Source organism: Vombatus ursinus, unplaced genomic scaffold (genome assembly GCF_900497805.2).
Source record: "Vombatus ursinus unplaced genomic scaffold, bare-nosed wombat genome assembly UNPS02014791.1, whole genome shotgun sequence".
Lineage (NCBI taxonomy): Eukaryota > Metazoa > Chordata > Mammalia > Diprotodontia > Vombatidae > Vombatus > Vombatus ursinus.
Window position 1 is genome coordinate 49,421,275 of NW_020954569.1, and position 144,179 is coordinate 49,565,453.

At 35.6% G+C, this 144,179-nt stretch overlaps 3 protein-coding genes across 5 annotated transcripts in view; 1 reads left to right on the top strand and 2 right to left on the bottom strand.

Annotated features, from left to right (window-relative positions):
* Positions 1 to 8,465: 8,465 nt before the first annotated feature.
* RPRD1A (regulation of nuclear pre-mRNA domain containing 1A) lies at positions 8,466 to 103,833 on the bottom strand. Of its 3 annotated transcripts, none has more exons than XM_027868826.1 (7): positions 103,669 to 103,833; positions 68,565 to 68,694; positions 67,439 to 67,545; positions 67,257 to 67,354; positions 64,893 to 65,019; positions 64,620 to 64,795; positions 8,466 to 10,115 (listed from the first exon to the last, which is right to left on the bottom strand). In XM_027868826.1, the coding sequence occupies exons 1-7, from the start codon at positions 103,817 to 103,819 to the stop codon at positions 9,966 to 9,968; spliced, it is 939 nt and encodes a 312-aa protein (XP_027724627.1). In that variant the 5' UTR covers positions 103,820 to 103,833; the 3' UTR covers positions 8,466 to 9,965. The 3 variants fall into 3 exon arrangements, with proteins under 3 accessions (XP_027724627.1, XP_027724629.1, XP_027724628.1); XM_027868828.1 differs by lacking the exon at positions 8,466 to 10,115 and adding an exon at positions 62,906 to 62,993; XM_027868827.1 differs by lacking the exon at positions 8,466 to 10,115 and adding an exon at positions 62,906 to 63,005.
* LOC114047919 (40S ribosomal protein S27-like) lies at positions 98,480 to 98,734 on the top strand. Its single transcript, XM_027868829.1, has one exon. The coding sequence runs from the start codon at positions 98,480 to 98,482 to the stop codon at positions 98,732 to 98,734; it is 255 nt and encodes an 84-aa protein (XP_027724630.1).
* Positions 103,834 to 127,298: 23,465 nt separating the features above from the next.
* The window catches only part of SLC39A6 (solute carrier family 39 member 6), a 38,741-nt gene continuing 21,860 nt past the window's right edge, over positions 127,299 to 144,179 (bottom strand). The window contains exons 9-11 of the mRNA XM_027868785.1: positions 136,729 to 136,809; positions 132,595 to 132,785; positions 127,299 to 128,627 (exon numbers count right to left, since the gene is read on the bottom strand). Coding sequence (XP_027724586.1) covers positions 128,475 to 128,627; positions 132,595 to 132,785; positions 136,729 to 136,809 — 425 coding nt within the window. The 3' untranslated portion in view covers positions 127,299 to 128,474. The remainder of the gene's footprint in view (positions 128,628 to 132,594; positions 132,786 to 136,728; positions 136,810 to 144,179) is intronic.

Sequence of the window (144,179 nt, forward strand, 5' to 3'; positions counted from 1 at the left end):
TGGCCAAATCTCTGGCAGTCCCCTGAGGCTATAATCCCATCAACTGGCCTTTCATTGTGGACCTCCCTATGGCCCCAGGCCATTTCTCTGTTCTCCCTTGGCCATGTGGTCCAGGTCCCTGGAATTCTATTACCTCATAAACTACTTGGCCACTCCTAGATCCCTTCCATAGTCTTTCTGTATATAAGGTTCATCTTGTCTCCATTAAGATGCTGAGATTCTTAAAATCTAGCCACTGCTTACTCATGTTCGGACTCCTTAAGAGTCTGCCCAATATGATGGATGTTCTAATAAACCTTGTCTTTGGCTGAAAAAAAAAATGACAAACTCTGAAGGAGCCTTTGCATTGGTCAGCTGGGCCACCCAAGTGATTCATTATTTCAGTCACCTATTATGTGACTCATCAAATCTTTTATCTGAAGGGAAAGTGAAATAGTTACAGATTGGATCACAGAATATTAAAGTTAGCAAGGACTCAGTGATCATTTAGTATAACTCCTACCTGAAATCCAAACACCTCCCCTACCTCCCCAACATCCAGCCTCTTCTTAAAAATCTCTATGGGTGATGGGGAATTCATTATCATTATTATGGGGTTCATTCCATTTATTGTTTCCAGAGACATGGGATCCTCAGTATTGTAACATGCCACCATCTTCCCACAATCCCCTACCACTTCATTTTATTTTTTAAAACAAAAGGTTGATTTTTAAAAATTTTTGCATCACCTTTACTTCTTAGTATGTCTGTTCTCTGCCCCCACTCAAAGAGCCACTCCTCATAACAAAGAATAAAAAAATAGAAGAAAAAATAGTATTTCAGCACAACTAACCAACATATCAAGTTTGACAGTACATACATTTGTTTGAGGGGGGAAGGCAGCTCATTCCATTTATTTAATTGCAACTTCCTTCTCTGTAATTTTTGCTCACTAGGTGCATCCCCTTGGGAGCATTTGGTCTTGTATTTCCTAGGACTGTACTGAATTGGATATAACTCATTTTAAAAAGATAGTGCAATATGACCAAGTTATGCTGGCATGTGTTGACAATTGTGATTGCAAATCTGCTTGGAGGGTAATATTTTGCTTTGTTTTTCCTCATAAGAATTCTGAAGACAATTCTTGAAACATCACTTTTCTTTTTTTTTTAATTTTATTCTTTTCAATATGAAAAACCATTATACAGAAGTGTTCTTAAAGGACATGAAATACACAGGAATCACAAATCCAGGGAATGGCATACGATGAAACAATAGTCTGTACATTTTTAATATTGTGTCTCCTTTTTTTAACAACTTGAAACAAATGAGATTTGTTACAAAGAAGTTACAAAGCATTGCATTATGTTTGTACAGATTGCAACCTAAAAACCATGCTGTAAGTAGGGAATTATTATAATGAAGACTGAAATGATACCAAAGTCCAAAAAACATCACAATGGGGCTGAAGAGTCTTAGTTAAAAGATGCTCATAATTGGATTACTCATCTCAAAATAAAGTTAGAACTTTTTTTCTATTAAAAATTGGAGAAAAGTTTCTTTTGGTTAAAAACAAATTAAAACCGATAAAAAACACTTTTACTAATAACCATATAATTTCTATAGCAATAGAAAACAAGCACTTAGAGACCTCTTCATCTTCTTTGATCCCATTAGTATTTTAAGATTACAATAAATTAATACAAGGGCATCATCTGTCATTTGTTTTTATATTCTCTAAAATAGGAGTGCCGTCAGGTAGAGCCAGAAACATGAAATCAACCTGTTACCTCTTCTTTTAAAAATTAGCCATTGTCTTATTGAATAATAATATCAATCTTTCAAAAGACTCATGATTCCAGTGATGTGGGTACACTCCCTCCATCAGGGCAGTTTGTACCCCTTTCATGCCTTAGTATATGACTTCATGATTTTTTTTTTGCCAAAATTCACCATCTGCCAGACATTTAGACAGTGACAATTAAGTTCTTATTAGCTTAATCTTAATTATCCCAAGTCACTAAGTTAACCTTTGTTATCAAGAGTTCAGTTTGCTGACAGACCCTTCTGTATGTAGCTAGCCCGGCCCTTGAATGGCAATCTATCACCAGGGAAGTATTCAGAGACTTTCTAGTTTGGGGAAAGCTGCTAGATTCACTTCTGAACCACTGGCATAGTCTTCACCAGCCTAGGTCAGCTCCACCAAGATGAGGCACTGGAGGAAGTCTTTACACAATAAATATTAAACCTAATATAAATTACATAGCAACTTTTAAAAATTTTGTGGTGAAAAAAACTTTTATCTCGTCATTTACATACCTAGGCAAGTTTTCCTTTCCAACGTTATTTTCAAATAGTTCACTCTGGAATAATTATTGGCCCTCTGGAGGAAGAGGAAGAAAAGTTCTGTTTTGTTTTGTTTTTTTGCTAAAAATTCCAACATTCATAACTCCAAGAACTATACCAAAATTTTGTTTTAAAGTTTCTAATTGCTAGGGGACTAAAGTCTTAGTACAGCTTTAAACTATTAAAACTTAATAATTTTTCAAAGACTTTTGAACTACCCTACACTTATATTAAACAGAGAAGAAAAGGGTCAGCAGTTAGATTCCTGTTGGAATGAAGTAAAGCTCCTCCCTCATTTAAAAGGGGAAAATTACTCTCTCTTGAATAGAAAAAGACACATAAGATCTTTTTCTAGAAATGCTACATGGATATAATCAATCGCTTTCTTTCTGTTTCTGCTGATGGATGAAGAGGCAAAAAATATTAAGGGCAGGGAAGAGATACAATTCTTTCACAGCATCCCCAGTTTCTTGTCAGAACACCCTTGTTAGGGAGCTTAAAGCTATCAGCTAAAAGAAGCTACGAGAACATTTGATACCAAGCTGGCACTAAGCCCTCAGTGACCTTAGATGAGTCCCAGGAAGCATGTCACTCTAAGACAATAGTTCAGCCACAATTACTGCTCACATGGGCAGAGCATAACTTAATCACAAACAAAGCAACTAAGGGGAAATAAACAGACTCTTGAGTACTGAGCTGGCACATCTAACTATAATGTGGTGGGCAATATCATTACAACCTAAAATATTAACAGCTAGAAAAACAAGAAAATAATACCTGTTTAAATGTACTTTAATAACCTTTGAAAATCTTTCATCTCCAAATTTATACTTCTCTAAGTGAAATGCAAATGTAAGTTCAATACATATGACTAAATGAAATAGCAACATAGGGAAAACTGACAGTAAAGATGATCAAAACAATACCTCATTTGCAGGGATGACCTTTGATAACGAAGGATTAAATTAGTGGCTTTCAATAATGAAGATTAAGTTAACAAGCACTTGATTGTCATTGGCTAAAGACTTTCATTTTCTACATTTTGACCAACTGACCATGTTCAGAAATGTGTGGTTCTAAAATTCATTTTTAATTCTTAGGACTAGGCTCTTATTAGCCAGTCCATCCCTGTTTCACCCCACACTCCTACCCCCCACCCCACCATTACACCTCAGTCAACAGTCAATTTACAAGAGAAATTCCAAAATATAGAAAAATATAAAATTTAGGGATGGGATTTGGGGACAATGCCACTTTGGGATTTAGCTATATATTGTGGCTAAAATTTTTTCAAGTGTAACTGTTAATGAATACAGGGAGACTATTACAAATGTGGGGGATCGAGAATGGGATGGGGAAGGAGACAACAACAAACCCAGGTTGTAGGACAGTTAATAATTCTGTGTCCCTGAGCCAGCCCCTTCCCTACTACCAAGGGTAGTGTTATCATACCTGCTACAAAGTAAAATCTAACCACATTCCTATCCTAGGAAAAAGAAGGGTTGCAAGAATGAAGAGAGGCAAAGATGGGTTAGGTATAAGATAAGATCTCCTCTGGGTGCCTTGGGGTAAGGAGGTATGGCCCAAGGGCAGGTATGGAAAGTCTTACTTAAGAAATATCAAATTTGTATTCCCTCTGCGTCAGTACATATCTCCCTTACATAAAGAGATTTTTTGAGGTACATCGTTGTATGTCTAGAAAAAATATACAAGTTAAACAAAAAGATATTTGAACCACTATAGCAGATATTGGGCTCCTTTAGAAACTGAGGGCATTTTTAAGTCACTATTCTGCTATGTGGATACAAAAAAGTCTTCTGAATGAGAAATTCTTGTCTGCTAACCAGATGGTAAAAAAGATGTCCTTTTGGCATAGTATGTACTATACTGTAACATCTGAATGCCTGTGCAATGTTTAACTTGTTTAATATAATTTTATGTTGTCCAAAAGGTTGTGTTGGTGATTTGGGGTATGTGTACACAAATATATACACACACATACATATAAAGAGAAAGAGATATTGAGAGTAAGGGTACTTCTTGCTGATGATCATAAAATACTGTGAATTATTTTGCAGGGAAAAGATGAGGTGTGATTTGGGACTGCTGGATTTGGATTAAATGATTGGTATAAACCAACTTTGTATAATTTCCATCAGATGGACATAAATCCAAAAATTCTGCATTTAAGGGATCATCACACTGATCTCTAATATCCCACAGAGCAGCTCTGAGTCCAATGGGTGACAGATGTCTCTAGTCCAGCATAGGAGAAATCAGGCTCCAAGCTCAACAGTCAAGACCTCTTTGTTGTTCACCTACTATGTTCCTAACACTATGTTAGGTGCTATGGGAGAAAAAGGAAGTATAAGACATGATCCCTTCCACAAAGAACTTCCTCTAAGCAAAAGATAGATATCTCAACTAAAACCTCATCATCTGTGGATTCACCATTAGTATAAGTAAACAACATGGGGAAAGAGGAGAAGGCAAGGCTGGGATGGGTAGACATTGCCTTTCACTATCGCCTACTGGACTGGAAGCTACCTAAATAACTTCCAATGAACATCACTCCTACACATAACCCCCAAATAGTTGAGATAGGGTAAAGCACCTCATGCACTTTACTGTGTCTAAAATTATATGGGTCTCCTTCAAAGTCACTCAAGAATATTCTTTAGAAAACCTTGAGTACCAACAGATTTCAAGTATCACCAGCCCTACAAAAACAAAAACACAAAACCCACACCCCAACTTAGAAGACTTTTCCTCGAGTCATCAGCACATTTATTAAAAAAAAAATCCACATGTAATTTTATTAAGAACATTGTATATTGCATTCAAATGCAGTTATGACAGACAAGTTAAGTATAGGCAGAGAATTCATCCTCAGATGTTATTGCTTTAGAACAGGCAAAACATCCCAATTTTTTACAACACGCAATTCATTATTGGCTTAAAATAGCATATGTCAAACATTTCATTTTCTACAAATGTATTTTAAACCAATAAATAATATACAGTGTCTGTCCACTGTAGCAACAGGCTTCCATCTTAACGAGGTTTTGATTTAATGTAGCAATTCTGACATATGAAGCAGTTAAAACAAGGCTCTATAACAAGACTTAACACAGCATTAGAGAGCTTTACCTGTGGGCGCTGCATAATCATTTATCAAAAGAAGTCCCTTTATTGTAAGTTCTTTCATGCTAATGGTATTTTTGACTGGAAAATCCAAAAAAGATAGGGTATCATTTTAAAAGAATTGGCCAATTAGAGCTTACGATTTTTTTCTCTACAGAGACTTCTTAAAGAAGCTTGATCCCAAAAGTGAGGCTGAATTTCTAAACTGTATTAATTACTGCTATATCATCTCTTTTAAGAAGAGTCCAGGTGACAAGGTCAAGGCTTGATGTTGGTTCTGATTAATTTCTCATAGAACTGCCCCCCACAAGACCCCTCTCCCAAATTTAAGATTATGTTGAAGAGACAATCAGGAGAATTGTTGAGGAGGGAGGACAAAATGATTCCTTAACAGAAGGACCAGCTGGAAAAATTTTGCCTGAGGGGTGAAGTATTGTGGCAGAACCAGGCTGACAATTCTCTTATTCCCTTCCAGACCCCCAGGTAGTATTTTTACCGCAGCGCTTCCCCCTCCTCACCCCCGAGCAGCTAGGGAGCAAGTAGATTATCTGCTAGGATCACCATACTCACCAGGTCCTTGCAATTTCTTTCCTCAAAACTTTCAAGATATCAACTCAAAACACAACTTATTCTTCCCCCTACCTTACTTCAGGATCTAAAATTTTGTCTTTTGAAAGGCTGGACAAAATTAGAGATGGCTAAATGTAGGGTAGGAAGAGAAATGACCAGGATCTAGAATCAATGTCTACTCTCTAAAAATTCTATTTTGGCAAATACCAAGAAGACTACTAGCTATTAGTGATTTGTACTACTCCTAGTAGTACTACTAGTCTGTAGTACTACAGACTAGACATTACCTCCAAATAATCTCCATTTCTTCGGCAAATGGAGTCATTAGAAAACTGTCCATGTGACACCCCATAGTCCTTCAGAGAGAGGCACTGCTGAGCTATAACACTGTCTCCAGAAAGGAGTCTTATTGCCTTCTCATACACAGATGCTTTCCCCTGAGCAGTGTGAGGGCAGGGATTTCAAGCCTCAAACCTCAGTCTGTGGATATACCATGAGTATGACTATACAATAAGGAGTGGGAAAGGCAAGGAGAATGGGGAGCTGTCCTTGATTCCTTAACACTACTGCTAATTATAAGTTCTTACTTTTCCTTTTTTTCTTCCTAAAAAAAAATCAGGTCATTATTGTTAAAATACAAGAAAGCAGATGCTAACATTAAAAGTCATACCTAAGTCAGAAATACATTTTGAACAAATGAAAATATTTTACTTAACTCTCTTAATAAATAACAGACTGGGAGTATTTTTGGAGTATTTTTGTACACAAAAATTTTAAGAGGAAAAATTTTTTTCTAAACAAAATCACAGATTTTTAGTAAATACAAAGGAAGCTTAAAAAGTTGAAAATACACTAAGATACATACTTTGCTGTTTAAACAAGAAGACTGTGTAAGTAAGGATTGTGAAAAGTACATCAATCTCTTTTATTCTTTCCAAAACTCCTCTAAGAAGTTTCTTTAAAAAGATTAATTTGCCTAGAATACTTTTCAATCCTCTTCATAAACCAAATTTTGATGAAAATAATTAATTTTTACTCCTCCCATTATGTTATTTCATCCTAATGGTATTTTTTGACTGGAAAATCCAAAAAGGATGGTATATTATTTTAAAAGAATTAGGTCAGAAGAGCCTCTGATTTTTTTTTTCTTCTTCATAAAGGCTCCTTACAGAAGCTTGATTCCAATAGTGAGGCCCAGTGGCTAAACTGTAGTAATTACTGCTATATCCTCTTATTAAAGAAGAGTCTTCTTCTGCCAAAGTTCTCTGGTTAGCATTTACAGTACCATAGCTATGCTGGGGTTAAATACATGAGGTTTCCAGGCAGGCTTTTGTGGGCGAGCCTGAACCTAAATATTTATAGCATCATTTCTATGAGAAAACGCGTACCACATCACCTAGTTCAGGCAGTCATCACCTCACCTGGACCCCACCAACAGAATTAGATTCCAGATTTCTCCTTCTTCTAGTCATCCTTCACATAGCTGCCAAAATGATCTTCCTAAATCACATGTGACCATGCTACTCCCCTGCTAAAAAACCTTCAAAAGCTATTGCCTTTAGATAAAATACAAACTTCTTATCTTGGTATTTAAAGGCACACACATGGTAACTTCCAGCCTACCTTTCTAGGTTTGTTTCACAGTTCCCTTCAAACACTCTGCGTTCCAGTCAAGCTGACCTATTCGCTATATCCTAACTCTGACATTCTATTTCCCATTTCCATGATTTTGCAAAGGTAGTCCTCAAAATTTGGAATGTATTCATTCCTCAATGGCGTGTTTGCCTCCCTTACTTTCATCAAGGCCCAATCCACGGCCGTCCTATGGGAAGCACGTCCTGATGTTCCCTTTTTAAATGTTTGCTTTTGTGCTGTATCTCCTCCCCTCCCCCAACAGAATATAAGTTCCTGGAAGGTAGGGACTGTTCTCTCTTTTGTCTTTATAGCTCCAGTGCCTTACACATAGTTGGCATTTATATATGCCAGGATTGGACAGGAAGATCTAAACATGGGGCATTTGTAATTGAGGAGCTTCCTATATTTATTTATTTATGTGCTGGGGAGAGCTCAGATTACACCAGTACAATTTCTAGTCACACATTTACTGCATGAAAGATGAAATTATTCTAAATTCCTTCATAGGTTTTATAAAAATGCGCTTTATGAAGTTTCCTCACTTTAATGATATTTTTTCATAGTTGTATCTTAGAAAATAAATATTTACCTTCTATTATACATGCACACTATCTATGAATATGATTAACTAATACTGAAAAAGAAATATTTACACTGAAAACACTGAGACTATGGAGACCTTTTTGGTTTCTAAGATGTAAAAAGAGATGATAATTTATTGTCTATTCTAGGTCACATATACTTACAACGGAAATGAAAATGTCTAATCTGCAAAGCAATGCACAAAATGAAAAATTTCCATCATTTATTGACAATGTCATGAACAATTATACTAAAATGGCTATTACCTGGTACAAACCCATTGCTAAAAAATGCACTTTAAAAAGAAAGCAAGGGATCCAATAGCTCTAACACACAGTGTTACAAATAAAAGAAAAAACCATATTTGTTTTGGTAACTCTGGATATATGCAAAATATACCAGATCTACCCTGTAGCACTGCTTTTTATTCAAAAACTTTGATGGGACATTAAAAGTGTCCAGGCAACTACATAGAACACTGCAACTCATCTACAATGTTCTATTTGTAGTGTTATCTAGATACTGGAGCCAAAAATGACATGAAAGCTTTTTAAGATTTTATAGTTGCGAAAAGTCATAAAATGTGTTTTTATAGTCCAATTGATATTGTAGATTTCTTCACATTAATGAGATCAAGGATACTTAAGATAAAGCATAGATTTATCTCCATAAGTAAGAGATAAAGATTTAAACCTTATGAAATTAGCTCCAGAACCAAGAATATCTTGAGGGATCAACTCTTTGAATTGATGAATTCCTACAAAGCATTTCCAAGTTTGTTTATTCAAGTAATAAATGGTGGCATACTCAATGTATGTACCCAATTAAGCATGCTGTTTTTCCAACACTGAAAGTTGGCAAATTAAGATAAACAAGGTTATGCTTTTAATAGGCAATAAGCAAATTAGACTCTCCTACTTTCCCATTGACTACATGTAAATGGAACATCGATGTGCTCAGGGACACAGTGAGCTGGGGTGATAACTGAAGTCTATTCTGGGATACTCTAACTTGTTTCCATATTCTTGTAATATTAAACAAGTTTCCAGTAAGTTCAGAAAAATTACTCTCTTGTTGGTGTAAATATTACCCTTAGAATGTGAATGTCCTCAGTTTGACTCACAAAGTGATTTCCATTTTCATGTGTGTTGAGTCAAAAGCACTGAGAAGCACAGACAAGGAGACATTGGGGTTGATAGACCCAGGTAAGCTTAGCCTTAATCTGTCAACTTTATGTCCTCTTTACCATCAAATCCCTATAATATATGAGAATAATGTCCCAACCTCCTGATTAGTTCTTTTCCTGAAGAAATTACATATTATACAGTGATTAGATATTGAAGTTACATTCACATATTAATGCAGAAACATAAAGAGGAACTTTCAAAATTACATAAAGAAAAATAGAAAGGTTTTAGTTTCTCACAGGGCCCTGGATCAAAAAATATATAAAAGGATCTTTTTAAAATAATCACTTCTTTGTGGACATATTAACACATGGATGTCAATTTTTAAATTGTCATGTTAACTTGCCAATAAAATAGGAAAAAACCCAACATTTTAAATATATTTAATTTTTTTTTGTATTTTGTTGGGGATATCTATGTTTCACTTTTTCAACAATGTACAAAAATAATACTACAAGACTATCCACTTAACCTATCTCCAGCTCTTGCAAAGTCCTGAGGCCCTGGAAAAAGCTGTAGTCATCAATCCTCACTGTAGATGTCTCCAGCAAATGGCAGGTGCACATGGCTGCCTGTAACATTGGGCAACCGAGACAAATCTGGCAGGTTCTGGATTCGAGATCTGAGTTCTTTTCGAACCTGGGATACTCTGGCTAATTTGCGCTTGTATTCCTGTAATGAAATAACTTTGTATTAACATTTGCTGAAGTTACACCAAGAAGAGCTACTTAGGTAACAAGGTGACCATTTCATAAAGCTTACAAAATGAATGAACAGTAATAATGCAATTTGGTTTTTCAGGATGGCCAGTCAGGACCATAAGGAAAGGCAGAGCTTTGGAAATATGACTAACCAGATAAATTTTGATGCAGTTAAATCAGTACCAATGTTCGCATCCTGTGCGTGTGTGTGTGTGTGTGTTGGGGGGGGAACTATAATACATTAGTATATGTAATATCAATACGTAAGAAATTCATCCAATGGAATGCTATTAGAAATTAAAATTGTGTTATAAAATGCCCTTATCAGGTAGGTAAGACGGATAAAGTATTTGTTTCTCCTGTTTTTAAAGCTGTGAGCAGATCACCATATTTCTTGAGCAACAAATTATACTGATATACATAAAATAATAGATGCTCACTTTTTTATATAATACTTGCCTCATAACCAATCTATGAAGTAGTTTAGTTAGTATCTTGTAAAGGGGTCAGCTAAGCAGGCTGACAGTGCACCTCCTTTAATCCCATTTTAGTTTCTTAGAGAAAAATCCCTTAATCTTGTAGAACCCATGAGGGCTGGGGCTAGGTCTTGAAGGAGAGTTCTGGCTTCACCCTGGGCAGTAATAAAGATAGGCCTGGGTCCAAGTCACCCAGTCACTCACTGCCCAGACTCTAGATGAAACAAGAAACATGGTAGGGGCTTAAAAGAGAAGTGCAGGGGCTATAGGACCTATGATTGGGAGGCGATTTCTATGGACTTCCGGGAAGGGAATGAGGAATGAATCAGGCAGTAGCTTTATAAAAACTTTTGATCTGTAGCATCTATAAGGCAATATCTATATACTATATTAGTACATTACCAAGTTAGATTACACAGGGTAGCCACAATGCAGGAAGAACAGCAAAAACAGCAAAGAGTAATTCATAGGAGACAAAAAAAAATTCATGACCTCAGATGTCTAGGTATAAATGCATGAAGTATTAGACACAAGGAAGGTCAACTTGAGATTCTAATGCAAGGAAGCAAATTTGACTTTATAAATTGTCACTGAGACTTGGTGGGATAGTCCCATGACTGGAAGATGGTTCTGGAAGGATATAACTTATTTAAAAAGAACTGAATAAACAGAGTAGGGGCCTATTAAAACGCCTTAATCATACAAAAAAATCCAGGAGTCAGCAATAGGAAGTTGGGTAGAGAATATTTCAGTGAAGACCTACAGGGGGATAATATCCCCTATAAGGGATATTTTGATAGCTATATACTCTAAATGACCTGGAAAGAAGCAGGAAACAGATGATAAGTTTAGAAAACAGATCACAAGCCTTACACAGACACATAAAATAACAGCAGGACCTTCAATTACCAAGACATCTACTGGAGTTCTCTATCAACAGCAGAGCAACTAATGTCTTGGCTTACTCAAATGAGGGAAAGTATGTGAAGTATTTTGCAAACCTTAAAGTGCTATATAAATGTCATTTAATAGCTATTCATGAAAATTTCATCCTCTAAAAGGTGGTGGAAACATCAAGAGAAGCTATTCTTTGGTAATTTTGGCCCAATAAGGTACACAACTGGTCGTTGTTGCACCTTAGACTAGAAATGATGGCAATTTATTTCCTCTTCCGACAAAGTTATTAGATTAGTACATCAGGGAATGTCATAAAACATAGCTTACTAAGATATCTACTAAGTGTTCCTAATAGTCTCTCATGAATTTATCCTTGTGAACAAGATGGAGAACTATGAGCTAAATGAAATTATAATTAGGTAGATAGGAAAATGGTTGAATGGATAGATCCAAAGAATAGTTATTAACAAATATTATTAATAGAATTAATGGCTCAAGGTTCACTTGAAAAGCCTACAATTATAGAGTCCTGGGGATCTGTGATTAGCTATTTAATATTTTTATCAGTGACATGGATAATAAGGCATAAATGGAATACTTATCAAATTTACTCCTGACACAAACCTGGGAAAAATGCTCAACACACTGGATAAGTCAATATTCAAAAATAAATTGATGGCCTATAAGGTTGGAACAAATTTAATATCAATTAGGAGTCGGCAGAGGGGAATGGGAATTGGCTGTCATTTTTCCCTGGTGATTTATATTTATGTTCAACTAAAACCCCTAATTTTTTTTCCACATGAACTTCTCCATGCCTTCTTATACTTATGTATTTTTTGTTTTAAAAATTATTATAGAGTTAATTATCAAGTTAAATAACTTGGTTTATTTTGCCCAGGAAAGAAAAAACTTGAGGAATAAGATAGCTGTCTTCAAGTAGCTAAAGGACTGTCTGTAGACTAAATCAAGAGTTTTTAAACTGCCACCCCCAGATTCCCCAAGGGGCCTGTGGATAGATTTCAAGGGGTCTGTGAATCTGAATGGGGGAAAAAAAATTACAGCTTTATTTTCTCTAACCTTTAGCTCAAATTTAGCATTTTCTTCCATTGCACAGGACCTTCTACTTGACAGATATGCTTACTCCTAAATGATTAGGGGCAAGACAGCTTACTCCATGTCTTCTCAACAGCAGGTTTTCCCTTCTTCATAAAGAAGCTAGGTTTCAAACTTCCACCAAGGGGTAGATGGGGAGAGTGAATTAGAGCAAGAGTAGCTGGTCTTTCAAGTAAGAAGGAAGAAAGGAAGTCACAAAGCCTCTTTATGCTCCCTTGTTCCAGGATCAGACTTTACCCTAGGCTGAGTAGGGAAGCAAGATGACCTTAGGAAGGTCCCCTTCCTTCAAATCTCTAGCTCTACACTACTTGAAAATTTTCATTTATCTCACACTGCCTGAAATTCTATTAATTAAGAGATAACTTTGAGCTCATACATATCATGTATTAAAATACACATATCCCTACATGGTGGTAAAGAGTTAGTGTGAATCAATTTAATATGGCTACTTTCTTCAGAAAATTCAGCTGAAATAAGGTTCACTAAAGAAATGGCAGAGAATAGGCCAAATATGATGCTGCTATGAGGTGCTTTGGGCAGGTCAAGGACATTAAACCCTCAGGAAGGAGAAATGGGTGGATAGAAAGTGAAGCCCACAAGGGCAGCTAGGTGGCGAAGTGGATAGAGCACCGGCCCTGAAGTCAGGAGGGCCTGAGTTCAAATCCAGCCTCAGACCAAACACTTGACACTTACTAGCTGTGTGATCCTGGGCAAGTCACTTAACCCCAACTGCCAAAAAAAAAAAAAAAAAATGAAGCCCTGTCAAAACTGCTTTCCCATCACAAACTCTGTCAATCTATTTTGCCCTGACTGAGCAGTTATGTCCAAGGAGAAGGGATAGAAATTGGAGGTTCTGCCAGGGGTTAATCCCTTTAATAAAAGGATTTGTTCTGTGAAGTTTGGATTCAGTCAAAGGTTTGCACTTGAGGATCAAGAGGGCCACATATGGCACAGAAGTTCCCCACCCTTGTAGCCCTCATGCCATTAACCTACTACTACCACACACACACACACACACACACACACACACACACACACACACACACACACACACACACCCACACACACACACACACCCTTATGTCCTTTTCCTTCTCTTGTAACTCCTGCCTGATACCTCTGGAAAATATCCTCATTCCTTTTACTTTAATTTCTGAATCAAAAATTTCACCTAATGATTTCTGATAGTATTGGTAGTTCTACTGATTTACCTTTACTAACTCATACTTTGGCCATAAATTTTCAAGTAAAATTAGACATAATTAAATCTTTGAAAGCATTCTCAGATCCTTCTTAGAATATTCAAGGATAGTCATTTGTCTCCTATCTTGCTAATTAAACCTGCTTTTTTCCCAAGTACCAGCATTCAAAGTAAATTTTTAAAACTTTTGTATTCAATTTTCTGATCCAATTGTATTAAGTTTATTTAAAAAGTTTCCTATGATTTTTATTTTAAAAATACTCTATTTCAGTCACTCAATGAATTAAATAGGCTTTTGTATGATATTCTAATATTTTAACCACAATTTATAATGAGGTTTATTACATTTATATATTATTCAAATATTTATGATTTCCTCATATATCTGAGGAAAAATGTATGAGTTCTAAAGGACTAAATTACAAATGAACTTATGAACATGATTTTTTTTTTTAAGTCGGGAACTGCCTATCTCCCACTAGTGTAATTTAGGATTATAGAAATTATTGACTTCTAATCCTGACAAGTGTAAGACAAGTTCTTTAAAGTGAGGGAAAAATTCAGTCCACTAAACTTGAAAGGTACATGAAGATTCTAAGACCAAACTGAAGGACAGAGAAGATGGTATCTAGGATCATGACTCCAAAAAGCTTAAATCAAAGACTAGTATCAGACATACTATCCCATTTACTAAAACTAGTCCAAAGTAAGCTATTAACTAAACTATTAGAATAGCAAGTAGTAAGTCAGTCAACTAGATTTTAAAAACAGTTGAAAGCAAATATGACCACAACTAGTAAAAAATATGTATTTCTTTTGCAAAAGTATGATTCTTTCAAGGCCTTCCTTATAATTCCCCAAGAGTAATGAGATAATGACCTGGGTGCATTATTGAATCAGAGAAAGAGAGAAGGCTAGATTGCTTTAGGGAAACAGCAAAGCCTATTGATGACTCCAGCCTCCTCTCTGAAACAAATGTCCATCCTTTAGCATGAAAATCCTTCCAGTGACATCGTATGATGGTTGTAGATCATGGGAATCTAATATCTGTGAAGAATTTAATTTGAGGAACCACTCAAAGGGAAATGGAAAAGCAAACTGTACATATAAGTAGGGTTGCAACATTTAAGAAACAGTACCTGGGCAGAAGTGGTGTCAAGGATATCATGAAAAGAATATATCAACAAAGTAGATGGCCTGTTCTCAAAATAGAAGTGAGGAATATACAAAAGATAGCCTATATCTTCCACTGGTATTCACTACAACAAGAGAACAGGATAGACAAAGAGATAGGATAGACATGGAATCACAGATGCAATGGAATATTGAAGTATTGTTGATGAGTAAGATATAAATTAAGTATAAGGCATTACATGTTACCATACGGATTGGTTGCCTGTGAGGCTAAAGATTTTACTGGATGCTGTGAGAATATAAACTAGAGATGTAATTGATACTTCTTTAATTATTGACGGTGCAGACCAGGTTAAAAAAGGGTAGGGCTAAATGGGCATAAAAGCACCTGTCAGGAGCACCTTGAGTAAGTACAGATACAATATCTTCCTCTGGTTTCAAGAAGTAGTTACAAAGGACTGTGGTTTACTTGTTGATCCAAGCATAGATATTTAATGGTTTCAGACACCTTCACACAATTTATGCTATGTGTGCCCTTTCTGTGCTTTAGTTTCCAACTCTGTGAAAGGAAGGGGTTGGACTCAATGATCTCTAAGGTCCCTTCCAGCTAATCATTCTAAGACTTATATCTTTTAGGGAATTATAGAACCCTAGAGTTGGGAAAGACCTTACAGATCATCTTGTTCATCACTTACTCAAAGTTTTAATCCTATCTACAACATTCCTGATGTGTTCATACAGCTTTTATGTGAAGACTTCCAGTCACTGGAAACCTACCTTTTTGGACAAGGCCAATTGTTAAGAATTGTTTCATTAATATTAAGCTATGTTGTGTATTCTTATTGCTTCCAACATTAGTTTTGGTCCTATGCTATATATTTAGAGCTCTAAGGGACCTGAGTTCATATAGTCCAACCTCTTACATTTAGAAGAGGAACTGAAGCCTAAAGATGTTAAGTGACTAGCAATGAGTTACACCTCTAATAAGTTAAGTATCTGAGAAGGGATTTGAACCCAGATCCTCTCTGACTCCTAGTCCAGCAGTTACAGTCAATGCCATGCTACCCTTTAAGGTCAAGCAGAAAGGTTTAATCCTACTTTCTCATAGAATAACTCTTTCAATAACTGTAAGCAAGGGCAGCTAGGTGGCGCAGTGGATAGAGCACTGGCCCTGAAGTCAGGAGGACCCGAGTTCAAATCCGGCCTCAGACCAAACACTTGACACTTACGAGCTGTGTGACCCTGGGCAAGTCATTTAACCTCAATTGCCCCCCCCCAAAAAACAAAAACAAAAAACAAAAAAAAAGACTTTATAGGGGCAGCTAGGTGGCGCAGGGGATAGAACACCAGCCCTGAAGTCAGGAGGACCTGAGTTCAAATCTGGCCTTAGACCAAACACTTGACACTAGCGGTGTGACCCTGGGCAAGTCTCTTAACCCCAATTGCCTAAAAACTAAAACAAAAATGTATTTTCAATAACCATAGCAGCTCTAGACTGCTAGGTGGTCCAATAGGTAGAGAATTGAATGTGGGAGTCAGGAAAACCTGAGTTTGAATCTTGCCTTAGACACTAGCTGTGTGACCCTGGACAAGTTGCTTAACCTCTTAGTTTAAGGTTCCTTATCTGTAAAAATAGGGATAATAACACCTTTCTCATAGGGTTCTTCTAAGGATCATATGAGATAACATCTGTAAAGTGCTTTGCAAACCTGAAAATACTGTATCAATGCTAGCTACTGTGTTAGCCCACAGGCTTCCCTTGTTTAGGAAAAACATCTCCATATCCTTCAATCAATCTTTGTGTGGTGTAGTTTAAATTCCATCACCATCTTAGACACAGTATTCCTGACGTGGTCTGAAAATTGAAGAGTAAATGACAACTTCTGCCTTCCTCATTGTGAATGCTGTACTCTATTCATGCAGCATAGGACCACATCAGACTTTTTGGCTACCACAGCATATTGAAGAGTCATACAGAACTTTCAGTCTATTACAACCTCCCAGTCGTTTTTCACATAATTACTCTCTGATCCTATCTACCTCCATCCCATACTTGTACAGTTGATTGAGTAAATAATATTTGAAGGGGTGGAGTAAGAAAGATTTCCAAGGACAAGGAATCAACATCAATATCAAAAAGGATTGGTAATTAACTTCAACAATCTAACTTGCATTAAGTGTCTACCACATGTGATAGGCTCTGAAGAGCAGATACTTCATGGGAGAAATAGTCCCTGCCCCTGTGAAGCTTACAGTCTATTAAAGGGATGTGACATATACATGGAGTGTAAAGTTCTAGATGGGGTGCAAAGGGGGAAATCGTGAGAGGATAATCTCAGGGAATGGTTCTTAGAAGAGGTGGTATTTGAACTGTCCACTAGAGAATGGGTAATTTTGTATTAGCCATTGTACAAAATGAGATACAGTGAATAGAAGATTAAAGAAAATTAATATTGTGTAGCAACAAGGGTCCAACTGAGAGTAGATGGTATGTTTGGTGGACTCAGAGCAGTTCTGTGATTTCTTCCAGGAGCATTTTGGTGCTTAGGAACAGGAGCAGAGGAAGGGTTACTTATGGTAGGTGTTACTTATGAGAACTATCAGGGCAAGAAAGGTGGCAGGCCAAGCAAGAACAGGAAAGAGGGTATTACTGAAATGCCTGATTGTTATAATGCCACTAAAATGCCATTGCCAGGTCCTAAGTGTGGAAATTTTACCTAATTTACATAGACTAGCTCAAATCTGAACTCCATGAAGAATTCCCTAATCTTCTAAGACAAGAGTAGCATCTTCTCTAAACTCATAGCACATAATGTCTGTAGCTGCTTTGTGACATCTCCTACTGCTGCCTTGTATTTTTGTCTAATTTTTCAAGTGTGTATGTATTGTTACTCCAATTAGATTGTAAGTTCCTTAAGGGGCTTATATGACACTTAAAAAAAAACAACCCCAAACTACAATACCTAGCAGTACACAAACATTTATCAGATTAAAGAGGAAGCTAGGTGGCATAGTGGATAGAATCTGGGATTTGGAGTCAAAAAATTCAAGTTGGAATCTTGACTCTGACACTTAATAAATCTGTGACCCTGGGCAAGTAACCTAACCTGTCAACTTCAGCTTCTTTATCTGTAAAATGGGAATAATAACATTTAATTTCCAAGTTATGTTCTGAATATCGAATGAGATAATACAAGGAAAATGCTTTGCAAATCTTAAGGCATTACATAAATATTAACTATTATTAAGTTTATTGTTATTTTTACACAGCATATGAGATTTTAATTTTGTGCATAGTAGTTAATTTTTAAAAATGGGTACAGATTGTGATCCTCAAACATTTGAAAATACTCCCACATAGCTTGAAGTTTCAGTAACTTTACCACCCTTATGATAATTTGGTCCCATATAAAAATTAATTCAAAAGTGTCTGAATATGAAAAACAGCAATTTGATAAATATAGGGGAAATGATTCCCAATCATATTAATGAAAAAAAAAAGGGAGAGGATAACAAAGTTTCCTCTCAAAAGCGAATTCTCATAAATTTCCAAATACATACTGATTCAACAAGCAGTGAAGTGACTGCTCTGGGTACCTGGCACTATGTTAGGTGCCAGGGATACAAATCTATAATAAGTAAGTAAAAAAAAAGTATTTCAAAATGACAGATCTTTCAGTTACCATTTTCACCTCCAAAACGGTTCCCTTTCCAAATCTCTCCATTTCTTGTTTTAGTTTCCTAGCTAGAAACACAGGCATAATCTTGGCTCTTTTTCCGTCTCCAATCAGTCATAAAGTTTCTGTCTCCAAAATGTCTTCCAGAGTCACCCTTAATTCTCCATTCCCACTCCAGGTTCTCAATATCTTTGCAGATATTCCTTACTTTAGATCAGCAGTTTTTATTGTTTTTTGTGTCTTAGACCCTTTGTCAATCTAGTAAAGCCTATGGAGTCCTTCTCAAAATGTTTTTAAATGCATCAAATAAAATACAGAGGTTTGCAAAGAAAACCAATTATACTGAAAGTTACCATACGTGTGTGTGTGTGTGTGTGTGTGTGTGTATTGCCAGAGGCACCATCCCCCATACCTCAGGACTAGAGGTGATTACAATAATAAACTGCTACAAATAAAAAAGAATGAACAGGCAAAGGAGAAAGAATCCAACTATAGAAAGTTACTATGGGAATAGAGAAGACTGGGGTTCATCTTCAGAGGAGGAAAATAAAGCAAAAAAAAAAAAGTGCCTCTCCTGTCCCAAAGAGTAAGGTCACCTACCCAAAACAAATTCATAGAAGAACTTTAAAGAGGTTTTAAAAATCAAATGAGAGAGATGGAGGAAAATTTTAAAAAAAAATCCAAGAAAAACAAGAAGATTAGGAAAAGAAAGTCAACCAACTAGAAAAGGAGATCTAGAATCTTAAGAAAATAATTCCTTGAAAATCAGAATTGGGTAAGGGGAAGCCAGCAAAGTTATAAGAGACCTAGAAATAAAATAAAATATAAAGAATGAAAAAAACAGAAGAGAATGTGAAACATCTCACAAGAAAAACAACTGATCTTGAGGTCAGATAAAGGGAAAACATAAGAATAATCAGACTACACGAAAGCTATGATCAAAAAAAGAATTTTGATACAATAATACAAGAAATAATTAAATAAAATTGTCCTGAAGCATTAGAATAAGAGGTGAAAGCAGAAACAGAAAAAACCAACTGGTCACCATCTGAAACAGATCCTACGGGGAAAACCTACAGGAATATCATTAACTCCCAGCTCAAAGTAAAAATATTATGACCAACAAGAAAAAAAACAATTCAAATATGGCACAGCCACAATTAGAATCACACAAGACCTAGCAGAGGTGATATTATAGACCACAGATCTTGGAACACTATATATATCAAATAGCAAAAGAACTTGGGCTGTGGCCGAAAATATCATACCCAGCAAAGTTAAGCATACTCCCAAATGGAAAAAAAAAAAAAAGATATTCAATGAATTGCCAGACTTTCAGGATTTTGTTGCAAAAAACCCCTGAACTTAACAGAAAATTTGATTAACAAGATCCAAGAGAAATATAAGGTATACATCAAAGGATATGTACAAGGGACTCAATAAGAACAGTTTACTTTTCATATGAAAATATTTGTCTAAGACTGCTATTAGTAAATGGGTAGTTCAAAAGACTGGGGTAGGTCTGACTATGATGTAATCCTAAAAAGTCAAACTGTTTAGGAAAACACCTCACAAATGAGGTGTGAGAAGAAAAACTGACAGAGAAATTAGATGCAGGAAAAGGGCTAGTAGTTCTGGAACCCTACTCTCATCAGAAATGGGTTAAAGAGGGAACAATACATATATACGTAGAAGGGTATAAAAATCTTCTAAATTCAGAAAGAAATAAAAGGCTTAGGAAGGGAGGGAGGAAATAAGGGAGAGAATTTTAGAGGGAACCCTACTCACCTCAGATCTGGGTTAAAAAGAAAACAATATATACATTTAGAGGGGAATAAAAGTCTTTAAAATTTGTAAAGAAATAAGAGGGTGAGGGAATAGGATAAGGGGAGGTATAGAAGAGTATCTAGATTAACAGAAATGAGATAAAGAGGGAATAACATACATTTGGAAGGCTGTAAAAGTCTTCTAAATTCAGATAGAAACAAGGGGGTAAGAGGAAAGGGTGGGACAGAGACAGGATAAAGGAAGGATCTTGGGGGGGGTAGGTTAAGTAATAGGAGGGCAAGGTAGTGGGTAGAAGTAAAATACAAGAGTCAGGGGGGATAGGAAATAAGAGATACACACAAATATAAAGTAAAGAATAGAAGTAGAATTTATTAGGGGAAAAAAGAACAGGGTAGTAATCTTGATCTCAGACAAAGTTAAAGCTAAAATAGATTTAATCAAAAGAGAAAAATGGGGAAACTACACTGTATGTCAGATATATATAAGATTTGTCCTTAATTTTGCTGAGCTCTATCTTTGAGAGGTGTAATTATTTTGTTGTGGTTTTGTTTTTTGTTTTGTTTTTGGTGAGGTATTTGGGGTTACGTGACTTGCCCAGGGTCACGAAGCTAGTAAGTTTCAAGTGTCTGAGGCCAGATTTTGAACTCAGGTCCCCCTCACTCCAAGGCCAGAGCTCTATCTACTGTGCCACCTAGCTGCCCCTATATATCAGCTATATTAATATATTATTTTAGCTCATGTCTTTTTTTTTTTTTTGTGAGGCAATTGGGGTGAAGTGACTTGCCCAGAGTCACACAACTAGTGAGTGTTAGTGTCTGATGCCGAATTTGAACTCAGGTCCTACCCACTTCAAGGCCAGTGCTCTATCCACTGCGCCACCATCCAGATGCCCCATGGTTTGAGCTCATGTCTTTTTTTTTTTTAATCAATATTATTTTAGACGATTTAAAAATAACTAGACAGTATAAGGTTAGAATATTGCTGAGGAACAGGAAATGAGTTGGTAGACTTAGAAAATATGGAAAGTCTTGGACTTATGAAGGAAGATGTTATCCACCTTCAGAGAAACAGAGGATAAACAAGTATAGTACAGTTTTACACAGATGCATATGAACATCTATGTCTACATATGAGTATGATTATAGATATCTAAGTGTTATAAGCATATATGTGTGTGTGTAGGTCTCTCTCTCTCTCTCTCTCTCTCTATATATATACACACATAGAGAGAGACCTACACACACACACACACACACACACACACACACATATAATTAAGGCTTAACTGTAGCCTTCTTTGGGGGAGGGGTGGAAGGAGGAAAAAAATAACTAAAAAATGCACGTCAGAGAACAAAAGAAAACTTAAAAGGAAGCAGAGAAAAGACGGACAGCTCTGAACACAATGTGTAGTATTCATTATATAGGCTTTCTTGAAATGGAAATTTATTGCTGTTTACTTTGAATCCTCTCTTACATTCTGCTGTGCATGTGGAAATGTTTTTTCTTTTCTTTTCTTATCTTGTATTTAAGTTTATAATATTTCTTTTTCTTTTCTTATCGTGTACTTAAGTTTTAGTATTTAAATTTAAATTAATTTTAAAAAATAAAGTGCATTTGCATTGCAGGTAAAAACTGCAGAATAATATATCTCGAAGGATTATCTTACAATCTAAATAACTCATTTTAGGGGGAAAAATTACTTTTCCGTATAGCTAATACCCACAATCTTCCCAAAGTCCCTATTTCATTACAGCTTGAAATCTTTTTGTTTTGTCTGATTGTCTGTCTTTACCAAACCAGATTTACCAGACAGTATAGGGAACTTTGGTGAAGAACTTTCTCTAACAATGCAGATCTGCATATATGCTTTGCAATTTCAGAACACCTTGCTGCTGCCAGGGACAATGAAAGATTAAATGATTTAACCTGGGTCAAAGAGCCATTTTATGTCAGAGTTTAACCTGAACCCAGGTAGGTCTTCCTCAATCTACCAGTTCCATTGCCTCCTGAAACCACATTGTAATCAGGTGCTCCTGAAAACTAAATATTCTTGGCTATGTTCCAAAATGGGTGCTACATCAAATTCCATGCTGTAATTCATGAAATGAAAAAGAGGGATGATGTTCCTTTTTTTCTACAATAGGCCACAGAGTTACAGAAAATCAAACCAAACAAAACCAAAACCAAAAAAACTTAAGAACCACATACATGTAAAAACAACTGGTGGTCTTGTTTTAGAATGAGTATTTAATGCAACTACTTTTTACATTAAGAATGGGTGACATACTTTATTCAATACTAAAAAATAATATGTATATATATATAAAATATAATATAAATTATGGTCAGTTAAAACAGATAGGAAAGAAATATATTAACTCTTGTGTTTAGCCTTATCTACTCATGAAAAGTATATTCAGAGGTACCTGTGGTTTCTTTCTACTTGATGGCTATATTTATAAATGACTTCTAGTTTCTTTGTCTACTTCTGTATAAACCCCTATAGTTTCCAACATCTGCAATCTGGTGATTGGGCTATGTCTGAAAAAGTTGAATTTTAGTGACAATTCTGGCTGTAGTTTCATTTCCCTGAACCAAGGCTGGAATCCAGTAGACGGTAGTGATATAGAATACCAATCTTCTTATGTGAACATGTTCATTAAATATGATATACTATCAATTAAACTCTGTAGTTAGGACACCTGAGTGTAAGGTTTTATCTCTATTCCTTAAAATCCTGGACCTAACCATAGTAAAACCAACAATATAGAATGCCATAAAATTTGACAGCAAAGTACTGTAAAACAAAACAAAACAAAACAAAGCAACAACAAAAAAGAATTAACCTGACTTCCAGTATAGGTGAAGAAACAGGTCCAGAGAATTTACGCAGTTTGCCCAAGATCAAGGTAATGGGAGAGTCAATGATACTGCTAGTCATAATAACAGCATTTAGATAAGAGCTTTGAAGATTGAAAAATGCTTTACGTGTTATCTCATTGATCCTCACAACAACCTTGGAAGATGGGTATATTATTATCCCCATTACATAGATGAGAAAACTGAGAAACAGAATTAACAGAATTAAGTGATTTGCCCAAGGTCAGTTGACTAATAAGGTTCTCCTCATTCCAGACCCAGTATACTGCATCAGCTGGTAGCCTCTAGCTACCTGACTACCTCAACTCCCAGTCCTAATTTCACTATACTACATAATTTCTTCTTTGGTTAATGTGCAAAAAAAATAATGAAAGAAAGAAGAAATCTTATCATGAATTATCTATTTTTAAAAATTATTAAAATTTGAGTATATGCCAGTTTTTCATTAGCAAATAAATCAGCCAACTATGCTGCAATTTAAAGAGAAATTATAATTCCAAAGATTGCTCAATAGGAAGGTTGGCTCAAAGCAAATGCAAGATGACACTCATTCTCAAAAGTATTGATTGTGTGATTTTGGGTTCTACATCAGATATAGAGTTGTGACAAATAGAAATTAAGGTCAGAAGAATTTAAAATGACTAAAGATATATATATGATCTATAAAGACTGGCAAAGTATATGAAGGAATATGCTTGGACAGCTTCAATTTTCACTGAGAATAGCACTAAAGGGAATGCTGTTTGGGAGAAAGAAACATACCTCTATGTCTACAAAAGGCTTTGTAAGATACTGTTACACATTATCAATGGTAGTTGTTTGTTTTCTAAAGATTTTTTGCAACATGTAGCTAATATCTCTGGCCTTCAAGTTTCTGATTCCCCTTAATGCTAGCACCTCCCCTCTAAGATTACTTCCAATTTATTCTGCATCCATCTGCTTGCAAATAGTTGTTTGCATTAGTCTGAGCTCCTTAAGAGTAAGAACTCTTTTACCTTTTTTGCATCCCATTGTTTACCATAGTGCCTGGTACATAGCAGGCACTTAATAAATGCTTATTGCCTTGACACTGAAATGACAAGGTTAAACAACATGACCTCTGAGATCCCTTCCAGCTTGAAATTCTATTATTCTTTGATATTCTTCTCATCTTTTCCTCTGCTCTTAGCTAACATCTCCATCTGTAATATGGATGCCATTACTTCTGACCCTCAACAATTCAATATTTATTAAGTATACTTTGTCCAAAGTATAACTAGGCTGTGCAAAGTTTAAATAAAACAATTTTTCTCCCTACTTAGAGCTTACAATCTAGTTGGGGAAAACTACACATATAAATAACTAAAAGTGCTAAACTAAATATAAGTACACAAGAGGTATAAAGAAAATATCATACCATTACCCAGAGGCAGAGATCATTTCCAACTGGGAAGACTAGGGAAGTTCAGCTTGTCTAAATCATAAAACATCTGGAGGGGAGTGATACAAGGCTGGAAAAAGCAAGATCATGTGCTGTTGTTGAGTGCCTTTAATTCAGTTAAGGACTTTTGACTTTAGTAGGTGTGCAAAAGAGTGCCATATAAAGTGTTTTGAAGAGATCGATGTCATCAGATCTGTGCATAAGGAAGAGTACACCAGGAGTGTGAAAAGTGGATTGGAAAGGAAAGTGCAAGCAAGGGTTCCTAACCTTTTTTTTTTTTTAATGTCACAGACAACTCTGGCAGTCTGCAAAACCCAAAGACCTCTTCTCAGAATGTTTTTATGCATAAAATGTGATTACAAAAGAAACAAATTATACAGAAAGTTATCAAATTAATTTTTTAAAAGTTCATGGATCCCAAGTTAAGAACCCCTAGATTAGAGGGAACAAGATCTGCTAAAGAAATTATTATAATAGTCCAGGTGAATCATATTAACACATATACATTAGGGGGGTGACAATAGTAACAGAAAGGGAATATTTTCTCTTAGACCTTACTATTCCCTCCTCAAGTATCTTCATTTTCTCTTTGTCCTGAGATCGTTCCTTCTACTCAACTTTCCCCTCAATTATAAAAAGTGTTAACTTCAGGTACTATAAGTCTACTTTACTATCCAATCTCCTAATTAATTTCCTAGGTTAGTTATCTGCCACCCCTATTTTTGTTCAATGTTTTCTCAAACCACTAGATTTTTATTCCCTCTACTAGACTTCAACTGTTCTGAAAATCAATAAGGGCCTCCTTACCAAAAACAAAACAAAAAAACTTTTTTTGGTCTTTAGTTTCAACTTTTCTGTGGCATATCATAGTTGAGTACCAATTCCTTCTTGAAGCCCTTTTAATTCCACGATATTTCATTTTTCTTGGTACTCCTCTAAAGTCATTTAAATTAAGATCTTAAAGAGATCTTAGGGAGCCATTCAAGCACTCTTATTTTACAGATTAGGCAACTTGAGGGTGAAAGGTTTAGTAAGTTGCAAAAGGTCCCAAAGGACTAGATTCCAAACTCTGATTTTCAGTTCTGTGTTCTCTTCAATATGCCAAACATGATTTCACCTGTGTCTTTGCTCATGTTATTATCCCTGCTTGGAATGTTCATTTCCCCTAATTTTCACCATCTACCCAAATTCTAGCAGTACTCCAAAGAGCACATCATGAAACTTCCTCTGCATACCTAAGCCTCAACAATTCTCCCTACTCTGAACTCCTATTGCAATTAATGCAATGAAGAATTCATTGATTCATGCTAGCCATGTGTTTCCAAATAGATTAAGTTTGGTGAAAGCAGGGATTACTTATTAGAGGAAAGAAACTAGAAATGTGATTTGTTTTAGGGAACTCCTGGATAAGGAGACTCCCTCTCTCAATGCAGGTCAGCAATTTCTCTGAAATTTATAGTTTAAAAGACTACCTCATGTGCTGAGGTTAAATGACTTGCCCAGGATCACACAGACAGTATGGGTCAGAGGCAAGACTTGAATCCAGATCTTCTGGCTCCAAGACCAGCTCTAGTCTCTATACCACAGAAGCCTCTGTGTCCTATTATTGTATTATTAACATGACCACTTTTATATCATACTTGATGGTTTTCAAAGTACATTCATAAATTCTACCAGCCCAGGATTTAAGTAAGTATTTCTCAATGTTCTGCATCACAGAATGTCACAGCTGAAAGGGACTCCAGACACCATCATGTCCAGTCCACCTCTGACCAAGAATCCCATCTACAACATCCTTGACAATGTTTGCTTTTAGACTATGCACACTTCTCAGCCATAGTTAAACCTGATGACAAAACAAACTCTTAATGGATTAACTTTACTGTCCACTTGTCTCTGAATTAGTTTTCTCATCTTCAAATAAGGGTTTTGGGAGCAGGTGATTTTCAAAACCCTCTCTAGCCCCAACAGTCTAAGATTCTCTTCTCCATCTATAGCCACAAATCTAGAAGGTGGGAGAGTTAATATTAAAACTGAAGTCTTCAGACTCCTACTTTGGGACCCTATCCACCTGCTGTCTTATGCTTCTTTACACCACTCATTACACTGACATTTCAGGACATATAACAGGTACTCATTTATTTCTGGTTGGTCTGCAACATTAGAATTTTGTGTCAGTTTTTCAGGCCTTTAAGAGTAGGTTTTAATTAAGTTTTGAAAAACTGCTGTCAAATGTCCTATTTAAATTATTTTAAGTAATTGATATTAATATGGCTGCCCTCACTTTTACAACTGAATTTAGATTTGGAATTAATTTTAAGAGATTATTCAAGCTTAATTCTTTCATTTTTCAATTTAGGTAACTGAGATTTAGAAAAGGAAAGAGACTTGTTTTATATCACACACATAATAACTGAAACTGCTAACAATTTTGCTCTCCTCATTTTGTGTACAGTAATGGCCAAAGATCTCAATACATTGGAGTAAGTCTTTATCACACAGTATCTTTATGATGAAAATTGTCCTTTGATTTTCAGTTGCAAGTGCCATTTCCACTGAATCTTGTCTATATTATCATTTTCATATTAAAACACTATGTCCATTATACTGCATCACTATCTCACACCTTACGGTAATTACAGTAGTGTGGGGCTGGTTGTTCTATGCATTAATCAAACATGACTGTTCAGGTCTTATCAATTTGAAATAGACTGATGCTGTGGTTGTTAAATAATATTAAAGACTATCTTCACATTTCTTCTTGATGACATTACCCTCAAAACCTTATTATTTCCACAGTATTCTACATGTTGAGCCTATGCAAATCTATCATAACCTACTTACCTAATTCAAACCATATATTCATTAGGTCAAGTCTATCATTTTTCAATGTTGACTTATTCAAAATTGAAGTGAGCTCAACAGAAATATCATATCTGATTTTTTTCCCCATAATAGTCAGTTGTGAAACTAGAGAATAGATTAAATAACTGAAGTGTTGCTATCATTTTCCTGGAATGTCATCCTGTCAACATTAAAATTTAACTTAACTTCACTCTTCAATAAAGCCCTAAGTACCTAGAATAGTGTTACAGTTTGACAGCAATCTTCATAGTTCTGTATTACTTTGATCTTTGCCTACTATGGGCTAAATTTTTTTTTTTAATTGGACTATTTTCTTTGAAATACTAACTATTGACAGAGTGAGCCTTGATTCAAAAAACTTTTTTTTTTTTGCTTTTTTTGGTGAAGCAATCAGAGTTAAGTGTCTTGCTCGGGGTCACACAGCTAGTGTCAAGTATCTGAGGCCAGATTTGAACTCAGGTCCTCCTGACTCCAAGGCTGCAGCTCTATCTACTGCACCACCCAGCTGCCCACCTTGATTCAATTTTTTAAAAAACAGTAACGACAGACATCATTCATAAGCCATTTTCTTCAACAGAAATCACAGATACAGAGCTGGAAGAGAACTCAGAGGTCATCTAATCCAACTCTCTAATTTTATAAGTAAAGAAATTAATGTCCAAAAATGCTAAGGGATTAACTTAGGGTCACATAGGTGGTAAGTAGCAGGAACAGAATTTGAACCCAGTTCACTAGCTTTAAATCTAGCACTACTTTCACTGTTCTACAATGCCTCAACGCTGCAACATAACCATTCTGAATTATTGGTACTCATTTTCTTTCTGTGCTTGACATTTTATTTGTGCTGTATAAATTTTTCCTATTTCTTCTTAATCACTGTTAAATGGCTACAGTTAAATCCACATGGAAAAACAATCAAGATCAGATTCTCTTCTTTCAGGAGGGTTAAGGAATTCCCAAGCAATCAGACTGCTGGACAATTTCTTAAGGGGTTGGACTTGTAGAGATTAGTGATATTTCAGACATCACTAATGGGGGCACAGATTAAGACAAATGGGAAAATATTTCATTTGTTTTGTCATCATGCTCTTCATCCTCACTGCATACAACTATAAATTACTCCTGAGAAAAATAAGCAAAGTCCAACATGGGAAAATGTCCTTTTAGTGCAAATTATGCTATGACATTCACTTTTCAGTGCTACATACTCAATATAGATCTGACCTTAAGGATGCCTTTTAATTGTATGGTTCTATAATTTACCTATCAGTGATATGGCCTTGCTCACTAGCTAAAAGATTTTCCATTAATATTATGTTAAACTTACATGCCTGAATTTTATCTGTTGCTGTCATCTTATATCAATTAACTCACTAACATTATTTCTCACAATGGGATTAATATAGTAACGGAAATTTAACTTTACCATTAAATAAACTCCTTGAATAAGCAGCACTCTAATGTATAGAAGTGTATCACACAAGATAATACTCCACACCTCATTAATGAAAAAGCAAAATAGCCTCTCAGAGCTAGAATGGACTTCAGGATTAGCCAGTCTACTACATGAACAGGAATCCCCCACATTACTATCTTTAGCAAGTCTGACCCAGCCTTGACTAAAAAACTATTAATAAGGAACTTGTTTTCTCCCAAGGCAACCCATTCCACTAGATAACCATAATGTTAAACACTTTTTCCTTATAGCAAAATGAAATCTGGCCCTCTGCAACTTCCACTCATTTATCCTAGTTTACTCTCTGGGGCCAATCAGAATAAATCTAATCCCTTCTTCTTCCATGTGCCATGCTCCAAATACATGAAGACAACTATCATATATCTGCTTACATGTTTTTCACAAGGCTAATTCTGCCCAGCTCCTTCTACCAGTCCCCTCACTTTCTTGGTCACCTTTCACTGGATGTATTTCAGCTTAGAATGTATTCCACATCCTAAAATATGGTGCTCAGAACTGAAGATACCACTCCAAATACGAGAACCAGGGAAGAGTACAGAAGTATTATTATACAAGCTCACGGATCTAGAACTGGAAGACACTTCTGATATCATATTCAACTCATTTCATACATAAAGAAACAGAGGTTTTACATGAGAAATTAAATGACTTGAACAAAGTCACTGAGGTAGTAAGTGACAAGCTTGGACTTCAGATCCTTTGACTTCAAATCTAGTGCTTTTCCCATTATGTCCATGTGTTGTTTTGGAACAAGAGTGGCTTACTTTTTTTGACTGGTATACATTATTCATACATACTGATCCTACAACCCATTAAAACCTTAGTTCTTTTTCTCACACAGGTTAATCTAACCATATCCCTATTCTGTGCATGTAAAGATAATTTTTGAACCCAAGCAGAAATTCATATTTATCTACATTAAACTTCATCCTATTAAATTTGGATGGTTTTTCTAGCCTGCCTTTTTTTGCGCCTTGAATCAATAATACAGCATGTACGATCCCTTTCATCTTGGTGTTACCTGAAAATCTGATAAGCATGCCACCTATGTAACTTCAAATCATTTATAAAAATGCTAGCTCTTTTTGTGGTGGCTAAGAATTGGAAATCAGGGGACAGCTAGGTGGCGCAGCGGATACCAGCACTGGCCCTGAAGTCAGGAGAACCTGAGTTCAAATCCAGTCTCAGACCAAACACCTGACACTCACTAACTGTGTGACTCTGGGCAAGTCACTTAACCCCAACTGCCTAAAAAAGAAAACAAACAAACAAACAAAAAGAACTGGAAATCAAAAGGATGCCCATCAACTGGGGAATGGATAAACAAGCTGGGGTATATGATTGTAATGGAATATTCTTGTGCTATAAGAAATGACAAGCAGGATGATTTCGGAAAAACCTGTAAAGACTTACATGAACTGATGCATAGTGAAGTGAACAGAACCAGGAGAACACTGTACACAGTTAACAGCAATATTGTTTGATGAAGAACTATGAATGACTTAGCTATTCTCAGCAATACTATGATCCAAGACAACCCCAAAGGACTAAAGATAAAGCATACTATCTGCCTCCAGAGAAAGAATTGATATTGAATACAGACTGATGCATGCTATTTTTCACTTTCTTTCATTTTTTCCCTTTTATTCAAGTCTTCTTGTACAAAATGACTAATATGGAAATGTTTTACATAATTGCAGATGTATAACCTATATCTGATTGCTTACAACCTCAGGGACAGGGGACGGGAGGGATAGAATTTGGAACTCAAAACTTTAAGAAATTGGAATTTTTTTTTCAATTGAAAAAATGAAAAAGTGAAAAAATTGGAAAAAATGCTAAACAGCACAGAGTCAAGTATAGATCCCTAGGCACTATAATACATTTCTCACCAGACTCACCAATCCAATAGTGACTATGTGAATTCAGTCAGCTAGTTCTAAATCTGTATAATTGTACTATCATAAAGAGCCACATCTCTTCACAGTATCCATAAAAGTGACCTGAGGTTGTAAAATCATTTCCTGAAATCCACATATACTACGTATCATGTTCTGCTGATCTATCAGACTAGCTGCCCTGTCCAAAAAAAAAAATAAAATTGAGATTCGCTTCAATCTGTACTTTATGAAGCCATGCTGGCTCTTGATGACCACTGAAATTCTAACAAGCCATTTCATTTATAATGCATTCCAGAGCTCTTAGGAACACAAGCCTATGGTAAGAGACCTCAATATTCTTCAGTTTATTTGAAAACTGGGATATGTCTTATGTCCAATACCTGCAGCATCTTTTCAATACTTTACAATTTTTAAATAATAGATGATGATTAAAAAAATCACATCTTTCAAATCTTTCAGTGCCCTGAGATGCAGAGAGTGCAGACTAGGTGACTTGAGCTCAGTGATATCTAAATATTTGAGTTTCAATTACTATCTAACCATTTTTTGTCTAATCCTCATCCCCCATAGAATCATTTTCCATGGGAAAATAACAGAAAACAAAAATTGAATAGTTCCTTTCTGCTGTCCATATCATTCCATCTAACCTAACAGTAGGCCTATCCCTTCTTTGATCTTTTCTTTTTGCCTCTAAAAAGTAAAAAAGTTTAATATTCACTGCCAGTCTCAACTCATTCTAAACTGTATTTCTCCACCTCACCTCAATGTTTAATTTCCATCCCTGAATTAAAATTTAAAATTCACCTTGCTCATTGCTCATACTTTCTGCATTTGTTTATAAATATCTGAGTATTTTTAAGTATTGTGTTATAGACACCACGTATTTTGTTGCCTTTCTTCTTGGAAACTGTGTTCTAAGAATTAATGGTCCTCTTCATTGACAGGGTTTTTCCTTTGCTGTATCTATTAATATCTGTGGTATCTGGCTTAGCAAATATATGTGGATAGTTTTTGCCCTTTCCCTCCATTATCTACTTCAATTTAAGGGCCAGCTGGGTAGATTTGCAAGACTCCAGAAATATATTTTAGCCATCCCTCATTAGGTGCAGTCCATACTCCTGATCAACAGTTCATTATTCCTATACTTTAGCTTGTGATCTAGAAATCCAAATTCTGAGACATCATCTTCTTAACCAGTTGTTCCATGTCCTAAATCAGCCTTTCTTGATGCTACCTTCACTAAGCAGTGGTGATAAAACCAGTGCTCCTAGGATTTCAATTTCTTTTCCATGACTTGTATAATCCATAATCCATTCCAGGTATGTTCTGAGGGGATTATCATATCACTTGTTCCCATTTGAATCATCAGTGATTGTGGGTAGTGGTTGTTAGATTCGACAAATCTCAGCTAAATTCTCGAAGACAGTGTCTCTCTCAACTACTCAAGTAAGATCAACCGAGGGCAGCTATGATACTCATTAGGAAGGTCACCAGCCATTATTTGTTTCTTCTTCCTCTAGCCAGAACTCAATGGCCTCTCTCCTCATGGCACTTATGGATCTACATCATAATTATAAATTACAGAGAACCTGAGAAATAAAAGACTCAAATGCTTCTTGGTTGTTTTGATTGATTTAAGAAGCTGCTTCCTCATCAAAAGGTCCAGGTTCTACCCTTGATGGGGCAAATTCCAGATCTATTACCTAGTTACAAAGTTTCATTAGAAATGAATTCTTTTCCTTCATTCACTTCTTTCCTTCTATCCTCCAACCTCTAGATACAGGTTATTATTCTCCTTTGTCTCAAATGTTTCTTCACCTTTGTTTTCCCTTTAAAAAACTCATCCCATTTAAAAAAAACTCATTTCTGCCTATAATCCTCAGAACTGAAAATTGGTCCTCTAGCTCATTTTTCCTCTGCTAAGCAAGACCAACTTATACCATGTATACTGATAATTATTCAACGGTGTTAGAAGCACAAATAGCATTATCTCTGCAGGTCACTATAAAGTCTCTTTGCTTTCCATACTTGCTGGAAATGAGACAATGGGTAATCCTTGTTGCCAATACTTATGGATAACTGCTCTTAGGGCTTGTCTGTGAGGTTCTAAGTAGAAATCTAATTTCCAGTCATTTCTTGCCTTCTTCTTCCCTCACTGGCCAAAGTTGTCACATTCTACTCTGGTCCTGCCTCTTCTCTCAATGTCTTCTGCTCCCAACGGCCTCTGAGAATTTATAGAAGGCTTTTCCATTTTAGCTATCTGTCCTAGGGGTTCTCAAGAACCTGACTAACTTGCTCAGCTACCTTTTATCAGTGATTAGAAATTTCCTCACAAAGTCCCAATTCAGATTAGAGTTCCCCTTAGCTTTTGATTGTGAAATCTTAAACATTGAGTCTGATCTAATTTTCAGAGCTAATGACCTAAATATTCCTCTTGAATCTCTCAAATTTAAATTTTTTAAATTTTTCTTTTTTTTCCTTTTTTTTGGCTAGGCAATGGGGTCAAGTGACTTGCCCAAGGTCACATTGCTAGTAAGTGTTAAGTGTCTGAGGCCGGATATGAACTCAGGTCCTCCCGACTCCAGGGCCGGTGCTCTATCCGTTGCGCCACCTAGCTGCCCCTTTGAATCTCTCAAAACTGTTATCTGACAAAGTAGGAAAGTTGGGACAGTATCCCAAATTCAGTCATAACAGGAAGAAAATATTATCTTTTGAGTCTAGCTAGAAATTTGTAAAAAAATCAAGGATATTGTTCAATTGCATGGTGGTAGGTAGTGCCACAAAGTTTCACAGAGTATTTTGTATTTCACAGATATATCATCACTGAAAACAATGGTGTCAAAAAGATGTATTTTTTTTTTTGAGGGGGAGAAAGGCAGAAGTTAGTAAACAGGGATCATTGAAAGCCCTGTATAATTCTCAAAGTAAGATTCAGTCTTATTTTCTATTATTCAACTCTGAACACAACTCATCATTTGGAGTGAAAATCCAAGATACAATACTGATAATTAAATGGGCCCATCATTTCAGCAGCATTACAAATCTGTATGTATTTTTCATCCACTTTGTTTTTCTGTGGATGGTTATATGATTTCACTGTTGTAGGTTTTGCTCCAGGGAGTGTTCTGGGCTTCCATACAATTAAGATAATGACATCTAAGAAAGACATTTAGAGAACTTTGCCAAATAGGGAATTCTTTTGTTTTGGAAATCATCTTCCAGGCAAAACTATCACACTGATTACTACTATCTCTCATATGTAACATCTCATTTGATTACAATACTGTTTGCTAAACAAAAGCTGCAATCATATTATAGTTTTATATGATCGTAATGTACAAAAAGGAGATTATCTTGTCTCAGAAGTACCTTTAAAGCTGCATTTGTCAACTGTCTTTTGAAGATAAAAAGGGATCTAAATCATTGTTACGTGATCATAAATATGTAGTATGTTTTAGGGGAAAGAAAATCTGCCCAAGGTTCTCTTTTCCTTTCTCATGTTTTCATGAAAGATATCCTTAAGAAATAAACAGGCTATTCTCAGAGATTTTATTGAGATGAGAAAGCAGGCTTATAAGTATTTATTGATGTCTTCTCAATTGCTCTTAGGAGTTTTACTGATGCCTTTCATTTTTTATACTAGTTATTTATAGACTTAACCCTATTATCCTACATGTTTCACACACCTCAACTTCATAAACAAATATGAACCAGTACCTTTTCTGATTGCTCACTGATTTTTTCCATTCCTTTGGATTCTCTTTTTGAGATACCAGAAGAGTCTATCCTTAAATGCCCTTAAAATTGTGTCATTTCCAGGATGAATTTCTTCTATATGTATTTCAACATGTACTGGAAAGTGTGCTGCACTTTGAGTCAGAAGACCTGTGTGAAATCTTTGTTTTACTGCTCACTGTGTGAACCTTTGGCAAGCAACTTCACCTTTCTAGGACTCAGTTTTCTCATCCATAAAATACAGGAGTTAGATTAGATAATTTCTAAGGTCCATTCCAGCTTTAATATTCTGTGGCTCTTTTTTATCTTTCCCTTTAATCTTATGTACAATTATAGAACACAGTGTTGAAGCTGTAAGAAATCTTATAATTTCTAGTTCAACCCCTTAATTTCAATTATAAAGAAACAACAGCCTGAACAGATGCAATGACTTGCCCAACGACATTCAGTTCACTCAAGTTTTCTGACTCCAAATCCACCATTCCTTCTATATCGTTGTGCTGGCTACCTTCATTCCAACCTTTTTACTGATGGTAACAAATCCCTAAAAAACAGCAGCTAATCTGTTTGCTGTGTCAGTTTGTTGTCTTCTTTCCAGTTTAATCTACAAATTCTGGGAAGATATTGTAGTTTAATTGAACTTCATATCAAGCTTGCTGCAGCCTGATTTTCTTCTTAACCTGTTTTCACTCTTCCCCAACCCCCACCATGCACTACTGTTTACTCAAATTCTTTAGGCATTCTCCTCAGAGGTATTTTCCCAACAAGTTTGCCATTGGCTGCCACGCATCTCTGTTAGGTCAGGAAGTGCTGATTAGCTGAGGTAGTTTCTCCTCAGTTCTTTTGGCCTCTTCATTGTGACAAGTATTTTGCCTCTGTTAAACTTCTCAAGGAAATAGTTGTGATTCAGAGTCAATGCTCTAATTTTTTCTAGGCTCCATTTTTTAAAAAGTGTAACAGCTTTCTTTAGATTGATCAGATCAAGTGCTCCCCAGTTCCATTACTATTCAATCATCATCTTGAATAAGTTATTTGTGATGAACCAACTTGAAGCTTATGAAGTAAACCTTTGGCGTCTTCCTTTTCTTGAACACAAACCATATTTTCCAGAAGTTTTGATGACTTCCCCATGCCTGCTTTCACATCAAAGTAATAAGGACATTTAAGTACATTTTGATTTAATTAGGAATATCTTTTCAAGTTCTTGGCAAAACTTCTCTTCATTCTCTATAACACATGTACCTGCTATTATTAAAAATGCACTGTAGTGGAAAAAGTACTAATTCTCGAAGTCAAGGTAATTGGGTTAAAATCTTGCCTGATGTTTACTCCCTCTGTGACTATGGGCAAATCAAAATCTTTCTGGGCCTCAGTTTCATCTGCAAAGTGAGAATTAGACTAAATGGTTTCTGAAGATCTTTTTAGCTCTAAAGCTATGATCCTGTGATCCTCTTTGCTTATACAATGTACCATGAAATTAGTGTTTTCTTGAGAGGCAGTATGGTACAGCAAAAAGTATGGAAGTTGGAGTAAGGAAACCTAACACAAAATATGTGACCATAGGCAAGACACAAGCTGTTTCAGTGTCCTCATTTGAAAAATGCAGATACTGATATCACCTACACTTATAAATCTTAAGCCACTAAATAAATGTGAATTAGTAATTGGTGCCTTTGGACACAGGATGAAACTAATGCATGTCAACTCCTTGATGTTTTTGCAAGCCATTCTCCCAATTACCTCCAACTTCTTTAAACCTTCTGGTTTCATTTACAAGAAAGCCAATATGCATGTAGTTCAGTTCATTTAGTATGTTAATTCACTGACAACAAAACAAAGATTATATATTAAGAGTATCAATGGTTAAAAGACTATTTGTAGATGGTCTAAGAACTGTGTGATTTCTAACACCCTTTGTCTCCTTTTTGGCCATTATTCCATTGTACCAGTGTAGGCAGAAGAGTGCTATATGAAACTAAGTCATTTTGTGTCTGAGTAAGCTTGAGTAGGGATCGTTTCAGTCTTTGCATTTTGTTTCCTCAGTCTTCAGCAGTGACTGATACGTAGTAGAACTTTAATAAATACTTGATTTAAATGGTCAGTGCAATTCATTATCTGGTAACCCTTTTTTGATCTCTCAATAGTATTGGCATGGTTCACCACCAACCCCTTTTGAAACCTCACTTCCTCGGTTCCTATGATACATACAACTAGTTCTTCTATCTGGCTGCCTTTTCTATTTTTCCTTCCTTTTCCCATTTCTTATATGTTGGTGTTTCCAAGAGTTCTAGTCTCACCCTTCTGTCCATTTCCTGATTTCCTGATTTATAGTAACAGCCTCATGTATATGGCTCAAAAATGTCTAACTGCATGTCAATTTTTCCTCCAGAGTGCCATACTCACATTCCCAACTGTCTCCTGGTTATCACCACTACACTTCTTAAAGGAACTATAGTTATCTTCTCCCCTTAAAAAAAAAAACAAAAACTTGCTCTCGCTGATTGCTATTTCTACTTACAGTACCACACTTTTATAATCTACAAAAACTCAGCATAATAATCTGACTCCTCACCTACTCTGAAAATATATAATCAGATGTTATTATTTTTCTCCCTCCATAATCTCTCTCAATTATGTTCTCTTCTCTTCATTTACACTGCAATTATGCTAGCTGAAGTTCTCATCACCCCACATAGGCTACTCTTGCTACATAATTTTTTTCAACTGGCTGTATCCTCCTACTTCAATCTAATTTACATACTGTGCAAAATTAATGTTCCTAGATTTCAACTTTGACAAGATGATCCTCTGCTGTTTAACAAACTTAAATAGAAGTACCTACTTCTTAGCCCACTATTCAATATCCTCTAAACTTCTGCCCACAGTGAGTCTAGTCAACAGTTAACTTAACTAACCACACTTTTCAGGTCATATGCCACGACTTCCATAAAGCCTTCCCTAAACTCCCAATTCAGAGCTACAAAACTTTAAACACTCTTTTTGATATTACACTACCATGACAAATATTCTCTTATGACCTACAAGATTACAAATTTAATCAGGGCTAAGGCCATATCTTATTCTTTTCTACGTATCTTAGTGTCCAAATACTACCTTGCATACAAGCCTTCAAGAAATTTTTTTTTTAAATATGCTCTAATACTACCTAGAGTGAATCTCTAATTTCACTGGATAAAACTCAAAACACTGATTAGCCTAAGAAACAATAAAAAAAATTGGAAACACAACTCTATTGAAGAAATCAAGTCAGGGATGGGAAACCTCCTGTCCAAAACTATCCAAAAACTTGGTTATTTTTACTTGTTTTATTTAATCAGAGGCAACTTTTATTAATAGGCAATGACTTTATTAACAGTTAAATTTCTCTCATTTGTGAAGATTTTTTACCTTCTTATATGTCTTAGGTAACTTTATTTTTTAAAATACATATTGATTTCACAAGTTTTGTTTTCTATATAAAACTCTAGGGAAAGATTTTTTCTTCCACTCTGAATTTATTCTGTTTAGCTAATCATAGAATGAGAGAATCATAAAATTTGAAAGTTGGAAGGGACTTTGGCACCACTTAGGTCAACAAATTTACATTTATATTTTTACTGGGCCTCTTTCAAAAGCAATAACAGTAAAATTAATGACAGAGCTATTAGACCAATGATTTGTTTTGGGAAAAAAATAGAAACATCTGCTCTATTCCTGTTAGTAAAAGTCAAATTTTTGCCATATTTCCTACACATCTAAAATACAGATGAAAACTCAATAAATATAATTAAGCATACCTGAAAGAATTAAGATGAAAATGATGAAGGTTCCTATGAGGGGTCTTCTTGCACTAGGTTGTTCCAACTATGAGACTATAGGGTTGAAGCTTCATCGATTAGGCTCAGGCCACCCAGGGAGGGCTAGGGCAGAGATTTTTTTGTCTGTAACTCAGACCTGGTCTGCTGTCTCCCTTTTCTCTCGCCTTTTCTCTCTTACTTGACTGTCCACAATACAAAACTGAAGAATACTTGTAAAATATAATATTTAATGAATTTTAAAATTCTTTGTACTTGTTTTTCTTTTGTGATAAAAAAAATTTAGTCAGGCACGTTTACTAAAAAGTAATGAAATCAACTTTAAAAAATACCATAGCTCTATGACCTCTGATTGACAAAACCCTCCCCAAAGAAACACCTCAATAGAGGGTGATTAAATTATAAAGAAATTATGTAGCTTCCAGGATGAACTGCATCTGGAAACTCTTAAAGTTTTATATTTAAAACCACAATAAAAATGGCTCTATTTAATATAATATTGAGAAATATACTCTCAAATTTTCATATGTAACTTGACATATTTAAGTACGCTTTCTTTTTAGAAGAGAAAGGAATAAGCACTAGAAAGAAAACAATCCATAGCCAGGTGAGGAAGCTTTTTTCCTCCACTTAACCTTCAGAAAAGGCAAGAATAAACTTTGGATCGGAAGGATGATGCTTTGAAGTTCCAAAGAGAATTAAAGGTCTTTGTACTAATGGTCTGTCAAGGTTGATCTTACTAAATTGATCCTTACACCATAATTACCGTTATGAAATCAGTATCCACTTCACTTTATTCCCTACTTCAGTTAGCTGCTAAATTTCATAGAACTAGTAAAAGCAGTATCCATCTGGTTAGTCAACCCAATTCCACATATCTCTGCTTATCACAAGTATTCCTTCTCCAACCTATTTACTTTATAACTTTAAAAATTAGATTTCTTTATAACCTTAAGTTTAAAAAGTTTGCTAGGGGCAGCTAGGTGGACACATAACACTCACTAGCTGTGTGACCCTGGGCGAGTCATGGAACCCCATTAATGGCCTAACCCAAAAAAAAAACCAAGTTTGCTACTTTTCTTGTTCATCTCTACCTTTTAATTTTTACTATCAGAATATCATTTTATGTATATGTACATGTTATCATCAAATTCTGAGCAAACTGTCCAGCAAAAACTGGTACAAAATGTACTAATGCATTTAACTAATAAAGATTATTCCCCCCAAAAAAGAGTTCTATTAAAAAATGTTCAAAATTTACATTTCAAGAGCTACTTGCAAATAACTGATGTACTGTTTATCACAAGTGTAAGAAAAGAAAAAGATAACTTGAGCATCCAACACGACACTGTTTCTGACATCCTTCCTATGACCATGCTTGCCCTACACCACCTTTGTAGAATACTAAGAAGCAGGGGAAGGAAGTTTGGAAGTATAGGATGTTAGAGGTGGGTAGGCTCTGAGTAACCATCTGCCAGTGAAGAAGTAACAGAGGTCGGGGCAGCTAGGTGGTGCAGTGGATAGAGCACCGGTCCTGAAGTCAGGAGGACCCGAGTTTAAATTTGGCCTCAGAACAAACACTTGACACTTACTAGCTGTGTGACCCTGGGCAAGTCACTTAACCCCAATTGCCTAAAACAAAAAACAAACAAACAAAAAAAGTAACAGAGGTCCAGAATACTGCCTGAGGTCACACTAGATAATGGCAAAGCTGTAACTAGAACCAAGCTCTCTTTCTGACCCTTATTCCAATGTCCTTCCACAAACCATGCTCCACTTACACTGGGACAGCAATGCAGTTCAATTCCAAACATGTTTATACAATTTGCAGAAAACACTTGAGAACTGAGTGACCAAGTTCAGTTAAGATACGATCCATGCTCTCAAGAGAGCTTACAATCTAGCAGAGGAATGAACAACTGGTTTTAGGGGATCAGGGTTGATCTTGTTCAAATCCAATTCCCTAATTTTACAGATGAGGAAACTGAGGCCTAGGTACATTAAATTACTTGCTGAGGGTCATACAGCTAGTGCCTGAGGTGAGACTGGAACACAGCTTGTCCTGACTCCAAATCTAGCACTATAATCACCACACTAGACTCCTAAGAGTGAAGTTTGAGAGAGATTCTATTTTCAGGCAAAAGGAGATGTCTAGAGACCAGCCAAAGGATTCTTAGATTCAAATAAACTTATTAAGAGCTGAAGAGGTGGGCCTCCTTGCCAAGGAGGAAAATAACACTCTCCCATTATGGGTTACACAGTGCTTTATTCAGAGAAATTAGAACTGCAGTGAGGAGCACAAGAGGTAATGGATGATCTGATGTATGTAGGACTAGTGCATGAGCAGATAGGAGACATTATACATCGAGGAAGGAGAGCCCAGGGACACCTCCACTCCCCCAGAGTCCTCATAGATCCCTGACACTAGTGGACTGTTTGAGAGTATACCAGGCAATGGACTGAGAAAATGGAGTACACAGGCTTGAGTGGTAAGTAAAAGGACAGTTTTCAATAGGATACTGGAATATCAATGGCTGTTGACTTCTGTCTTCTCGTCTTTTTTCCTAACACTTTTCCTTCCTTACCCCACAAACACAGTATTTCAGTTATGTCACTTCTCTGCTGAAAAACTTTGAGCGGCTTCATATGATCTACTCACTTTTGGCTGGGGGTGAACGGTGGAGGGTTGGTGGTAGAATAGAGTAGGCAAAAGGTTTTTATTTGCAAAGGAAATAGTTATTTGTGTCGACTCCTGAAGCAAAATTAGTCTATTAATATATGGATTTAGAAAAACTGATAAATTGGGGAGCCATAATTTGCTTGAGAAAAAAATTCCCTCATAAAATTCCTTTGAATAATACATTCCTTTAGTGTAGCACTTAGAGTTTATGTACTTGGGAATTTAAAAAAAGTTGATAATTTTATTTTAATCTAATTGGTTTTCTTTGTAATTACTTTATTGCATACATTTAAAAATATTATTCTGTAAAGGGGTATATAGGCTTCACCAGAATTCTAAGAGAGGCTAGGACACAAGAAAAATTAGGTATCTCTGGCTTAATGTGACTCAAATTGTATTCAATTTTTTAAATTATAATTTATATATCTTGTTTAGAAAACACTCCAAAAATACCCAACCTCTCCATCCCAACAAATTAATTACTAAAAAAATTTTCAAGGTTCTTCCCAAAAATGAGCTCTGCACTCTAATGAATCCATTTCGTATTCATGCCTGCCTTCATATCCTTCTTATTCCCCTTGCCTGGAATTCTCCTTTCTACCTCTTTAACACAAACTTAAAGTACTAGATCATAAATCAAATGGAGAATTGGGCTACTCTAGTCCTAAAAGACTTCCTCTTGCTCTTTATGCCAGAATTTGACACCATTACATATTACTTTGTTATTAACTATTCCATGTGTTATCTTCTCAGCTCCACCATAAAAGTATGCCAGGGTAGGGATCTCTTTATATCTTCTATGGCAAGTGGTGAACCCAGAAGATGGATGCTCAGCAAATATTAGATTATTTTCCATGCCCCCGATACATGCTTCTCTATCTTCAAGTATAAAAAGTACATTCTTTCTAACCATTACGTCCTCTATGTCAATAGGGTACTATTTACGACATTAGGAGTAGAACAAGGCCTAGATTTATTTTTTTTAACAGAGAGAGGTAATATTTATCATTCTGAGAGCTGGGACAGGAATGTAGAGTTAGTTAGCTGTCTGCCTCAGTGTCCTTTCATAAATAATGGAGCTCAATCAGGTTTGAAATCAATGATAGGACTGAAAGAGTTCCGTATTTCTCCAGTTCTTCTAAGATCTAATCAAACCAACAGTTTCAAAGGTATTTCCATGACCTTATGTGAATATATAATAACAATGAGTTTTCACAGCTTTGAGGGGCTTTATTAAGAAATTCTGATCAATGGCAATGACATACCAGATTCCAGAAAACTCATGATAAAATATGCTGACAAAGAGGTGATGGACTCAAAAGTGCAGACTGAAATGTATTTTGTTTTTTGGGGGAAGGGAAATGGCACATGGCAGGATCTGACTGACTATACACATTTGTAATGGGGTTCTGTTTTTCCTTCTTTTCTCAGGGGGTGGGGTGGGGTGGATAGAGAGTTGAGAGAGGTGAATCAATTTATTTTTTAAAAAATTAAACAAGTTTTTAATACGAAATGATAAAAATATAGGTTTAGAAAACAAATTTCAAGGAACTAAAAATAGTATTTAGGAACGGAACTATATCCACATTGATATTCTTTTTTTTGTTTATGTTTTTGATTTTGTTTTTGTTTTTTTTTTTTGGTGAGGCAATCGGGGTTAAGTGACTTGCCCAAGGTCACACAGCTAGTATGTGCCAAGTGTTTGGTCTGAGGCCAGATTTGAACTCAGGTCTTCCTGACTTCAGGGCCGGTGCCCTATCCACTGCGCCACCTAGCTGCCCCTTGATATTCTTGTTATAAATTAAATATTAGTGTTTAAATGCTCAGGGGTCCTCCCCACAAAAAAAAAAAAAAAAATAGCAAAGCATTGTCAGATCTAGTTTCATCATGTAGTCAAAGGAGAGAAGAAACATTTCATGCAATATTTAGTCATCTCACCTTGAAGAGCTTATGATGAGCATAAGCAACAGATCACTATGAAGATAAATGCAGTTTATTTATCAACTTCTGCTACAGAGGATCAAGTAGAGAAATTCAACAAAGAAACTGACAAGATCCTTCAATTCAAATACACATATACTTTGATATATGGTAACTTTAATGTAAAGCTGAATACAAGGGAGGATAACAAAAAACAAGTTGGAAACTGTGAACAGGAATTAAGAAATTAAAAAGAACCAAAGACTTGTGCAAAAATCAGAAGCCTCAGAGCTGCATATCATGAACACTTTCTTCAAGAGCAATAAGAACACACGGGATAGGGTGACAACTGAACAATACCACAAAAAATAAATAAATAAACAAACAAACAAACAAACAAATAAATAAATAAGAGGAACTATACCCTAAAAAGCAAAAAACTGGGTGCCGACATGAGAGATATTTCAAAATGAGTTGTCTATATGGCATCAGATTACCATCTGGAGAGCAAAATCAAGGACAAAGATGAGTAAGTAAAAGATGCTATATTTATAACTGCAATAGCTCCAACTTGAACTACTTGAACAAGTTATTGCTTCTGAAAGATCACAAACAGATAAAAGTAAAAAAATAATTCTGATTGTGACCATTTCTTGGAGAATTTTAACCAATGTTAAACAAAGAAATGAGCATGAGGGTCCAACAAGGAAGCTTTTGGCCTTAATCAGCAAGTACTTACACTCCTTCCTAAGCAGAGAGGTATGTTATCCACTAGTATCACAAGCAGAGAATAACCTCATTTGTAAAACCTCATAGAGGCAGATGATAAAACATTATGAACAGTAGTGCCTCACACAAAATCAAAAAGAGGAAAACTTGTCTAACAGAAAACTTGGCATTAGATCCAACTCAGCAAGATCGTTCCCAGGGAATTTATAAATGAATCTAAACGGAAAACTACAAATGGATGTGAATACAATTTACCATCACTAGGCTTTCTTCTTATTGAAGATGGAATCATTTAATTTAAATTCTACTACCTCAGGGCAGGTAGGTAGTGCAATGGATAGAGCATGGGGCCTCAACTCAGGAAAACCTGTTGCCCCGAGTTCAAATCTGGCCTTAGATAAGTATTATCTCTGCGACTCTGGGCGACTCACATAATCCTATTTGCTTTAGTTTCGTCATCTGTCAAATAAGCTGGAGAAGAAAGTGGCACCAATCCCAGTATCTTTGCCAAGAACTTCAAATGGTGTCACAAAGAGTCAGATACAACTGAAACAAATGAATATCTCAATATTCAATGTGCTATAAAAAGTAAAAGTGTCTCTTAAAAATGAGAAAAGTAAATGAATCTGACCAAAATTTATACAAAATAAATCTATGTGTAAGGTTACAATTTTAAAGGCACAATTTTCAAGATATCCAAGAAGAGGAATTTCCCCCTCAAAGAATGGAAAAATTCACAGACAAGATTATTATTATTAATTTAAAAAAAGACTCACTAAAAATACAACTGCAATTGCCAATCCCAATTCAAATGCCTACTTTTTCATCTTGATGAGTATGGTCTGTAACAGCACCCAGGGCATCCTTGATGAAAATATGACAACACCAGCAGTCTTTCGAAGAGTTTACCCTTACAGGTACAAATAACTGGCAAGTATATACTTCACATTACACCACAATTTCTGAAGCTGCAAGAGATCCACAGGTCAATGAGAATTCATGAAGTAGGCATAAGTAGGCTACAGCAGATTGTCAATGACTAATTGAGTGCAAGTAACAGCACATTAAGGACATGTATGACCTTAAAAAAAGATATAGTGGTTACGTAAGAAGAGCAACTAATAATAGATGGGCAATACAAGTACTATGATGGTAACCACAAATTGTTCCAAGAAGAAAAAGCCTCCAGCACACTGAATAGATCCTCCATGAAGAATTTATGGGAGAACGTGCATAAGAATGCTAAAGAATCATTTTAGAGTATGAGATCCTTAAGAGTTAGGACTATTTTTTGCTTTTCTTTGTCTCCAATACTTTTCACGATACCTGGCACATAGTGGGCAGTTAACAAATGCTTAACGAATGAATACTTGAATACTTGTTTGTGAGCTGCACTGGTGCAAGAAGGAACCACAGAGTGATGACATCAAAGAATATTATACTCTAGGTGATATCACACAAATCACGAAAACACCACAATTCCATAAAGATAAAAACGGCAATTAGAACTATCCAAAATTGGAATAGGCTGCTTTAGGGACTATTTCACCACATTCAAGATCATTAAACAAAGGAGAGATAACCAATTTTAGGTATATTAAAGATGGAATTTTGTTCAGGTGTGGGTTCTTGAAGTGCTCGTTGGAGTAGACCTCTCCAACTCTTGAGATTCTATGATTCTAGGGGGCAGCTAAGTGGCCCAGTGGATAAAGCACCAGGCCTGGATTCAGGAGGACCTGAGTTCAAATCTAGCCTCAGACACATAGCACTTACTAGCTGTGTGACCCTGGGCAGTCACTTAACCCCATTGCCTTGGCAAAAAAAAAGAGATTCTATGATTCTCCAACTTGTGTTTTTTGAACTACTTTAATTTCACTTAAGTTAAAAAAATATTTTTATAGAAATTTATGGTTCACTAATTATCAGTAGTAATGGTTTATGCCATGTAAAAAAAGCAAAAGACGTTAAGGATATATTCCTCCAAATTGGCAATGTTTCTCTTGCAAAACGGATAAGCTAGTTAACGAAAACTAATGACAAGAAAAAATTATATTTGTAAAGAATCATTTTAATCTTTAAGGGCTATAATATTTTTCCTGGAAAACATGTGACTAAGAAAACACCAACTAATGTGACCCAGGAAATCTTTTCACAATTAAGGTACCAAGACAATAACTGAGACTGTGTATTTTTGTTTTCCATGAGTCAGGAAAAACTTTTTTCATTTCCATTTTGTCATATATTATACACAATACACAAAAGTAATCTGCTCTTTAATAAATAAAACCTAGCAGAATATTATCTTGAGCAAAACCAAAATTCAAATGATTAACTTCACATAGTAACATAGTGGTAAGGTCACTATCAAATAACAATACAAAGTTAAATATTTTTAAAACATACAATGTTCCATTCTTATGCTGTGATGGATTTACAAACTGGAAATCTGATTAAGGCGGCAAATAAGTGACAGAAGAAGTGACAGGCTACTATAGACAGTGATTAAACAGGCAACTGCTATCAAATTAAAGAACTGCAATAATTTAAAGGTTATACCTCAAATCCTATTGCTGTTATAATTAAAATTGTACAATAACAACTTCAATAAATTTGGTAGCAAGTATGTGCATTTTTTTAATCCCTCCAAAAAAAAAAAAACAAGAACAAAAACAAAAACCTCAAGCCAGAACCAACATCTAAAATAATATTATCCACACATATATGTTATCTACTTTGGGGAATTTATTATTCACACTACTCAGGATCTATCTCATTATCTTGGCCATCTTGGATTTCCGAGTGCACAATAAACACGAGTAGACCTCCATTAAAATAATAGCACTTTATGCACAAACATTTATTACTGAGATTGAAAAAGTAGAGTCTATGAAGAATTTAGCAAGATTTCCAGAACCAAGTCACCATATATACTGATATTCTGTAATTCTAATGAAAAAGTGGGTACCAGAAGAGCAAAGAAAAATTTGAGCTGTAGGTGACAATTTTTGAAAACATTAAAGGATAAATAATCAAAATTCCTGAAAGAAAAGATAGTGAAAAGGGTGGAAAAAACCATGAATGATATCATTATCAAAATAAGACAATTATTAGGATCTCAGTTACTGAGCATAAAACTTTCTCACATTTACAAAATTTTTACAGGAATTATATATATGTATACATATATATGTACATGCACACACGCGCACGCACACATACATACACACACACACACACACGGCAAGAGTAGCCTCACCAAAAAGGAAAAGGAAACAAATAGGCTTTCACAAATGCTTTTCTACAATGTAACGTATCATTAATGACTTATTAACTAAAAAATCACAGAAATTCCAAAATCACTAATTATGAGACATGCAACATCAAAACAACCCCGAGGTTTCACCTGAGGCCCTGAAAACTGGCAAAGATGACAAAAGATGGCAATAGTCAATATTAGAGGGGTTGTGAGAAGTCAAAGACATTTTACACATTGTTTGTGGAGTTAAGAATTAGTGAAAACAATTTGGAATTATGCAGAGAAAGTAACTAAAATGGCCATACCCATTGAACCAAAGACACCACTCTAAGAAGGTCATTGATTAAAAGCCCACATGGGGGCAGCTAGGTGGTGCAGTGGATACAGCAACGGCCTGGGAGTCAGGAAGACCTGAGTTCAAATCTAGCCTCAGACACATAACACTTACTAGCTGTGTGACCCTGGGTAAATCACTTAACCCCACTCCCTAGGGGAAAAAAAAAAGAGAAATCCACATGTATAACAGGAACGGCTAAACAAACTGTGTAGGCAGCTAGGTGGCACAATAGATAGTGCCAGGCCTGGAGTCAGAAAGACTCCTCTTCCCGAGTTCAAATGTAGCCTCAGACACTTACTAGCTATGTGACCCTGTAAAAGTCACTTAACTATTTACGTCAATTCCTCATCTGTAAAATGAGCTAGAGAAGGAGACAGCAAAACACTCCAGTATCTTTCTCAAGCAAACCCCAAATGCAGTCACCAAAAATTGGATACAACTGAAAAATGAATGACTCAACAACAAAAAGAAGTTGTGGCATACGAATGTAACGGAACACTACTGTGTTGTGAGAAACAATGAATACTGGTATTTGAAGTAAGCAGAGCCAAGAAAATAATATACACAATGACTAAAACAATGTAAATGGAAAGAAATCACCATAAATTAAATCAATAAAAAAATTATTTTTAAAAAGTGAGGAAAAAAATATGTAGAGAGAACACATGACTTCTATGTTCTCACTGCCTGGTAATTTTAAATAAGCTTGTGAATTTGTAGGAAAACACAATCTTTCAGTCTTGATAAATTTCTCTTCTAATAGATTTCTCATGTATATGTTAAAATCATAAAACAATACTCGACAGATACAACAGAAATAATTTCAGTCAAAAATCCTTTGATTATCAATATCAAATGAAGCATAAAAAAAGAGATGCTTACACTATTGTTCACTGTTAAAACATTACACTCCATCACATGTCCTTATTTATAGATTACTGTGTGCTAAGTACACCAATTCAGGGAATGCCACAAGGCCTCTTTAATTAAATATAAGATTGCTCAAGAGATAAGACTAACAACCAACAAAAAAAAAAAGTTGAAGAATACCTATTTTTTTAAACTATAACACTCAGAAGGATAATTCATTGAGTTAGTCCACATTTGTACGTGTGTGCGCATGTGCGTGCTCTATCTTATACAGGCAATGGGCCAGGCCCAGAATTGAAGAGATCAGGCTGAACTACAAATAATTAATTGTTCAAAGCTGTCAACGATTGTATTATGTTTCCTCACGTAAAAAGCCATCTTTTTAATTTCAATATCTATCTTCTCCCTTTTGCGCCATGGCTGAGAATAATGAAAAAACAGCATGTGAAGAATTAAAAAGGCATGGGATCCAAACAGCAACATTTGGTAGAAATACAAGACAAGGATAAGAAGTATATAAAATATTATCAAGATGATTTGGGAGCCATTAAAAGAAAAGAGCTGATCCAGTCACATATCACACCTGAGATACAAGAAGCAGACAACTGAAGGTTACACTAAAACTCATGAAATGTTCAAAGACCTCACAAAGGCCTCCAACCTCTCTGGAGGATTAGGGAAGATGTGAATAAAATAAATAAAAAGGTAATAAATTACTCACAATAAAAAGGTAAACTAGATTACAATTGGCACCAATGGAGGAAGCATTAATGTTGGTAAGATCAAAGATCCAGTGAAATAGTGAAATATTTGGAATTTAGGGAGTACAGATTGAAGATATTACTCCCCATTTTCAGATAAATTCCTATGAAAGATAATTTACAACCCTCAAATATTAACATTAAGAAGGTTTTTCTTTTTTTAAAAGTTCACCAAAGGTTTACATTACTGTGGATATCTAGCAGAATATCTAAGAGATTTTTTTATATAAAATATTCTATATGTACCTAAATGCAGGTAACATGCTACAGTTCCAGCATATTATCAATCTCCCAGAACACTGCAGAGATCCCTAAATTTGATGATCACTTAAATTATACCAATCCACCACAGGTAAGACAATGCAGATGAAAAATGCTTACTATCCAGATTATGACATACAGCTGGACAGACAGCCTAGGAATGGAACAATCAGTACATGTATCTTGGATGGACACACTAAATGGACAATGAGCAGGCTCAGAATTGAACAAAAGAACAGTACCTTTTCAAACTGCACAGTTCTTTTAACAATGCAAAGATTTTCCCTGTACCAGAGGTCCATTATTTTTTCTCACACTAATGTTCTTTCAGTCAGGTATGCAGCAAGTCAAGTAATTCTAGTCTCCAAAGAAATGAAATTGAAGATCCCCCAAATGGCACTACAGGTGTATTGTGGGTATGACTAGGTTCTAAAATATTACAGATGAGAAATTATGGGTCATATAGTAAGAGCAAGGGCAACTTGTATGTGTCACTGGTATCTGAACTATGCAGAGAACACAAAAACTTGTGTACATTGGGTGAACCACCAATGGTGGATTTATATGAGCACATGGACAAGTCACAGAAGATATGGGCAGGTATGGATAAATTGTGAGTAATCATTGGAAGAAAAATTCATATTGATGAAATCATTGACCCACTGGAGTACTGGTAGTACCCTACAGCTGAAAAAAGGGACTTTTTGGTTTTAGGACCACTTTAAACTCTTAAAAATTGAGAACCTCAAAGAGCTTTTGTTTACATGGGTTATATATTAACAGCACATTAGAAATTTAAACTGAACGTAAACTAGCATTCAACATAGTGCAATGTTGTTTGGATTGAAACAGATGAAGAAAATCTAGTCTCAGTTAGGTAGTTGGAAAAAGGAGTATTTTAAGGCGCCAAAAAAAAACCAAACCAAAAAACTTAGTACTATTATGAAAATAGTATTGATCTCATAGAGGCCTTAAAAGGGTGCCCAGACCAAATTTTGAGAATGACTGTACTATATCTCCTCCCTCAAAATACTTAAAAAACAAAAAGATTCCCAAAGATTACAAGATATCCTGGACAGAACTTTTACTTGAAAAAGGCAACTGAGAAAAAGAAAAGAAAAAGGCAACTGTGGAAATATCAACAATAAATTGAAACCAATGTATAAAGAGAAAAATCGTAATAATCGAAGGTGTTTGCAGGGAGGTACCACACAAAGTACATGCAAAAGGCATCACTAGCCAAGTTGACAAGCATTTATTATGACTACTACGCTAATAAATACATTAACAGCATGCTAATAAACTGGAGACAAAGTTCTCCAAATGCTCCTATTTTCAAATTATATAGTGATTGCACCCAGCTTCAGAACACTGCAAACCCTCCTCAGTTAAATTCAAAGCAATGAAAAATAGATTCATTTCACTATCCACACTGAAAAAACAAAGATTAAAAATACATACCAGTCAGACTATAGTGCACTACTTGACAATACACTGGATTACCCCACCAGTATTTGAGACATTACAGAAGGAAAATGAAGCTGATCCAAGACTGAATGGAAAGAAGAAATGGACTGGATCACATTTGGGATATTACACAGGGTTTTTCAATAATCCCTTCCTACCACAAAAGTCCATCTCCTTAACACCAGTATTTTCAATGACTATGCTATGAATCATACTCCCAGCATAATAAAAATTACAAAAAACCCAAAGGGCACTGTGAAGCCATATGTATGCATTAAGATGTAAAAATGAAAGAAAGTACATTCTTCAATGCAGATGTTATAAAGACAAAGAAAATGAAAAGCAGTCTCTGTCCACAAAGAACTTAAATTCTGAAATACAATAGTATAAAAGGGAAACGGACACAGCACTGGACTCAGGAAAAACTAAATTAAAGTACAGCCTTTGACAATTACTAGTTTTGTGACTTTGAGGGAGTTATTAATTTTTTAACTGCCCCAACTTCCTCATCTACAAAATGGGAATAATTACCTTATCTCCCAAGATTGCTGAGGATAAAATGACATTTGTAAAATATTTTGCAAACTTTAAAGTATTGTATAAAATGTATTTTTATTAAAAAGTTCTAATTGTTAGGGAGGAGGTACTTTGTAGATAGTTTTGAGTATTTGCTTATATCTTATGTGTTAAAACAAAATCTACTTTTCCCAAAAAGTGGCATAAAAGACATTATCAGAACACTGTGAACTGACCTGTTAAGTAACACCATAGGTGCGCCTCTCTCATGTAATAAGAAGAAAACACAATAGACTGATATAGCCTAAGTGGAACATTAGTACCTCAAAAAAATTCAATAACCAAAAAAAGGCCTCCTGTTGTTGAGCAAGTCTTATATATTTATAAACAATATGAACAAGAATAGTACAGGGTGAATAGAATTGCATAGAGAAGCTAGTTTCTGTATCAGTAGAGTACCCATACTAATGAAATAATGGGTCTAGTAAAGAACTAAATATCAGTGATTGGTCCCTTCTAGTATTAGATCTCTTATCCCTAAAGGGAAGTGGCTAAACTAACCACATACTGAGAACCTACAAGAATGTGTCCCTTAATTCCATATGACATTGCACAAATTGCTAAAATAAGCCATAGATTGAACAAAGGCTAAGAAAACACTTAACATTAAACTTTGGGGATAGTACAGATAACTACTAGCATTATTGTCCATTTCAAGAATTACTAAATGACCAAACTGACACTGAGAGTTAGATATACTCAAGATACAAAAAAAAAGGTAATACTTTGGATTGTTTTACCTGATGCTAACATGATTTATGATGTACTAAGTGCTGTCCTGCTCTTTTACAACTTTGTTTTGCCTTGGAAAAATGCTTTTCAAATTCTGTTTTACTTGTTCCCCACACATGACATTCTACCTCCTGTTTTCATGCCTTTGTACATGATGTTCTCCCTTTTCCCATTTATCGCTTGGAACTCTTATTTCCCCTCAATACTCAGATTAAATGCTGACTCCAGAGGGCTTGTGTGATTTCCGTGACTGTTATTGGCTCTACCCATCATTATTTTGTGTGCATATACTTGTCTGTGAACATATTGCACCTCCTGCCCTCAGAAACAAGTTAGTCCCTGAGGGCAAGGAAATATCTCACTTTTGTATCTACATTCCTAGAGTCTAGCACAGTGCATACTGCCATAGAGGAGACATTTAAATGTTTATGGATTGGTCTATAGTTGCTGAGCTACAAAATAAGCACAATAAAATAGTTTAGCAATGGTTTCCATTTGATATAATTTGTAAAACAGAACATCAAAGGGCTCTAAGGTTTATCTTCATATACAGAAAAGGCCCTTGTCTAAAACTGCAGACTACAGGACACAACTGAGAATCATAATGAAAGCAAAACAAAATTATAATTTCTAACTACTTTTTGATTCTACATTGCCTTCATAAAGAAATACATGTAGTAAAGCTTCTCTTGAAAAAAAGTATAGGAACCATAAATATTGGGTAAAAATAAGAGTCTGGAAGCTATTTCTTAAATTTAAATATAAATTTAAATATAACTTTGCAATTATCCACACCAACGGAGAATATCTTTGACTATTACACAACAAAGATTATTTCCCTTCAAAAAACTTTTGATTACATTAAGTGAGTGTTTGATATTTGCAAAACTTCAAGGTGAACAAGAGAAAACAATGGCAGTGTTAAAAATGTCAAAGAAAAAACTTTACCAAGTCTTGTCTTCCTCATACAAATGAATTAAGACCAGTTATCTTTTAAAAATCTTTTTTTTCCTAAGAAAAAAGGTAATTTCAGAAAAAACATGAAATCAAATTTTAAGGCTACACAAGCAGCAAGTCGCACACAAATAAGAGTCAGCAAGAGATTCGCTTTGAGACCAACATTTCCAAAATGAATATGCAATTTTTTACTTTAACATAGGAGATGAGTAGGAGGAGGAATGTCTATGTGTAGAAATCTATCTGATTAATACTTAAGGCCAAAATGGTTACAATAAATATTTTTTTCTTTTGACAACTATTAAAAGCTATTTTAAAAAACTTAGGGCAGTGATCATTTTTGTAATAAAGCCAAGATCAATTAGTAAACAGTCTAAACTAATAAAAATGTTTAAAGGAAGTTTTACTGCTTTTAAGTACATACAAAAAAAATCTGATTAGGCTAAAAAAGTACTGGTTAATAGTGTTCTGTTAAAAACATTCTGTACTAAGGATTACTAATTGGGAAAGAATGATTTGTAATTAGCATAGCAATTTATCATAAGTATGGCAAATTTTGTCCAAAACAGATGATTTGGAAGTATTAAGTCCACGAAATAAATACAGTTTAAACATGTCCGTTGAAAGCTCAGTTCACACTATTAATATAAACTTTACCTTAGCTACCATGTGAATTCTAAGTGCTAAATTAGCTTTTTTAAACTATAATTAAACTTTCTAATACTAAATTTTGTAAATGCAGCAGTACTTATTTCTCTTTGAAAATTATGAACACATAGTTATCTAAAACCTATGTGACAGTTTGAAAATTTCACTGACATGCTTACTTAGATGTTATCTTTAAAAAAAAAAAAAAGTTACCATGAGAAAATTCTTGGATCCATCACAAAGCCTTTTCAATTGAGTAAAGTTGGACCTAGCACAACACTGCAAATAGAAGGCAGAGAAAGGGAAGGAGTACACTCCAGGGATGGAGGAAGTCCTATGCAAATACACATCTCTGAGCGCTGAGAATATCCATTCAGTTCAGGGAATACCCAGTAGTTCAGCTTGGTAGGAATGAACAACTGGTGAAAGGGTAGAGAATGAAGATAAGGAATACAGACGGCAAGGAGAATGTGGAAGATTTTAAATATCCATTTAAGGAGTTTATACTTTATCATAGAGGGAATGCATAGCCACTTAAAATTCCTGACCACAAAAGCAGCATGGAAAAATTCTGGATAAAGGATTAAAGAGCATTGCTGTTAGGAGAAAAATCCATTAGGAAGTAGTCCAAGTAAGAGGCAATGAACCCCTGAACTAGAGGATGGATACAAAGGGTATTTTGGAGTTAGAACCTAGAAAACTCATTGCCCAACTAGCTACAGGAGGAAAGGAAAAAGTGCAAGCAAAAAAGGACTCAAGGTTCTCACCACTAGGATAACCACTCAAGAGAAATATTGAGAAAAGGAAAGGGAATAGGTTTAAGGCTTTAGGATGACTAATGATGAATACTGATCTTACAGTTCATCAAAATTTCAACATCTTTTTAATTATCGAGCCATGCCTCCCAAATCTTGTACTCTGATTATGCATATGACTTTACATTTGTCATCATTATGGTATTTTTGGAACATGACTTTTATGCAAAATGTTAGCTACCACTGTGTTGCCTGAAAATTAAATAAGCATATTTTCTTTGCCCTTAAATTATTAATAAAAATAATTAGTATCCTAGATCTAAGGACAAATGCTTGGAATATACAACTAGATACTTCCTTTCCAAGTTGGCCCACTACTAACTACGAGTCCCACTCTTCAAACAGTTCTGAATCCATCACCAGTAATACCACCTAACTTACATCTCTTTTATATCAAGACAGAACCTTCTGTAACCTCAGCATTTAATGGGCATGATGTGGAAGATGAGCCAGCAAAGAAGCCTAAGTTGTAGTGACAATAACATATTTAAGAAACGTAAGATAAAAGTATTTAATAACTGTCATACATGATGCTATTTTAAAACTATTACCATGTTCCTGCTGATGTGGCAATACTTTCAGGTTTCAAAAGCTCCTGTAATAAAACTACATTTATAAGGACTGTGGTTAATACTTCCTTTAATGACATCACCCTGAAATATTCTTAGAACAGATTTCTTAAAATGTTAAATTACTATTAAACTGACTGAAATTACTAGCATAATCTTATAATTTCACAGGAAGATGTTCATTTTAGCTTCCAGATGTACATATATTCCTCAAGGAAATGCAATCATTAAAACATGAGATTGTTAAATAAGGAAGAAGTTATATACTCAATCACCTACATATCTATGATTACCCAGTTGAATCAAAAGATTAAATTTTCAATGACTGAAAATTAAGTGCTTTCATTCATTTAGCAAACAAGATAATAAATCATTATTCTTTTCTTATCTAACTAAAAAACTGATTTCCCAAATGTGAACAGAAATAACTTCTTTAAAAATGTATGTATATGGGCAGCTAGGTGGCACAGTAGAGCACTGGCCCTAAAGTCAGAAGTACCTGAGTTCAAATCCAGCCTCAGACCAAACACTTGACACTTACTAGCTGTGTGACCCTGGGCAAGTCACTTAACCCCAATTGCCTAAAAAAATAAAAAAATAAAATAAAAATAAAAATGTATGTATAGGGGCAGCGAGGTGGCACAGTGCATAGAGCACCGGCCCTGGAGTCAGGAAAACCTGAGTTCAAATCTGGCCTCAGACACATAATACTTACTAGCTTTGTAACTCTGGGCAAATCACTTAACACCAATTTCCTTGCCAAAAAAAAAAGTACGTGTACTATATACCTTCTGAAGAATGATACTTACATAGTTGTAAAGAAATGATATTAAAGTTCTATCAACTACATGTAGTGGGAAAAATTGTCTTAATTAAACTTACGTTGCTTTTACTATAAAAATTCAACCAGGGGAAGTAGTAGAAAACCAAACAAGCCTAAGACACATGATAATCCCACCTAGCCAATCTGTTTTTATTTTATTAAACACTCTCTCCTTACCTATTCTCCATGAGAATGAACAACAAAAATATTTTCTGGGGATTACAACACAGAAAAGTAACTTGGGAGCCAAGATGACAGAGTAGCAGTAAAGTCCCTCCTCCTTCCCTCCTAGGTACACAGGTGTACCCCTCTTCTACAAAGGAATCTAGAAAATGCACCAGATCAGATCCTTACTAGGAAATTTTAAAAAGGGGGCAGCCGGAGGTCACTTTTTTAGGCCAGGTCAATATATGGAGCCAAAGAGGTTAGCAGACACTAGAGAAGGGATTTGGCCAGAGGCATGTCGTGGAAATCATTTTAGCACAGAGAGAGGCTACACAACGGGGCAAGAAGCAGTCTCAGATCCAGCACAAAGGGGTTTAAATTTATGCACGGTGCAAGAAGAGGCTAGAAGTGGCAGTTCTGATGTTCACTAACCAGTTCTGTGTCACAAGAATGGCCCTAGACCTAATGGTATGATATCATGGTGAAGAAATACAGCAGGTCCTAGGCTATGGAGGGGGTAAATTAAGAAATAAACAGCAGTTGTATAGTTTGAACCCCAAGAGTGGAGTACAGGTCTCATTTTTAGCCTCCAGCTCAGTCTGAAGCCTGGAGCAGAATAACAAGGGGAAGAATACCAGAACAAAGGGGAGCTTCCAGTTCTGTCCCTTGATTCAGCAGAGTTTTCCAGCAATCTGACACTGGCCCAGTACAGCAGCAATCTACTAAAACTCTGAAAGAGGTAAGCCTATAGACTTATTGATCAAATCCAAAGCCAGGGGAGGAACTTGAAGAGAATAGACTATGGGGGCAGCAATGAGACTATGCCCTGGATCAGAACATTTGGAACCCACTAGAAGTTTACAGGTCCCCAGCCTGAGCTGTCCCTGAGCTAATGGAATAATACAATACTCAGTCCCACCAAGAAAGCAAAAGCAGAACCACTCAGGAAGTACACGTAGCCCAGCTCTATCAAAAAGTCTGAAGTCAGAAAACAAGCTGTAAGAAGTAAACATAGAAAAATCCCAACATAAAAGGCTATTATGGTGACAGGGACACTCAAAACACAAACCTAAAAGAAAAGAATAACTACAAATGATCTGCAAGTAATGCCTCAGAGGAAAACATAGCTGGAGCACAAAATTAACTAGAATTTTGGGGAGAAGAAACAAGCTTTTTAAATGTTTTTATAAATGAAGAAATGAGAGCTGTAGAGGGGAAAAAATGCAAAGAAATGAGAGCTATGGAAGAATGGGAAAGGAGGGGGCAGTTGGTGGTGCAGTGGATAGAGCACCAGCCCTGAAGTCATGAGGACCCAAGTTCAAATCCGGCCTCAGACCAAACACTTGATACTTACTACCTGCGTGACCTTGGGCAAGTCACTTAACCCCAATTGTCTTAACAAAAAAAAAAGAATGGGAAAGGAGAAGGGGGAGGGAAGGAAATACACATGCATTAAGCAAATACTATATTGCTAGTCATTGTAATAAGTACTTTTACAAATATTATCTCAGTTTGACACAAGAGATACAAAGCCTCACCCAAGGAACAAACTCTCTGAAAATTAGAATGAACCAAATAGAAATTAATTACTCTAGCAGACAACAAGAAATATTTTAAAAGTCAAAAGAATGAATGTAATGGAATGCTATTATGCTATAAGAAGTGATGAGCAGGCTGACTTCACAAAAATCTGGAAAGACTCAAATGAATTGATGCTGAGTGAAGCGAGCAGAACTAGAACATTGTACACAGTAACAGCCACATTGTGCAATGAGTAACTTTGAAAGACTTAGCCATTCTCAGCAACGCAAGGATCTAATACATCTCCAAAAGTCTCATGATGGAAAATGCTATGCGGGGCAGCTAGGTGTCACAGTGGATAGAGCACCTGCCCTGGAATCAGGAGGACCTGAATTCAAATCCAGCCTTAGACACTTGACACTTATTAGCTATGTGACCTTGGGCAAGTCACTTAACCCCATTACTTACCCCCCCCCCCCAAAAAAAGGAAAGGGAAAAAAAAAGGAAAGAAAATGCTATCTACATCCAAAAAAGCACTACGGAGTTTGAATACAGGCTGAAGCATACTATTTGCTCTTTTTTTTCCTTCTGTTTTAGTTTGTTTCTTCTTTCTTATGGTTCCTCCTATTGGTTCTAATTCTTCTTTACAACATGATTAATGTGAAAATGTTTAATAGGAATGTATATGTAGGGCTTATATCAGATTGCATGCCGTCTTGGGGAAGGAGGCGGAGAGGGAAGGGGAGAAAAATTTAAAACTTCAAAACTTATGGAAGTGATTGTTGTAAACTAAAAATAAATTAATTTTAAAAAGTAAATGATTAAAAAAAAATCAAAAGAATGAAAAATCTAGAAAATGTAAAGTATCTCATAGCAAAAACAACTACCCTAGAAAACAGATCAAGCTGAAACTTTTAAAAATCATTGGAGTAACTGAAAGTCGTTACAAAAAAAGAACCTAGAGACATCAAATTTTAAGAAATCTTAAAAGAAAACTGACCAGATCTTTTAGAACCAGAGGGCAAAGAGTTATCACCTATCATAAGAAAACCCAAAAGGAAAACAACCAGAACATCTTGGCCAAAATCCAGAGCTTTCAGGTCAAAGAAAAAAATTACTTCTAGCAGTCAGAAAGATTGAATTCAAGTAACAAGGAGACAGAGTCAGGTTCACTTGTTCTAAAAAGGCGCAGAGAAGTTAGAAAATATTCCAGATAACTTACTCCCCCACCCCCCACCCCAAAAAATACAACAGGGGGAAATTATACTTTTAATGAAATAGAATTCCAAACATTCCTGATGAAAAGATCAGAGCTGCATAGAATCTCCGAAGTGTAAACACAGGAATAAAGAGAAACATAAAAAAGTAAAAATGAAAGAATCATAAGGAATAAGGATAAACTTTCATTCAAATAAAGGGAGATGATTCCTGTGTCCCTCTCTGGACCCTAGACTCATCATAATAGTCTAATTAGAAAAGGACTGGGAGTGGACTGTTTTGTCTTAATGATTTTACGAATGGAAGGAGAAGAGGAATATCTTATGAGGTGGAAGGAAAAGGAAGGTTAAAGAAAATTATCTTATGTAATCAGGGCAAGAAAAAAAGTCTATGAGGAAGGATGGGAGAGGGGTGATAACCTGAACCTCACTCTCATCTGAACTGGGCAAAGGAGTAAAGAATACACACACACAAATGGGTATAAAAACATATTTCACTCAAAAGAGAAACAGGAGGAACAGAGGAAAAGGTGGAAATCAGAAAGAAACAGATTAAGGGATTCATCCCAAGTAAAACCAATCTAAGTAACTACAAAAATATTTCTAGCTCTTCGAGGTGACAAAGAATGGGAAACTATGGTATCCATCAACTGGGGAATGGCTGAATAAATTATGGCATATAAATGTGATGGACCACCACTGTGCTGTAAGAAATGACAAAGGGAACTGTTTCAGAGAAACTAGGGAAGATTTGTATGAAGTGATGCAGAATAAAATCAGGAAAGTCAAAGAACTTTCAGAGTGTAGAATAAGACATTTTAAAAATGGCCAATTTAGAAATTTGTTTTGCTTAACTATACATATTTGTAAGTTTTGTTTTTCTTTCTTTTTCAATGGAAGGGCTACAGAAGGAGAAAAGGTGGATTTTTACGGAAAGATTAAATTAAAAAAAAGAAATCTATCTCTTTTGAGTTCATAGCTATTCAATACAGTAGTAAGTTTTGGACACACTTTACAGAAGAGGAATCTAAAGGATGTGGGCATGGTCATTCTAGTGGAAACAAGTCAGAAGACAACACGGGTTTAAATTTTGGTTCTGCTACTTTTTAGCTAACTGCATGGCCTATAGCAAAACATTTAACGTCTTTGGGCTTTGGTTTCTTTATCTAAAAACAGGGCATTTCATTAGATAATTTCTACATTCTTTAAGAGAATAATAGTACTGTCCATGGTTTCCTTATTCAGTTTCCTACTCTAGGCATCATACAATACAGTCTTTAAATATATTTAAGGAACTGCTAAAGTAGCCCAGTAAATCAAATGCTGGACTTCGAGTAAGGAAGATAAGAGTTTGAATCTTGCCTCAACACTTACTAACTGTGACCATGATCAAGCCACTCAAATACTCTGAGCCTGTTTCCTCATCTGTAAAACAAATAGGGCTATACTCCAGGCCCTAAGAGCAGTTCCAGCTCTGAATTTATAATCCTATGCTATTGAGACTTCATAAACTGAGGAAAAGGAAAAAACTCAATGGAGTTATTCCCTTTTAAACTCAAGTTAGCCAATTTCTAAAATAATTTCTCAATTTAACTCAGTACAATGCTTCTATTAAGCAATATTACCAAAAAAAGAGAGGAGGTTTTCTACATGCTATACTGAATGCTCTTTGTAACAGTAACCTTTTCAACATTTTAACTGTTTGGAACTACACTAAAATATTAACAGATAAAAGTTTAAATTTGTATTTTTAAACCCTATATTTTAAAATATTCATTATGAAAATCTTGGACAGGTTCTAAATTTTCTGTAAGTTACAAAATGGGCAAATATCACTATTTTAATCAAGCAGCCATCTTTTCAGATTAATCAAACTGTATTTTCCCAAAACTCCTGTCATAAGATGCAAATTATCTTTTTGCTTAATTTATTGAAATATGTGGCAAATGTTCGCCAGTTAATAAGTAGTCCATGAACAATTCTAATTTTAAGCTAAGAAAGAACTATAAAGTGGTACAGTATACTTGGATAACAATTTAGGAGTTAAAAACTCACATATAATGATGGCACACATATAATAACCTATATTGGACTATTTACCTTCTCAGAGTAGCGGGGGGGGGGGATTAGGAGGGAAGGATAGAGTTTGGAACTCAAACGTTTTTTAAAAAATGTTAAAAATCGTTTTAATATTTAATTGAGGGGAAAATATTATTTAAATTTCAAAAACAAAACAAAACAAACTCACGTATACCCTTTGACTAAGTAACCTTATTAATAGTATTATACCCTAAGAATGTAACTAGGGGGAAGAAACCCAAAAACCTCTCTAAAAACTAAAATATACATAGCTGTTTGACCTGCAATAGTAAAAAACTGGAAAAATAAACTACGTGTTCAATGGTTGTAGAAGACTTGAACAAAACGTGAAATAACAATGCAGTAGCCTATTACTACGTTAGTAGTAACCAGTAAAGAAATACTGAAAGGGTCACATGGTATGCAAATTGAAGCAGAATCAGAAAAAAGGTATACTGTCAAAAGAACAAAAATGTATATGTATTCAAATGGAAAACACTAAAGAATACAATAAAATTGTTTTCTTAAATATGTATTTTTTATGTAAATATGTCTGACTTTTTATAGCTTTGAATTTTTTAAATTTATGCCAAAGATTAAGTTTATATTTTAACTTTGAAAAGTAATTTTAGGTCATAAATAGATGAGTAGAAGGACCAGAGAATTCATGATGTAAGACATCTATCTGGAGGAAGTACTGGTATGTGACATTCAGAATGACCCCACCCAAAAGACAGACTGAGATTTCTCTCTCAGTGTCCTGATTTTTGACCTTGGAACTATAATGCTTTCCTCTTGGAACAACTAATATAGTTGCTGAATATGCACATTTTAAGTGTATGCTTTATTTTTTGCCATTTTATTAATTTTCTAAAATTACATATATACAAAATGACATGCTAAAAAAGTGAGCAGCCCAAATCTACGGTGTTTTTTAAACCACAGATTTATATTTTGGTGTTTTTTTAAAGGTAGTTTCTTAAGTTTATCTATTTAAAATAATTAAAATGGACATTTCTTTTTAAAGTTTTCATATGTATATGTATCCTTATTTCAATCGCCACCACCCCCCCTTTTCAAAATAGAGCAGTGAAAAACACTAAATTCTCCTGAAGTGAAAAAAGTAAAATGATATTACAATAAAATAAAGCACTTATAATTTCGAACATGTCTCAAAAGTTCAAAAAGCAATTTTTAAATCCCCTATCTGACTTCCTAACCTAAAATTGATAAACATTGCCCTGATACAATTTCTAACAGATACAAAAGAATTTTGAACTAGATTCATGTCTAGATTATCTTGTACTTCTGTATAACATATTATACTATTAGAAACATCTGTACTTATGTCAATAACTTGATTGTTATGCAACTGTTAAGTCATGAATTTTTTTAAAGATTGGCAATTGGCTGGTAAATTTTAAGAAATATTTTAAATTCTCTTTCACAGTAAATAAGTTTTTATACTAAGTTTTTTGGGGGACCTGACATGCTACAATTTGATATCCAATTTTCAGATATCTAATATGATTCAACTATTTTAAAATTATATGCTATTAAAAAAGGATAATTCTTAGACCAGATAAGCACAAACAATACAGATTTGAATTTCTCTTGATTTTTAAGACAAAAAAACCCACCTAGTTGCTAAAATTTTAACATGTTTCTGTAAGTCTGGTCAAAAATAAATCTTCAAACAACTAATATGTCTAATTAATTTCTAGCATGTTTTCATCCTTTAAAAAATTCCTGTTTTTGTTACTTATAATATAAAGTTCAAGGGATATTTTTCTCTATGTTAGCTAGGAAAGCCAATGCTAATAAAAGTGAATTAACGTGTTGAAGAAATTCCCTTATGTTGCCAATGTTAAAAAAAATCTACCATGGGATATTAACTAGCTACTGTGGAAAGAATAAAGAGTGAGACAGTGGTATAAGGTAATTGGGGAAAAATTCAAAATATCTTCTATTTTTTTTTAAAAAACATGAGACAATACAGGATTTTGAGTTTGATGTTTATTTTTAGCAGGATGGGTGTGCTAATGGATGACGACATCATTAGAAGATACGCCCTTGTCCAACACCTGCAATAGAAGCTAGATAGAAGTTAAAGAAACCATACTTAAAGTCAAAAGCTGTGCATGTTACTACTTACCCTCAATTCTGTTAATAAGAAGAAAATAAGCAAGAGCAAAATTAGCTTATGGATTAAATCTTATTATGTTATCAATAGCTGTTAACTTATCAGATTTATCCTTATTTTTCAAAATACCATAAATAAATAAAATACGGGTAAGTAAAAGCTTTTAAAGGGGATGTACTAAAATACCACAACTCCTTTCCTTTTGATGTGGTGGATTGGTAGTGGAAGGAGAGAGGTACTACTGAATGAATGGTGACTGGAGGAAAGCTAAATGATTAAGGGAGATACAATATATTCTAACCCTGCTGAAATATAGGCTGGCTGCTCCATTTAATTTTTCTGTCAGTCTACAATTAGCCACGGTATAAAGAGTTGGTGTAGTCACTGATCACACTGGCCTATATGTGCCTGTGAGCACAGTGGACCTAAGACATATAGTGAATATCAGTAGAGAGGTCAAGTGAGGCCAAGAGAAGCAATGCAATAGCATGTCTGGGGTTTAAATTTCCATATATTTCATCCATTGTATCTTAAATGTTGTAAATACAAAATGTTACTAGTAGTCTATGTGGGTTCTAGCTGATGTGTGCATGCTGTTGCTGCTCTGGAGATTAGACAATACACAAGAATGCAGAGGGCTGAATGGGCATGATGCTTTGTTTCAGATCCTACATGAGACTGACAAGCTGATTATACCAACTAGCCTACTCTTCACTTCTAATCTGGATGATGACAAGTGGGAAAGTTCCCATCTCCTACTGTCACTGAAGAAGGAAAACTCAGGTAGTTATTCTTATTGGCAATTGGAGAAGATATATAACAACAGTTGGCCCTCATTTAGAATATAAAATCAAACTGACAATTCGGGAACTGTCAAGAGAAACTCAAAAGTTTACAGGTAACTGCTCCTAAATCTAGAACTTTGGATATTGGAAAAAATCTTATTAATATTAAACTACGCAGTTGCTATAACAGAAAACATTTTACCTAAGCCTAACTACTAAAAGATTACAGATCATGTCCAAAATTTCCCCTTCCTACCTTGAGGAGTTCTGATAATATGAACTAGGCCAAATTATACAAATCATAATAAAATTCATAGCTAACAAGTTGTTTTCATTTCTAAATCAACTACGTAAAAGACCACCAGTTGATAAAGGCAGTAATTTAAAAATTACTACTATTACAATAAACATTCACACCAGTCCTGTCTTTCCAATGCTTTTTGTTACAGGAGAGAAAAGGAAATGCTCTTATTTAAACTGATAATGCTAACAAGTTGTTTTATTAATGCATGGTCTTCCATATAGCTACCTGTAAAAGTGAATAGAATGCTGCTAGTCCAAGTTTTTGACTATTCCTTTGGCTAACTGGCTTGGTCCAAGTAGGGAGAACCCAATTAGAGGAGGAAGAGGCAAATTTAGGGCATGGCCTGTAATATTTATATACAAATAAAAATAAAAAATTCACAGGATCTACAATAAAGGCCCTAAAAGCTTAAACAGGGAAAAACCCATGAAGCAAATATATTAATTTAAAAGTTCCAAATAATTAAAGAGTTACGCACTTCCAGCTTATGTTCTTTCTCTGCAAGGGCTTCTTTTTGACAACGAAGAAAATCTGATAACATTCGAGTTAGTTGCTTCCTATCATCGATTTCTGCTGCCAATCGACCATTGTAATCCGCCAACAGCATGCATGCATCATCTACCATCTTGGAAAGCTGTTCTCCCGATTCTTTATCTATGATGCAAGAAAAGGTAATAAACAAGTAGGTAATACATTAAAAACAAAGCCATGACTTGTATTTTATTCAAAAATCAGAATCATTCTTTCTCACCTGTTATTTTGTCTAGTAGAGATACATCTTGGACTTCAACAGGTAAAGAAGCTATTCTCTGATGAACTGCTGCATCACCAGAGGCTGCATTTTCAAGTTCTTGTAAGGCTCTAATGAGATCTATAGTCTGAAAAAGCAGACAACTTCAGAATCAAACTTGTCAAAATCAATACGGTTAATCAAAATTAATTTAACAGCCATGCAACTTCGTGGTATGTCTGCTAGATCAAACTCTTTGTAAAGCTCCATTTGAATACCGGGGAAGATTAAAAGATCATAAATCTATAACCTCCAAAATATTTTTACTAGTTTTATTCTTAAAACAAAATCTCACCCTCTGTTCCCCTACTCTCACAAGAAAGATCCCAAAGCATACCTGAAAAAAAAAAATCAGATGATTTGCCTTTTGTAGCTCTTTATTTTAAAGCAATGATTTTACTTAAAGCAACCAGAATTTTGGTCAAATTTGTGAGATATTTCCAATATAGTAATTAAAACTACAAATCACTTGCACGTTTTCAAATAAAGCCAAATAAAGCATATCATGGGTGTTGTGAGTTTTTCTTTGTTTTGTCCCAGCCAGCTGATGTATACAATAAGGCATCTTTCTTGTACCAATTCTAGGATTTTCCACAATTCTGAAAAGAATATAGAGGTTGGAGGGTCTTATTAGGATATGGCCCAATCAGGAAAAGGGTTACTACTCCCAAATCCTAGAGAGATCAATTGAGTCCTATACACTAGACCAATCTAACTGGTTGGGAGGCAAAGTCAATATAGGTGTCTAATCTAAAGTTTGCTACTAAGAATTCATATCAGGGATTATATATCGTTAGAGGAACAAACATACTGATAAAAGGAAGTGATTCTCAATTCACCAATTTAAATGCTTTTTCCAATTATAATACAATGGCTAAGTAACTAGCAACTAGTTAAAAAATGTCAAGTTGATAAGTTATCCTATATTAAAGACAAATCAGGCTTCCTGATAAAAGGTTTTGATACAAGTGACTGTTTTATGAAAGTACAGAGAAAAAGCAAGTGGTCTACACTGAAGATCAAGGGAGAGTCCTAAGAACTACAGTCATGTTCATTCTAGCAGGGTGACCCCAAAATAAGATGCCATACTTTTAGATGAGGGTAGTGTCTAATTTCCTACATGAGAATGAGCTTCCTAAAATTCTTCATATCAAAAAATATAAGGAGATAAACCTTGAGAACATACTTAGGGCTATATCTGAAGGTGTAAAACCAGGGAATCTAGGTTATAGTATCAAATACTTTGGTTAGGGCTCTGAGTTAGTACTTTAAAAATGAGAAGAGGATGAATAAATTAAGAAGAAAATATCCCATGTAAGATTCCCTCTACATCCAGAGCCTGTAGGGTAGAATACAAATCTATTACTTCCTCTCCTTTATACAATACTTACCTCAACTCAAAAGCAGGCAAGCTAGAATTAGAAAGCTGAAAGAATGGAGAAAGACCCCAAGAAAATTAGTCTCTTTAAAGAGGAAGAGATAACATTCCTCCGACTTAGATCATAGGTTAATAAATTTAAAGCTGGAAGAGACCTTAAAGGTTATCATGTCCAATCCCCTCATTTTGCAGATGAGGAAACTGAGATCCAGAGAGTTAAGTAACTGACCCAGAGTCACACAGCTAATAAGTGAATCTTATATAAACCCAGGAAACAAAAATATTCTAGAGCTCCATATAAGAAAGATGCCATAATGTACAAAATGGAAAGGATGATACTAACTCATCTTCGGAGAAAATGAAGAATAGAAACTTAGAACTGGAAGGGATCTCAGAGATCATCACCATGATCCTTTACTTATCATTACAGTAATTTTTAAAAGTCCTTTTAAAAGCACTTAAAATCACTTAAAAAAAAAAGAAAAATAAAAAGCAACAACATATATCAATAAAAAATATGAGTTTGAGAATCTCAAACGTACAACCCAGCATTCTAATGAAATTATCACTTACTTAGAAGAAACAAGATGTCTCAGAACATCTTTATTTTTTCCAAGAGAGGTCTAACACCTAAGAGAATGGAATCCTATTTCAAATAAACATAAGCAATGTGGTAAAGAAAAAATCTGAATGGTTTTATGTGACATTTATTTAGTTCAGAGGATCTTTCTTTACCCTTACATTTATAAGATCAATTTACCAAAGTAAAATTCAATGAAGAGTTTGACTAACAACAAAAATGTAGTAATACTAGTAATTTGCAACTATATAGAGGCAGTATCAAAAGTCTTAGACTTGGAGCTTTAAGCTGTTAAAGCCTAAAACTGCACTAAGACTTTTGAGACTCCCGTACACTAGGATTCTCTTTTGAAAGAAAGAATGTCTACCTGTGGAGGTTCACTTGGTGATCCTAGTGCTGAACAATTTTCATTCTCATCCACCTTTATCTGTTCATATGAACGCTTTCTGGACTTCTTATCGCCATCTGATTTAAAGGAAAATGTAATTATTTTCATGAAAAAAAATGATATTTTGTGAATAAAATAATCATAAATTTACATATACTTACAGAGAGCTTGCCTAAGTTGTTCTAATACATCATTTTCATAAACAGACCTTTCTTCCCAAATAGACAGCACTCTTCCAAGATGCTTTTTACAATTTTCATCAGTCTCACTGAAGGAAACATAAACAGAATATTAATAGTTAAAAACCTGGTGTTCTGGGCCTTTAAAAAAAGGTTAGTGGTAGTTTTAAGCAGAATCAGTAATATCTTGAACGGAATTTCTGAATTGACCAGTAATTTAGAACAGATTAAAAAAGTAATACAAATAGGAGCATCTCAAACTATGAAAACACAAGTGTCTGCTGTTCTACACTAAATCTTAACTTTTAGAGCACATGATGTCTTCTTTCCTTGTTTCATATGATTTATCTTAGCAAAAGATACAACTGGACTTTATAATTTGGATTAACTCATTTGAGCTATCCTTATCTAAAATCACTTGCTTTGTTTTTTCTTAGCTTCCAGGTTTTTTTTTTCTTCATACATTTGCTCAAGAATTTCAGGAAAGAGCATAAAATCCTTCATACATGCATGCATACATATATACATACATACATATATGCAATTAATAGCTACTATGAAATTGCCATACTTAATTTAAACTGTGATAGGATTATTCAAGATTTATACTCATTTTAAGACAATTCCACATTTTAATATGTATATCTGGAAAACCATTATGAGGTACAGCTAAAACTAAAACTCATCATAACACATAACCACCATATTCAATATTCTGGATAGCAAATAAAGGGAGAGGAAAAAACTAAAGAGAATACCAAAAATCATTAGGCAAGGCAATACTTTCTGGCCTCTCAAAAGGTTATTAAAAATCTACAGATTTAATATTTATATTCAACACAAATTACTGTTTTCTTTAAAATAAGTTTGTATATATGTATATACATGTTCTCTCTCTCAACAGTATATAAGCTTCTTGAGGGTTCGGAATTCTTATGTCTTCATTATGGTATCTCCTGCTCCTGGTACAGTGCTTAGCATACAGTTGGTATTTTTAAAATGCTTGATGGTTGACTGACTGAAAAGGAATCTTTAAGAGAAATATTTTTATAATCTGAAAGAGAAAATTTAAGGGGGAAAAGTCTCATTTTAAAATATTTTATTATACCTGGAAACATGTTTAAAGGCTTCAACTATGACTGGTGCAAAATCTTTTGTGAATTCTGGCCCTTTTCTTTTGCTGTTCTGGATGACATCATTGGCAAGATAAAGAAATGTCAGTTTCCTGTTTGGTTTGGCTGAAAAACAAGGAAAAATTAGAAAAGGTTTAAAATGCACAGTAAATAGTTTAACAAAAGAACAAGAACATCTGAATGCCTTTAATAATGAAATAGCATTACTTATTAGAGATGAACAGTCAGTTCTACAGTACCACTTTTTGGGGAAAACATGAATTTGTTTCAGTTTGGTTGATATATTAGGAAACACTATTCTCTTGAAAATTATTACTTCTAGCAAAAGTTTAAAAAAAATTACTCATTGCTTCTGGAGAGTCTAGATAGAATTGCCTTCTCCTCTAGTAGCTGCCTAATGTATCCAGGATAAAATACAAAACTCTGCTGGTTAACAAATCAAGCCCTTTCATAAACAATCTGGCTCTAGTCAATCTTTCTGGGATTATAATAACAGGGCTCCCTTTCAAGCACTCCATATTCCACTCAAACTGGCCTAATGGCTATTGCTCATGTTTGACATCCCCTCTCCCGTCTCCATATGTTTACATAAGTTGTTGTTCCCCACGCTTCTTGGAAACCAAGCAGAAATACCTTCCCTGGATCTCTTCTGCTCCCCTTAAGTGAGCAGTGGGCTGAGTAGGATAGGCTGGCTCTTCCAACACCTGAGTACAGTGAGGGGATGCGCCACAGGCCCTAGGTTCTTGCCACTTTGCTTTGTTCCACAGTAAAATTGAGGTCAACTAGTCCTAGATTTCCTTACTGCAATGGTCCCTACTTTTTTTTTTTTTAAAAGGCTTTCCTCACCTTTTGCCTGGACTATTGCAATTTCCTCCTAACTGATCTCCATACCTTGTCTCTGTCCATTCCAATCCATCCTCCATACAACTCTGGCAGTCATTTTCCTACAGTGCAGATCTAACTATGTCATACCTCACTACTCAATCAACTCCGGTGATTCTACCACAGTTCTAGAATCAAATATAAACTTCCGTTTGGCATTTAAAACTCTTCACAACCTGGCCCTATTCAACATTTCCAGTCTCCTTACACATAATTCCTTTCCATGCACTCTGAGATCTATGGACACTGACTTATTTACTGCTCCTCATACATAAGATTCCCATTTCCCAAGTCTTGTTTTGGTACTGGCTGTCCCTCATAGCTGGAATGCACTCCTTATTTACCTCTACCGCTTAGAATCACTACTTTCCTCCAAGGCTCAACTCAAATGCCTCCTCTGATGTGAAGCTTTCTAGCATCTAGGGACTAATGCCTCCTTATCCCCAAAATTATCATGTATAAATATCATAGGATCATCAACTTAGAACTGGAAGAGATATTAGAGGCCATCTGGTCTAACCCCCTCCTTTTTATAGATGAGGAAAGTGAAGCCCAGAGAGATTAATTAACTTGCCTAATGTCACCAAGGTAGTAAGAAACAAAGCTGCTTTGTATACATGTATGTGTATATATGTTGTTTTCTCCAAGAATGTAAGTTCTTTGAGGGAAGAAACTGTTTTGGCTTTGGATCCTAGGAACCTAGTACATAGTAGGGATTTAATAAACATTTGATTGACTGATTCATACATAATCATGAAGCCATTTCATAAAGAGATATCACAGAAAACATTTTTTAAAGTACCATTTAATCTTCATGCAAACAGCTAATGTGGAAATTTGTTCTACTTCTCTATACATATTTATAACGGGTTTAATTTTTCTTGCTTTCTCACTGAAGGAGGGAGAGGAGGACAGAATTTGGAACTGAAAATAAAATTTAATTTAAAAAATAAAAGACATAAAGAAAAAAACTTGACGTAAACTCTACCACATGATCAGGACTTACATTTTTAAAATATCACCAGTTTATATTTATACAAACCTTTCTAATTTGCAAAGAATTCTCACATTTTGCCTGCATTTTAAAATATTCAATATCCAAGTCTACCCAATCACTGAGAGGCAAAAGTTTTACTTATTCTCTAATTTTGCTTTTTTAAATTATTATTATTATTTAAGGATTTGGATTAAAAGGAAGACAATCAAATGAAATTTTCTATCAGTGAGTTTTAAGTCCTGGCGGTTACAACATCCTTTAGTTTGCTTTTACTATGTAAAAAAACTTCACTGCCTGCTCTGGAAAGAGGGCAACATGATATACTATTTTGAACAGGGATATATTCTCATCTTACTGACTTTTAGAGTACTGTCACAAAAGACCATTTACGCTAGGCTATATTTCTGCACCACAGAGAGGAGTCAATAAGGAATGAATTAAGCACATCTTCAAAATATTTTATTTCAGAAACATGAATGAAAAGGTTGATATTTACGTGAGAACTATGAACACCCATGTATTATTACTGAGTAATAAAAGTATGTAAAAATGTTTTCAAAATCTATGAAACTCCCTTTATTTATTGACTCCTATATGTAAGTACATGTTAAAAAACAGTGGCATAAAACAAAATTACCAATAATGTACTGGAAAAGATATATATAATATCCTCTTGGATTATTCTTCTTTGGGTCAGAAAAACTTCAAAGAAAAGGTTACAAATAAAATACTGTTTTTTGCTATGTTAAAGTATTGTTCAGTCTGATATTGTGAAATTTTAACTTAAATAATTTGAGGTAAACAGAAATAAAGCTGTATTTATGATCATTACACGAAACCTGGCAACCATAATTAAAAATAGGACAACAATGATGAAGGACAGAATTTACTATCTCACTCAAAGTCTAAGGTGAAAACTAGGGTGAAAAAGATTAACATTTAATTAGCTTTAAGTTTGGATCAGGAATGCTGGAACTCCTATGAAACAAGGAAAATAACTTAAGATCCAAAGGAAAGTAAAATTTAACTTAAAAATTTAACACTGAATGTTAATGGATTAAACTACCCTATTCAAAGACTTACTTTTATAACATCTTTCATCATCCCCTAAAAATTAGTATATACCTAAATAAAAATGCAATATAGCATTCAAGAATCTATACCATGAATTATAGATGGATAATTAAAAACTGACTCTTCTTTTATGCACAGTAATGATGCATGCTTATTTGAATTATTTTTTAAAAATCAGTTTTACTCATAACTCCAAAAAAAAAATCTACCTAGATTTTCCATGCAGTCAGTAATCAATGTGAAACATAATTTTAATCAAAAAACCAAACCCTTTTTTGGTTATAGGCAACCACAGAATCTCCAGGCTAAATATCCACAAGTCTTTCAGCATGCTGACAGTCATAAAGCTAAGAATCCACTGTGCTTATTTTTATACATTTTAAGACTACATTTAAATGAATAAAGCAAAATAAAATTTTATATCTCTTCAGATGTCATTCTCACAAATATTTCAAAATTATATGAGACTAGACAATTGCCATGACTACAAAAATGACTCTGTTCAACAATCCACTAAGTGTTGACATGGTTTGTTTTGTTTTGTTTTTAAACAAGGAGATCATGCTCACCAAAGCATTCCCCAATGTCACTGATGATCTGCTGCTAAGGAATAAAAAAAAAAAAAGAAAAAAGAAAAGAATCTAACAAAAAGTTGTCTTAGTGATAGCTGGGTTCTCCAAATTAACAGATGACATCACATTAACTGCCTCAAATCAAGTCAACAATCATCTGTTAAGCATCCACTTGTTAAGTAAGGCACTTAAGCAAAAAAAAAAAAAAAAAAAAAAAAAGGATAATCCCCTGCTAAGCCTTATCAATCATATCCACGGTAATTTTTTAAAAGACTGAATTAATCCTCCCCAGGGGAAAAAAAAGATTAAAAAAAGCACGTCACCATTATTACAATCTGTAGTTAGATGGCTAGTCAACCACAGAAGAGAAAAATGAGATAAAATAGACTGGACTGCACTTGAGAAACTGCAAAGGTGCTTTCGATGATTCCAAATGGCTGTCTACTGAAAAAACCCAAGTCTAATTCAATATTCTACTGCTGGTACTATGCAACTACAAATTATAGAATACAACAGTGGCTGGTGAACTAAAATTACCAAACCCAGGGGCAAGATTAGTACATATGGTAGACATGCGCAGGTTGACACCATTACCACTGAAAAAGTTCCTAACTGGCACATGGTGCCTCCCCACTTCACCATAAATGAGATCAGTAGCACCATGCTGAATATGCAGTACCTATGGATGAGAATTACAAAGACCAAGAAAAAAGGGTCTATTATCTATATGAGTAGAACAAGAAGTCACACTGAACATCGTGTGTCATAATTTAGAAATTATGACATTCTAAAAGTTGATGTCAATTGGCTGAATTCCTGGAATAATCCACAAAAGACTATTTAAACTAAAAATGTGCCTAAGCTACAATATTAACTGGAGTTTGAGGGGTCCTAAGGAGCAGGGACATGTGAAGAAAGTCATCTCCCCTGGCCCAGAGACGTCCCAGAAAAATTATAAAGCAACCAGCCAGCTTTTGCCCCTCATATCCCTTTCTGTAATCATCCAGGGCTCTCCAAGGCTTTTATTATACCCTAAAATCCACACTGGAGCATCTCATCTAGAAGTGTCCTCCCAGGAAAATATTCACAATTACTTTCACAACTTCCTCCAGTCTCCCAGTCTCTATCATTCTAAATCATCACTCCTTGGGTGGTGCTGATCTTGGCTAGATAAGACGTCAAATTCACACTAATTCACAAAGCTCTAAACCTTCCCAGAGGCTTTTTACTTTTAAAGTATTAAAGTATTCTTTATTAAGAGAAATTCATCTCCGCCACCCTTTAGCCACCAGGCATTACACAAACCAAAACACACAGCTGTATAAGACTCTTAGAAATTTTGTCCTCCTTTTTCCACATCTCCTTAAAATGAATAATTAATTTGCAAGGTAAAGACTACACCTACCTTCCAATTCTCTGGTGAAGTTCTAACCTCCCCAGAGCCATTTACTAAAACCCCACATCTGCATTTAAACAAACTTCAACTCCAATTCCTTTTTGCCCAGGGAGTATTCCAAATACAGAGATCCTTAACTGTTAACCTATTATTTCTACTCAGGTGGGAAAAGTCCTTAAAAATCTATCTCAAATATTAGTGGGACTTCTTCAAAACGAATTATGCCTGGAACACCAGAATGACCTCTCCTTCCCATATATCAAATGCAACATCAGAAAAAAAAGAATATCATAAATATAAACACTTCCCTATCAAGAGCAAATCTCTGCACTTTGCAGGTGAAAAGCATGAAAGTATAGGTCAAATCTGTTTTATGAATGAGATTAGATTCTAAAAGGGAAAACTTGGGGAAATGTTTATTTTTGTTCTTGTAAAATAACATGAGATTCTATTTCTGAGTAGTAAAGAGGGAAAAGTCAGAGTAAATGCATTACTTATATTATTGTAATATAAATAATAAATTTTAAAAGCATAAATAAGAAATAAATATACAGCCAAAGGATAGGAAGAGGTTTTTTCAAACAAGGAAATGCAAGCTACAGCAACCAAAACAAATTAAGACAACTTTAAGGTTCTACCTCATACCCATCAAAACAGGAAAAGATGACCAATGAGGAAAACAAGAACTGTTGCTTGGTCTATAGGGAGGATAAGTACCCTACTGTACTACTGGAAATGCAAATTGGTTCAACCTTCAAAAAAATTTTTTTTTGGAACTATAACTTTGAATACCTAGGTAGTATACACCTCAAAGAAATCACAGACAGAAAGGATCTTTCTGTACCACCACCACTACCATCCCTGAAAATGTACAAGTGCATTTTTTGTTGTAACAAAGAACTAGAAACAAGGAGGTACCCATTAAACTGATGAACAGCTGGACTATGGTATACAAATATTATCACATTGAAAGAAATGACAAATGACAGATTCAGAAAAGTAAAAACTAATACAGAATGGCACAAGATTCAGAGGAAAAATTTATATGACTGTAGTAAAAGCAAATAAATTTGAAAGACTTAAAAATAAAAACTGTGGTCAATTCAAAGATAAAGCTATTAGTAGTGAGATGTTGGACTAGAAGTACTAAATGACGTGTATTTTCTTGACAGGGACAATTAGACAAAACAACAAAATTCACTTAGAGGAATAAAAGTTCTAGCATCTCAAGGCAAATAATAAAAAAAAGTAGAAATGAAGGAGGAATAACATTTCCCATTCCCAAATTACATTATAAAGCAGTAATCATAAAAGTGTTTGGTACTGGTTAAAAACTAGAAAAGTAGATTAATGGAATTAGACAAGATAGGCAAGACCTAGAAAACAGTAGCACTTCCCCCCACCCCCACCATTCTTGCTTTCAGCCGAGCCTTCAGTCATTAGGAATACTGTTGTATTCATGCCAAATGAGTGCCTTGCACAGGGCAGGCAAACCAATACAACTGAAAGAGCAAAGCACCATGATGGAGACACAGGAGGTAGTATATGCCAGACATGTCAAACTACCACTACCACCTTAACCACTATCTCCCTTTGGACCCTGATGAGGAAAGTCCAGGATCCTAAAAAACCAAGAGCATTGGGAATGGCAATGCTTCTTGTCCAGTGCCCTCAGACATCATCCTAAGAAGTAAGAAGTAATCCACAGCCTGGGCTACCGAAGACCCCCAAAAGAAAGTTCATGCACTATCAAATGGTTTAACAAAGTGATATGATTTTATCCATGGAAATAACATTAAAGTATCAACTCACTGCATTCTAAGGACCAAGGGACTTATCCATCTGATTTGCAGCTTCCCTATGAGTTATTTCTTCCATTAGAATTGAAAATCGGGATAGTCTCATTTTTATAACCGGAGCACTTAGCAAAGTGCTTTGCAAATAAGCACTTAACAAATGCTATTCATTCATTCTTCAAGAAGAACTACAAAGAAAGATGGTAATTTGGTAGATATTCCACAATAAATTCCAAATTGGGACCTAACTATAAAAGGTCACATCAGGAGATACCTTTACAACAACGTCTATGGGGGAATTTTTTAAGCAAATAAGGGATAAAAATTATCATAAGATAGCCAGTATGGATGGGACTGTAGAAAGCCAGACACATGTGTTGGAATTATGGAAGAAAAGTCACTGAACTATTCATAACTACCTAAAGCATGAATCTCCCCTACATCATCACCATAAATGATTGTCCAACCCCTGACAAGGACAACTGTATATTCTGGACAGCTGTTATTACTAAGAAATGTCTTCCTCTGTAAATGAGCTGAAATCTGCTTCCTTGCAATTTCTTCCCATTGTCTATTAGGAAATGGATTCTGCGTTACAAGTTATTAACTCACATTTTAAAAACACAACCTTCCCTGTATATACAAGTAGAACTTTGATAACCAATCTATTGTTGGAATGTAAAGAAAACTACTTTAAGTTGTTCATAAAATTAGATATTCACTAAAACTCAGAATAAGCAATAAATTTTTTTGTTATTAAATTGCCAATATTGATGCAATGATAATGGATGCTTTCAATGCCTTGCCCTTAGAAGGAATTTAATTTAATAAATATCTGTTGAATTCAACGTACCAATACAACCAACAACTAAAATATTTATTGTAGCAGATGCTAGCAAGGTCTCTGTAGTTAAGCAATCTAGTCAGGGAATTATGATACATATACAAAAGGAAATAATTAAACAATCATACAAAAAAATTATTTAGTGCCAAAAAGTACAGTAACTATATATATAAAAGAAAATATCTACTTTAAATAAAGCCCTGGGAAAAGGATTCAGAAATCACAACAGCAGGTAGTTTGGAATACAAAACATGCAAACAAAATGTCTAAAGCCTAAAACTTTTCTTTGACCTTTCCTCTTCCCATCAGCTATACCGCATAACCTCAATCCACTAGACTCTTCCCAGCCCCAAGCAATCTTGGATATCAGTTTACATCAAGAGGCAATTCTCCAGACCTTCTAACAGAAAAATCAAATGTTAAATCGCCTTAGAACTATAAGCATGCCCGAAGATTACTCATAAAGACCTCACTTCCCTTCCATAAGAGGAAGGGTATAGAAACACCTTCAGAGTGTTTGGATTTTCAATCTAGATAGTTCATATGTATTAAAATAGAGATGTAAAGTTGTATTTTGGTAACCACAATCACAATTTAAAATAAAATTAATGAAAAACTCATGTAACTGCCAATTCTCCTCCACACTCAACTCTTTCATTCGTTCAATTCAGAAATGAATTGTCACTACACAAACTTAGAAGTCTTTCTTTTGCTCTTAACTAGTAAAATATATTACTTCTTCCTTTACTATCTTATTAAAGATCGTAATGTGTATGTTACAAGAGAATAAGTATTAAGAATAGTAATGTTTATGTTACAAGAGAATAAGTATTAAGAACCAAAACTGGAGCCTCAATAAAGAGTATATCCAAAGATTAGCTACATTTTAGCAATTTATTTCCTTGAAGAAATCATCATGCACGGCTCATTCTTTGCTATCTAGATAAAAGTAGTCATAAAAACCCATACTACTACTAAGTCACCCCATTCTGTCCTCTCTCATACCATGTTTCATGACACTTGCCTCCCAGCAGAATAAACACTTGAATGTTCATTATCCTGCTTCCTGCTCCTTGAAGCTTAGCACTTGCAGGATTCATAAACTTCTGAGCTCAGCAGCTCTTGAATACCCCCACAAGCCCATTCTTTATCAGAACTGACAGCACTTACAAATTTGCAAAGTACTTTACAAACATTATCTCGTCTAAACCTCACAATAAGCCCATGGAAAAGATTATATCACATTTTAGAAAGAACTGAAGTTCAGAGAGGTAAAGTAACTTGACTATGATCACTAGCTAGTAAATGTCAGATAGCACTGGAAGGAATTTCAGAGTCCATCTAATTCAACTCTTTTATTAGAGAGATGAGGCAACAGAGTGATTTGTCTATGGTCTAAGTCCAGCACTTATCCGCTACAATGATACCTACAAAAGCACATTACAATTTACCAAGTGCTCAGCATCTTTTATCTCATTTAAGGTTCCTAACAGCCTTGTAAGATTACACTCAGAGAATCACAAAATTTAACTGGACAAAGCTAGCACTTATCCACTAAATGATATCAACAATAACACATTACAGTTTAGCAAGTGCTCAGCTTCTTTTATCTCATTTACGATTCATAACAGCCTTGTAAAATATACTCAGGGGGGCAGCTAGATGGCGCAGTGGATAGAGCTCTGGCCTTGGAGTCAGGAGTAACTGAGTTCAAATCCGGCCTCAGACACTTGACACTTACTAGCTGCGTGACCCTGGGCAAGTCACCTAACCCCCGATTGCCTCACCAAAAAAAAAAAAACAACAAACCACATACTCAGAGCATCACAAAATTTAAGAATTGGACAAAGCCCATAAGTTTTTCTTGACATTAAATCTAAATTTGTCTCTTTGCAATTTATACCCATTATTTCTCCAGATTCTGCCCTCTGGGAACAACGTGAACAATCTATTTCCTCTGCCTTCTGAAGGCATATTTAAAGGCTGATATGTTGTTCCCCAATCTTCTCTTCTCTTCAAACTTTCTTCAACAAATCCTCCTATGACATGTAATTAAGGCTCTTTACCATCTTGAGTCCTTCTTCTGAACAGTTTTCTAATTATCAATGTCCTTCTTAAACTACGGCACCCAAAACTGATTAGGTCCAAGAGCCTGTCAAGATTCTTCTGGATTCTGTCATCCATTGTTAGGATTTCTCCCAACTTTATGTTGCCTGCAAATTTGATGACCACACCTTCAATGCCTTTATCCAAATCATTGATGAAAACATTAAATAGCATGGGACCAAGGACACATCACTGTAGACCTATTTCTGAAGCCTATCCAACATCTGAAATCCAACTGATTTTAGTATTGTCTAGACCACTTCTCTTTACTACCAATTTAGTATGAGATAGTTCATCAAAAAGCTTTGCTGAAATTTAGGTAAACAATAAACACAACATTTCCCGATCCTCTAATATTCTTCTGATCCCTTTGAAATCTATTTTCCCAAAATCTACAATGTGTGCCAGACTACACTCAGTTTTCTATCTCAAACTCTAGGATGGGGTGATCACTTCACCCCAAAGTTCCCATGATTCCCACCCAACAACCAGCTCCCCACCCTATCAAAGATAATCAGATCTAAAGTAGTATTTCCCCTTTTTATTTTGTCTACCTTTTTAAGGATGAAATTATCACTAAGGCAAGTCAAATTATTTTCATCTGTAAAATGAAGGTAATAGCACCTACTTCACAGAAATGTTGTTAGGATCAAATGAGAGAACATATGTAAAATATCTTTGCAAGACATTAAGTGTTATATAAATAAATGCTAGTTATCATCAAGCTAATTAGTGGACAGCTTTTGGCAGAAGGAGAGTTCCAACCAATTTCTGAATAAGTTCCTCTTCTCTACCAGGCTTGTAACTTATTTCCCAAACTCATCTAGTTCTTCTTTCTGTCCAGGTGTTTTGTGGCATACTTCAATAGCATAATTATTTATTTCTTCCTCCTTTGATCACCCAAATATTCTCCACCATACTTTCCCCCAGATTTCTTATATCTTCTCCTTTTATCTACTTTCTTTCTTTTAAATAATGTCAGAGACAATGGACCTGTTGTGTCATCTCATCAAGTCACAGTGATAATTAAGAGGTAAAATTTGCCCCTTGCATTAAGACCTCTAGTTCCTCTTGTTCGTCGACTAAACTTTGAGCATTTGTATAAACACATTTGAAGTCAGGGATTTTGCTACTGGCTTCTTCCTGGAATTTTGTCTCCTGTGCATTTCCAAGTATCTCAGCTGCTGTTTTTCCCCTTCATGGTTACTCTCTAGAGCAGAGGTCCTTAACCTTTAGCAGTCTAGTTAAGTCTATAGGCCCCTTCTCAGAAAGGTTGTTTTTTTTTTAAAATACATAAAATAAACACACATTTTTAATACATAAAATAAAATACACAGTATTACAAAGGAATCTAATTATATTGAAAGTTATCAAAATAGTTTTTAAAATGATATAGTAACATGTGCTTCTTTCTTAATGCACTAAATAGCATTCATTCATAATAAGCATAAGCATAAAAGGCAATTCATTCAAAATATAGGCATGTTAAAGTTAAATTTTATTTTTAAAGATATATCAGTGTTCAGGAAGGCTGTTGTTGCCTAAAATCATAACTGAAGGAAATACTAAATTTCAGTTACAGGTTAGTGAAAAATAAAGATGTAATTGTTTTCTCCTCTTTCCGGTTCACAAGATCTCCTTGGTGGTCCATGGTAAAGAACCCCTGCACCACAGAATCTAATCTGGGAGATATACAAAGGTAGTTTTCTCGTCTCCATTCTTTTTAAACTCCATTAGATTAGATTGGCATAATACCTGGCAAATACACACTTTCCATGATTTGTTAGGAGTATTCCATCTCTGGCCAAGAAAAGCCATCCCTAAATTGTAAGCCATGGTCCAGAAATCAAAATTCCCATCTTAGCTAGAGTTATTCACTTTCCAAGTTAATTTTTTCTTCTACATCCCTTTCCTTCAATGGGCAACTGCAAACAGCGTGTGCCCCTATGATCATCAATTTCTTGTTCCAAACCTCATAACAAGCAATACTTTTAAGGTTCCTTCTAAAAGCATCATTTATGCCAACACGAAAAGGCCAAAAATGGTAATTATCTATTTTGCTAAATCTTAATTTGTTATGTCTTGGATACATTATTGACAAAAAAAACAACAGATCCCTCTAACACTTTTCATAATGTCCACAAATAACTACTTCAGTACTCAACAAAGAATCACCAATTACTATTATTTTTATCTTCTTCCTGACCTTTACTTGATCTTTCATTTGTTATTATTATCCCCATTTTACAGATCCAAAAAATGAGGCACAGGAAGGTTAAATAACTTGCCTACAATAATATAGCCACAAATGACAGAAACAAGAATTGAACGCATGCTATCTTGACTCCAAATCCAGTACTTACTAAATGCAACACAATATAGCTGCTATACCACAAAGCACCTAGCAAGTGCCCTAAAAAGAAGGCCCTCAATAAATATTTCTAGGCCAATGAATAAATTACCTATCGCTATAATCAATCAACAAGCTTTATAAAGCATCTGTTACATGTACGCACTGTGTTAAGCAACAAAAATGAAATAGTGCCTGCTCTCACGGAGTTGGCATTCTTATGGGGAGATGTGTACTTACACTGACATTTGGAATACTGACAAAAGGAATACAAAGTAATTTTGGGAAGGAGGCACTATACAGGGGGACTCCAGAAAAGTCACACATATTAGGTGGTATATGAAATCAGGGATTCCAAGAAGTAAAGGTGAAAAGGCAGATATGGGAGATGAATTGTAATGTGAAGAACAGTAACTACAAGATTTAATTGAAGAGAGTAATGAGTTTTTTAAAAAATATAAAGATAAGAAGTAATCAGGTTGTAAAGAGCTTTAAATGACAGAGAAAGAGTAGATTACATTTGATACACTAACTTTGCTAATCTATTCATTCTCATTTTCTCTTCAAAACACTCCTACTTTTCTATCCTTGCATTTTGTCACCATGCTTCCAAAAAACACCTCCCTTAAAATACACCCACATTTTTTCTCACTATAATGATACTATTGCACAAAAACCTATTTCACACAAATAAAGTTCCAGATTCCTGAACTCATTTTCAGATGCAAACTAAAAAGCATGCCTTCCTAAATTTTTATTTTAGCAGTCACAAACATGCATTATAATCAAAAGTTAAAAAAATGAATTTTCATTCAGTAAAAGATTTCTTATTTTCTGTTCCTTATTTACCCTACAGAATTTATATACACTACCTACTGTGCTCAGCAGTAAGAAAAGACGGTGTCTAAAAACAAAATAAAATTTCTAAAGTTAGTGACTAAATATAAATGACTGTTTTAAATAAGATTAAAAAAATTAACTACCCTTCAGTCGCTAAAAAAACAGGATGGTGATAGAATTTCAAAGCCACAATCAATTAAGTACTTGTTAAGTATTTATTTGCCCAACATTTATAATCTCTTCCCCCAGAATCAAATTTTAAAAGCTTCATTACAATTCTGGGTCTTCCTATAAGCATAAAGTAACTAGTAACTACTAAAGAAAAAAATCACTAGATCCCATTTATAAAGTGGAGGAGGGTGGGAAGAAAATGCCAAAAGGTTCTGAATTTGAATAAATATTTTTTGGAAAGGAGGTATTTCTGAATTTATTCTAATTTGGAAGCTATCCACAACCAGCTTAGGCTTAAAGTACAGTCTTCAAATTAGAAAAAAGTCAAAGGCTTAGTTACAAAAAGCTAAGAAAACAAAAAATTTTTATCACTGCTTAACCTGTCATAAACAGGATTGTTAAAAATCCCACAAACACTAGGATTTCAGCACTTGTAGAGCAGATATATAATATTTTTACAGATTGCAAATGACAAGGTCACCTGTATTGTCAGATTCAATCAGAAATGTAAACAATTAAACAGTGACCCATACCATCCAACCTGTTCTAGATATGAATTTCTTTCCTCTCTTCAAAAGATAAGAGAATTATGTTAATCATAACATATAAGAACAACGAAGAAGAAAAGATGAAGCATCTACAACCTTGGAAAGACCAATAAAATCTTAAACCAAACTATAGAAATAAATGCATGTGCAAAGATATTTATAATTCTGAACATAATTCAAACTGTCCACTCCCCTCTATTCATTATTCAGTTTAACCATTGCTGTGTAAGTTATTTTTCCAATCCTTCATTAGAGCAGAGTTTATTACCTTGAAATTATACATTCTGAAGAACCTTCCTAGCTCAGTTTCACAAAATAAGAGGCTAGGATTACTCGCCTACTATTTGTATTTTCTATTTCAGAAACAAGAAAAATTCAGAGACTACCCTCTCTATTTTTACATGTCTTCTCTCTGGCGTAGACGATAATTTTTATGGCAAGGTCAGTTTTTAGAGATTATCTATTCTGACCTCATTTTACAGAGAGGAAAAATAGGCCCAAAGGGTATAAAGAAAACCTAGATCCAAAGTGTTACAGTAAGAGACTGAAAATTATACCTATCAATTTAGATCAGGTATAATATTCTGTATTAAATGATTTTGTTAATCATATAAAGTTTCCATGATATTAGAATTTCTGATTAAATTTAATTAATTAAATTTAAGTTTTCAGGAACTCCTTGTAACGACAGTTTTTTTAAATAAACTTTCACTTTCAAATAGGAATATCATTTTATTAAGGGGGCCTTCCAACTCTCAGAGAATGTAAGTGTTTTAGATTGACAAAGGCTTAAAATGTAGTTCCAGCACACCATATATTGCAATAAGCTCAAAACGGATACATGCCTAGACATAAAAGTTCACATCAGAAACAAATTAGTTTACTGAATTAAAGGACTTTCAGACATTTCCTGAAGGAAAAACCATAACTGAAAAGAAATTTTGATTTTCAAATACAAGAATCAGGAGAAACATCAGGGTAACATGAAAGACTAATCATAAGGGATTTAATAAGGTCAAACTTTTACTGTCTTATATTGGAAAATTATATTTGTAATGCTTAAAAATGTTATTGTTAAGGTAGCTGGAAAGAGCATAAATAGATATAGGGGAGTCTGAGTTGATTATGATGAGATGATCCTAAAAAATAAAATTTGGTAGGGGGAGGTCAAATGGAGCAAATTATCTGATACAAAAGAGGCACGAATGGAAGAACTATTACAGTAGAGGGAAGAGATGGGTTAGAAGGCAGACAGCACCAGAACCTTATTCTCATCAGAACTGAGTTAAAGAGAGAACATAAACATCCAGTTGGGTACAAAAGTCTTAACTTGCAAAGAAATAGGAGGGCAAGGGGATAGGATAAGGGATAGATTCCTAGAAGGGGGTGCAGATTATTAGGGAAGCAGTAGTCAGAAGTAAATTAGACTTCTGAGGAGGGATAGGGTAAAAAGAGAGAGAGACAAGGATAAACAGTGGGGGTGGGGATAGGATGGAGAGAAATACACAAGTAGTAATTATAACTCTGAATATAAATTGGATGAACTCACCCATAAAATGGAAACAGACAGCAGAAAGGATTAAAAACCAGAACCCAATAAAATGGTGTTTATAGGAAACACATTTTAAAAAATGATAGACACACATAGAGTAAAAATAAAGGGCTGGAATAGAATTTATGTTTCAGTTGATGTAATTAAAGCAGAAGTAGCAATAACGATCTCAGATAAAGCTTTTTTTTTTTTTTGCTTTTTTGCTGAGGCAATTGGAGTTAAGTGACTTGCGAGGGTCACACAGCTAGTAACTGTCAAGTGTCTCAGGTCATATTTGAATTCAGGTCTTCCTGACTCCAAGGCCAGAGCTCTATCAACTGCACCACCTAGCTGCCCCTTAGATAAAGTTAAAGGTAAATCATTTAATTTAAAAAGCAGGTAAACTACATTATGTTAAAAGGTACCATAGATAATGAAGTAATACAGTACTAAACATATATGCACCAAACTCTACAGTATTCAGATTTATAAAGGAAAAGGTAAATGAATTATAGCTGGAAATAGATAGCAAAACTATAATAGTGGGGGACTTCAATGTTCCCTTCTCAGAATTAGACAAATTTAACCAAAAATAAATAAATAAATGAGTGGATAGTTAAATAAATAAATAAATGAGAAATCATGGAGACAAATAGAAACTTAGATAAGCTAGACTTAGACATCAGAAGAGAACTGAATGGGAATAGAAAGGAATATACCTTTTCCCAGAAGTATATGACACCTTTACAATAAATGACTATATATTAGGGCATAAAAACTTTATAGTTAAATACATAAAAGCAAAACTATTAAATGTATTCTTTTCAGATTCTAATACAATAAAAATTACACTAATAAAGGACCATGAAAACACAGATTAAAAATAAATTGGGTATGAATATATATGTAGAACCTGTATCAAATTGCACGCCATCTTGGCATGAGGGGAGGGGAGAGATGGAGAGAAAATTTGGAACTCAAAATCTTATGGAAGTGAATGTTGAAAACTAAAAATAAATATGTTTAAAAAAAAAAAATCCTTACATTGCTATATTTGGGAGTATTTCCTGTAACTTGGCTAACACAAATGGCTTTGTCTAAATCTATGAATATGCTCATATGTTTTGAGCATTTTGCTCTCAATGTGATTTATTATGCTAATTGTTGTCACTTTTTGAACCATCCTTGTATCCCTAAAATAAACTGAAACTAGTCAATGTATTTCTTTCGATAAATTGTTGGAACCTCTTTGTCACTTTTTTTCCCACCAATATTCATTAGTGATATTGGTCTATGCTTTTCATTATCTGTTTATACTGCACAGATTTGGGTATTAAAATATTTCTCTGAGGAAAAAAATAATAAATTTGAGACTAAATAATCTAATCTTAAAGAATGAGCAGGTCAAAGAACAAATCACAGAAACAAATTTATTAAAGAGAATGATAATGAGACAACATATGAAAACTTACAGAATGCAACAAAAGCAGTAATCAAAGAAAAATTTATATCTCTAAATGCTTACATCAATAAAAGAGAAAAGGCAGATCAATGAATTGGGTTTGCATTTTAAAAAAGATAAAGAATAAAATAAAAATCCCCAATATCCTGAAATCTAGAAATCAGAATGCTTGAATTAGAAATTAGAAATCCTGAAAATTAAAGGTGATTAATAAAATTGAATGTAAGAAAATCACTGAGTTAACAAATAAAACTAGGAACCAGTTTTATTAAAAAAACACACATGCATACACAATAAAAATAAAATATCTATTATCTAATATAATATATAAAACTAATATAATAGTTTATCTAAACTATTGGATAATATGATTAAAAAAGAGAAAAAACTAAATCACTAGTATCAAAAATGAAAAGAGTAAATACACTACTAATGAAAATGAAATTAAAGCAATTATTAGGAGTTATTTTGCCCAATTACATGGCAAGAAATTTAACAATTTAAGTGAAAAGGAACAATACTTACAAAAACATAAACTGCCCCATATTAGCAGAAGAGGAAATAGAACTCTAAATAAACCTATTTTAGAAAAAAGAAATCAAACAGGCCATAAATGAGCTTCCTAAGGAAAAAAAAAGCATCAGGACCAGATGAATCTACAAGAGAGTTCTACTAAACATTTAAAGATCAGCTAATTTCAACATTAAATAAATTATTTGGAGTAATAGGTAAAAGAGTCCTACCAAACTCCTTTTATGAAACAAATATGGCATTGATACCTAAAACAGGAAGCGCATAAACAGAGAAAGAAAATTATAGATCAATTTCACTAATGTATATTGATGCAAAAATCTTAAAAAAAAATTAGAGGAGCAAAGAAAATGTTTTTTGTAGCTTTGGACATGGTTGTTCATGACTGGACAAGGATATGCACAACTCTGATTACATAATATAGATTCATTAATCAGATATTTCAGTTAATTAAGAATTAACTTCTTTGATTTATTCGATCAAGAAACAGGTCACAGGATTTGATGAGATGCCCAGAACAACTAATTACAAAATAAAGCTGGAAAGATTTTGTCTCTATCAAAGACATACTCAATTTTATCCTATTAAAGAGGTCACTGGGGTTGAATCCTATTCTCACCAAATCTGGTCTGCAATTATGGCACTCCTTATTCTTTCCTGACAACTTGCAGTGTTTTCTTGCTGGAAAATAATCTAAACCTATTTACAGCTTTCTCCATGGTAAAATTACGTAATTTCAAATAGCTGTAGCATCATTTCCCATTAATAGAGTTAAAATCTGCCTGACAGGGAATGTGATATAATCTTCTACAGAATTCCATGTACTAAAAAAAGGTTGTCTGTATTTTGCTACGATCCAGTTGTCAGAATTTTTTATTGATTTTTTGTTCAAAAGTGTGAACACAACCATACCACCATATGAGCTACAGCTTTAAAGGTATTTATTAGTGTGAGAGAAAGTTAAAACTTCTACTGTAGCCAAAACATTTGTAGTACCATAGTATTCAATAATTACATACACCCTTTTCTCTGGGTTTCTAACATATAAAGATTCATACTGCTGTTCTTCCTCCTTGATCCTAATAGATTTCCCTATTGTGTCTCCCTGCTGACACCTGCTCTTAAATCCCTCCTCAGAATTATCCTATATAGGCCATGTGCTCTGTGCAGGATGGAGATATCCATGGGTGGCACTTCAGTTCCTTGTTCAAGTTTTAGTGCTTTTGTGAAACAGGAGGTTCTTCCCTTTTAACTAGCCCTGAGTGATCTTCCTTCCTTACTCAGTCAAATCCCTTCTGATGAAAGAGTAATCATCCCCAGGCTATCTGGGGACTAGTGGTTTTCTCTTTGTTTGGTCTACTCACACAGTCCCCAGCTCCATCCACTCAGTCAGCTTAACCCCCTGGCTACCATAACGCTTTAAAATGCTTAATAGATTTCCATGCAATTCTGGAAGTGATTATGCAATGAAATAGACCATGTATTATCTAAGAGTATGAAAAAAATAATGATTAAGATTATGATGACAAAACATAACAAAGGCAGGATATGATAGCTAATAAACTTAGCTTATAAATTCATATTATAATTAGAAATAATCACTGTTAAACCTAGGTTTACCTTCAAAATGTCATCTGCATGGAACAATCTTTCCCCCCCAAACCCTGGGGAACGGCAGTTCATTATTTATCTCTACTCACTTAAGGACCTTGAATTCCAAAATCTATCACATTAAAAATTACAATGACTACAAGTGTTCCTCCATATTTGAGACCTAAATGAATACAGATGCCAAGAGAGCTTCAAGGTTCAGGGATTAAGAGTAAAGTCAAACTGTATGGTTAAACACAAACCTGAAAATACAGATGGTTAGTTTAAATTTTACTAAATGCAGTTAAATAATGTGAGTAGGAAAAAGGACCACTACAAATGATGATTAAATAATGTCTGCTGGTAGTCTCAAGTTTCCAAGTTCATATAACTGTTTCACAACTAAAAATGATAAGAAATGATGTTCCAATGCATCCAAATGGGATACATGATAAAAATTAAATAAATAATTAAATCCTGCTTTCAATTTATTATTTTGATAGTTTTTACAATCTTTGTCTAATCTACCTCATCAGGCATAAATACTTTCTATGACATAGATACTGCTTCCTACAGTAGTAGCAAATTAGCCTGCAGACTGATGCTATAGGAAGAAAGAAATTAAAATTGAATACTTGACTGCATACAAAGGACTAGATAAAAAGCACAATACTCCTCAAACATAGAATTGGAGGGGGAAATATGCTCACTTCTGCTGATAGTCAAAGGACCCCCTCTAATTCCTCCTCAATTTTTTTTCTGCTTCTATGCTTCCAAACCTTATGCATTAACTTGTGGGTAGCTTCTGCCCTAAAATTGGGCTGAAAAATCAAAGCACGCTGTTTTTTTATATGTTCTTGTTGAAAGTTTGGCTTGCTTTTCCCTGCTAAATTAGTTTCCACCCTCACAGCCAAACTAGACTTGCTACTGGCAAAAGTCTGAACATTTCTCCCTTTCCAAACTAATGCTGTCACTTGCTGCTGCTGTAGAAGTTATTTGTGATGTAAAAGCTGAGGAAATGTCTTCTTCCTAGAAAAAGAGGAGAAAATTAAACATAGAATGTTAAAAATAAAAGATCAGAATTAGTATTATATAGACAATAATCAAGTTTAATGTCAAGGGGGGTGGGAGGGAAGCCCATTCCTTTTAATATCTAAGATGAGTACTTAAGTTTTCTCTAGCTTATGTATTTATCACTTTAATATTCAAATGCAAAACACAATAAAATATGAAGTGACAATACTGCATCATCTTACTGAACTTTTATCTAAAAGAGGCAAATAGAAGGAAATAAAATTTCCATTATTTAAGTAGAACCAGAACCAATGGGTTTACCTGCCTCAGTAAGTGCTCAACTTATGGTCTGAAACAATGTTAATAACTAGTATTCTTTATTCTTTACAAGTCTAAGGGGTGGGGGTTAGGAGGCAGTGTTCCCATTCATGTTTTCCTACAAAAATGCTAAAAATGATGATTTGGTCCTCTAGACATCCTACCAGAAGCAAAATGTTATTGAGACTAGCAGTAAATGCCAATTGTCCTTCTGAAGTTTACTCATTTTTGACAGAAAGGATAGATGCATACTTAAACTTGATCGTGGAGTACTACTCTCAACCCAAGTTCTGTGGCCTCTTAATGTTGTTCTTTATACTGCTGTACTATATTGTTCTTCTGGCTATGTTTCTTTCACTCTGAATCACTTCATAAGTCTTCCTTGTTTCTTTGAACTGTTTGTATTCATCATTTAATAAGATCATAAATTTAGAACAGGAACAGACCTTAGAGGTCATATTCCTTAAAGAGTTCCATCAAATTTATATAAAGTAGTTTGTTTAGTTATTTCCCAATTAGTACACACAAAATTATCCTGGTCTTTTTGTTACCACAAATCAAAACATAATACTGTTAAAATGCTGTCATTATAATTGTAGAGATGAAAAGGACCACAGAAATCATTCAATTAATACAATTAAATTATATTATGGATTAAGCAGGCATTTATGGACTGACTTGAAAATCTATGTTTGAAGGAAAACAGCACTACTATTGTACTGCATTTTAAGGTCAAGTTTGTCAGAAACAACTTTATCTGATGTAACGTTAATATAGGATACAAGGATTTCTATCTTGGAGAGAGATGCTCAAACTAGCACAGTCTCTCATGCACTCCTATAGGACTCTGACTGAAGTTGATTTCAGGTAATATTTATAGGAATCTCTGAAGAAAATTACAATATGTAAAAATACAATCTTGAGTTAACATTCCAAAACCATAACCAAGTCCCAATCCATTACTTCCTACACCATTCAAAAAAAAGATCAATATGGAAAGTCTTTTCTAGGTATAAGGCTGTGAGGGTGTCTCCCTTTCAACAACAAAGAGGGCACATCGCTCCGCTAAGTTCTAAAGCCAATTGCTTTCAGGACTAGGGAAGCAGTGAAGTTAAGATGAGTTATCTTTGTTAAAAGGTTAAAGATCATCTTTAATCCAATTCCCTAAGAAAGGTCTTTTACTCTTACTTATCATTCATCCACCTTTCCAAAGAGCCTTTTCACTGTAAGTCTAGAAAAGGGCTTTGGAGGAAAATATTTGTTAATACTTTAAGTTTTACTAAAAAGGTGATTTTTAAATATGCTTTCACATATACACACACACATATACATATGCATATCAACAACATTATCAGTAGCTGTTTATAAACTTTTGTTAACCCATCCTGTTTGTAACTTGTAGGCTGACTATACCATTTTTCTTCATTCCAATTCTTACACATTCACTGGAAAAGTCATGTACATTTATTAAGTGTCTACCACATGTCAGCTACTGTATTAAGCACAAGTGATACAAAGAAAGGCAAAAACAGTCCCTCAAGAACCTAATAATTTAACGGAGGAGAAACATTAAAACAACTATTTACAAAAGAAAACATACAGGATAAACTGGAGATAATCCCAGGGGAAAGGCACTAGCATTAAGGGGGAATCAGAGTTTCTTGTAGAAGGCAGCATTTTAGCTGAGACTTGAAGATCAAGACAGAATTCTAGGTGTGAGGAACAGCCAGTGAAAATGCATGTAGTCAGGAGACTGAGTACCATTTTGGAGAAACAGTACGAAGGCAAGTGTCACAGGACAATCAAGTGTACATAGAGTAATAGGGTGAAAGATGACTTGGAAAGATATAAGGCCAGGGGCACATCATTTTAAAACAAAGAATACACATCTAATATTTTTCTTGTTTTTGATATTAGATGATTGAAAGCACAAACTCACTCTGCCCATTAAATCAGTAAACATATGCTGCTTACTTTGCAAATATAAAACTATGTAATAGTTGACAGAATTGTATGTATACTTTACAGGTATCTCCTATGAAAATCTTGGTTTCACAATTCCTGGCTTTTAAAAATGTATTCTGTTTACTGATATGAATAAGATTTTTGTTTAGTGTAGTATCTACAAGAAGGCATCTTAAAAAACAAAATACTCTGATCCTGCTTCTAACTTAGGTATCATCCAGCAAACAGAAAAGCCAGTTGCCTTCTATCTAAGAGATGACACAGTTCACTTCCAACAAAGTGTCAAACATTTTTTCAGTTGGAGAACTTCTGTTTTAAAAGTCATACTTTTATAATATGGGTTCATTATTCAAGTATTTTTACCTCCCAGAAGGTTAAACCCCTACAGTTAAATCTAAGTACCAAAATTTATTCCAAGCCAAACAAAAAATCTTTTAACACTCACAACGGAGTCTGAGTAACACTCTTAATTTCAGCAACATAGTTGGCAATTCATGTTGATGAAGTAAAGTATTTTAAAGATATGCTTAAATCATTTTAGTTACTGGATCATTTAAACACTTTCAGGAAAAGGCATTTTAAAAATTTTGCATGTATGTACAAATATAAGTCAAATATATTTATATGTGTATGTGTATGTATATGCATACATATATATATATATACATATATATATGTACAAGTGTTTTATAGCGCTTCACTTTATTGAGCTTCAAAGGTAGTGCATTTTTTACAAGTTGAAGGTTTGTGGCAACCCTGCATGGAGCAAGTCTATCAGCACCATTCTTCCAACAGTATGTGCTAACATCATGTTTCTGTGTCATATTTTAGCTAATTCTCACAATATTTCAAACCTTTTCTTTTATCTGTTATGGTTATCTTATATATATATGTATCCATATATATCCATACATATCCATATATATATATATCTATGTATATCTGTTATATTATATGTGATCAGTGATCTTTGATGTTACTATTGTAATTGTTTCAGGGTACCATAAACTGTGCCTTTATAAGTGTATCTGACTGTGCCATTGAATCTGCCTTCCTGGTCTCTTTCCCTTTTCTCAGGCCTCCCTATTCCCCAAGACACAATAATGGTGAAATTAGACTAACTGATAACCCAATCATGGCCTCTAAGTGTTCAAGTGAAAAGAAGAGTCAATCTATGTGGCAAACTTCATTGCTGTCTTATTTTAAGAAATTGCCACAGCCATCCCAGCCTTCAGCAACCACCACACTGATCAGTCAGTAGCCATCAACATCGAGGCAAGACCCTCGACCAGCAAAAGACTCACTGAAGGCTCAGATGATTAGTACTTTTTTTTGGCAATAAAGTATTTTTAAATTAACATATGTATTTTTAAAAGACCTAATACTGTTACACTTAATAGACAAAAGTATAGTGTAAGCATTAACTTATACATGCACTGGGAAACCAAAAAATTTGTGTGCAATATTTGCTTTATTGCAGTCATCTGGAACCAAATCTGCAATATTTCCAAAGTATGCCTATATGTAATGTTGGTTATCAGACTGAAGATGTAACCAGTAGTGGGGAACCTGTGGCCTTCTAGGTCCTTGGGTGAGGCCTTATGATTGAGTTCAAGTTTTACAGAACAAATCCTTTTATTAACGGGATTTGTTCTGTAAAGTTTGGATTCAGTCAAAAGGCACACTTGAGGGTCTAGAGGGACACATGTGGCCTTCAGGGCACAGGTTCCCCACTTCTGGAAACTCTCCATTTTAAAAACACTTTTGGTAAAAAGTAATTTAGTCATTTTTCAGTAGTGTCCAACTCTTCGTGACCCCTTTAGGGGTTTTATTTACAAAGATACTGGAGTAGTTTGCCATTTCCTTCTCCAGCTCATTTTACCGATGAGGAAACAGAGACAAACAGGTTAGTCCAGGGTCACCATGCTAATGTCTGATGCCAGATTTAAACTAAAAAAGATGAGTCTTCCTGATTCCAGGCCCAGCACTCTATCAACTGCACCACTTAGCTGCCCAGTAAATAGCAGGGCTTTCTTTATTTTCTCAATTGTAGCAGTTATTAAAAAAAGCCCAAGAGAAAAGCTCTAGACAACAGCCCCCACTCCTTCACACAAACTATATTCCAGCCAAATTGGTGTGCTTTCTGCTCCCAAACTGAACATTTCATCTTCTAACTCTGTGCCTTTGCACAGGCTGTTCCCCATTCTTAAAATGTACCTCTTAAATACATACTTAGCTTCATTCAAGACTAGCTCACGTCATACCTCCACTGTGAAGCGTTTTAAGACCTCCTCAGTTGCTGGCGTTCTTTCCCTCCACAAATTATCATATACAGTATGTGCGTATGTATGTGTATGTATTTCTATGTTGTGTCCTCCAAATAGAATGCAAATTCTTGAGGGAAGAGATTTTGTGTTTGCTTAGGGCTTTATGTCCCCAATGCAAAATATGCCCTTAATAAATATTTGTTGTTGGGGGCAGGTAGGTGGCACAGTGGATAGAGCGCTGGCCCTGAAGTCAGGAGGACCTGAGTTCAAATCCGGCCTCAGACCAAACACTTGACACTTACTAGTTGTGTGACCCTGGGCAAGTCACTTAACCCTAATTGCCAAATAAATGAATGAATGAATGAATGGATGAATGGACGGATGGATGGATGGATGGATAAATAAATAAATATTTGTTGAACAGAATGACCAGAACAATTGGTCAAAAGCCAAAATGAGAGGCCATAGGCTATATTCACCTTTTTATTTTGTAAATAAAGGTGTAGTTGAAAGAACTGAGTCAGGAAATCGGTTTTAAACCCCTTGGAAAAAGGGCCCAGGCCAGCCAATCTGCATTACCCCACCAATTTTCGACACTTCAAATTCTCCCCAAACCCCACTGCTTTTCAGCTCCCTTTTGTGTGTCTGTTACACTCCCTCCCCACCTTAGGCTGTAAAAGTTCTTTAGGGGAAAGACAGTCTTTATTTTTTGCTTGTATTTGTATCCCCAGTGTTTAACACAGTGCTGGACACAGTAACTATTTAATAAATGCTTTTGACTCGCTTGTTGCCCAAGGTCTAATCCAGTGCCTGTTTCAATATATGTCTGTGACCTTGTGTGAATCATAACTTTCCTAAATCTCAGTTTTCCCATCTATTAAAAAAGAGAGAATTAAACTAGTTAATATATAAGGTCCCTTCCAGGTTTGTTAACTGAACCCATAGGAGCCAATGAAGTCACATAGAGAGAAGAGTACCTATCACAGACCCTTGGTGTACAACCACAGTTAGGAGCCAGGACATGAATCCAGTGAACTCAGGTAAGTATGAAAACCAAGTTGTATCACAAATACTCAGAGAAGTGTAAGAGTATCTAGGAGTAGAGAGAGCAGCCAAAATTGTCAAATGCTGCATAGATCAAGAAACCCACTGGAGCTAACAATTAAAAGATCACTGGTAACTTTGAAGAGAGCAGTTTTAGCTAAATTATGAGGTCAGAATGCAGACAACAAGGGGCTTGAAAAGTGAGAGGGGAGGAAATGGAGGCAATGAGGATAGAGTTTTTCCTTCTTTTTTTTAAAGATAGCTTTTTCTAGGAATATGGCTACAAAATGGAAAAGAGATCTGAATCAGTTAGACAATAAACATTTATTAAGCATCTTATATGTGTCAGGCGCTGCGCTAAGCACTAGGCACACACAAAAAAAGTAAAAAAAAACAGGTAAAAAGCACCTGCTCTTGAGGAACCCACAATCTAATGGTGGAAACAACATGCAAGTAACTATATACAGACAAACTACATAGAAGATAAATTGGGGGAAAAAAATCAATAGATTGAAGACACTAGAATTAAAAAGAATTAGGAAAGGCTTCCTATAGAAGGTGGAATTTAAGCTGGAACTTGAAGGAAGCCATGGAAGTCAGGAGGCAGAGATGAGGAAGGAGAGTATTCCATGTATGGGGAAAGCTAGCAAAAATTCCTAGAGCCAGGACAGGGACTGTCTTGTCTAAAGAAAAGCAAGGAGGCCACTGTCACTGCATCAAAGTACATTAAGATTGGTATAAGGTAAAAGACTAGAAAGGAGATGCCAGGTTATGAAGGAAGACTCACCTTTGAACATGAAACATGATTTTATATTTGATCATAGGGGTGAAAGGGAGCCACTAGAGTTTATTAACAATAGCTACATGGCATTATCAAGCAGGGGGGTGACATGGTCAGACCTTACTTCAGGAAGGTCATTGACAGCTGAGTGAAGGATGGACTGGATTAAGGAGTCTTTTTGTAAGCAGACTAACCAGTAAGTAATAATTGACCATGAGGTGATGAAGGCCTGCACCAATGGTGGCAGTGCTAGAAGAGAGAAGGAGGCATAAAGAAGAGATGTTACAAAAGTAAAATCAACAAGCATTAGCAACAGATTGGATGTGGGAGAGGGAGGGGAGGGAAGCGATAAAAAGAGGGGGGAAAGGCTGAGGGGGAGAAGGATGTAGGGAAAGGGGAAGAGGGATGAGAAAGTCAAGGATAATACTTAGACTATAAGTCTGAATGACTGGGAGAATGGCAGTGTCCTCAACAGTAATAGGAAGTTTAGGAAAAGCGAAGATTTGGGGAAAGGGCAAGCTCAATTTTGGACATGTTGAGTTTAAAATCATGACACTGAATTCAAGATGTCCAACAAGCAGTTGGAGATTGTAGGGTGGAGGTCAGCGGAGAGAAATAAGTATATTTGAGAATCACCATCACGGAGATAATTTTATCTATGGGAGTTGATGAGGTCACCAAGTGAAACAGTACAGATGGAGAAAAGAAGAGGGCCCAGGACAGAGTCCTGTAGCATACTCACTGTTCGTGGGACTGACCTGGATGAAGATCCAGCCCTGACCTAAAGGACCTTCATTCAACTGAGATAATATACACATATAAAGTAAGTATATTTAAAGCAAACACAAGGTAATTTCTTTAAAGATGGGGGGGGTGAGGAGAGAAGACACTATCAGCTAGAGTGATCTCCAAAAATTCTCTATCATGCAGGAAGCAGCATTTGAGATGAACTTTGAAGGAATTTAGGGAGCGTAAGAGGCAGATGTAAGTAGAATGTATTCCAAGCCCAGAATGTGCTTGATGAAAAAGCATAAAAGTGAAACACAGAATGGCTCAAATAAGAAACAGCAAGTAGACCAGTTTGGCTGGAGGCAAAGCACATCAAGGGAAATGATGTACATGTAATAAGGCTGGAAAAGGAGGCTGTAGCAAGACTGTGAAGGGCTTTAAATTTCAAATGGAGGAGAATGTATTTTATTATTTTGATGCAATAGGAATCCACTAGAGTTTTTTGAGTTAGGAAAGGAAAAAGCAACTTTTCAGATTTTCTAATTAATAAACTAATTTGAGTAATCTAACAAAAAAAGCAACTTGCAAGATAACTGATTTCTATTAGCACTTTGGCCTTCATGTTTTAATTAAAATTAATAAGATCTTTAAAATAACATGAGAAAGAGTTTTCCTTTGCTACAAGAAAGAATTCAATGGGTGACTGACTTGATTAAACAAAAAATATAAAAATATTTAAAAAGGTAATTATAATTCCTAAAGAGTTACAGAAAATTAGTTGACACACATTCAACATGTTAAACCAGTTCTACTTATAACCATCTAGATTTAAAAGTCTATAGTGTATAACTTCAAAAAACACTTTTTAAAGTCACAGCTTGCCTGTTATGAATGATACTGTAATGAATTAAGATCTTTCACTGGGATATACAGACATATATCAAAATAATTTTTAAAATCAATGTTTTCAGGGGCAGCTAGGTGGCGCAATGGATAGAGCACCTGCCCTGGATTCAGGAAGACCTGAGTTCAAATCCAACCTCAGACACATAACACTTACTAGCTTTGACCCTGAGCAAGTCACTTAACCCCATTGCCTAGCCAAAAAAACAAAAAACAAAAACGAAATCAATGTTTTCACAAAACACAGGATTAAAAAACTGAATCTAAAAGGAAAATGCACTTCCAAGTCAAATCAACAAGGGTTTATTAGGTAACTAACTATATGTGCCAGTCACAAGTGACAGAAAGAACAGCTCCTGTTTTCAAGAGGCTCAGATTCTAATGGAGGAGTCAACATAAAAACAATTATGTACAAACAAGTTATATATAGGATATGAATATCTAAACGAGTTTGGTATATAAATGTAATAGAATACCACTGTGCTATAAGAAATGACAAGCAGGCAGACTTCAGAAAAACCTGGAAAGACTTGTATGGTCTGATGCTGAGTGAAGTGAACAGAACCAGGAGAATGTTGTATACAGTTAACAGTCACGTTATGCAATGATTAACTTTGATAGACTTAACCCTTCTCAGCAATGCAAGGATCAAAGACATCTCCAAAAGTCTCATGACAGAAAATGCTATCCACATCCAGAGAAAGAACTATGGAGTTAGAATACAGATCAAAATATACTATTTGCTTTTTTTTCCTCTTCTGTTTTGTTTTGTTTCTTCTTTCTTGTGGTTCCTCCTATTGGTTCTAATTCTTCCTTACAACATGACTAATGTGAAAACATGTTTAATAGGAATGTATATGTAGAGCCTATATCAGATTGCATGCCATCTTGGGGAGGGAGATGGTAAGGGAGGGGGAGAAAATTTAAAACTCAGAAGTTTATGGAAGTGATTGTTGAAAACTAAAAATAAATTAATAAAAACAATTTTTTTAAAAGCTATATAGAGGATAAACTGGAAGCACTCTCAAGAGGAAGGCACTATCATTACTGGAGTCAAGGAAGGTTCTTGCACAGATGGGATTTCAATTGACACTTGAAGGAAGTCAAGAAGCAGCCACCAGGATCAAGAGAATCCCAGGCATGGGGGACAGCCACTGAAAATGCATAAAGTCAGAAGATAAAAGTGTCTTTTTCAAGGACTAACAAAGAGACCAAGTGACACTGGATTGTAGAATATATGAAGAGGAGTAAGGTGTAAGAAGACTGGAAAGGTAGAAGGGATCAGGTTATGAAATGTTTTAAAAGCCAAATAGGATTTTATATTTGATCCTGGAGGTAATAAAGGAGCCACTGAAGTTCACTGAATAGACTGAGGTTAAGTAACATGGTCAGCTCTACTTTCGGAAGTTCAATCTGACAACTAATGGAGAATGGATTTTCCTGACTCCATTCATGCCTTCGCACACAATGACTTCTATACCTGGCAGCCTTTCTTTCCCCACTTTGCCTGCTGAATTCCTTACCCAACCTTAAAATTCCCAATATATCCCACCTCCACACAACAGTCTGTTTTATACCTTTCTGATATACTTATTATGTATTACTGTATATTATAGTTTTTGTGTACAGATAATATCTTTTTGGGGGGGGGGGTGCAGTTGGGGTTAAGTGACTTGCCCAGGGTCACACAGCTAGTAAATGTCAAGTGTTTGGTCTGAGGCCAAATTTGAACTCAGGTCCTCCTGACTTCAGGGCCGGTGCTCTATCCACTGCGCCACCTAGCTGCCCCCCAGATAATATCTTTCAATAAAAGTTCCATGAGGGTAGAGACCTCCCCACCTTAGCTAAACTTTGTATGGCCTGTGCCTAACATACTGCTCTGCAACGATGTCATTTTTTAGAATCTTTAAGACATATCTCATTCATTTTAACCAAGTCATATATACTGGTATAATATCTTGCAATATGCTTTTGTTTATCTATTCTAATGAAAAAGATCAGTAAAGAAAAACTGATCAATTCTGATCAATGCAATAACCAACCAGAATTCCAAACAACTGATGATGAAGCATACTACCCCACCTCCGAAAAGAGTATCACCATAGAAGATGCAGAAATGAGAAACACATTTTTAGAAATGGCCAGCTTTTCCGGGCGGTGAAGATCTCCCCACGCCAACATGCCTCTTGAGAAAGACCTCCTACACCCCTCTCCCAAGGAGGAGAAGCAGAAACACAAGAAGAAGCGCCTGGTGCAGAGTCCGAACTCGTATTTCATGGACGTAAAGTGCCCGGGGTCCTATAAAATCACCACTGTCTTCAGCCACACACAAACAGTGGTTCTCTGTGTGGGATGCTCCACTGTCCTCTGTCAGCCTACTGGAGGAAAGGCAAGACTTACAGAAGGATGCTCCTTCAGACGGAAGCAACATTAATGACTGAATCAAGATGACTGAGAAACTGTAAAGAATAAAACAAATTTGATACCAAAAAAAAAAAAAAGAAATGGCCAATGCAGGAAATTTGGTTTCACTATACATATATGTTTCATTTTGGTTGTTGTCCCCCACCCCATGGGGGGTAAGGAAAGGGAAAAAAATGCTTGCTAATTTTTTTTTTTTTTTCTTAAGAAAAAGACCATCAGGTTAGGGCCCCAACTTCTGTATCCCTGGATGTTTGAAGTAGACATTATTGATAGAGTATCCAGTGCCCTGTCTCGCCTAACTTCCACACAGGAATCTATGTTGCAGCCTTCCCTGCTGTAGTCAATCCCACTAAACAACACTTAAATAAAATATATTTAACTTCTACAAGTACTTTCATAGCTATTCTGCTAGCCTCCTCAAATATTCCAAGAATACTCTGTCCTCTCCTTTTCCCTCTTTTACCACCTACTTTTTATTATACTTAACTGTGTACATGTCAGATCCCCCAGAGGGAATATAAATTCCTTCAGAATAAGAAAGTGTTTTTTTTCTTCACTTCATAAAACAGTGCCTCATACAAAGCAGACGTTTAATGTTTGTTGAACTGAATGTGTCTATGCTTCTGAGATAAGGCAGGTAAAACTTATATGTAAGAAAAACGTTACAAACTTTGAAAGTAGCTGGTTTTAAGGTTGTAATGAAAACTCTCAAGCTGTTTTTATGGTACTCATGGCTCCAAACTCAGGGATGAGGGTAAATTTTACATTAATGACATTCCTTCAGTGCACCAAACATTGGTAATGGATTATTTCTATTACTGAATGCTGAAATACTGAAAATCATCTTCAAAAGGCCTCCAACGGATGGATCCATTGTTGAAGACCTATGAAAGAATATGGGAAATAATTGCAAAAGATAACGTATAGACAGATTGTGATGCATACCCACAGAAAGAATACTCACCACAGGTATAATGAGGTAGAACCAATCAATAACATACAAAATTTAAGTAGAGAAATCTGAATTTCAAGAAACCTTCCCAACTTCCAAAGAAACAACATATTAAATGTTATGCAGAAAGAGTTCACTGCCATCTTCAGTTGATGAAAGTATAGGTAAAAAGCTGCAACTGCAGATCTGACTGTCCCTTAAAAGACAAGGTTCCGGTTAAAAGATCACATACATTACACTATTAGAGTAGCTTTATCAAAAGGCTTTCTCCTCTACAAAGACCAATGCCAATTTGTCCTCTCTTTTACCCAAGTAGTCACCAGTTTCCCCGTAACTTGACTCAAATGAACAAAGTTATTATTCCTACTGCAGTAATCATCCTAGGTAAAGTTTTTTGTCTTAGAGTAAAACCAATTCCATCAAGTTCTATCAGCTCATTAGTAGAAGTAATTGAGAGCCAATAAAACTCAACAGGTAAGTCAAGTCAAAGGGCTGGAGGAACAAGGTGTTCTCAACTGGGATAAGGAGTGTGGAAACCTGGTGAATTGAGTGACTTCAAGGCTGAAAAACTGACCAGAGCACTAATGAAAATGATACCCAAAGATAAACCCAATAATGTGCTTACTGAACCAGGCAGGAAAATCCAAGAAGGTGTACAAATGATACAGTAAATTAGTCAGGCAATTCAAAATGAGTCCACTTTGTTATTTTGAATGCATCTTGTAAAATCTTAAAGCAATATGTAAATGTGAGTTATTATCCCCTACAGTCTCAGTCCATCCAAAAACTCCACTGAACACTCCCACCTTTATTTCTCAGAAAGTGTCAGCTTCCATTTTAGTTGCTATCTGCATTCTAGGTACACTACAATGATGACAAACCAATAACAGTTGCAAACCCCCTGAAGATATCTTCCTTTAAATTTGTGACAATCTGGTCTAAAGGGAGGAAAGAAGCAAAGGTTATTAAAATCATCTTTTCCCTTTATTAACACCAACCATCATTTTAATATAACAAATGGTAAACTAAGGCAATTACGTCACGTTATAAGATCACACAGCTAATAAAAAGGAATTGTGAGGGACCCATGTAGCCCCAATTTAGATGGGTGACAAGAAACTCCCCATGTTATGGGGCAAAAGTATTTCTGGCTGCATAATCTGCCTCTAATATGGATAATCTACACAAAGATAACTGAGATTTAATTGTATTTCACTAAGGTCATGCCTTTACAACTGACAAACCAGACCAAAACAAATAAATTAATAATCCTATTATCAAATTGCCAATACAAATGGTGAAACTAGTGCTTTCAGATTCCAGTAACACAAGGTCAAATACCACCATTCTCAGTGCCCATTTACTGAATGCCTACTGCAAGTATGACATTATGGAAACACACCACAACAAACAATGAGGAAACCAAACTTCCTGACCTCATCCAATTCACCAAATTATATAGCTCCAATCTCTGAGACAGCATGGTATAGTAGATAATTGTGCTAGATCAGGAAAACCTCAGTTTAAGTGCCATCTCTGACACTAGCTAGGCAAGATACTTAACCTCTGTCTCCCTCTATTTCCTCATCTGTTAAGGAAACCTAGAAGGCTGTTGAGAATTATGTACAGTATTCTATAAATGTCAAACAGTAACATCATCATCAATAAAAGCTAGCATTTATACAGCACTTTAAGGTTTGCAAAGCATTTTACAAACACCTCACTGGATCCTCACAACAACCCTGAAGGTAGGGGCTATAATTATCCCCATTTAACAGATAAGGAAACTGAGGAAGACCAAGGTTAAATGATTTGTCCAGGGTCACACGGCTATTAAGTGTCTGTGGTCACATTTGAACTTGGGTCTTGCTAACTTCAGATCCAGCGCTCTATGCTGTGCAACATACCTACTTGTCTCACCACCATTAGACTGTTTTATAAGTCTATTAGTATTGCCATTAAGTAATACAAGTCGCTGCCAAGAAATAAAAAGTAAGCTGACAAGTAACAAACCCTCATTCACCTGAAAATTCCAAAGTGACTAAGAAAAATTACACAGACAAGTCACATATTTTTCTAGCATATGGTCTAAGTAAATATTGGCATTGTGTTATATTTCCTTGGACTCAAAATTATTCTAATTTCATTAATAACCACATCTCTGATGCAAAACCATGGTCCTTGAATGTTTTATGCATAAAAGTAATCAACTTTTAAGGGTGACAAGTCATATGTAAGAAAAAATGTATTCTCACCAGACAAAATGTAAACCAAAGTATACAAAAACAAAATTGTCCACAGTGAAATAGGTAAAGCCAGGGACACAAATGTATGAAATAACTAGTATATGAATCTAAAAAAATGCATGCACATATTTTCGATCAAAACTAAGAAACAAATACAAAAGAAAAATGCAGAATGTTTTGAAACAAAACAAAACAGCTTATTTAGCTCATACATAGCACCTAGTACATTTTGACCATCTTAGGTCAAGTAATAACTACAACAAAATCATATAACTTCCATATAAGTAAATGAACATTCACTTCAACAGTTTTATTAAAAGTTTAACAAATTTTTAAAACAAATTTTAAAAGGATGCCTTCTCCAATCTTAAAGAGATACAGTAGAAAAAAGTACTTATTGGGTTTGGAAAACAGAAGACAGTAAGGCCAGTCCTGACTGCAACTTATTAACTGTATGACATTAGGGGAGTCACTTAATCTTTGCTTATGTTTATTTGCTTGTTGTCTCCCTCATTAACTGTAAGTTCCTTGAGGGGAGGGGCTCTGCCTGCCTCTTTTTGTATCCCCAATGCTTAACACACTGCATGGCACGTAGCAGACATTTAATACTTATTAAAGTGAAGTGAAAATTAATCTATATGGCCTCTGTTCCCTCATCTGTAAAATGAGAGGGGCAGGACTAAACGGCCTCTAAGTTCCCTTAAAACTCGAAAGCTAAGAAACAAGTAAATTTGTTCAGGAGCCATAATTTTGGTCAATGTCTATCAGAAATAAACAATTATTGGAACCAACCTAACCTTAGGACATAACATACTCCTTTAACCAAAGAGCTAGAAAGAATAAGGCTCCAAAATTATATCATACTCGGATAACTTTTAATACTTCAATCAACATACAACTAATTCTATCAAGCTAGTTTCTTTCTGCAAAGTTGAACATAACTTCTGACCCTTGTGCTGACCACAGAAACCCCGCTGCTTTATCTAAAGCTTTAGGACCAGTTTTGTAAAATAAGGCTGCTGGACTGAATAACCAGTCCAGCTGTAACTGCGGCTGGGTGTGATATTAACAGAATTGGAAACATAACGTGAACAACTCACCACCGCAAGCTTCCTCCACCCCAACGCTACCCCCCTACCCTTGCTCCCTTCTAGACCTGATGGTCCAGTTCTGCTTGGCCTCTCCACAGAAAAAGGGGGGGGGCAGGAAAACACAAGTCACGCAGCCTAACTCCCCGAGCCCATGGCGGGGGGCGGCTTCCAGAACCACAGGCTGTGCATGGCTTCTGACACGAGCAATGTTACCGGAGCCCAAGCAAGACCGCGCAACGGGCAGCTCCTCCATGTAGCCCCACGCGTGGGGTTCGTAAACACTTCGTCCGCAGGGCCTCGGGGCTTCGCTGCTCCCGGATGCTCGGGCAGGAGGCGTCAAGGGTACACTTTCCAGCTCTCTTGGGGACCCCGGGGAGAAGCCGGGGAGCCCGGGGAGGGAAGAGAGGAAAGAAAAAAGGCGGCGAAGAAGAGAAGGGGAAGGCGAAGGAGGAGAGAGAAGAAGAAAGAGGAGGACGGAAAAGTAAGGAGAGAATGGATGAGGAAGATGAGGAAGGAGGGGAAGGATGAAGAGGAGAAGGGGCGGAGGAGAAGGAGGAATGAGAAAAAGGAGGTGGGGGAGGAGGGGAACCGGGAGGCTGCGGCGGCCTGGCCCGCCCCGGCCCGGTCCGGGCGCCCGGCCCCGGGCCTCACTCACCCTTGCGCAGCTCCCGCTCCCACACGGTGACGATGGGCCGCGAGTGCTTGCGGTGGTGGATCAGCCACAGCGACAACGTCTGCACGCTCTGCTGAGAGTTGCTCAGCTCCGACAGCTTCTTCTCCAGCGCCGCCTCCGAGAAGGCGGACATCCCCCCAGCCCGGCGCCCCCGCCGCCCAGCGTCCGGCGCCCGACACGCCGCGGAGCCCGCGGGGAGGAGGGGCTCGCCAGGCCCGGGCACCAGCGCACCGCCCCCTTACCACCGCCGCCGCCGCCGCCGCCGCCGCCACACTCCCATCCAACCCCACCGCAGACGCAAGCAAGAGCAAGATGGCGCCCCAACCGGCAGTGACATAGGCGGGTGGGTCGCTGCCACCCTCTTCCCAGCATGCACTGGGGCCCTCGGAAGGGGCGGGGCTGCGCCCTCTCGAAAGGGGGGAGGAGCGGGCGCGCCTGCGCGGGACACAAAGCTGGGAAGCACGTGGCGCGTCGGGAGCTCCCCCCAGGGGGCGGGAGGGCGGAACCTGAGGGTCCCGTTCGAAGGGTTAAATAGTACGTGAGGCATTAACCCTGGAAATTTCAGGACAGTTAGTATTTGAGCAGGCTATGACCAAATTTTTGTAAGTCCTTCGATGCCACACATCCTTTTATGCACTTAAGTTTACAGAGGACTAGGCTCTGAATTTTTTTTAACCCAATTGCGAAAATTAGTAATTTGCAAATGTAACTAGAATGGTATAGCTTTCAAGGAAATATGAATGAAATGGTGTCTGATGTTGCTTAAATACTTAATTTATAATCAAGGTTTGAAATGTAAGCCTAGTAGTGAAATCTTTGAGTCAAATGATATGGATAAGTTTAGCCCATTAATAAGTAGGAATACAGGAAAGTATTTATAGCTGGGGAAATTTTGGTGCTGTCAGTAATCAATAAAAATTTATATATTACATCAATAACAATTTATTTAAAGAATTCTTAAAAGATTTCTTGGGTATGGTTACTACTTACCGATGCAGATTACAGATCCTCTGAGGACAACAGACTCATTCATAATCAAAAACTCTCCAGCATGGTCAGGCTTGTTATTCTACTGGGCTCAGATCCACAATAAAACTAGTTCTTGGATGATTCTGATGGAAGTACTTCAGAATTCATCTTCAAAATAATTCATTTTATCCACGGGATTTTTAAAGGTTGGTACTGTGTGAAGCAAAGACTGTAACATTAGGAATTATTTTTAGAACCTTTTTTTAATAGTATTTCCCCCCAATTATATGTAAAGACAATTTTTAGCATTCATTTTTGCAACAATTTGAGTTCCAATTTTTTCTGCCTCCTCTCCCCTCCCCTCTTCCTAAAATGGCAAGCAATTTGTTATAGGTTATATGTGTGCAATCATTTAAAACATCTTTCCTTATTTGTCACGCTTCTGAAAGAAGAAACAGACCAAAAAGAAAAAAAAAAGCAGAAAAAAAATGAAAAAAGTATCCTTCACTCAGTATTCAAGGTTTATCTGGATGTTGTAGGGTGTCATATCCTTACCTGTGGGTGCTCTGCCCAAAGAAAATAAATTTTGATCACTGAAATCTTTTTCTTTTCCCCTTAAGGACCATTCTTTAAACCCAAATCACTCTGACTCTCATTGGTTGGCCAACAATAGGTCCCCATTTGGTTATTGTTTGGGTCCTGATTGGCTTAGAGTGAATGTAAATGGCAATTGTTTCTCTTTTGGCCAGGAACCCTGAAGATTGATTTTTTTTTTTTTTTGACTAGGTAAAGAGGCCATTCTGTGCCTCATTTCTTACCTAACCTTAATCACTAAATCGGTGTTGTCTCAGTCAAACTGGAACCTGTTAAAGACCTTAGTTTAAAAAGGTTGAGGTCTCCCACAGCATCCAGGGCCATCTCCCATCATCCTCATCTATATATTGCCACTGGACCCATATGGCTTCAGAGGAGAACCAGAGGCTGGTGACTTTGCACAGCCATCTCTCACTTAAATCCAATTCACTTGTATGTCATGGCATCATCTCCCTGATGTCATGGTCCTCTTCTAGACTCAAGGACAAACAATAACAATCTGGATGTGAGTAGCATTTTCCCTCATGAGTCCTTTGTAATTATATTAGATCATTGTGTTGCTAAGAAGAGCTAAGTCATTCATAGTTGATTACCACACAATGTTGCTATTACTGTGTACAACGTTTTCCTAGTTCTGCTCATTTCACTTTGCATCAGTTCATACAAGTCTTTCCAAGTTTTTTCTGAAATTTGCCTGCTCATCATTTCTTATTGCACAATAGTATTCTATGACATTCATTTACCACAACTTGTTCAGCCATTCCCCAATTGATGGGCATTCCCTCAATTTCCAATATTTTGCTACCACAAAAAGGCCTGCTATAAATGTTTTTGCATACGTAGATCCTTTTCCCTTTTTTGTGATCTCTTTGGAATACAGACCTATTAATGGTATTGCTGGATTAAAAGATATGCGCAGTTTGGTTGCCCCGTGGGCATAGTTACACATTGCTCTCCAGAATGGTTGGATCAGTTCACAACTCCACCAACAATGCATTAGTGTCACAATTTATTTTTTTAGACTCTATCCAGGTATTTATTTCACTAGGTGATAGTGAGAAAACATTTTTTTTAACTGCCTCTTTCCTTGGTCTTGGAGTAGGAGGACTTGAGTTCAAATCCGGCCTCAGACACTTGAAAGTTACTAGCTTGGTGACCCTGGGAAAGTCACTTAACACCAATTGCTAAAACAAAAACAAAAACAAAAAAAAAACCTCACTAAACTGCCTCTTTTGAAAAATTGGTCTTATTTGTTTAGTTATGTCTGTCTGATTATATCCTAGTAACAATAACAGAGTAAGGTTTGTTTTGTTTTTAGGGTTTTTTTAGTCATTTTATTATTCCTAAGTTACTGTTGGTTCCTTTTAGTACCATGACATCCATTCTTTTTCCAAATAAAATTCTGTGCATTTAGTAGCATTTACTCACTGAAAGAAGATAAAGAGCTCTGATGGCAGTTAATGATTCTAAGAATAAGGCACCCAGGTCCCTGTTCTGGGGGGAAAGATAGTCACTTTTTTTCCATTCCCTTCACATTTTTGGGAAAGGAGCCTAGCTATTTGGAAAATAGGTTATCTCTGCTATAAACTTTACCTGTGTCAATGGAATCTGCTCTTTCTTTTTGTTTTGTTGTGGTTTTTTTGTTTGTTTGTTTCAGTTTTTTTGATAGGCAATGGGGTTAAGTGACTTGCCCAGGGTTACACAGCTAGTAAGAGAATCTGCTCTTTCTAGATTTATAGGTTACAGCCATCTAGTCTAATCCCTTCATGTTACAAAAGCTTAAAGATATTATGTGACTTGCTCAAGGTCACATAGCTACGTAGTAACAGAGGCACGATTTAAATCCAAATTTTCCTGATTCCAAGTTTAATGCTTTATGCACTAAAACCACACTGCTTCCAGCTTTCTAGCTAGCTGGTACCTACCAGTCAGTGACAAGGACAGTAACCTGGTTAAAGCACCAGGAAAGAAAGGAGTAGTCAAACAGGTAGGAGACCCAGTACAAAAAAACCTAGAGAGAAAAGAAAGTATCAAGGAAGAGAGAATAACCAATAGTGTCAAAAGCTCCAGGGAGGAAGAGGAGAAGAATTGAGAAAAAGCCTTTAGATTTGGCAGTTAAGGGATCTTTGGTAACTGTTATTACAAGACAGGATTCTATTTGGGAAGTAACAATGATGCTAAAAGAAAATATCACCAACAAAAGGTTTTTGTTTTGTTGTTTTTTTTTTTTAAGAAAAAAGTAAGGGAATTAGCACTGGTAAAAATTTTTTTAAAAGAATAACATTTCCCATTCTTATGATATTTTTGGGATATAGACGTAGAAGTGGTATTGCTGGGTCTGTATCCCAAAGAGATCATAAAAACAGGAAAACGACCCACATGTACAAAAATATTTGTAGCAGTTCTTTTTGTGGTGGCAAAGAATTGGAAATTGAGGGGATGCCCATCAATTGGGGAATGGCTGAACAAGTTATGGTATATGAATGTAATGGAATACTATTGTGCTATAAGAAACAATGAGGAGGCAGACTTCAGAAAAACCTGGAAAGACTTACATGAACTGATGCAGAATGAAATGAGCAGAACCAGGAGAACATTGTACACAGTAACAGCCACACTATGAGATGACTGACTTTGATAGACTTGACTCTTCACAGCAATGCAGGAATCTAAGACAACTCCAAAAGACTCACGATGGAAAATGCTACCCACACTCGGAAAAAGAAATATGGAGCCTGAATGCAGATGGAAGCATACTATTTCCTCTGCTTTTCCTTTGTTGTTTTGTTTATTGCTTCATTCTCATGGGTCCTCCCATTAGTTCTAATTGTTCTTTACATCATGACTAATGGGAAAATATTCTTAACATGAAAGTATATGTAGAGCCTATATCAGATTGTACACTGTCTTGGGGGGGAGATAAGTGGGAGGGGGAGAAAATTTAAAACTCAAAATCTTATGTAAGTGAATGTTGAAAACTAAAAATTAATTATCAAAAAATAACATTTCTCTGTTTGTAAATGAAATACTAGAACATTTAGGAAATCCAAGAAACGTGAAAAAAATTGAGTTATTAATGACTATTAAGAAGATAGAATTTGAGATTAGTTCCCCCCCCAAAAAATTTTCATATATCAGTCAGTCAACAAGCAAATATTAAGAGATGTGGCAAGTACTGTGTTAAATGCTGGGGGGAAAAGAAAGTAAAAAAGAGAATCTCTGTCTTCAAGGAGATTTCTGGGATAAATTTATAGAAGAAATGCCATTTACTTATCATCATAACAAAATTTATCAAATATTTGCCATTAGCCTAACAAAATACATATGAGATGTAGCCAGACTTAGCTAAGTGGTGCAATGAATAGAGCTTTTGGCCTGGGGTCAGAAAGAACAGAGTTCAAACCTGGCCTTAGACACTTAGTAGCTGTGTGATCCTGGACAAGTCACTTATGCTATTTGCCTCTGTTTCCCCATCTGTAAAAGTGGGGATAGTAATAGTACCTACCTCCTAGGGTTGTTGTGAAACTCAAAAGAGAAAAAATTTGTAAAGTGCTTAGCACAGTTCCTGGTTCATAGTAGGCCCCATAGCTAACATGTAAATGTTAGCTATTATTATTATAAAAACAGCCATAAAACAATTTTGTGAAGGACTAGGTAATTGGAGGTGGTTTTGCTATCTGTGCAATGTAGCCAATAAAAAGAAAATATCAATATTTCCCAAGTTAATGTATATGTAATATTATTTGAAACAATACCAATGGGACAGTTTGTAGAATTAAGTAAAATGATAATAAGATTTATATGGAAAAATAGGGGCAGGGATATCAAAAGCAAAGAAAAGTTTACTTTGTGAACAAAACAGTCAAGAAAAACAGAGTTGTATCCAGAGAGAAGAGCAGAGAGGAGTGGGTAATTAGAAGAGTTAGAATTGCCCTTCTTGTTAATTGTAGGTAATTGGAGTAATTAGGTAATTGGCTATGGCTGATCTTCCAAAGACACCTGAAGCAACTGTTATTTGTGTTAGAGCTTGACAGGAATGTACTAATTGTCTCTGAAAAGCGGTTGAGCAGATAGCAGCTTCATAATGGGAGAAAAGATTAGAAGGCTGCCATAATGAGTTAAGCCTGAGCCCATGAGGAACAGGCTTATCAAGTAGATTGTCAAGGTTAGCTGTGGGAGCTTCCAACAAGAATGACAATGCTTTGTCAAGAGTAAAGGGTAGAGGAATTTTGCAATAACTTGCACAAGCTGTGCTGTTTTTATTTCTGCCAAGACCAAGTAACCGTTTATACACAGAAAGTGCAAGATGAACTCTATTCTAAATGAGAAGGTAAAAGGCATGAAGGAACCCATCTCAATTCAAGTTATCAGGGAGAATGAAAGTTTCTTTGAAAGACTGGGATAGGATATAACCAAAGCCTGAGCAAAGGCAGACCACTTAGATCACACATACAAATTCCAGCAAAAACCTGAAATTTGATCAAGACTAAATGTTGATTAAGAAATCCAATGAGAAACTACAGTGACACATACCCCCCAGAACTGCAAAAACAGTCAGAAATCTGTGGGCATTAGGAAAAAGGGCCACCATATAAGCCAGCACCAAAGATGTCTAAGAATCTCAGCCCCGCCACACACACACACACACACACACACACACTGCAAACAGAGAGGGGCTAGAGATATACATTTGAGGGGCTGTTAATGACTTTTGTTGATGGCACCCCTCCATCTGTATAAGGCTCTGTATAAGGAGGCAGAAAGACCAGAGGTCCACCTTAGAAAGACCTAGGGTAGTGAGAAAGCCCCAAGGTCAGAAAGCCCTAGCATGGGGACCTTGGAAGCCCAAGAAAAAAGCAATGACCAGAGTGCTGAGGCAACACTTGGACCTGTACAGCTCAGACCTCAGAAGTTCAGAAGTCCTGAGATGTCATAGAGGGTTCTGAAGATCCAGTACTCTTAATGTCAGTGACTATAATAACATACAAAAAGGAAGCCAAACTCTGAGTAAAGGAATCAATGTACTTCAGAGGTACAGTGAAAAGAGCTCTGGTTCTGGAGTCAGTGGTTCTGAGTTCAAATTCTGATTCCACTTCTTACCACCTGTGTGATCTTGGGCAAGCTCCTTGAGCCTCAATTACCTCAGCTATAAAAAACAGGGATATGACCAAATATCTCCTGAAGGCCCTTCTAGCTGTAGATCTATTTTTCTAATAGTAAAACAAATCTTGATACTGGAAGAACAGATAATAAAACAGACCTCCTTCCAATCAAAAGAGAGGTGTAGGAATATAGGAGCAGAGTGTTGCATTTGTTGTCAGATGCAGTTGTTTTAATTGCTTGTTTTCCTTTGTCACCAGGGAAGATTCTGTTTGGGAGAGTAATGAGCTATAATGGAGAGGATATTATATCCAGAATTGACAGTGATGGGGAAAAGGGGAGATACCAGTAAGATTTATTAACAGCCCTCAAAATGTTCATGGAAGTATGTCATGTTTCTTTAAAATAAAACTTTTTTTGGAATACTGTTGTGCTATAAGAAATGATGAACAGGCTGACTTCAGAAAAACCTGGAAAGACTTGTATGGTCTGATGCTGAGTGAAATGAACAGAACCAAGAGAACGTTGTACACAATAACAGCCACGTTGTGTGATGACTAACATTGATAAACTTAACCCTTCCTGGCAATACAAGGATCTAAGACATTTCCAGAGGCCTTGTGATGGAAAATGCTATCCACATCCAAAGAAAGAACTATGGAAGTCGAATTGCTGTTTTTTTTTCTCTTCTGTTGAGTTTTGTTTCCTCTTTCTGATGGTTCCTCCTATTGGTTTTAATTTTTACTTACAACATCACTAATGTGAAAATATGTTTAATATGAATGTAAATGTATAGCCTATATCAGATTGTGCGCTGTCTTGGGGAAGGTGGTGGGGAAGAAGGGGGATAAAAATTTTAAACTCAAAAGCATATGGAAATGATTACTGATAAATCAAAATAAATTAATAAAAAAAGAAAAAGGAAAAAAAATAAAAGAATACAAGAAGATTAGCTTGTCTACTGACACACACTGAGGACAAATTCAAGGGGACAACCTATGCCATGGGAGTTGAATTCAGCAAATACTAAGCCATCTATAAAGAAAGTATTGTTATTAGATGCTGGAGAAATAAAGATAAAATTATTTTATGCATAAGTAAAAAAAAAATAAAACTTTTTAAAAAAAGTATCACTAACTTTAAAACTAATTTTAATGTATATAATTTAAGCCTATAATCAAATATAGTCATAAAGAATTCAAATCTATTAAATCTAAAACCTAAAAATTAAATTAAAAATATTAAAAATGCACTAGTTATGCTAAATAGAAACTATTATAAAGCATGGCGACATTTGTTGAATCATCTCATTCATAGATACATTAACAGATATCATATCTATTTATTGTAAGGAAATTAATAAACAAAAACCACAAAAATTAGCCTGTATTTTACCAAAATTTATATTCCCCAATTTTTATAAATATGGACTTGAACATATCACACTAATTTTTACCCAAAGTTAAGGTAGCATGACAATTTTATTTGTAATACTATTTAAAAAAGAAATATAATAATAAATAAACCTTAAAAAGTGACTTGTTCAAATATGCTCTTATTCTTTCTCCCAGTATATCTTCCCAAGCTCTATCGTACCCTAAACAATGACTTATGTATGTCTGTTACACTTGCTCACAAACATGCAGGGTATCCCAAAAATCTTATGGCAGTTTTAAACTTAATAAAGCAAACAAGCATTTCACCAAACCATATACACTTAAAAACACACAGGGAAATGTCACCCATCTACAACAGTAACTACAATGCAAAGACCAAAAGAACCCAAGATACACTTTAGCCCATAAATTCTTGATTTCTGGGCTAAGCTAGAGATGTGGCTGCTAAGGGCAACATTGTTTTAAAGTCCAAGGTCATTTAAAAAACATCAGGGAGGGAGGCAAAATATTATAAACAATACAATCTCACAAAAGAGAGAAAGGCAGTTGAAGACAAAATGAGCCTGCAGATAGGGAGTTTGTTTGTAAGATAGTTAGCTAACCCAGATCCTTCCAAGGACATTTGTAAATAAAATTGAAAAGAGGACATCAAATAGAAATAAAATGAAACAGATTTGCCAGTGATGGTGTAGTGAACTATTCTCATCAGTGACAATAGTGGAACCATGACTCTGAAAAGGTTAAATCTGAAATAACTTGAGGAAATAAAGGTTTAACCTTCCGAGCATATCAATATATTAAGCAATGCATGTCAATTGCATAACAAATCCGGATCAGGCCTCCTCAGCTTAGCAATGGACCCCTGTGGACAGCTTTTTATGTATTAAAATATAAACCAGGATACAAGAATAGGTAATCTAATTTCTAATTGGAGGAAAGATTAGGGATTTTCTGAATTGGGAGGGGGAGAGTAAACAGGTACAAATCCCTGAAATCAGAAAAAGAGGTGTCCCACTCCCCTGACAAGCGGTGTATTCAATCAAAGGAAGAAGGAAACAATAACTCGTTGACTAGTACAGGGGCAGTTTTCAGATAAGACATAGGGGTTGCTTAAAATGATTAATTGTGACAAATCTCTGTAGTATTTAAAAAGGTTTGAGAAACGTACTTTCTGGGTAATTTAATCATTTTATTAATGATGCCCACATTTGAATAAAACGATGATCATTTAGCTGTCTCTCTTTTAGACTAAAGACAATCACGTCAGCCTCACAGTTTTTATGCCCTTAGAAGAGTAGGGTAGCAATTAATCCGGATTGGTTAAAAATTAATGAAAGAATGAATATTACAATAAGGGGCTGGACCTGAACTTTGATTATGTCATTTAGTTCTTGCTACCCCCAACCTTGGGCAATCTATTCAAAGAATTTATGCCCCACCCAAGCCTAAGCAGGACATTGACTGTTCTACATGGGTGGGTTCTAGATAGAGAAGATTAGCTCAACCTTCAGAGATTGAGGTCTTGAAATAAGGATTAAGAAAAGGGGGAGGGACAGCTAGGTGGCTCAGTGGATAGAGCTCCTGCCTTGGAGTCAGGAGGACCTGAGTTCAAATGCAGCCTCAGATACTTGATACTAACTGTGTGACCCTGGGCAAGTCACTTAACCCCCGATTGCCTCACCAAAAAGAAGCAAAAAAAAAAAAGCAGGGGAGGAATCTGAATCTCCCTAAATCATAACCATTACTAAATGGTTATTAGTAATCATTTCTTTCAACTCCTTACATCAATCTCCAGATCTGACTGGGTTTCTGATACAGGTGGTCCAGCGCAGCAGGGCTAGATTTAGACAATGCAATAAAGTTTTCTTACAATTCCCATATTTGAATAAAATTTTCTCACAAAATAGAAATTGGACTAGACCTATAACTGAATAGAAAGGGAATTGAGCTAGATCCGGAATTGAGTCAGAAGATAAGTCAGTGTGGTTCATTGAATTCCCACAGTCCCCACAATTTCTAACACTCCACATGCCAAGGGATGCTTAAGTAAACGATGTCAGAAAGAGTGTCTGGATGTGACTGTATTCATATGGAAGAAATTACACAATATTAAAGGAAGTCAGGGATCAATCTTCAAGACAAATCTTCAAGGAAGGGAAGATTTCAGAAGAGTAGAAAACATTATGAATTTTTAATCAATAAAAAATTTTTATCTATGTATTTTACAAATTCCTGCTTACTTCATCCAAATTACCAAATCCCTTACACAAATATAAACCCCAAAGGTTTTTCTATTCCATTACCCAGCAAAGTGAACCTTGGCTGCCTTTTCTGGTTCCTCTCTCCCTAGGACCCACCTGCCAATTATTTTATTTCATTCTGTGGCATCCACATTTTATATTATTAATTTTATATTAACTTTCCATATTAGCTTTAAGAGGAGAGAAATTTTCCTTGTTTCTTCTACCCACAAGACAGCTTTTCAGGATAACAGCTTTACTGTCAACATGGGGACTGTTAAATAATCACACGGATTCCATAGTTGTTTGTCAATTGAATGACTCCTACACACTTCCTCAGAGATCTCTGTTCCTATGGTTTCAAATATCATCTCTGTATGAGAGAAATGATTATGAGAGAAATTATTATTTCTCTCATATATTTATAAACAGTTGTTAAATTAGGAACAGATTTTTTTCTTCAGAAACCTGTAGGTTGTTCAGTCTCTGCATGACATTGCTAATGGGTGAGGTTGCCCAAATCCCCTGGGGTATGAGTTTTTCATCCTGGGTGGGAGACTCCACCTGACTTGAGAGTCTTGTTCTACTCACTCTTGGGTGGGGGTAGATTATTTGTTTACATCAGAACTTCTTAAATTTTTCCCTTTTCCTGTTTAGGCAGTTTGTTAGGTGCATGGCCTGAGCCCATGCACAGTGCAAAGTGTTCCTGCTTTGTGTTCGGAACCAAGGCTGCAGTGAAGTTGTCCAATGAAACGTAGGCAAGTGCTGCCAGAAACACCTCAGATTCATTATTTATTTGATTTTTAATTAAATTTTGGTCATTGTGCATTCAGAAACCTTATTGCCTGCTGGGGGTGGTCTGGGATCAAGAGTATTCAGAGTCATATTTTCCCTAGTCCCTCATTAGAATGGCTTCACCTCTCATTATAATATTCATTCTTCTCATTAACTGTTAATCAATCAGAAGTGATTGCCACCTTCAGGAATACCCACTCTTCCATGGCCATATAAGTGTTGAATGGGTTTCATAAGGGGTCTTTGGCATTCAGGAGTGCCACCAACCTCTTTTATTAATTATCCATTAGCATGATTAATAAAATGATTAATTACCCAGAAACCATGTCTCTTGAACTTTTTATATGACACATGTAGAAATGATTCCCAATCTTGATCTCTCTTCTAAGCTCTAGCTCCCCTTTCAACAGTCTCTGTTGAATCTTTCCACCAAACAATATCACCTTCATCTCAACTCAAACTTCTAAAACAGATCCTACATACAGAGCCTGAGAGGATTTCAGGGGTTACCCAGTCCAACTCCCTCATTTAATAGATGAAGATTCTAAGGACTGGAGAGGTTAAGTCTGCCTAAGGGCACACAGGGTTCATGTACCATGCTCTAGCATGATAACAATTCATTGCCTTCCACCTAGAACCAGATCCCATCTTCTATATTTTTCTTATTAGTACTTTCCCTCTCTAAAATTTTCTGTAGTTTCCCAATGACTCACAGGATCCAGTCAAATTTCACGACGTTCAAGACTCTCTATCTATCTGTCCCCATCCCAGGTTTCCAGTCTCATCTCCCTCATCTCTGCTATAAGAACTCTTCACTCCAGTTAAAATATTCTAAACATAGCCCCTTGAACACAGCTTCTTAATTCTCTGCATTTCTTTGTTTACACCATTCCCTCTACCTGGAATGTCTTTCACCCCTTACATCCATCTTTCCTGGTCCCACCTATCCAAATTCTCTTCCAAGAGACTTTTCTTGACCATCTCATTTCAATCAACACTTTTATTTTTATAAATTTATTTATTTATTTTTAGTTTTCAACATTCACTTCCATAAGATATGGAATTCCAAATTTTCTCCCCATCTCTCCCCTTCCCCTCCCCAAGATGGCATATAAATTGATATAGCCTCAATAAATACATTCATATTAAACCTATTTTCACTTTAGTCACTTTGTAAAGAAGAATTAGAACCAATGGGAGAAATCACAAGAAAGAAGAAACAAACAAAAAAAGAGAGAGAGAGTAAATAATATGTTTTGATCTGTATTCAGACTCCATAGTTCTTTTTCTGGATGTGGACAGCATTTTCCATCATGAGTCTTTTGGGGTATCTTAGATCCTTGCATTGCTAAGAAGAAATAAGTTTATCAAAGTTAGTCATCACATAATGTGACTGTTACTGTGTATAATGTTCTCCTGGTTCTGCTCACTTCACTCAGCATCAGTTCATATAAGTCTTTCCAGGTTTTTCTGAAGTCTGCCTGCTCACTGTTTCTTATGGAACAATAGTATTCCATTACATTCAAATACTACAACTTGTTCAGCCATTCCTCATGGGGGACAGCCAGAGAAAATGACCAGAGCTGAGAGATGGAGTATTTTGTTCAGGAATAGCTAGGAGGTCAGTGTCACTGGATCAAAGAGAATATGTTGGGGAATAAAGTGTAAGAAGACTGCACAGGTAGGGTGGTAGCTGTGTCAGAGGAGAGAAGGGGGAATATTCAGGAGACATTAGAAAAGGTGAAATTGACAGGCTTTGGCAACAGATTGAAAATGGGGGGGTAAGAAAAAGTGAGAAGTCCAGGATGACACCTAGGTTGTGAACCTGAGGGACTGTGAAAATGGTGTTACACTTGACAGTAATAAGGAAGTTTGGTATTGCGAGAAAGTTCAATTTTGGACTATTAACAGTATTTTACTGAGACAGTCTCTAACCTGGGTATAACCAGAGACAAAGTGCCAATTTTTAATTAATTAGTTTTATTATGAGGAACAGATTTGCAAATCGGGAATTCTCCTAATTAGAATTCCACCTTGCTGTAGTGAAAACAGAGATTATATACATAAATCACAAGTAGGTGGATTACAAACAATTGTTTCTCAGGGCCTGAGTGATTTCCCAGGACAAGCCCATAAGTCCAAAAAACAGATGTTCTGGAGTTCTGTAGGAACAGTACTGTTTCAGGTCGTGGGGTTGTTACTTGGTAGATCACAGGATCAGAGTTCTGTGATGCGAACAAGTTCCACAAGCTTTGATTAGCTTCACTTAAGGTACACAGGCACACAGACACAAGAATGCAGTGATTATGAAAGCATTGTCAAGGGTTTCATTGATCATTTGAAGCTGCTTTATAAGCTTCTGACTTGCTAGTCAGAAGAGGCAATTCTGAAAAATCTAAATTATTAATATATTCATTACACATATATCAATTAATATGAAAATCATAATTCCCTTCACAGGACATATTGCATTTAAAATGTCTACTGGACTTCAAGTTTAATATGTCTAAAGGACAGTTGGAGATGTGAGATGGGAGGTCAGCAGACAGGCTGGTGCAGAATAGGTAGGTTTGGGAATCACCAGCATCTGAATTATCTGAAAGTCATCTCTCCATGCGTAACATGGCATAATGCAAGGAGTTCCGTCTGGACTTGGAAAATGACTGAATAACAACAGCTTTGTGACCTTCATCAAAGAACAATAGCTAATATTTATATCGGGCTTACTGTGTACCAGGCACTGTGCTAAACATTTTAAAATATTACCTCATTTGATCCTTACAACAACTCTGGGAAGTAGTTGCTTTTATTAATCCCATTTTAAGATGAGAAAACTGAAGCAAACAGAAGTTAAATGACTTGCACAGGGTCACAAAGCTAGTAGTATCTGAGGCCAGATTTGAACTCAAATCTTCCTGACTCCAAGCCCCATACTCTTATCTACTGTGCCACCTAGCTGTCCCCATCTATGAAATGACTGAAATTGCTTCTGTGAAGTGATCTATGAAATCCTTTTATAGATCCTGGTCTAGAATCCTCATCCATTAATCTGGATTAAATGACTACTTAAGGTACCTTCTAGAACTAAGATTCTATATAGTAGCTGGTAATATTATCACTGGCTCAGGGGCTACTATCCCCATCACCATTCAGCTCCAGTATTAGGAAAACTCCCAATCCCTCAGAAATAGCCCTGGAGCTCTGAAGAGACCTAGAAGCCATCAGAAATTCAAGTCTAGAGCTCCAATGGCTATTAAATCCACTCTGGGCTCTGGGATTATTCCTGAGGCATTGGGAGTTTTCCTAATACTGAAACCCATGTACTCCCAAAATGTGCTTTTCATTAAGATTATTAGTTGATATTAATGAGTAAGCCAAATGATAATTAGCTTTTAGAAAGAGGTATTTAGTAAGAGGGTATAATTAATACAAAACATCTCCCCAAAAGTCTGTGATACTCTATCTGACCATATAGAGCCATATATCTTACATATAGAGTCCAAGGAAAAACATCTCAAGTTTACAGAACACATGTAGCAAAGTCATAGTTCTGAGAAACCCTTTTTTCTAGGGTTCTCAAGATATTCCCATTAGATAGGGCATAATTTTTCAGTTGGACTATTTGTAGAGCATTGAATCCTTTCTTTTTCACATCAAATGATTGGATCAGTTCACAACTCCACCAACAATGCATTAATGTTCCAATTTTCCCACATCTCCAACATTTATCATTTTCCTGTTTTGTCAGGTTAGCCAATCTGATAGGTGTGATGTGGTACCTCAGAGTTGTTTGGTTTGCTCCTTTATAATTTCTTGAAAGATAATGTCTAGGCTCTTTTTTTGATTGTGGCTTTCAGGTAGTCCAATAAATTTTAAATTATCTCTCCTGGATCTATTTTCCAGGTCAGTTATTTTTCCAATGAAATATTTCACATTGTCTTCAATTTTTTCATTCTTTTGGTTTTGTTTTATTGTTTCTTGACTTCCCATAAAGTCGTTAGCTTCCATTTGCTCCATTCTAATTTTTAAGGAATTATTTTCTTCAGTGAGCTTTTGGACCTCCAATTCCATTTGGCCAATTCTGCTTTTTAAGGCATTCTTCTCCTCATTGACTTTTTGGACCTCTTTTACCATTTGGTCTAGTCTGTTTTTTAAGGTGTCGTTTTCTTCAATTTTTTTTGTGTCTCCTTTACCAAGCTATTGATTTGTTTTTCATGATTTTCTTGCATCACTCTCATTTCTCTTCCCAATTTTTCCTCACACTCTCTTACTTCATTTTCAAAATCCTTTTTGAGCTCTTCCATGGCCTGAGACTAATTCATATTTTTCTTGGAGGCTTTGGATATAGGAACTTTGACTTTGTTGTCTTCTTCTCAGTGTGTGTTTTGATCTTCCTTGTCACCGTAGCAACTTTCAATAGTCAGTTTTTTCCCATTGTTTCCTCATTTTCCCAGCTTATTAGTTGGCTTTTAAGTCTTTGTTAAAGTAGGGCTCTGCTTCTAGGGTGGAGGGTGCACTGTCCCAAGCTTCAGGGGTTTTGTTCAGCTCTTTTCAGATACTTGTAGGGACCTGTAAGTTTTCAGTTCTATCAAGGTGGTGTGATGTAAGGAGAGGTGTTTACTACTCTTCTGGCCTGTACTCTGGTCTGTGAGTGACCACAAGCACTCTTTTCTGTCTTAGAACTGTGAGGAGGGTTTCCCCTTCCCTGTGGCTGTAAGGTCTGCTATGCTAGTGCTGAGCCTCCTTGCTCTGGCAACGCAGGACTGCAACCTAGATCTAAGTATAGGTGAAGCAATGGAGTCCTGCCTCAGTGCTAGCAAAAATGCCCCGTAATCTCCTCCTGACCAGTTGTCCGACCCTCTTACTGTCTGTGGGCTGAGAGCTCCGGAAGCAGTCAATGCCATTGCCACTACCACTATTGTTTCAGTGGCTACCAAGGTCTGCTCCTGGCTTACTGGGGGCTGGAGTTGTGCTAGCACAGCTTGCAGTGGACTGCACTTCACTCCCACCCAGGTGCAACTGACCTTTCCTGCTGACCTTCCAAGTTGTCTTTGGCATCTGTGGGCTGAGAGGTCTGGAAACTGCCTCTGTTGCCAGTGACTCAGTCATCTGGAGGCCTGTTCTGCACTAGTGTGGCCTATGCTGGACTGTGCCCCTCTGTCACCTTTGTGCAAGAGACCTTTCCTGCTGACCTCCTAAGTTGTTTTGGGCTGGAAATTTGTTTCACTCCATCTTTTTTGTGGGTTCTGCTCTCAAATTTGTGTCTTTTTTTTTTAAGGTATTTGGAGGGGTTTAGGGGAGAGCTTAGGTGAGTCCCTGTCTTGGGACTCCACCATCTTGGCTCTGCCTCCTTCTTCTACATCTACTGACCTAATCATGTGACTTTTTTGTTATTTTGTTATTAATATAATTATGTTGATAGTTTTCCTTACATTGAACCAGCTCTACATTCCTGGTATAAATCCCACTTGGTCATAATGTATAATCTTTGTGACATATTGTAGTTTCCTAGTTAAGTATTTTATTTAGGATTTTTGCATCAAAATTTATTAGTGAAATTGGTCTGTAATTTTCTTTCTGTTTTTGCTTTTCCTGGTATAGGTATCAGCACTATATTTTTTTCATAAATGGAGTTTGGTTGGACTCGTTCTTTGCCTATTATTTAAAATAATTTATTTAATGTTGGAATTAGTTGATCTTTAAATGTTTGTAGAATTCACTTATAAATCCATTTGGTCCTAATGCTTTTTTTTTCTTAGGAAGCTCATTTATGGCCTATTAAATTTCTTTTTTTAAGTTAGGTTTATGTAGGTATTCTATTTCCTCTTCTATTAATCTGGGCAATTTATGTTTTTGTAAGTATTCTTCATTTTCACTTAAGTTGTTAAATTTATTCCTGGGAGTTTTCATTTTGGAATCTCTTTCAAGAGGTGTTTGGTGAATTCTTTCAATTATTATTTTACCTTCTGGTTCTGAGATATCAGTGCAGTTTTCCTTGATAATTTCTCGAAAGATGATGTCCCCAGGCTCTTTTTTTTTTTATTATGGCTTTCAGATAGTCCAATAATTCTTAAATTGTCTCTCCTAGACCTAGTTTCCAGATTAGTTGTTTTTCCATTGAGATATTTCATATTTTCCTCTTTTTTCATTCTTTTGATTTTGTTTTATTGTTTCTTGATGTCTCATGAAGTCATTAGCTTCACTTGCCCAGTTCTAATTGTTAAGGAATCATTTTCTTCAATGAACTTTTGTACCTCCTTTTCCATTTGGCCAATTCTACTTTTTAGAGTAGTTTCCTTCATTGAACTTCTGTACATCTTTTTCCATTTTTCATACTTCCTTAACCAAACTGCTGACTCAATTTTCTTGATTTTCTTGCATCACTCATTTCTTTCCCCAATTTTTCCTCTACCTCTCTTATTTTACTTTATTTTATTTTTTAGGTAATTGGGGTTAAGTGACTTACCCAGGGTCACACAGCTAGTGAGTGTCAAGTGTTTGGTCTGAAGCCGGGTTTGAACTCAGGTCCTCCTGACTTCAGGGCTGGTGCTCTATCCACTGAGCAACCTAGCTGCCCCTTGTTTGATTTTTAAAATCCTTTTTGAGCTCTTCTAGAAGTTCTTTTTGGGCCTGACACAAATTCACATGTTTCTTTGAAGCTATGAATGAAGTCATTTTGAAACTGTCCCTTTATGAGTTTGTGTTTTGACCTTCCCTGTCACCATAGTAACTTTCCATTGTCAGGTTCTTTTGCTTTATTTTGTTGCTCATTTTTCCAGTCTATTTCATGACTTTTAATTTTATGTTAAGGTTTGGTTCTGATCCTTGGGTAGAAGAAGCACTGTCCCAAACTTCTTGCAATGGTGGGGAGCAGGGCAAAGGTTTCACTGCTGGCCTGCTCTGCCATGGCTATGAGGCCTTGTTGCTGACTTGCTGGGCCACTACTTGCTGCTGGCTTGCCCAAATGCTACATCCACTGGACTGTGCTCCTCTTTTACCCAAGTGAGAAACACCTCTCCTTCTGACCTTCTAAGTTGTCTTTGACTGGAAAAATGCTTCATCCTGTCCTCTTGTTGGTTCTGCCACTCCAGAATTCATTTTGAGGAGTTATTTTATAGTTGTTTGGAAGTGAATTTGGGAGAGTTCAAACAAGTTCCTGCCTTACTCCACCATCTTAGCTCCACCCTCCTAATTGTTCAATTTATTGGCATAAGAATGGGCAAAATAATTCCTAATAATTACTTTAATTTCATCTTCATTAGTGGTATATTCACCCTTTTCATTTTTTATACTAGTGATTTGGTTTTCTCTCTTTTTTAAAATCATATTAACCAATAGTATTTTATTAGGTCTATTTTATTAGTTTTTTTTTCATAAAATCAACTCTTAGTTTTATTAATTCAATGATTTTCTTACACTCAATTTTGTTAATTTCACATTTAATTTTCAGGATTTCCAATTTGGTGTTTAATTGGGGATTTTAAATTTGTTCTTTTTCTAGTTTTTTTTTAATAGCATATCCAATTCACTGATCTGCTCTTTCCCTACTTCATTGATGTAAGCATTTAGAGATATACATTTTCCTGAGACTACAGCTTTTGCTGCATCCCATAAGTGTTGATATGTCGTCTCATTATTATTGTTCTCTTTAATACAATTATTTATTGTTTCTATGACTTGTTCTTTAACTTACTCATTAAGATTATGTTAATTAGTCCCCAATTAATTTTAATTTTTTAATAAATAGTATTTTATTTTTTCCAATTACATGTAGTTTTCAACAATCTTTTTTTATAAGATTTTGAGTTCCAAATTTTTCTCTCTCCCTCCTTCTCCTCCCCCCTCCAAGATGGCAAGCAATATGATATTCAATCATGTTAAACATATTTCCACATTAGTCATGTTGTGAAAAAAGAAACAGAAGAGAAAAAACACAAAAGATAACAAAAAAAGTGAAAATAATATGCTTCGCTCTGCATTCAGTCTCCATAGTTCTTTCTCTGGACGTGGATAGCATTTTGGAATTGTCTTGGATCATTGTCCTGCTGAGAAAAGCTAATTCTATAACAGTTCGTCATTGTACAATGTTGCTGTTACTATGTACAATATTCACCTGGTCCTGCTCACTCCAATCACCATTAGTTCACATAAGTCTTTCCAGGTTTTTCTGAAATTCACCTGCTCACCATTACTTCTGGAATGACAGTATTCTATTACATTCATATACCACAACTTGTTCAGCCATTCCTCAATTGATGGACATCCCCTCAATTTCCAATTCTTTGCCACCACAAAAAGAGCCGCTATAAATATTTTTGTACAAGGAGGTCCTTTTCCCTTTTTTATGATCTCTTTGGAGTACAGTCCTAATAGTGGCATTGCTGGATCAAAGGGTATGCACAGTTTACCCTTTGGGCATAGTTCCAAACTGCTCTCCAAAATGGTGGGATCAGTTCATAACTCCACTAGCAATGCATTAATGTCTCAATTTTCCCACATTTTCTTCAACATCCATCATTTTCCCTCTTTGTCATATTAGCCAGTCTGATAGGGATGAGTTGTTTTAATTCGCATTTTTCTGATCAATGGTGATTTAGAGCATTTTTTCATGACTATAGATAGTTTTAATTTCATCCGAAAATTGCCTGTTTATATCCTTTGTCCATTTATCAATTGGAGAATAACTTGTATTCTTACAAATTTGACTTGGTTCTCTATATATTTGAGAAATGAGGCCTTTATCAGAAACACTTCCATAGAAATTGTTTCCTATCTTTCTGGTTTCCTTCTAATCCTTGGTTGCATTGGTTTTGTATGTGTAAACCCTTTTTAATTGAATGTAATCAAAATGATCAATTTTGCATTTTGTAATGTTCTCTACTTTTGTTTGGTCATAAATTCTTCCTTTTTCCATAGATCTGATAGGTAAACCATTCCATGCTCTCCTAATATGCTTATTAATTTAAAATCTGTGTTTCCATGGTCCTTTATTAAATGTAATTTTTATTGAATTATGATCTGAAATGAATGCATTTAATATCTCTGATTTTCTGCATTTAACTATAAAGTTTTTATGACCTAATTTATAATCAATTTTTGTAAAGGTGAGAAAAAGGTATATTCCTTTCTGTTCCATTCAATTCTCTCCAAATGCCTATCATATCTAAGATTGTATTAATCTAGCTAAGATCCTACTAATCTCCTTGATTCTTTTTCATTAGATTTGTCTAGTTCTGTGAGGGGAAGGTTGAAATCCTCCCACTATAGCTTTGCTATTTCCACCTATAATTCATTTACCCTTTCCTTTAAAAATCTGAATGCTATAGCATTTGGTGAATATATGTTTAGTATTGACATTAGTTCATTACCTATGGTACTTTTTAATATAATAGTTTTCCTTCTTATCTCTTTTAACTAAATCTCTTTTAGCTTTAACTTGGTCTGAGATTATGATTCCTACCCCTTCCTTTTTTTTTTTTTTTTTAACATAAGCTGAAGCATAGTAAATTCTATTCCAGACTTTTATTTTTACTCTGGGTGTCTTTAATTTTTAAATGTATTTCTTATAAATAACATATTGTTGGGTCTTAGTTTTTGGTCTATTCTGCTATCAGTTTCCATTTTATGGGTGAGTTCATTCCATTGACATTCAAAGTTATGATTACTTGTGTATTTCCCTCCATCCTATTTTTCCCCACTGTTTATCCTTCTATTTTTACCCTATTCCTCCTTAGAAGTCTAATTGACTTCTGATTACTGCTTCCCTAATCCACACACCCTTCTAAAAGTCCCTCCCTTATCTTATCCCATTACCCTCCTATTTCTTAATCCATACACCCTTCTAAGAATTCGAATTCCTCCCTCATTTTATTTTTCTGTAAGTTAAAAAGACTTAGGTTAAATATATGTTGGGCAGCTAGGTGGTGCGCTGAATAGAGTGCTGAGCCTGGAGTCAGGAAGATTTCCTCTTCGTTCAAATCTGGCCTTAGACACTTACTAGCTTTGTGATCCAGGGCAATTCACTTAATCTTGTTTACATGTTTCCTCATCTGTCAAATGAGCTGGACAAGGAAATGGTAAACCATGCCAGTATTTTTGCCACCTCCTTTGCTCTTTGAAATATTATATTAACATTTTCTCCCTAATTGCTTGTAATACTTTCTTCTTGATGTGGGAGCTTTGAAACTTAGCTATAATGCTCTTCTTGAGTTTTCATTTTGGGATCACTTTCAGGTGATAATTGGTGGATTTTTAAAAATTCTCTTTATTTTATTTTTTTATGTCTTATGAAATCATTAGCTTCCCCTTATCCAATTCAAATTTTAAGGCATTATTTTCTTCAGTAAGTTTTTGTATCTCTTTCCAATTGGTTGACTTTTTTTTTCATAATTTTATTGCATTACTCTTATTTTCCCAATTTTCCCTCAACCTTTCTTATTTGACTTTTGAAGTCCTTTTTAAAGCTCTTCCAAGAACTTTTTCTGGGCTCATGACCATTTTACATTTTACTTTAAAGCTTTACAAAAAACTATTTTGTCTTTTTCTGAGTTTGAACTCTGATCTCCATCACCAAAACAGCTAACTATGATAGGGTTCTTTCTCTGCTTTCTATTTTTTTTCTAAATGGCCTATTTTTTGGCTGGTAACTTTATGTTAGAATCAGACTCTGCGCTCCCAAGATGTGGTGTCAAGCTTCAGGTTTTCCTGCTGTTGTTTTTTGAGCTCTATCGGGGGGCCTTCGACCTCTTGTTTCTTAGGATGCTTTATAATCCAAAACCAGGTGTGATCACTGCTCCTCTGGCTCACGTCTTGGTTTGTATGTGACTTCAAGTATTCCTCTCTACCACACTGAGCCACCACCAGATCCCTCAGCATTGTTGCCACAGAAAAACGCTCCTGTTTCCTCTGGTTTCTCAGGCATTTGCAAGCATCAGCTTGCATCTCTGCCCTTGAATGGAAACCAGGGACTTGGCTTTCCTGCAATGACCACAACCAGCAGGGCCCCTGGCCCACAGCCACAGCCTAGGACCCTGTATGATCAGCACACCTGGGTCCTGGTCTAGTACCATCGAGGGGTCCCCGTAATCTTCCTCCAATCAGCTGTCCAATCAGGCCAGACCACCAACCCGAAGGTCAGATCTTTCCTAATATCCTCCCTAGTTGTCTTAGGTTGGATGACTGCTTTACCCTAACTTTGAATTATTTCTGCCGCTCTAAAATTTACTCTGAAACATTATTTTAAGTTATTTGTGGGGGAATTTGGGAGAGCCAGGTAGTTTGCTGCCTTACTCTGCCATTTTCCTACAATTTCCCCAGTAGTTTTTATTCTTGGCTTTACTAAACAATAGATTTCTATGTTCAATTTCTTCTAGGTCTTGCTTATCTTGTCTGCTCCACTGACCTACTTTCCTATCATTAAAGCCACACCAAACAGTTTTGGTAACTCCTATTTATAATAGTCTGAGATAGTTCTGTGCCTCATATTCCCTTCATTACTAGTTTATTTCATTATTTCTCTTGAAATTGTAGAGCTTATATTCCTCCAAATGAATTTACTATTTTGAAGTGTTCTGTAAAGCAACTCCTTGGCATTTTTATTGGTATAGTACATCTATAAGTGAATTTAGGTAGTATAGTTATTTTTATTAGAGGTAGCATGGCGCAGTGAATGGAGAGCTGACTTTGAAGGCAGAAAGAACAAGGTTCAAGTCCTAGCTGTGTGACCATGGCCAAGTCCCATGGGGCACTCTGTGCTCCAGTTAACTCTAAGATTATAAGTTGCAGAGCAGTTCCTGCTCTGCAATGGTAAAAGAGGTTTCTTCACCTGGGTTCCCTATACCAGTGAAACTGTAGGTCTGATTTTTTAAAGATTATTTTTGTTATCTTGACATGTCCTAACCATGAACAATGAACTTTCCTCTAAATTATATGTCTTTATTTCTTTATAGTTGCATTTTGTGTAAATCCTAGGTATGTCTTGGTAGATCAACTCCCAGATGTTTTGTGCATTGTGTAGTTATCATTTTCTTCCAGCTTTTGTTAATGCTTTACAGAAATGCTGATGATTTTTGCAATTTGTTTTGTATTCTACTATTTTACTCAACCTATTAGGAACATAAGATTAGAGGATCCTATATCTGCAACTGAAAGGGACCTCATGTGAGTTGCTACCTTGACCACATATATGACACTAACCCCTATGAAGTGGTTTATGTCATACAAAAGGTAAAGAACCCCTGTCCTAAATATAATAGCACAAATTCTTTAAGTGGTGAAGGATAAACCCTCTTTAAATCCAGATAAAAAAATTTAATGAAAATTCAGTAGAATAGGTTGAATTTAAAAGGTAATTAAAGTAGAACCTACAGTGTTGCTGATAAAGAAGCCAAAATTGGGCAAAGGGCTCTCAGTCGTTAATGTGAGTTTGCAGAAAAGGCAGCCAGAATACAGTGTCTCAGAATCTATGCCTTTACACATTTTTCACTCTCATTTTATGAAAATTATACAAACAACAGGAAACCAATACAAAAGATTTATTTAAAGAACAAACAAACTTCTCAGGACATGCCACAGGGTCACAACTAAAGTACCATAAAATAACAAGTAATGTCCAAAATGTTGACCCTGAGGCTTTTCAAGATCATGAAGTGCTTTCTTAATTAGCAAAGAAAGATCAAATTGTGCTTAATAGTTTCCTGGATTTAGTACTTGCAGTTGTGATTACAAGTAATTGTATTCTAATCCTTTGAAAATTAGCAGTGTAGGTATAGCCATGTAGGGCAAGTCACAAGTAGTAAGAACATCCCATTTCCTAACTATTCTGGAGAAGTAAGAGTTTCCTGTTTAAACTTCATATCCCATCACACTATGGTTTAGGACTTCAGATTTTCCAGTCAACCATTACATTGCCTGATGTTATGATGATCTCATTCAAGCTATTCATATTTTTTGTTATTACAAAAAGAAGGCTAGGTATATACCTGAGTATAGTATGAATATTAAAACAGCAATGCCCAAAATGTTTTTTTTTTCCTGCAGTGTACCCATTAAACTTTCACTCAACTTCAAAGCCTTCACATTCTTTTCTTTCCTCACCTGCTAAATAGTGAGTGACTTTTTGTCAACCATTCTTGCTTCACAGGTCCCTTTCTTTCTCAAACTCAAACTCTACACCTTCTCATCTTGATTTCAAGTATATAGATCTTCCATTTCCCACAGATAGCATATCTTAGGATACTGAGGACTCCACTACCCCTGATTACAGAAGAACTTCAGAGGTTTAAAATCTGGTATGAGCAAAACTATGTTAGAAAGTAATTTCTGAAGGAATCAGAGAAAAAAGTTTTGTTTTTTTTTAAACTGAACTATATATAGAACATGCCATGCCATACCACATCACTTGTCCACACAGTAAAGCTGTAAATACTGGTGAACCTTAACATCACAGCTATATTTCCAGAACAGAATAACTTAAACATCATTAAACGTACCTTTTGTTACTTCAGTAGCTAATTTTACAGTCATAACCAACAGCAATACTTAATATAAAATTTCAAGTACTACTAAGTATAAACTCTATGAAGCACATAAAAAACAAAACAAAAAACAACAAAACCCAGCTCCCCTATGACCTATATCTGAAATAGAGCAACAAATAAGTAGAAAAGATTTATTCTAACATTAATGATCCAACTTAAAAATTTATACTGAATACAATTTTATGTTCAAACACAGAAATAAGTAACATAATACCAAAACCCAGTAGTATCCCAGCATTCTGTAACAGAAAATATCCCCAGCGACTACATCCATGGTCACTAGCATCATTGTGTAGCATCTCAGGAACCTAAAACAAAAAAAAAGAAAAAATCATTACATTGCTAAAATTTCCAGCCCAACAGATATCAATTTTAAACAATTCAGCATAGAGTATACTAATTTAAATAACAACAACACAAAATTATTTCATCAGTGATTTTTATAAAAGCTTGAAGCAGAGCTCTATGTCCTATAAAACTGTAGCATCTCATTTAAACATAATTCATTGCACAGATTTGATTCTCTCCCTAAGCAACATATAGTAAAAAGCCTAATTAAAAAAATTAACCTATAACATATGTATTAGTCTGATTCTCTAATACTTAAAGTATAAATTAATTTTAGTGTACTTCCTGGCTCTACTACTACTAGTTTTAACTTGGGAAGTTTCCCTGGCCTCAGCTTACTCATCTGTTAAAATAAACATATTGAACTTGGTTATTTCTAAGGTTTCCTGCAATTTTAATAAAATTATGAAAAATATTATTTGTATGTAGTGAGGTCATGAAAATTTTCTTGTTTGGCTTATAGAAATAATACTACATAAAATAAGATTGATGCTTAAAATGAAAAGTTAGTAAGTATAAATAGAATGGAAAGACTTGATTCTATAGATTTAAGGTCAAACTAAGGATTGTACAATTGAATTCATAGAAGTACAATCTCCAAATCAAAGGCTCCACCAAACTCTATGCTGGTCAGATCTGTGCTAGAGCATTATTACTCAATTCTGGGTGACATTTCACAAAAGACATTGAGTCCAGAGATGGGTGACTTGAATGGTGTGTAAACAACTAGGCATGTTTAGTCAAGAGAAGACATTACTTGGGTTAGGGGAGAAGACATATGACATCATCTTCAAATGCTGTCTTTTAGGAGATCAGACTTGTTTTATGTGGCCCCAGAGGACAGAACTGGTAACTATGTGAAGAATTTCAAAGGAAATCTATATTGATTTAATATAAGAAAGAGCAACACAGGAGGCAGTGTACTATATTGAGCAGAATGCTTAAAAACAACGATAGTGATAATAATTTAACAATAATAACATTTACACTGAACTTAACTTACTACGTGCCAGGTAGTGTGCTAAGTGCTTTACAATTATTATCTCATGTGTTCCACTAGAGTCAGAACATCCAGGTTCTAATGCTTGATCTAAATAATTGCATGACTATAGGCAGTTATTTTCACTTCTCCAGAAAAGAGAAGGCTGGATTAAATTAATCTGAAGGTCCTTTCTTTTCTAATTCTAAAATTCTAAAACCCTAACCTGACTCCTTACAGGGTTATACTGAGTGTATCAAATGAGAATGCACATAATGTACTCTGTAAAGCACTATCTAAATATCAACGAATACACTGTTTTATTAGATATCTGGCCAAAAAAGGCAGGGGCTGCTTTATCTTTGAAGGAGTACAGGGTAACTCACTAATACTCTAGAGAGAATTAATAACTTGGGTGAGGGCTGGACCAGATGACCTGGTGTTATAATTAAATGGTTGGACTTGGAAAGTCAGTAAGACCTTGGGACAAAATCTGCCTTAGATGCTTAGCAGATGTGGGACAGAGGTCATGTCACTTGAGATTTCTAGGCCTCCATGTCCTCAACTGTAAAACAAGAGGGTGGAACGTGATGATCTCTCAAGTATCCTCCACCTCCAAATCTATGACCCTACTATGATCCTTCAAACTTTAGGATTTCAAGGGCAATCTAAGGGATCAAAAGATAAGAAATTCAGGGATTCAGTGAAAGAGCTGATTCATGGATTTTAAGAAAGGTTTATCCTGTTTAAAAGCAGGATGCTTGAGAAGTTACAAGTGCTGATGTAATGGCAGCTCAAGAAAGTAGCAAGTTTTTCCATAAGCACGACCTTTAAAATTTCTTATTACTTCGGGCAATTTTATAATCCCACTGTATAAAAGAACTGGGTTATCAAAAGATCTGAATGAAAGCGTGGGTTGAAGTTAATGCAATTAAATAAGAAAAAAGGTAAAATCTTGGACTTGGGTTTAAAAAAATCAATTGCCTAAGTATAGGATCCATTAGAGACATGGCTAGAATGAGTCATGTAAAAGAAGACTTAGATTCTAGTAGACTACAAATTCAATATGAATCATTAGTATTAGGCAGGAGCCAAAAATAAAAATGCTAATGTGGACTCGGGCTGCACTAATAAAAGTACAGTAATAAAGTGAGGAAAGAACATCACTCATTGAACCTTGCCCTAGTCAAATCACACCCAGAAATGCTGTGAACAGTTTCGGTGCCATATTTTCAGAGGAACATTAAATGAGAATGTGTTCAGATAAAGTCAACAATAGGAAACAAAGAAACAAATGAAGTTTAACTTCAGTGTGGAAAATTTAGGGGAACAGGAGAGAATCCTTCAAATATCTAAAGGACTACCATCTGTAAGAGATTAGTATTGTTCTATTGAGACCCTGAGAGTCAAATGGGGTAGAAATAATATGGAAGGAGATTTTAGCTCAACATAAGGGAAAATTTTTCTAACAATTAGAGCCGTACAAAAGAGGAACAGATTGCCTTATGAAGAGTAAATTGTCACTGAAAATCTTTAAGCAAAAGCTGGATGACTCCTTGATATAACATCATAAGAAGGATTATGCTTTGGGTAGAGATTGGACTGGATATCTGCTGAGGTTACTTCTGAGTCTAATGAGAAATAGATTCAGTTTCTAAAAAAAAACAAAACAAAACACACACACACAAAACCATGGCTCTAAGTTTCCTCAAGGATATTTTTGAAAAATCTTCTCTTTTAGTTGACTATATTAAAAAAGGTAGAAATTAAGATCATAGCTCTGCACAGCTCAGTACAATACTGTAGTGCTGTTGTCAGTAACCCCTTGCCTTCTCACATCTCAAATTTTGTTGTGTTGGTTTAGTTGTTTTTCATTTGTGTCTGACTCCTCATCACTACATTTGGGATTTTCTTGGCAAAGAGCCTGGAGTGGTTTGCTATTTCCTTCTCCAACTCATTTTCCAGATAAGGAAACTGAGGCAAACAGGGTTAAGTAACTTGCCCAGGATCACACAGCTATTAAGTGTATGAGGCCTGATTTCAACTCAGGTCTTCCTCACTCCAATCCCAGCACTCTATACACTGTACCACCAAGCTGCCCAAGATTTCAAATAGCATAATACAATTTTAATGTGCTTAGTTATTTTGTTGTCTCAATTTCTTTGTATACATCTTTAAAAAAAGTTTTACACTGTGGGAACTGCCAAGGTGGTTTTAAGACCCCAGAAACAAAATGATTCCTTTCTGTATCAAAGGGATGGTATTTGTAACCTTAAGGAAAATACTCTTTCCTTTGAAGATCAAGATTAAGGATACTTTTGGCATGCCACTGTTTCCTACATTGCCACTGGCTAGGGTGCTGACATTTTCAGACTAATCAGAAACTTCTTTCCTCCCTTCTCTCTTTCCTCTTTAGCTAGGACTAAGTAAGATTTGGGAAATGGAAGCTTCACATTGAACTTAAATATTCCCAGCAATTATTATATGGTTTTTGTTCTTTCTTTGTTCATTTATTAATTAGCAATGCTCTTTAAATATTCTGAAGCAAAGACAGCTTGTTACCAATACAGCCAAGTTTTCTATTTGCTACTACTTCAAGTATTGATTTAATTGTCCTATGTCTTCTCCAAATAATTACAAATTACTAATAGGTGACTGACTCTCTTGATATTCTACTCAGCTTAAACCAGTTGTGTGGGTTGCCAAAGCCTGAAAAAGAAGATGGGATTGTTAACACTGTCACATGTGTTAGAAAGGAGATGGCTGGCACCAGACATCAACAGTCTGCAGAAAAGCAGATGCTCCATGTGTTCCTCAGGACAAACCTCACAAGTTTTATCACTACTACATTCTGTATAAAATCTTTTTCAAAACTAATCTCTTGCTGATTATTTTTAGTATTTGAGTATTATGATCAGAGAATGTGATTTAATTGCATAAAAACTTACCATATCGACCAAAGCGACATACATGAACAAGCCAGCAGTAAGTGCAAATATCCACATAGAAACATTTTCAGCATAATGACCAATAAAAATTCCTGTTGCCATTCCAAGATAAGCCAGCATGGCTGACAGGGCATTATAAAGAACAGCTTGTTTAACAGTCATGCCAGCTTTTAACAGAACCGCAAAATCACCTATATGAAAGAGAAACAAAAAAAGTCATTATAGGTTTCCTTCATTATTGTTAACAGAAACAATGAAGCTAACTGTATGAAGATGCGCGCACAAAAAGGCAGTCTCAGATTTAAACAAGAAATAAACTACTAAGTTCACTACATTCTAACAAAACTAAGGTATTCAGACAAAAATAAATTAGACAAAATTATAGCTTTTACAAAAGGACAAGGCTTTTATAATTTTAGGATTAAAAAATCTTTAATTTAAAAAGCAAAATTTTTCATTCCATTAAGATTCATCAAATGATTTTTTTTGCAACTGTGTAATTTATTAAAAAAAGAACACTGAAGTGATTGTGTTCATTCATTGATGAATATTTGCTTGGGTTTGTCTGCCATCCTCCTAGCAAATCAATCAAGTCAAGGACATTTATTTAATCCTCTTACATTTGCAAAGCATTGAGAAATATTCACATTTAAGTCTCAAAATAGCCCTCGAAGGCAGGTATGCCAACTAACATTATTCATATTTTATAGATAAAGAAATTGAGACTCAAAGAAATTAACTAACTTGCTGATGATTATCCAGGTATTTAAGCCTCAGAGGCAAGACTGGAACCTCCAATCAAATATTTATCTAGCACTTACAATAATGCTTCAAACTATAGAAAATACAACATACTTTAAACAACAGACATGAATATGAGAAAGAATTTGATGGAGTCAAGATGTGTTTGGGGGAGAAGTGGGAAATTAGATTCAACAGGTAAAGTGAGAGTGATGATGAAGCCTTCAAAAATCAGGCAAAGGTGTTTGAATAGGCAATATATAGAGAGCCCTTTTAATACACTTTGAACATAAAAGTGACATAGTAAAAGCAATATTTGGAGACTAGGGAAAAGAGAATAGTCAGAGAGGCTTTCTAAGAGGCTGCTGCAATAACATAAGGGAATGTCCAGCAATGTCAGGAATAAAGTACTTCAAAGAAAGCAGCTGCATCATGTAGTGTTTTCCAATACAAAAGGGAAAGGAAGAGAGAGAGATTAAGTTTCTAACCTTAATAAAAGTGGCATATAGCACTTCTAGACCTTAGTCATAGAAAGCATTCAGGCAGAAATTAAGTTTAGACAAATGACTTATACCTTATACCACAGTAAACTCAGAATGCATTTGTGACATGAATATTAAAGATTATACCATAAAGATTATATACGTTACACAATAATGACTGGGGGTGAATTTTCTAAATAAATTTTTATTGATCTCTTTTATTTTTACTTATATTTCCCCTCCTATACCACTTCCCTCTCACTTCCTAGAGAGCTACCACATAGAACAAATAACTTTTTTAAAAAGTAAAAGAAATCAGTAAAATAAATGAACATAAAAAAAAAAATCTGCAAATACGTACAATGTTTCACACCTGTAGACCTCCCACCTCTGCCAAGGTTGGGATGAGGTGTCTTTTTCCTTTTTATTTTTTAGGGCCTTGTTTGTTCTTTGCAATTTTGCAAAATTCTTTTTTTTTTGTTTTTGTTTTATGGTCGTTCTATTTACACTGTTATATTTATTGCACACAATCTTTTCTTGGCTCTACTTAATTTTTCATCAGTTCACGTTGGCTATTTAATTTTTTTTCCATATTCATAATTTTTTATAGCACACTAATATTTGACTACATTAATGTACCACAATTTGTTCAGACATTTCCTTGGGCATCTACTTTGTTCCCAATTCTTTGCTACCTCAAAGAGTGCTACTAATTAATATTTTGGTGTATATAGGGCCTTTCTTTTTATCAATGACCTCCCTGGGCTATATGTCTAGCAGTGAACCTCTGGATTGCTTTACAGTTTTCCCAGTTCTTAACCAATAGGGAGTTTTTTCCTAAGTAATTTATGTTTTCAGGTTTATTGAAAAATGGGTTATTTGGTTTTATTATTTCTGATTCTCCCTTCTGTTCTTGTTATTTGTATCTATTTATTTTAAATTAAATTTACCAACTTTTATCTTTTTCCCTTTCTCAATTTAATTTGTTACTTAATCTAGTCTAAATAGTCTATTCTATTGATTGATGACTGTTGCTTTATAATATGCTTTGAAGTCTGAAAGTATTATTTTGAGGGGATGAATACTTAACCAAACAGGGAACTAAATGTGATTTACAAAAGATAAAACAGATTATTTTGACTTCATGAAAACTGAAAAACTTTTGCATGAACAAAATTAATGCAACTGGAATAAAAAGGAAAGTGGTTGCCTGTGTATAAAACAAACAAAAAATTTTGTATCAAATATCACCAATAAGAGTCTGATATCCAAGATACATATTTCCATCATCTAAGATATATGTATAGTCACATTGTCTATATAAGACCAAATAGGTAAGTGGTCAAAATATATGAAAAAACAGTTCTCAAAAGAATTATAAATTCTTAATCATAGGAAAGAGTATTTCAAATCACTAATAATAACAGAAATGCAAAACAGAATAACAACTGAGGTTTCCCCTCATACCTAGCAAATTGACAATGATGACAAAAGATAATAGTCAATTTTGGAAGGATTGTGGAAAGACAAGATCATTGATACATTGTTGGTGGAGAATATGATTTGATATAACTATTGTAGAAACCTATCTGGAATTATTCAAATAAAGTGACTTTCCTTTGACTAGAGATTCCATCACTTATACATATACCTTAAGGAAGTTAATTACAGAAAGGTCCTATTTTACATCAAAATATTTATAGCAACACTTTCTGTGGCAGCAAAGAATTGAAATCAAAGTGGCTGCTTTATTGATTAGGAGATATATAAACAAACTATGACACACGAATATGATAGAATATTACTGTGCTATAAGAAATGGTAACTATGATAAAATACAAATGCATGGAAAAGCTTATATTGAGTGATACAAAGTGAAGTAAGCAGAAGAATCAAGAAAACAATATATTCAATGACTACAACAATGTACTACAAATGCTAAGAGAAACAACAAAACAATCAAAACTGAATGCTTTGAAATCATTAACGACAAAGTCTGACCCCAAAGAAAAATTATCAGAAAACAGCTTTCCCTACTTCTTTGCAGAGGGGCACGACCATGTGTATATAACACTACATAAAATGTCAGATGTCTTTGGTAATTGTTAGTTTTGCTCAAACTTTTTTCCCCTCTTATTCTTTATTTTTCTTTCTTTCTCTTATTCTTTATTATGGTTGGCTGGCTCTCTGGGAGAGGATGAGGTAAATGATATAGGTAATGTAGGAGATATATAAACTAAAAGATATCAATAAAATTTTATTTTTTAAAATGAGATAATGAAAATAACAGACAAGCTGGGAAGAGGGCCTGTTTGGACTAGATTAAGTAACAAATTAAATTGAGAAAGGGAAAAAAATAAAAGTTGGTAAATTTAATTTAAAATAAATAGATACAAATAAGAAGAGAAGATGGATTAGTCACATAATACAGGTGATTGATAATAGGTGGACATCCAAAGTGCTTGACTGGTATCCTTGAGACATCGGGTGAAATCAAACTAATCCTCCAGCAAGAGTTGGGTGAACTTATGAGAGAATATGGTTAAGTTCCACAGGATGGGCAGGCAAAGATTGTGATCTGTACTGATGGCAGGAACTTTCCCAAACAACAAGGTTGCACAATCATTTGAGTAGGACTGCATTTGTTTAGATGCTCATGACTGGTAAAGAAGATCAAATGAAAAAACTGTATAGGCAGACAAACCACTGTCTTTTGAGAATTCACTGGTGCAAACATAAGTGAATCATTACTTGGTACTCTAAAGAAGACACCTCTTTACTCCTTTCTAAAGTCATTACACCTGACGACTAGATTTAGAGAAACAAATGATCCAAAAAATTCTAATAGTGTAGTAGTAAAAGAATAGTCCACATAAATATGCTAAAAATGCATATTAAAAATGTTTCTTACCTAACTCATGAGGTAATTCATGACAAAAGACAGCAACAGAAGTACTTAAACCACTTGATAATCCTTCTGTAAAAGCTGCCCCTGTGAAAAGGAAAAATAAAGCATCAGAAATTATGAATCTTACTAATAACTTAAGTAATTTTTTTTGTCACTCAAGGGTTTATGTTAATTCTGATCTAAAAAAATAAAACTTTCAACCAAACCCCAAAAGGAAAATGACACTTTTTTTAAAAACAACTTTAAATCTTTAAGGCAGAAAGTTACTCTCCACTAGTTTCTATTCCATTCACTAAGGTTAAGCATTTCCTAACGAGTAGGTGTAATCATAATCAAGATGGTAAAGTCATGTTTCAAAATTTGAAAAACTTATTCTTGTCCTAGTGCATACTTCCAATGACTTGATACAAGCAAAAGTTAAAATATAAACTAGAAAAAAAATTTTAAATGAATGTTGACAATTTTCCAAAGAAGAAGTAAGTAGTTAATAATTATTTGAAAAATACTTGGCTCAATAATCAGAAGCAAACTGGTAACCTAATTGACAAATATAATTCAAAACAATACAGGCAGAGATGTAGAGAAACAGACACACAAAGTGAAAAAAGAATCATAATAGCAGAGTATACGAATGTTATAAGAGGAACCATGTATGAAGAAAAGTAAATGGGAACAAATGGACAAAGATTCCTGATGAAAACTGAAGGGGTGCTTGAAAAGGTATTTAATGCATTAAAATTCCTTTACTTAAATTTAAATAGTAAAGTAAATGTAATTGATTTTATTGATTTTTTTACAATCAAGTTTATAACAAAACTGTTCAAAAAAAATGCTAAAAGTGGGTGTAGGGGAAATTGAGTCAAGATAGTAGAATAGCAGGAAAAAACATGGTGAGCTCCCCTCAAAACCCCTCCTAACATATTTAGAAATTGCACCAGACTGAATCCTGATGGGGGAATTCAAGAAAGTCACAGTAAGTCTTTTTTCCAGGTCAGCATAAGGAGATAGACAGGTTATATGGATACTTTAGAAGCAGCAGTAGTGAAGTTCAGATCCCAAAAGCACAGTGGGGTCTTAGTTCTAGCTTCCAGTTCAGGCTCAAGCCCATAGAGGAATAGCCAGAGCAGGAATCCCAGACTAAAGGGAAGCCTGCCATTCTTACTCTTAATCAGAACTTTCCAGCTGGAGAGTGGTGGAGTTCAGCAACAGTCTTCTGCTGCTCACACCCTAACTCATGTCAGGAACTTACAGAGCTCAGACCAAAGGGGCAGCATCAGACTCTGCCCTGGATCAGACCACTTTGGGAGCACTAATAGCTAACAGACTCAGTTAGATCCTAGAATAACATAACACTCATTACTCCAGGAAAGTAACAACAGGAACAGCCCAGTGACTTTCTTGGATTTCCCCCATCGGGATTAAGTCTGGTGCAATTTCTAGGTATGTCTGGGGACATTTTGAGGTTACCGTACTTCTTCCTGCTCTTCTGCTATCTTGTCTCTACCTCCTCTCAACACACTTTTAGCATTAAAGAGTTTTGTTATAAACTCGATATTAAACATCATAGAGTCAGTTCATAACACATAATCTGAAATAAAAAAATAGGCTGGAAGACAGAACATGCAAAAAAAGAATTCCTCCATAAAAAGCTATTATGATGACAGGGATGCCCATGACACAAACCTAAAAAGAATGACTCCAAAACATCTATAAGCAAAACCATAGGTAACAACATAGTTTGGGCACAAATTCACCTAGAATTCCTGGAAAAGATGAAGCTGGAATTAAAAAAGACTTTAAAATGTTTTTATAAGAGTGAAATGAGAGCACTTGAGAAAAAAGTTGGAAAAGAAATGAGAGCTATGGAAGGAAGAATTGGAAAGGGAATTAACAGCTTGGCACAACAGGCACAAAATCTTGCCCAAGAAAAAAACTCCCTGAAAATTAGAATGAACTAAATAGAAACTGATGACTCCATCAAACAGGAAATACTAAAATAAGATCAAAAACTGGCAAAAAGAAAAGAAAATGTAAAGTATCTCTGCCAGAGACTTGACCTGGAAAACAGACTAAGGAGAGGAAAAATTAAGAATCATTACACTACTTGAATGTCATGACCAAAAAACAAAACCAAAAACAAAACAACAACAACAAAAAACAAAACCAAAAACCCATAACTCATATTTCACAAAATTTTAAAAGAAAATTGCCCAGATCTCTTAGAATCAGAAGGTAAATTGAAAATAGAAAGAATGTCACCTTCTGAAAGATACTTCAAAATGAAAACTCCAAGGAACATTAAAGCCAGAATTCAGAGCCAAAAGATCAAAGAAAAAAAAAAAACACTGCAAGAAGCCAGAAAGAATTCAAGTACTAAGGATATACAGTGAGAATCACATACAATTTAGCAGCCATCACTATAGAGGAGTGGAGAACATGGAAAACTATATTCCAGAAAGCAAAGGGAACAGACTTTTAGCCAAGAATGAGCTATCCAGAAAAATAAAGTACAATGCTAGGGGGGAGAAAATAAACCTTTAATGAAACAGAGGATCCCCAAGCATTCCAGATGAAAAGAACAGAGCCATGGAGAAATTTTAAAAGTTCAAACACAAGAATTTTTTTTTAAAAAAGGTAAACACAAACAATTCTAAAGATCTAAACAAGGATAAACGGTTTGCGATCTAATATATAGACATGATATAGGTGTCCCCTATGAACTCTATCATCATCATGACTCACAGAGTGAGTCTAATTAGACAGAAGGTCTGGGAATAGTTCTATTATGCCTTGATGATCTAAAGAAAAAAATGGAAAGGGAAAGTAAGAGAAATACACTAGGGAAAAAAGCAGGAAAATTATCTCATAAAATCAAAGTACACAAAGAATAGTCTATCACTCTATACCAACAAGAAGAAGGGGCTGAAGGGCAGTGGCTGACATCTGAACCTTACTCATGTGAACTGGTCAAAGGAGAGAATACACATATACACAGTTGAGTACAGACATACATTTCACTTATCAGAGAAATAAGAGGGAAAGAAGGGGAAGGGGAGATTAGTGAAAGAATAGGTTAAGGGAAGCATTAGTTCTAAGAAAAACAAATTCTGAGAACACACAAAAATATTTTCTAGTTCTCTTTAAGGTGAAAAAGAATGGGAATCTGAGGGGATATTCATAAATTGGGGAATGGTTGAATAGGTTATGGTATGTATATGATAGAATACTACTGTGCTATAAGAAATTATGAAGGAAATAGTTTCAAAGAAACCTGAGAAGACTTGTAAACTGATGCAGAGTGAGGTAAACAGAACCAGGGCAACTTTTTATATCATTGCACTGTTGTGGTAGAAGGGCTTGCACAGCTGTACAGGGTTACCCAAGGTGGACAGGTCATTGTGGAGAGTTTTGACAAAAGGTGATCCACTGGAGGAGGAAATGGCAAAACATTCCAGTATCTTTATCTAGAAAACTCCACAGATACTATTAAAATGATAAAAGAGATGACATTTGAAGATAAGCCTCTCAGGTCTGAAGGTATCCAATATGCTACTGGGGAAGAGTAGACAACTATGGGTAGCTCTAGTACTAATAAAGTGGCTAAGGCCAAAACTGAAAGGAAGCTCAGCAGGTGATGATAGGAAAGAATATGCTGTAAAGATCGTTATTGCAGAAGAACCTGGAATGTAAGATCTATGAACGAAGATAAGTTGGATGTGGTCAAACAGGACATAGAAAGATTAAACATTCACATCTTGGGTGTCAGTGATCTTAAAAAGACAGAAATAGGTGAATTTAATTCAGGTAATCATTACATATATTACTGTGGGCAAGAACTTCTTAGAAGAAATGGAGTAGTCCTCATGGTCAATAAAAGGGTGAGAAAAGCAGCACAGGTATATAATCTCAAAAGTGACCGAATGATATCTGTTCGAATCTAAGGTACACTGTTTCAACATCACAGCAATACAAGTCTATGCTCCAACCATTGATGCCAAAGAGACTAAAGTTGATCAGTCCTATGAAGACCTACAACATTTTCTAGAAATAACACCAAAAAAAGATGTCACATTCATCACAGAAGATTGGAATGCTATAGTAAGCAATCAAAAGATAACTGGATTAACAGGCAAGTTAAACAGGCTTGGAGTACAAAATGAAGCAGGGAAGAAACTACCAGAGTTTTGTCAAGAGAACTCACTGGTCATAGCAAACACTCCTTTTCAACAACCCAAAAGGTGACTCTACACACGGACATCACCAGATGGTCAAAAGAGAAATTGGAATGATTATGTACTTTGCAGTCAAAGGTGGAGAAGCTCTACATAGTCAGTTAAAACAAGACCTGGAGTTGACTGTGGCTCAGATCATGAGTTTCTTATTGCAAAATTCAGATTTAAATTGAAGAAAGTAGGGAAAACCATCAGACTGTATAGGTAAGATCTAAATAACATCCCTTATGAAGAGGAAGTGGAAGTGACGAAGAGATTTAAGAGATTAGATCTGGTAGATGGAGTGCCTGAAGAACTACGGACAGAGGTTTGCAATATTGTACAAGAGGCAGTCCCAAAGAAAAAGAACAAGAGAGCAAAATAGCTGTTTTGGGGGTGGGTAGGTGGCGCAGTGGATAGAGCACCGGACCTGGATTCAAGAGGACCCGGATTCAAATTCAGCCTCAGATACATAACATTCCCTAGCTGTGTGACTCTGGGCAAGTCACTTAACCCCAACTGGCCTCGCCAAAAAACAAACAAGCAAACAAACAATAACAAGAACAAAATGGCTGTTTGATGAGGCTTTACAAATAGCTGAGGAAACAATACAACAATCCAAGACTACTCCAAAGATTTACGATGAAAAATACTACCCACCCTCAAAGAAAGAACTGATGGTGTCTGAAATCAAATTGAAGCATACTTTTTTTAAACCTTCTTTACTTTTCTTGAGTTTTTTTCTTGTCTATATTTTCTTTCACAACATGACTATTATGAATATGTTTTGCATAACTACACGTGTACAACCTATATAGAATTGCTTGCCCTCTCACTGAGGGGCTTGGGGAGAGAAGAAGGGAGAGAATTTGGAGCTCAAGTTTTAAAAATAAATGTTAAAAATTGTTTTTACATGTAACTGGGGAAAAATAAAGTACTAAATAAAAGTTTAAAATGAATATGCAAAAAAAATGCTTTTAAAAAAAGGTAAGGAAAGAAGGAAAGCAAAAGGTAAGAGAAAAGGAAAGAAACACCCAACTGAATGCAGAATTCCAGGGAATAGCAAGGAGAAATAAGGTTTTCTTAAATGAGCAATGCAAAGAAATAGAAAACAATAGAATGGGAAAGACAAAGGATTTCTTCAAATTAGAGATATTCAGGGGGCAGCTAGGTGGCACAGTGGAAAGAGCACTGGCCCTGGATTCAGGAGGACCTGAGTTCAAATCTGGCCTCAGACACATAACACTTACTAGCTGTATGACCCTGGGCAAGTCATTTAACTCCATTGCCTTAACCCCCCCCCCCCAAAAATGAAAAGACAAATTAGAGATATCCAGGGAATGGTCTATGCAAAAATGGGCATGATAAAAGACAAAAATGGAAGGGACTTACAGAAGCAGAAGAGATTAAGAAGAGGTGGCAAGAATACACAAAAGAATTATACAAAAAGATCTTAACATCACTGATAACCATGATGGTGTGGTTATTGATCTAGAGCCAGACATCCTCGATAATGAAGTCAAGTGGGCCTTAGGAAGCACTGCTAACAATAAGGCTAGTGGAAGTGATGGAATTCCAGTGGAGCTATTTAAAATCCTAAAAGATGATGCTGTTAAAGTGCTACACTCAAGATGCCAGCAAATTTGGAAAACTCAACAGGACTGGATTGGAAATGATCAGTTTACATCCCAATCCCAAAGAAGGGCAATGCCAAGGAATGTTCAAATTACTCAACAACTGCTCATTTCACAGGTCAGGAAGGTTATGCTTAAGATCCTGCAACCTAGGCAACAGCAATATGTGAACAAAGAATTACCAGAAGAGCAGAATGGTTTTCGAAAAAAAGAGTAGCTAGAAACCAACTGCCAACTTTGCTGGATCACGGAAAAAGCAAGGGAGTTTCAGAAAAACATTTACTTCTGCTTCATTGATTACACTAAAGCCTTTGACTGTGTGGACCACAACAAAATATGGCAAGTTCTCAAATAGATGGGAGTACCAGATCATCTTACTTGTCTGCTGAGGAACCTGTATGTGGGTTAAGCAGCAATAGTTAAACTGAACACAGAACAACTGATTGGTTTAAGAAGGAAAAAAGGAGTATGACAAAGCTGTATATTTTCATCTTATTTAACTTATATTGCAGAATACATCATTAGTAATTCCAGGCTGGGATGAATCAAAAGCCAGAATTAAGGTTGCTAGGGGAAATATCAACCATCTCAGAAATGCAGATAATTCTGCTCTGATGGTAGAAAGTGAAGAAGAATTAAGAAGTCTCTTGATGAGCGTGGAAGGGAGAGTGTAAAAGCTGACTTGAAGCTTAACATAAAAAAACAAAGATCTTGACAACTAGTCCCATCACTTCCAGGCAAATAAGGAGAGAAAACAATGGAAGCAGTTTCAGATTTTATATTCGTGGGCTCAAAAATCACTGCAGACAGCAACCGCAGCCATGAAATCAAAAGATGCATGACTATCTGGACAGCATGCTAAAAAGCAAAGACATCACCTTGCCGACAAAGGTCTATATCATCAAAGCCATGATTTTTCGGTAGCAATGTATGGCTGTGAAAGTTGGACTATAAGGAAAACTGAGTGCCACCTTATTGATGTTTTCAAATTGTGGTGCTGGAGAAGACTTTTGAGAGTCTCTTGAACTGCAAGGAGATCAAATCAGTCAACACTTAAATTAATTCAGACTATTCACTGGAAGGTCAAATATTGAAGCTGAAGCTTAAATACTTTGGTCACATAATGAGCAGACAGGATTTACTGGAAAAGACCCTGATGCTGGGAAAAACTGAAGGCAAAAGGAGAATGGAACAGCAGATAATGAGATGGACAGATAACGTCATGGACACAACGAACATGAACGTGAACAGACTGGAAGAGACAGTGGAGGACAGAAGAGCCTGGTGTCCTATCTATGGTCCATGGGTTCACGGAGAATTGGACACAACTAAACAACAATTTTTTATATGACAACAATATGGTAAAGGCAAACAACTCTGAAAGAATTACTAACTCTGATCATTGTAATAACCAACCACAATTCCAGAGGACTAATGATGAAACTTACTATTCACTTCCTGATAGAGAGGTAAAGGACTCAGAGTGCAGAATGAAACTTTTTGGGGGGACGTGGCTAATGCAGAAATTTGTTTTGCTCAACTATACATGTTTGTAACAGGGGTTTTATTTTTCTTTTGTTTTCAATTGGGGTAGGGATGGGACGGGAAG

Excerpts from the sequence above, each read along its gene's own strand:
- LOC114047919 (XM_027868829.1), top strand. The coding sequence starts at position 98,480 with ATGCCTCTTGAGAAAGACCTCCTACACCCCTCTCCCAAGGAGGAGAAG.
- RPRD1A (XM_027868826.1), bottom strand. The coding sequence starts at position 103,819 with ATGTCCGCCTTCTCGGAGGCGGCGCTGGAGAAGAAGCTGTCGGAGCTG. Across the intron at positions 67,546-68,564 it reads GCCTTTAAACATGTTTCCAG|TGAGACTGATGAAAATTGTA; the intron begins GTATAATAAAAT and ends TGTTTCCTTCAG. Across the intron at positions 67,355-67,438 it reads ACAACTTAGGCAAGCTCTCT|ATGGCGATAAGAAGTCCAGA; the intron begins GTAAGTATATGT and ends CCTTTAAATCAG.